This window comes from Agelaius tricolor, unplaced genomic scaffold, assembly GCF_023055355.1.
Source record: "Agelaius tricolor isolate 1412-34295 unplaced genomic scaffold, bAgeTri1.0.p SCAF_4, whole genome shotgun sequence".
NCBI classification, from domain to species: Eukaryota; Metazoa; Chordata; class Aves; order Passeriformes; family Icteridae; genus Agelaius; species Agelaius tricolor.
The window spans coordinates 19,344,616-19,482,808 of record NW_027269264.1 but is presented as its reverse complement, the minus strand read 5'-3'; the positions used below and the strand labels follow the sequence as shown (position 1 = coordinate 19,482,808).

At 37.9% G+C, this 138,193-nt stretch overlaps 1 protein-coding gene across 1 annotated transcript; it reads left to right on the top strand.

Moving 5' to 3' along the window:
• Positions 1 to 40,218: 40,218 nt before the first annotated feature.
• Positions 40,219 to 118,908, top strand: LRRC2 (leucine rich repeat containing 2). Its single transcript, XM_071425933.1, has 9 exons — positions 40,219 to 40,345; positions 52,227 to 52,372; positions 63,890 to 64,100; positions 76,715 to 76,871; positions 90,279 to 90,415; positions 111,614 to 111,759; positions 113,846 to 114,001; positions 115,816 to 115,952; positions 117,383 to 118,908. The coding sequence occupies exons 2-9, from the start codon at positions 52,248 to 52,250 to the stop codon at positions 117,430 to 117,432; spliced, it is 1,119 nt and encodes a 372-aa protein (XP_071282034.1). The 5' UTR covers positions 40,219 to 40,345; positions 52,227 to 52,247; the 3' UTR covers positions 117,433 to 118,908.
• Positions 118,909 to 138,193: the final 19,285 nt, after the last annotated feature.

Sequence of the window (138,193 nt, the reverse complement as noted above, 5' to 3'; positions counted from 1 at the left end):
GAGGAAGGTTAAAAAGCCTCAGCTCTACCTACATGCCTTGTCTCTGCCAGGGTTTTCCACCAGGGATCTGCTTTATAAGATTGTACTACTTTGCAGCAGAGATCCTTAAAACCTGCTTTTGAGATTTCTACTAATATACTAGAAAAAGCAGTATTAGGTCCTTGAGGGAGGATTATTGTCTCACCAGAGCTGTTAATAACCGTTTGAAACATTTTCTGAAAATTTTTACTGTTAGTAAAATCAGGCCCGTTAGTGGGTATTCCTACTCTGAGTTTATGCAGTAGCAGCAGATACCTAGATATAATTTACTGTGTGTACTGAAATGGGCTAGAACCACTCACATGGCTTTGCCATGGCTCAGTATAGTGAGCAAAATACCTGCAGCTGGGAGTGCTAAGAAAACAGCTCTGGGCAGGTTTTTCTCATCACATTTCCACATTTTGTACTACCAAGTGCACATGGCCTTTGCTTAAGTTGTGGCAGGAAACTGAAGCAATACAACTTGTTTTGTTTTGGAGGGGCATTAGAAGAGGGATGTTTTCACTGTGTCACTGCAAACCAAGGTAGTACAAGTTTCACCTTGGCTAGATCCAAGATCACATCAGAAGTATGGGTCAGACCTCACTGAAGAAATGGCTGCACTGACTAAAGACATCATCCCTTGTTTGCAAGTCCCTGTGGCTGTCACTTGTCAGATTTGCCCCATCTGAATGAATGGTTTGGAAGCTGTGATAACTTCTCATCCAATTTGGTACAAAGACTGGCTTAATTTACAAAGATAGCTGCCCTAATTAAAGTTAACCCTCTTGGCATTAAAGAGGCACTAAAGCAGATGGAGAGTGTTTTAAGACATGCTCTCTTACACAGCTGTACACTGCATGGGTAACAAGCAAGAGAAGTTGGAAACTATTGTGAAATTAGAAAACTGTGCTGTAATTGCTATCATGGAAACACTGGGGAAAGTAATACAACTGGAACACTGCAATCAAGAGCTACAAGCTATTCAGAAGCTCTTTATCTCCAAATTGGAGACGCCTGGATTTGATGGATGGACAGTTCGATGGATGAAGAGTTGGCTGGCTGGCTGGCTGTAGCCAGGAAGTTGTGGTCAGTGCCTCTGTGTTGAGGTGGAGGCTGGTGATGAGTGATGTCCTCAGGCTCTGTTTTGAGAACACTGCTCTGCAATGTTTTCCTCAATGACACAGACAGTGGGATCGAGTGCAATCTCAGCAAGTTTGCAAATGACACAAATCTGAGCAGTGCAGTTGACACAACAGAAGGGTGGGATGCCATCCAAAGGGACCTGGACAAGCTTGAGAGTTGGGCCCATGAAGTTCAACAAGTCCAACTGCAAGGTGCTGCACATGAGCTGGGGCAATCCCAGACCTGAGAACAAATGAGGAGAAGAACTTACTGAGAGCATACTTGTTGGATATTCTAGAAGATAAAAGCTGGATATGATCCAACATCAAGTGCTTGCATACCAGAAAGCCAAAAACGTCCTGGGCTGCATCAAATGTGTGTACTACAGGTTGAGGGAGGGGATTCTGCTCCTCTACTCTGCCCTGCTGAGACCCCACCTGGAACACTGCATCCAACTCTGGGGTCCCCAGCGCAGGAGGGATATGGACCTGTTAGAGTAGGTCCAGAGGAAGCCACGAGGTGTCCCAAAGGATTGAGCACCTCTCCTATGAAGAGAGGTGGAGAGATTTGGGGCAGTTCTGCCTGGAGAAGGCTCTGAAAAGCCCTCATTATGATCTTCCAGTACCTTAAGGGAACTTGAAAAAAGGAGAGTGAGGACCTTTTTATATGGTGAGATAGTGACAGGACAAAGGATAATGGTTTTAAACTCGAAAGGGGCAGGTTTAGATTAGCTATTAGGAATATATTCTTTACTGTGAAGGTGTGGAGGCCCTGGTGCAGATTGCCCAAAGAAGTTGTGGATTACCTATCCCTGGTGGTGCTCAAGGATAGGCTGGATGATGCCCTTAGCAAACTGGTCTAGTGGAGGGTATCCTTGACTATAACAGGGACTTTGGAACTTACTGATCTTTGGGGGTCCCTTCCAGCCCCAGCACATTCTATGATTCTATGATCACATGCTCTTTCCTGTCTCCTGGGGGTACGCTGGTCTTCAACAAGAGGACAGAAGAGCATTGCTGAAGACTTAAAATGGCTCTTTCCTCAGGGAATGCCTGCAGGGAGTGCTCTGCAGGGCTACACCTGTCTTAGGGGATAAGGCATTCCCTGTGCTGCTGCAATAATTGGCTCCAATTTTTCTAAGCTCAACCATTTTCTTGTAGATACAGGCTAACCCTTTGGCTTCATGGCATCTTGTTTCATGGTGTGCTTTATGTTACTAACTTAAACAGATTTAGATGAAGCTATATTCTTGTTCCAGACTTGTATCGAAGCACCATGCCTTTTAGAATTGAGAGTCTGTGATGTACATTTGTGTGCAATTCAGCTAAATCAGCATCAGAATGTTTTATCCAAACATTTGTGGGTAAGATGTTTCACAGAAAGCATGTTATGATAAAATCACAACATGTTAATTCAAGAAGGGATTTTTGTTTTCCTGTCTTAAATAGCAGCAGCTTTGAAGAGACAGATTACTCTCACCATTATGCTGCCTGCCCCTGCCTGCTGTGATTGACAAGAACTTCTAAACATGTAAAAGTTTAGATGCTTGCTTGAAACACATCATATTTTAAAGTACTGTCATAACAACAGATACTGTTCTGAATTAGGACTATAAAATGTTTCACACATATAAAAGAGATGTCATTTTTGCATGTATTCAGAAAACATGTATGTATTATCCGCACTTGAAAATGTTTACTTTTGGGAAATACAATTTGAACAACTCTTGTTTTCATTTGAGTTCTCTAACTGTATAAAGGGGCTAGTATTTTGACTTTAAAAAGAAGAGCTGTAGTTACGGTTATTCTAGGGTTTATTTGCTAGTGCATTAGGAAAAAAATATTATTTTCAGTTAGGGCTAACTGAGAGTATCACTTTAAGTTACAATATTCAGATACATAAATGCTGTCACTTACTATTTAAATTCTTGTTTCCCCATTCCACAGATGGAAGACAGAAGAAACATAAACAGAGATATGTAAATAGAGGAACATCACATAGTGGTTTTTTTCACTAAAATGCAGTGTCAATGTAGTTCTCTTTGAGAGATTTTTAGGTACCAAATTCCCAGCCCTATATTAGTGGTAACATTCAAAATGCAGCTGCCAGTGAAGAAATATTGATCAATTTTTCCACCCTGTGCTATTTGCTTAAGATCAGAAGCCATTCCTGTAACTGCAAGAGCCAACAACCTAGAACTGTAAAGCAGTCTAAACATTTCTTGCTTTTGATACCTTGTTTCTTCCTTCTCCCCACAGCCTCACCATCAAGGCAGGCAGAGGAATGGGGTCAGAGAAAACTGCTCAGATGCTGCTGTTGCCTGACTGCACCAGAGGTGAGAATGGTGTGACACTGCAGGAAAGTGCTGCTGTTTGTTGTTGACAGAATCTGCCAGAGAGCGATTGCTTCTGCCCAGGGATTTGTGAGGAGCGGCAGTAAGGATAGACGCACTCCTTTTATCAGCTTCAAGATAAGAGTGGAGCCAACCAAAGTGCTGCTGCTCCTGAGCATTTCAATCAAGCCCTGCATACACAGGAGATGGGTAACCATTAATTAGGGGTGTTCAGCACAGTTAGTTCTGACAACAGATCAGGTAGCCTCTGTGGCTAAGTGTGATAGGAAAATGTGGTGCTACTTTATTGATGCCCAAAATTCCTCTTGTACTCAAGCCAGGAACTGTAGGTCAGTGGCCTGCTTCTTCTGGCACTCTCCCAAAATGCGAGTGAACCACTACACAGAGAGCTGGAGTGTGGATAGTAAATGCTGGGTTTTGGTATTAGTGTTTCATTCTGACTGTATTGCTCTGTAGATATTCTGTATTTCTGTAAACTTCAGGATAAATAAATGACTAAAGACTGGAAGTAACATTGGAGCAGTCAGAAGCAAGAATGAAGAAAATGTGAATGTTCCTGGTAGTACTTTGAAAACCTGCTCAGAGTCTGCTCAGCTCTGGTCAGTGCAGCCAAAATATCTGCTGACTAGAAATCTTTGGATTCCAAAATTCCAGCTTTGGGTTAGCACTAGATCTCTAACCACACTGGGCCATGTTAAATCAGCTATGTGGAATATAATGGAAAATAACAAAAAAACACTGAGCCTCCGTGAACATTTATTCAAATATTGGAATTATAGACTTCTGTGAAGGAAAACTCTCAGTCAGGGTGACTTACATTTCTCTGAGGAAAGGGCAGACCGTGGGCAATCTAGATTGGGATGTCTCAGAGTGTGTTTAACTCATTATATTTTGATCAGAGTGGAGAGAAAGACCTAATACTAGCCAGCCTGAGAGTTGTTTCTTTTTTTTATGCTCTTTGGCTTGCTACTAAGGCTTTTGACATCTACCCAAGTGTTTTTTTCTTTCTAAAGGCTAGGTAAGACTTTGACACAGTTTAGCCGAATGATTTTTACAGTATCACAGAACTTTCTCAACAGAGGCTGGTCAGACTGGCTCTTATTACTGTCAGGAATTTCCTATAGGATCATGTAGATGTTACTGTTGTTGCCTCTGCATTTCTGTGTATGCATGCACCGTGTGAATGAGCAGTATAAATTACCCAAACAGAACGGCTGGCTTACATTGGCTTAGTTGGAATTGGCCACTAATTGACTTGAGAAAGTAATATGCAGGAAAGTTAGATAATCCATATTGTGACTGGCACCACTTAACTAGTGCTACAGGTCCATGATAAACTTAGGTAGGATAAATGGCTGCTGCTGCTAAAAGGGTGAGTCCCACTTTGTCTTACACCATGGGTTGTTTGTACTGCCTCCCTCCCTTATGCCAGCATTGCTGTTTGCTCAGCCATGAATGAGCTGAAGTAGAGAGTTTATCTGAATGAAAACTCAGCTTTGGGAAAAAAAAAAAAAACCAACCCACTGTTCTGCTGGATTTGTTCCCTGGTGTGATTTGCCAGAAGCAGAAGGCAGGGAGGCTGTGTGACAAGCAGCCCCTTTCTGTAGCCGAGCTGATTTATAACAGATTAAATTGACTATGGAATGTGTAAATAGATTTCAGTTCCTATATTTAAATTGTTCTTCCCTTCCCTTATGGAAATAAACCATAAGTAATGTAGCCACTGATATGATACTGCCTTCAGTGCTCTCACCCTATTACCATTTAGACAGAGAAGTAGAGCAATCATCCCACATCTCTCTGACAACATATGGATGAAGTTTACTACAAATGGGATGGGATCAATATTACCAATTGAAAGAAACATCTACAACTCTCGCTTGGAAAGGGAGCCTTATGCAGACGTCATACAAAGATGTAACTCACTGTCACAGACCAACACAAATTCATAGAATAAAACAAGTCTCAGAGCATTATGTAGCTTTTCCCTCCTTTGAGTCTAATGGTTAGTCATTGACAAGATACAATATGATTTTATGAAGATTTTGTAATGAAAATGAACGTGGTTCATGTCTTTTGTGTAGAGGAAAAAAAAATAAAAAAGAGAATTTGTCAGTACACATGGAAAGTGATTAAGAAGATCCCAGTCATCCTCCTCTGAGGGAAAGGTTCTTTGGCAAATAAATCAACACTAACACCAAGATACTGGAAGACTGAGACTTTTTTGCTTCTTCTTCTATTTCAAGTAAAAGATTTTAGTATTTTATTGAAGAAAAACTAAGTATTGAGGGAAAAGAAATTTTGCAGAATTATTTATTTTGAAATTTTATAAGATGATGCTTTTAAGCACCACAGGTCCTGCAGAGAGACAGAAAGTTTTTTTTGAAAAAAATTAATTTTTGAATTAGTAGAATTGTGCCCCAATTTCTGGCTGAGTACACTTCTCTTCCATATACTGTCTGGTATCTGTCTTGTCAACCATTCAGGAAGTTGTTTCAACATTTCAGTTTAAGAATGGTCTCTTTCTGTCTGCATAAAACTTACAAGTCTTGTGGTGTCTTTTTATGGGTCCATGTGGGGATACAATCTTAGTGCACTTAAGCTACATTTTGCTTGCAAAATTACTTGAAAAATCTGTCTTTACCATAGACAAAATACAATTGCTTGAGTTTAATGGCATATTTGACCTGGCTCTCCAGTCTTGTTTGGTGCTGTCAGGTGAAACTAGAGTGAAATTTTTGCCCAGTGAAGTGATTCATCCTAGCAGTAAAAACAGAAACAATTTGAAGGTTGAATATCTGACAGTTGTTTCCCCCACTGTTTTCATTTGTAAGTATTTTGATGTGGTTTAGCCTGCTGTTAACAGTCCTGCAGTAGGATATGCCACCAGAAAGCTTTCTGGTTTCATATAGCAAGATACAAACTATGAATTTCATAGCAGCCTTGAAAGAATCCCTGAGAAAGTGATGATCCCACAGCCTAATTCAAGGATGGAGATGCATATCCCAGGCAGCCATGAATGGAAATCCCTGCATAGATCTTGCATTTGATCTTTAAGCTAGCCAAATATGCTGGCATTTCTTTAAGATGAAACTACACATGAAAGCTGAAACAATGTTAGATAGCAAATTCCCAAGTCAAGCATACACAGAGATTTGCATTGGCAATAGTGGCATTTAACCTCTTATAGAGATGGATCAATTTGTTTACCTCAAATAAACCTATCTGTCTTCTTTATTTTTTTTTTTCTGGAGCTAGTTTTCTGGGTTATGAATTGAAGCATATAAACAAGAAGTCCTGTGGGAAAAGGGGGAGTGAGGGAATTTCTGTCTGAGAGATAGAAGGAGGTAGGCAGGACACCTTTTCAGGTGTTGTGAGCTATCAGATTATCCTCAAAATTCTTCAGTACCTTGCTTCATCCTTCTTGGACTTAGCCTTTTAGGCAGCAGGGCTAGCAGGCAAAAATGAGAGATTCAGCAGTTATTTTAATCAATGGTAATAACACCCAAATGTTAGTGTCAATTTCAATAGAAACAAACCACTATATCATAATCTGTAGTGCTGTCAGCAGGCCAGCCCTTCCTTTTGTCTCTGGACTATTGCTACACTTGAGGGATCCTGTCCTTTGTGCCAAGCTGGGGCTCCAGCTGGGCCTTGGCCCAACAATCTAAAATGTGCTCCATGTGACAGTGCAGATGGCTAGTGCTCAAAGTGAGAGGTGTGTGTGTGGAAGCCGAACTTCTGCCACTACAATGGCTTCATTTCTACTCCATACTAGCTGGGGAACTGCAGGAATTGAACTGGAACTCTGCGTGTCAACATCTCTAAAAACCATTTTTATGGAGCAGAGGCACTACAGATGTAATATGCTTGGGAAAAGCTGCAAAACTAAATTTTAATATCTTCATCCAGGCATTCAGAACAGGTCGCTGTCTCAAAGTGCAATTTTGAAAGTTTCTAGGCTCTGGGTGTTAGCCACAGCCTGTGAACTGCTTCTGAGAACAAAAAAATCCTATGATAAACAACAAGCTATATTTCACTCACCCCATGAGTGAAATCTGGAATACAAGGGTTATTTTAAGGAATTAGATTACACATGAAGCTCCAGAAGGAAACAAGCTCTCTCTCCTTCAGCAATGCTGGACTTCAGCACGCTGGAGCTCCAGCTCTATGTTGGCAGTGGGATCAATGTGGGAGAAAGCAAATGCAAAGGTGGGATCTGCTCAGATGGAGTCTGAGCACCATACTGTTGGCTTGAGGATTGGCCTTCTGCCATCACTTTTCCCTTTTGGTTTATGTACAGATTTAAAGAAAAGTGAATGTTGTAGTTCTATAATCTATTACTAAATGCAAATAGTAAATGTTACTCTTGTTCTTCAAGCTATATGGTGAGAGGAAACAGCTATGAGTAACATAATTAATTATGACGAACTCTGCCTGATGGCATTTGTTAGTTGAGAATGGATAGATGGATTGAGAAAACCCAATTTTCTAGGTATTCTTCAGGTTAGGAATGTAACATTGGTGTGGTAGGCAGTCACTCAACCACAGAAACCAGTGTTTTTGGCATGAACATTGTTAATATGAATTCATGAAGACTGTAGGGTAGAAAAAGTCTGTCACCTAACACTGGTATATTGTGAGCAGTTATGTTAATGATATGATTGCTATAACACTCTGAAGAGGTATTTCTTTAATCCAGGAATGGTAAATTAAAAGAAGGTTTTTTCTGGAACACGATTGCTCTTGATAATGAGGGCTATGAAGGGCACAAGACAGGATGCCAGCTTGTTTCACATTGCGATATACACATGTATAGTAGTGCAAAGTTTCTTCTGTCAGAAAAGCTGATTTTTATGAGCCCTCTGACTTACTTCTCCTCTCATAAGCCCTGTCTCCTGAGCTGTGCTGCCAGATCAATATGGTCATCCTTCACTGCAGAGTAAAGATTAAAGTTTCCAATAACTTAATTTAAATTTGGTCCTTTAACAGAACAAGCATAGAGGACAAAAAATTTGAATTGACATGACCATATTTGAAGAAAATCTTCATCCATGTGCTCAGCTTGTTTGAATATGAAAACCTGAATGACTGAAGAAGGAAACAGAACTATTGAAAATATGGTGATTTTTCAGTAGTGTTTTCCTTAACCACCTTGAGGGTTTAAAAAAAATATATATTGAGCAAGTTTAATAGATTACCACAGTGTTCTGAGTCTCCAAGAGACATAGAATCCTGAAATGAGAACTCAGTGTGTGTGCATTTTGATTATGTAGTTTTGTGTGCCTAAAAATGAAAAGTAATAGCTGGGGAATTCTAGTGAGCAATAAACTTTATCTCAGGCAATGGCAGCAAGAAAATATCTGCAAATTTGGGATGACTTTACAGTTTGAGTGTGTGTTTGACATTTATGGCGGAACTTGGCTTGGCTTAATTAATTTCCACTGGTGCACAATGGTTGCTCTGGGAACAGATATAAATTTCCTTTTTAAGTGAAAATCTACAGTTTTCTCTGTTAAATCTTCCTGTGTTTACAGGGACACAGGAAGATTTCCAGGGGGCTGTGGCAGTTCATCATTTAGAAAACTGCCCTTCATTTCTACACATAAAAATTGACAAGACAAAAATGCTTTCTTTTCTTAGTAAATTGTGCTGCTGTTTATCTAGTGATATAAAATCTCTTCCTTGGTCTTTTCTCTGTTTATGTGTATATTTGTAATAGATGAAATCTATTCAGTGGAACAGATTCTGCTCACAAGAATAAAGCCACAAACATTTGTGGGAGAGAAACACAATTCCTGATGTAGGTAAAGGAATCGCATCATCATGATACACCCTCTGATATATGGAAGTGTTGTATTAGCTGGAGCTAATCTCACTGAAGCACCCCTGCCCACCAACCCCACAGTGATAAATCTGTACTTGCATGCATTTGTCTTATGTGCTGTTGTCAAAATTATGGCTGCCTTCTATAAACTACTGCAAAACATCTGGCAAAAGAATTAGCAAGTTAGATGCAGAGCTACATTAGCGAATATTTAGTCTAGCACTCTTTTCTGGGTCATGTTAGCACCCACATAATGATCGGATCCAATGCCAATATGCATGTCTGACCTCAAGTGATTACATCATGATAATTTTTATGTGTCTTGTCTTTACTGTCATTTTATTCCAAGCGAGCTCTCTCCAGTTAAGCTCGTGTTTTCCCTAAAATTGCCACAGCTGAGTACATAGATGTCTTCTGAGAACACATTGCTATGTTAACTATTTAGGCTCTGGCTGGAGTTTTTCAGGGCTGTGTTGGGATTGGAGGCTAATGTGTGCCTTCCTGCACACAGTAAGGATCAAAGTCAGTGTTTTGGTTTTTTTAACCCCTTCCTACACTGACTGTGCTGGCAGGTTGGTCAGTATTTATCACAGTGGCTGAAGATTCACCAGGATGTCCCAAGGCCAACCTCTCACCAGGCAATATAGTTTGCATTTTATGTTTCTGCTGGGCATTACCGCTTCCCAGCTTGGCTGCTATCAGCCAGGGCCTTGTAATTATCTAGGACCCTGTTGAAATAGATGCAGCCAACAAGAGAAAAATCTCTGCTCTATAAAGCTTATAGATCACTAGGTTCCCAGACCAACACCTAGCATCATGGTTTTAAGTTAACAAGGGAGAATAGGGGAAATTAAAAGCTACTTTTCAAAACAATGATCTACCTGCTGATCCCACTTCTTGATGTTCAGTCTGGTTGTTTTTCTTTCTCTTGGACTGAATTCTCTCTATTCTCTCTCTCCCAGGCTTGCCCCAGTGTTAACATTTTAACACCCTCACAGGCTTGTGCACAGGAGTGCAGATGTTGCTGAGTGTCTGTGCTTGCTGTTGTTCAGACTGGGCAGAGCAGCACAGCCAAGCAGGGATCAGCAGAAGGTCTCAGAAGTGTACAGAGTTACTCTGTACAAAGTCAGCCCAGCTGTTCATTAGTGACTGGGACTTATGCAACATTAGGAGCTTTGGGGAAGCATCTATAACCTTCTGCAGATCAAAAGACCAGACAATTATCTCATTTTGTACGAAACAGCTCTTTCAATGAGCCATGCCACTTCTGTTCCCTTATGTCCACTTGGCCACATTCCTGATAGCAAGAGATTATTTATATATATTTATAAATATATATTTTCACCAACAAGACAGAATGCCAAGCATACTCAAAAAGTATTGAGAGAGTATTTGGGAGATTTGGTTTTATGGGGTTCCCCTTTACAGACTTTGAATATCTTGCTTCTCCTCCAGCTGTGAAAAGACTCCCTGTCCATAAATTGCCATCTCAGGAGGTCTCAATCTTGCAACTCCTAAACTGGGTAGCAATACTAGACAAAAAGTGTTGTCTAATGAAGAAATTGCACTTAAAAAGAAAAAAAAGACAAATCACAGGGACTACTGCTTAGAAAGAACAGGGCAAATAATACATATACAAGGTGACAAAACCTCTGGTCTGTAAACTATGCTACTACATATACTAGATATAGTTAATTTATCTGTTTTACGTGAGTGATGCTTGATGCTCACACCACACAAGGCAATGACAGTGGGTGTGGCATTAATGCTGTGGGCTTGCTTTTGCCACAGGATTCCAGCGTGCTTCAATGCATTTCTGAGAAGCTGGGTTTGCTGGTATGATGCTACCAAGGAACAGGAAGGACTGGATGTGAGTTTTAAGTTGCCTGTGTGTGATCGGCCTGAGCAAAAAAAAGGACTTCAGGCCAGAGATCAGTGAAACTGTGAACAAGAATTTCCTGGTTTCTACTCAACTTTACGTCTCTTAGATAGCAACTTGTCAGTGAATTTTTTAACCAAAAAGAGGGAGGTAGATTGACAAAAGATTTTGCCATAATTTATTTTCCAGTTTGATCATTTAGTCCCATCTGGTTTACAACACAGCTTGCCAAACACTTGAGTAGCCTGAGAGGAAGGTGAAGTAGAGGAAGTAGGAATATTGATAGTTTTTATTGCTCCAGAAAGGGCAAATGAATGTCTAGTAGGGAGTAAAAGACAGAAGAATCACAACTAAATGGAAAACAGCCCATTGCCAAAAATTCAAATAAAGGGTTTGTTTTGGTTTTTAAAAAACAGGGTCCTACCACCAATTTAGCTTATTCTGTGCAAAAATTTCATTCTGTCAGAAGTTATGTCCATTCCTAAGTGTCCATTTAGCAAAAAGAAGATTCATCTTTGGAGGGAAAGGTAAAAAATAAAATGCTCTATGTTTATGACAGAGAATTTCTGTGCTTGCATAGAGGTACCTTCAGGCAGCCATTCCACGAGTCTGACAATAAGCATGCAGTCTGTAACTATGGTTTTTTGGAAATGTGACAAATTGGAGAGGGCCTGTTTTCTAAATGACGTGCTGTGGTAATGTATTGTTTTGACAGAGTATTGTTCAGGAAGAAGGACTCACCTTCAAAAAAAGGAAAATAACTTGACAGTTGAAGCTCTCAGCTGGGATTTGTGAGACCTAGGTTTCAATTCCTACTTTTTCCGATTGAGCCTAAAGAATGAACTCAGATTTTTCTAAAATCTACTTTTAGTTACCTATCTAAAAAACTATCAGCTATTTCAAAACTTGTCTGTGCTCACCTGTTTCTGTCTTTCTCTTTTTGTTTTTTTCAGATTATTTTTTCAGTTTTTAAATAATAATAGTAAAAAAAAGAAAGTAAATCCTTGGCTTTGTCCTGATGCAAGACAGGAATACATTTTACATCTCCACATTTGCAGGACAGGGAATCAATTTTCTGCCCAGCTCTGTCTGGAATATAATTATGGTAATTTTAATATCCTCAGCTTTAATTCTTTTTATTGATCCTGTTATTGACCTGTGTCTTCTTGTTACTGTGTAAATACTGGCAAAGAAACAGGTAAAAAATAACAGTTACCAGGTGGCATCAATTAGTTTTTTAGAATTTTTTCTGAATGGGGAAGGAAAGAATGTTTTTTGAGTGAAAGTCCAAACCTTTCCCATTCTCTTCAGTGTAATCGTAAGTCCCCAGTGTAATCATACCCTTTCTTAATTGCAAGTATGTTCTAACTCTACTCTCAGATTCACACTGGTGCCTAAAAAAATCTGTCATGGCCTAAAGAATGCTAACTGGGGTCATCATAAAACAAAAATAAAAGTTCTATGTCCATTTTGAAGTCATAATATAGGAAAAAAAAAACAGTAAAGGACACTGCACTGACTGCAATGATTTCCATAGTGAGTTTGGGTTTGTTTTTCAAATATTACAACAGAATTAACTGTTTTGCTTAATGGTTGCAGAAATCAGGGATGGAAAGGAGATAGGATACCCTCACTCTGATTGTGAGTTTATGCATTCTTGGCTGGCTGCATCAGGGCCATTTCTGAGCTTTTTCATTTCAGATGTCAGAGCACGTCTGGCATCCAAGGCATAGACACCACAGTCCTTGGATCCTATCTGTTTAAGTATGTTTTGTGCATAATTAAATGGGTGAAGGGTAGCTTGCCTTTGTCAAGCAACTTGGCAGATTGCTTCTCCTGCATGGTCAACGTGAGAAAAAAATTTTGATACCCGTGTACGCAGTCAGACATTTGTTTGGCAGAAATGTACAGCTTTTTTTTTTTTTGAGGTAGTCAAAGCCGGCTCTTCCCACAAAAGCTAACTGCAACTAAACTGTTGGTTTTGAGCAGGATTATTTTCACTCATTTTATTCTAGTAGAATTACCTCATGCATGCAAAAGGAATTATCTCTTAACTAACAAGTCAACCTGCTTGTTTTCATGATGGGAGTGAATGGCTTTGATATAAGCAGTGTGTTGCAATTGCAAATGAATGAAACAAATCCAGGGACAATTCTTCAGAAGGGGTCTTTTTCTCTTGCTCTGAGCTTTTGTTGCTCCTGCTGGTACTTTCTTCTGATTCCCACGTGTAGATGTGGGAAGCTGGAGGGAGGCAAAACTGTAGTGTGACATGGCAGCTAAAGGATATGCAGCTCTATCATGTACTTGGTGTGCATGAGGATGGCCAGTACTGTGTCCTCTGCACCTGGCCTTGGAGTTGTCTTGGGTGGTGTTTTTGAGGAAAGCCAGGAATGATGCCTCAGCAGTGGGTGTTGGGACAGTCACAGGCCACGGCTCCAGTGGGGGTCTGTAGCCAGTTCAGGTCAGGTCTTTTACTCACTGTACCAGGCAGGACAGGACAGATTGTAAAAACCCAAAAAGGGCTCTGAACTTTTGTGGCTCAGAAATGTGTTTTTTCTGAGACCATGTGACAAAATAGAAGGTAAAATAATAATGAAAACCAGCTGAAGCCTTCAGAGGAAATAAGGGACTATTTTTGGTTGGAAGTTTAGGAATAAAAAAAAGGTTAAAACTAAAGCACACAGGCAATGAAATGAAACTTAATCTGTTTGCTTCTCTGCAGGACCTCTGGACTAGACTGTAATCTCTGTTAATGTCACATTACTTTCCAAGGATGGAATTTTAAAATTAACTCTTGTTAATTATTTTGTTTCTTTTGCAACCACCATTCTTCACTCCCATCATGAAAGATTTGTAAGTTGTACAGTTTGGTGTTCTTGCACATATATTGTCTTAGCTTTGTCATTATGGGCAGTAAAAAGAAAGCTTTGAAATCCAGATTCAGGTCACTTTTGCATTTAGATATTTGGAAAAGAGTAGGAGAACAAAAAGGGTTTTCTTGAGATTAGCGTTTTATAGTTTTTTTCCTTTTGAAATTGTTGTTTGGACAAACCAAAACATGACAAATATAATGAGGAGAGGGGTAAGTAGAAAATTTAAATATCTTAGAAATTTGAAAAGGTTAGGTTTGAGCACAGTCATGCAACTTTACTTTCACAGAATATAGATTACTTGGACGTGGCCAGGGATATTTTGAGCTTGGTCTGTCCTGCCAAACTTTGTCCATAGAACTTGTCTTTTTTAGTAATAATCTTCATACTCATGTTTAAAACCAGGTTGTCTGTCATGTTTAAAGGCAATTTGTCTGTTTTTCTACCCATGTAGCTCAATACAGACTATGACTTATAAAGCATTTTGCTCTAAAAAATAGTCTCCCTGAAAGTGGGAACACAAAAACTTCAGAGTTGATTAATAGTTTCTTCTTTCCCTAAATGAGTTCAAATTAAATAGATATAAAATGGACATTGTCTTGGATATCGTAGTATATTTTGTGGGCCACAGACTGGGTCACGTGAAAATATTAGCTTATGGCATTGAAAATGTCTCCTTTTTTTTCATCAGAGGGCAGTGGACTTCATATTCACTACATAATCAGAACAAGTATCTGTTCAATTGCTGTGAAAGTGCTACCATATGAATACTTATTTTGGCTTCCAGGACCCTGACATCTTGGTGTGGGAAATTACTGCCCAAAATGTAACCACAGTGAGCATAAAATTTGTGGGACATGCTGATCAATCTGTGTGAGGAGTGAAAAGTATAGGGAATAGAAATTCCCTATATCACACACAGATAAAAGAAAATGGTTATGAGGGTATGTATATCCAGGTTTCCATACCTCATCGAATCCTGTCAGTCCTGACTACTTCTCCAGCTGGGGCAATTAATAAGTACTCAACAAAAAGCACAATGACTGTGATATCAATTTATCCCTTCACAGGCAAAGGTTCTGCTTGAATGTCTCTGGTAGCCAATATCCCCTCAGCAGCTTACATGCTGGGGCTACCAAGGTAGCTCCTGCCAGAGCCCAGGCTGCTGCCCTGGCTAGTGGCATCTTTAGAAATTCCTTGGTGCATAGAAGACTTGAATGGATTTCTGTTAAGTGCTTATGTAAATAAAATTCTGAGCTAACAGCGAAAAAAAATCACTGGGTTTAAGATATGCCAGGGCTGGAAGAAGCAGCAGCTGTAGTTACACTATTTAAAGCCACAAAAAATATCAAAATGTCTGTTTTCAAATTTTCTTTCTGGCCTGTGTTAGGCCATGATTATGTTCTTTTTATTTCTATGGGAATAGGATGAGACATTGAACAATGGTGAGACCAAAGGGCAAATAACTGTCTGTTTTAAACAGTAGAGTGTGATGAGGGACTTCTCATACTCCTTACCTTAATTTGCTCTTTTAAGTGACACAGCTTGAGTGTTCAGAGTGCTTTCCTATCTTGACTCTGCTAGTGTCTCATGAGCTATTTGCTTCAACATATATAATCTGTGGGACTTTTATGCTCCACTTTCATGACATTTTATTGATAAGCGTTATACCAGAATTTTGGACAGTAGGTGGCTGGAAATATGTATTCCAGCCCAAGGCAATTTAAACTCATGTCCCCTAGATCAGGTAACGCCTAATTAGACTCATAGCAGAGTGGATTATCCTTCTAACCAACTCTTTGAAGCTATGTGTCCATATATCAAAAAGCCCTATGAGCTATACAGAACTAGGAAAGATTAGTCTGTAGTCCTTGTGTCCTTGTGTGCTGACAAATATATATATTTTTTAATCACAATTGTCTCTATGGAAATCATAAAGAAATCTGTAAATGGATGCAGGCAGCCCAGACCTCTGCTTTGAAAATGAGTGCACCAGAGTAAATCAAAAAGTATGACTGTAGTTTCTTGCTCCTCCAGTGAGCTTCTGTGCTGGCACAGCTTCAGCAGCTGCAGTAAAGGATGCCCCTACTGATAACCTCTAACATGGTGCTTACAGCCCTCAGCTTGTGAGTGAGAGAGATGAAAGTGAGTTGCTCTGCTAAGAAACAGATTTTCCATTTCTAAATGAGCAGTTGTTTATATAAAGATGGGTATCAGAATCATAAAATTATTTAAATGCACTCAGCTGAAGAGTGACTTGATTCCCTAAAGAATGTTGTGCATTTTGTTAGCTGTGCGCACCAATATATTAGAAGGAGGGGGACAACCCAATTTTGAAACTGATCCAGGCAATGTTTGCCCATGAATAATGACAAAGAAGTCAAGAACAGGTAGCCTACATTTTGAATTATAGCTCTTCTTTACACCTGTTCAATTTTTCACAATCCCTATCTAATACCCTGGATGGATTTATTGATAATTCCATTGTAGATAAATCTTTGCAGAGAGGAGACTGTCTTCAGCTGGAGAGGCTAGCACTTTTTAACTAAAGCCTCCCGTGGGTTCAGCTCACCTGACCAACTTTGAAGAAGTGACTTGGTTTCAAGCAGAGGGAAATATGTGGAATGACTGTTAGGTTACCCATGCACCTGATGAAACCTAGCTGGTACAAAAATATTTTGTTCTTAATGATCAAAATGGATGGAAATATAGAATGAATTATTTTTTTTGCTCCCTAAAGATACTGGCTGAGACATACTGACATAACAGTACCAGTAGAAGCAAGTATTTAAGAGTGGATTTTTCATTTTTTAAAGAGGAGACTTTGGACTTCAATCTGTTCCTATTCAAACTTTTAAACTTCATTAGTGGCCAAATGAAATAAAATTCTGCAATAAGACTTTAATTTGGCCTTACACAACATTTTTAGAAAGTCTAAGAACAGATCAAGTATTATCGTAAATCTGTAATATTCTCTCTGAATTGAATTGTGACATGCGCTCTGGGCCTAGTAAAACAACATAAAATGTATTGCACTTTAATTCCGTACAAGTTTTGCTGTTGAGGCAGACAATAGGTGCATCCACCTTACCCTTCCCCCAGGCCTAAGCTGTGTGAATGACCTTAGGGAAAAAACAATGCAGCTTGTACCAGGCTCAATGAGAGGGGTGTAGCATCTTCACACTGGGGTTTCCACTGCACGGGATAATACCTGGTGAATCCAAATTCCTTTATATAGATAACTACCCAGTAGAGGGCTGCAGTCCTTGAGAAAACCTTGCTACAGAAAAGAAAGGTATGAGATATCTCAGCGAGACAATCTAACTGACCAAAACTTTACAGTATTTTCTTGTTGCAATAATTTCAGTGAAGAGTGTGATCACTTTATATTAACCCTTATGTGCTCTTGCACTTATAATGCAGTTAAGATATTCAAACTATGGAACTGTTCAGGAATAATTATAAACACTTTTTTTACTGCAGAAACTTAATCGACTTTAAGTTATTGGTACAGATTTAGTCTACCCGATTAGGTAACACATCAATTTTAACTATGTAGGTAATATGGCTCCTCTCTCAAAACAGGAGAATAAATTCTAATGACTTTCATAAGAAGGATTCCTGTTTTAAAAAGCCTGAACCAATCCATAAAGAGATATTAAGAGTAATATAACTTGCAAAATCTCAGCATATAAAATTTTTTCTCATTCTGAAGCAAAGGGTGAATGGGAGGGAAAGCTTTCTCTCCACTTACAAAATAAATACATTGCTATGAGCTAAAAAGAAAAAAAACTGATTTTCAATTCTAAAAAGGTCAAGCAAACAATTTATGTTAAGTCTTTACACCAGTATCAGCAGCTCAAGATGATCACTCAGTCTTCTCGAAGACAATCAACTCATGAGATGGATGTATTATCTGTAGGTTGATTTTGGGAAAAGTGACACTTATCAACAAAATCCTCAAGACCCAAAAAAAAAAAAAAAAACAAAAAAACAAACCCAAAAAAAACCTAACAAAATAAAAGAACAAACAAAACCCCCCAACGAAATAAAAAGTAACTGCCCAGTGGAAAGAAAGATAACATATTATTACCTCAGCATATTATTCAGTTACAATGAAAAACTCAAAATTATGAAGCCAGTTGCCAAGATTTTGCAGAGAATGGGTTAATTTTAAACATATGGGAAAAAACCCCCAGACTTTGTCACGAAATATCCTGTGAGATTGCAGGCTGGCACCAGCTCCTGCTGTGCACAGCAGGAATTTCCCCTGCAAACTAGAGCATATACTTACAAGACACTAAAGAGGATCAGAATTTCTCCTGATCCTCCTTGAGGAATACATATTACCTCTGGCTTTGTCAAGAGGATATAGATCCATCCTGAATTGGGGTTGAAAAAAGTATTTATACGCAACAAGATAGACATAGATTCAGTATTAAAGATGCTGAGTTTTGCTAGCAAAAAAATTCACCCAAGTAATTTAAGTGAGGACATTCAAAATCCTTCCTTCCTTCCTTCCTTCCTTCCTTCCTTCCTTCCTTCCTTCCTTCCTTCCTTCCTTCCTTCCTTCCTTCCTTCCTTCCTTCCTTCCTTCCTTCCTTCCTTCCTTCCTTGTTGTACTGATACAGACATTTTCTGTAGAAATTATGAAAAATCTACCATAAGTGTAATTACACCAGGAACATACTTTTTCCCCCTGAGAATCAGCAGAATCCATACTTGTATTTTCAGCTACCTCAGAGGAAGATAAAGCAATAGAGAATCCAAATCATGGCTAGAGTTGCAGTGAAAAAGTTGATAGATACTGCTGAAGGTAATTTTGTCAGGCAGCAGAACTCATAGGTCAGAATGAGAAATGTATGAAAGAGTTTCTTCAGTGAGACCTGTGCTACCAAAACCCCTCTAAAACCAGTTTTGTATTATTATTGAGGGTCTTTGAAGTCAGATATTCATTCCTTACTAGTATTACTGTATTTCTTGCTAGTTCTAGGTGTTTGCTTATATTATATATCTCTGTGATACTTTTTGAAGAAGCACAAACAGAATTGTTCAGGTTTGGCCAGAACTTTGGCTTTAAAACTCTTTTGTACTGTTTTGTTTGTACCCTCACAAAGAGGTAGATTTGGTGTGAAGTGTTTGTGCTCCTCGAGGTTTTCCTCCAGTTGATCACAGTGCAATGAAGACACTTCTGAAGTATGTTATAGTCAGAATCTCCTGCTAAAGCTACGTGTCCTGGAGGAAATCTCCAAAGGAAGGCTTACCTTGTCAGAGGAAGCTTCTTTGCTTTGGTTTATACCACGGGTGCTGTTAATTATCGGGTCATTTAAGACAAGTCTCTCACATACCTCGATATTCAGCAGTGTAAGCTGTTTAGATAACAGCGTTGCTGTTTTCCTCTTCTGTCTGCTACTATTGGACATCTAGAAGCCAAATCTAAACCTACAGTAATAACTAAATGCCTTGGTGTCAGTCTGTCCGCTCCTTTTTCAGGGGTTCCACCACAAAAAAAAAAGTCTAATTTGGAACAACAGTAGTAACAAAGCCCTTCTTGTTTTCAGATTTTTGGCCTGCTGCATCCTTTAACATAATTGTGGGATCACCCAAAGGCATGAACTTGGTTTGCTTTTTCTCCTGAACTGAAAGGAGACCAAGGAGAATCGAGACCTAGTTATTGATGTGATGCATAGATCGTTGGACCTTTCAGCTCACCTACTGAAAAGATTAGGTCAGACATTATTTAACCAGCAGTGATTATTTCTGTTTAATATACCTCTATTTGAATATTTGGATTTTTTTCTGTTCAAAACACTTAAAAAGAAAAATAGAAATTCCCATTGGCGGTGGCATGTGAGGCAAGATAATTGAACAGCTCAGCAAAAAGTCACAAACCATGACCCTATATTCAGTTTGTCCCAGTGGGTAAAGGTGCTTAGACCTAACATTTTGATTCAGGCCTCATCTTTACTTTAAAGCTTCACTTGACTGCTTTAAACAGACCACTGATTGCTTAGATGGATTTTTAGTGCTCCACAGCAGCAGTCTATTAACCTATTTAGATGGTATCTAAGGTAGTAATGAGATTAGTAACGAGAAAGGAAACCAGGAGAGAGGGAAGTCGAGAAACTCAAAAGCAGGTTAAAATTTTGGTAGTTTTTATGAAAGTACCAGAAATGAGGGTAAAATTGTCCTGCAAGTGCGTGTATCTAGTTGATATGAGGTAATCGTTTAAAGACAGTCATGTACTAGCTATAATTCTGAAACAGGTTAATGCCAGATAACACATAATTGTTAGATGTTATGCATTTCTCCCCGGTGGCATCTCCTCACAGACTAACTGCAGCTCTTGGGAGCACTCTGTTTGCAATAAAACTAGTTTTTCTGGATTACAAATCTGTACTTTCCAAACTTGCACTAAGGACATTAAATGCAAACTTGCTTCAGCAATTAAATTTTCATCTAACTCCCAATTTGATGGCCATGGCCCTAGAGCAGAGCAACTATTCCGGACTTCAGACAATCAAGTGCTACTTTCTCCAAGAGGAGGTTTTGTCTCAGAGTTATGCTCTCCTTGGATCCAGGTTTTACACATTTAAAACAGTAGTGAATTTTAATTAATTCCTAATTTATCTGTATTGCCCAATAAAAGTTGCCATCTTCACAACAGTAGGATCTGTTTCTCCTGCTCTTTGTATTGGGCCCATCTTTGTGAGATCTTGATGTTGTTTGTTAGCAAATGAGATGTTATTGTAAATCAGGTTTGCAACACTTGTAGTTGCTAATTTTCAGGGAATCCCTTCAGGCCAGCAGTTTGGGACCGTACTGGAAGCTGGGGATCAGAGGCTTTCCACAATAGGTTGTAGCTATATTTTGCCACTGCTTTGGTTAAAACAAAGGCTGAGCATTCTACAGCCCTGCAGCAGGAGGCAATTTGTTTTTCATGGAAAACTTCAGCCTATTAGCAGTTGTGAGCACAAGCTATTGCCCATTATAGCCACTCTTAGAGAAGATTGCATGTGTACACACATGGAAAATTCTTCTGATTCACTTGGGCTTTACGAATCAGGGAATGGCTATACTGAGATCGAAATCAACCTTATTTAAAAATCTGCCACTCAGCAAAAAGTCCAGTAAGTGTTATGCTGTAAAAATACTTTTACAGAGAAGATGCTCTTAAAGCACAAAGTTATCCTAAAACCACAAAGTAGGTATCAACCGTGGACAAATGTGAGATCTGAAAACTGGAAAAAAATTCAAGGAGTAACAGGGGAAACATAACACTCCTAAAAGCTTTTTTTTTTTTTTTTTTTTTTGTTTTTTCTTCTTCTAATAAGAGGTAAATGATTTAAGGGAGACTCTGGAACAGTATTATGAGCTTTGTTTGTTTATTTTGCCATGATTGAAGTACATACAGGCTTTGAGATAGCTAAAAGAGCTGGCTACACAATTAGATTTGTAAATCTTCACCGAACTGGCACATGCATGGCAGGAACTATTTCTGACCATAGAAGGAGATATGTATACATGTAAATGCCTAAAGCATGACATTCAAATTAAATTTCTTGATGAGGAAGAAGAAACAAAATTTTCAAGGTGTTATCTGATGAAGAGTCCTAAGAAAAGTAATGTAGTTGCCTAGGAAAAGAAAGGTTTAAAAAGTAGTTGTTTGAACTATGTAAATGGATACAGCCATTTAATTTGCCATTTTAGCTTTTGTATCAGTCATTGAAACAAATACATTATAAACCTAGATTCTTTCCTAAAGAAAATATGTTTCAGTTCTTGTGAGGGAAAAAGGCGGCTTAGGAAATTCCATTCCTTTCAAGGAAGTCAATTTTGGAGAATTTGAGAGATACTAACAGGCTTGTCAGATATCCATGAAAAAAATAGAGATATTTAAGGGAACAACTATGTTCTCTACACACTGTAGAAAATTACATCCTGTGTAGAAATCTCTATTTGTCAATCTCCCCACCCCCTACCCGTTTTTTCCCCTTCACAAAAGAGTGTGAAGATCCCCGATAGTGAGTTGAGGTATACTGACAATCAGCTTGATTTTTCTGTTACACCTTCCACGGTAGTAAAGGTAGATCCCTGCAGGTACAGGAAAACATGGCTTTAGAAGAAATTTCTCATTTAATTTCTGAGGACTGTTAAAACGTACCGAAGAAGCCAATATTTCTAGTTAGGTACTACTAAAATTTTCTATTAAATGAAGAAAAAACAACTCTGAAATCATGCTTTCAAGTCCAAAGAAAAGTGGAAACTTTCTGTTCTGATTCCATTCTGGAAAGCAGAGTACAAGTAGTGTGAAAATAACTACAGATGTTTTCTGTTGGTAAGACACTGGGAAAGTATTTTGAGAATCTCCTCTTCATCCTTACTTTACTTGAGAAGCTGAAATCAAAAGGAGGAATTCTTTCTGCAGTGAACATGCACATTTTCCCCTTCTATTCAAAAACCTTTTTGAGCCATTGGAATGCATTTCTGGCGGGCACTCAGGAGCACAGGAAATTTCAAAGGAGCTGTGAATAGCTGTTAACAGTTACATTCAGAAGAGAGAAGGTAGAGGAAGCTAGAAAAGCTAGAGCAGGAGTTTGTTCCTTACCTAGTAGGAAAAAGTCATGTTTTTGGGTTTCTACGTAGCTTTCTAAAATAATCTTTTTAAGACCTAGATTTCCCCTGTTTTATGGTTTAAGCAACACAGATCTTCGACTTAGCGTTTCCCCCCGTCAATAAATTAGACAGTTGTCCTGTAGTGTGAAGTTTCTCCAAGATTCTTTTTTGGCATGTTTGATGTCCTAGTTGTAATATTGATGTCAGCAGCCTTCTGCAACCTAGCAGCTTAGGATCCTGCTTAGTGAGAAAATGCACACTATATGTCTGCTGTCTCAGCCCCTAAAGCTAATTTACTTACCACAGTCATCTTGAAGTACGTGCTATGTTATGCAGAGTCCTACAAACACACTTGTATGGGAAGGAACCAATTCCTTTTTACCATGGATAACAGCATCACAGTCTTTGCTAAGCACAGAGAAAACAAAGTGTTTATTTCAAAACGAGCCTCTAGGTAAACAGGTAGAATAAAACCTTATTTGGAAAATTTCCATTATGTTTTTCATAATGTTTATATGTTTTCATTGTGGCTATGTCCATCAGCCACAGTACCAGCCACAAAAATGTTAAGACCTTAACCCCTGCAAAACGCAAACCAAATGAACTCCCCAACGTACAAGTTCTTCATTTTTGCAGCAGAGTTTAACAACTTTACCACTTGCTTGTAAAGTTCTGTTAAAAACAGTGCTTTTCTCCTAAATCCTGCCTTCACACATGTATATGTTTTTGTGTTTGATCACCTGAAAGTTATAAATAGTGAATTTCTTTCAACTGTATTGAAAAAAAATAAAGGAAAAATATTTTAAAAAAGGGAAATATTGGAAAGCTCTGTTGTACAAGGATTAGATTTCTTTTGGATATTTTTTATCCTGTCCTGGACCACAGGGCAGAACGGTAAGATGACCTCTTGACGCCTTGCCTTCCCCTTTTTGTAGCTCTGTAATTGCTTGATATTCTTTCAGCAGAAACGGAGAAAAAAGGGTTGTCCTTCAGTATCGTAGTTTCCTCATGTTATTACTTAACAGAGACTGAAGTCAGGGTGACAGGAGGAAATGATTCTGTAACACCATGTTTAGTAAAAATTCACCTCTATTCTGTGGTCAGGGAGCTGAATTAATGTATTGCCAGCAACACTCTGGAAAGGACACAGAGAAAACTTGAGAGTCTTTTTCAAGTAACTTTGCAACTTAAAAAAACGATTTTAAGTGAAGAAATTTTGGGTATCACCAAAGTTTGAAAATATGATCATAACAGGCTGTTTCCCTCACCTGTTAGTGGCTTTTTCCTATCAAGACCAAGTATCTTCTAGTATAAAAATTATCTTTTTCAGGCACAGCATGTATATTTCATTTCCCAAATGACTTTTCTGGTTTAAAAAATATTTTCTTCAAGTGGTTGGAAAATAGAGTCTTTGAAAACAGCAAGCTTTAGCTGGCTTCCTGCATGCAAAAGTTTTAATAGCTTGAAGCAGAGGTTGGTGGATACACAGCATTACACATTTATCATAACTAGTTCTTATTTGTTTTAAGTTTTCCAAAGGGAGAAAGCTTACTATCTGCAAAAATACTTTCCTACAAGAATGATCCCAGCTGAGATATTTTGTTGTAATTATCTTAAAATAAGACAAATAATCTAAATTAAGGGCTAGAAACATGCAGAGTATTATGGAGGTCAAATAAAAGTTTAGAAATTAGATAGAGATGGAGAGCTCAGTTTTTTAATAACTAGTTGAAGAGTGAAGTAATCTGTTCACAGTTAGCAAAAGACAAAGGAGAGGCAAAAGTCACTAAGGCAATTAGTGTGTATTATTCAGCCAAGTTGCCACCATTTCTATGGCAGAAAGTTGCTGCAGTGCATAATCTTTAATTATAGGGTGGTGCAGGAATTGACTGTCTGCGAGGCCAAGGAGAAGTAGCTAGGTTATACATCTGAAAATATATTTTTCCCATTAATACTCTAGGGAGAATCCAAAATTTGTGTCCTGGTCCGTTTCTGTGGATGCCTTCTGCTGTGCCTGTAATTTTAAAAACTGAAAAATATACTACCAAAAAAAAAAAAAAAAAAAAAAAACACCCAAACAAAAAAAAAACCGTAGCACACTGAGTGAAAAAGCCCTTATCAAACGCCAGTCTCACCAGTCTTAGCTTCATTGTGTCAGAGAACAGAAGTAGAACACAAATGAATCCATGACACAAAAAGGGGTTCAGCAGAGGCAAGAAGGACAAGTCTAAGTTGCAGCGTAAGTGAGAAAGGTGGAGGAATTCCTTGAAAGTTGTCTATATGATAAAAAATTTAACAAAAGTTCATGAAAACAAAATTCTAATCCACTAGAAAAGCAGAGAAATCTTTCCCCTTCAGTTGCTAAAAAAATAAGTCAAGAGCTCTAAAAGAGCTGTAAAGAGGATCTTGACCTTTCTAGCCTAGTAGGGAGGCTCTTTACTCATCATCCTTCTGTATATTTTCAAAAGCAAGGAAGGAATAACAGCGCATTCTGTTGTCGAGTCTCTCTAGCCGTTGCTTACCAACGTCTGTTTTCAAGAACAGCTCGCTGTGAGAACTTGAAGCAGCTTTCCAAGTTGTGTCCTGTAAGGTTTAAATGCTGCTACCTCTGCTTTCCTGACTAGCAAGCTAGTCAATAAGCAATTGAAAGGCAATTATCACCTGTCTACCTCCCACTCCCAGTATGGATATTTCCACCACAGCTCACCCGAGTGAACATATGTCACAGCAGATAGAGGCTGCCAGTGTTTCTGGCACACACTGCCCCAGTACTGCACACATTTTGCAGCAGATGTCAGAGGCAGATGCATTTTCACTGATATTCCTAGGATGAAGATTTATTTATAACTATACAGACATAATTGCCCCAGGAACATTTTGGAAAGCCAGCAGGTAGTGCAGAAAGATTTTTGTGAATGAAAAAACCTATATCTGTAGCACATTCAAAGAAATACCTAATTAAAAACTGGAAACTGCAGCAATGAGTTGAATGCTTTCTCATATTCGAAAGAATCCTAATTATATTAAGTCTAGGATGTCTAATAGTGTTGAGTCATGCAGTAGCAGACAACTTTAATCCATTTCCTTCTTTTCCAAACTGGAGCCATGGCCATTACTTGGGCACAGAACAGAAAGCTGTAAGGAATGAAGCCTTTAGAACTGTCAAAGCTTCTTGAAATCACAGGATCTCTAGGCAGGCTTAAGGATCTGCCAAGACAATACAAAACAGAATGCCTTGTATGCTAACCTTGCCTTGTATGCAGATGGTGCCTGCCTCAAGGAAATTTGCACCTGTAAAGTTTAAATTTGAACAAATCATCAGGTGAATGTCAGGCAGCTGGCCAAGGCTCTTTAAGCCTAACACAAGTAATCGAAGCTTTGTGGCATTGTAAATTACACATAAATTGCCATGTCAAAGGGCCCAGCCCTTTGAGAGAAATAGTTTGACAATATGGATTTATGCACTCATTTTGCAATACAAGGTCAAAACACAAGGTCAAGGCAATAGAGAATAAAGGGCTAGAAGCCATATCTCCATTACATTAAAGAAAATTTGAAATGGGGCCTAATAAGCAGTCAATTCCACTACTGTTGAAATTAGTGGTGGCCCCTTGGGTAACCACTGCTTGTGCTTTGAGTACACCATCATCTGCAGCTGCTTGGGATGGATCTCACAGGACTTGTGCAGTTTACTGAGTGCACAGCAGAATGGCTATACTGCAGTCCTTGGAACAAAAGCATCTTCTTTTTGTCATGTGCAAAGCTGTGAGAAAAATGTGTAATGATTTGCTAGGCAACTTGGGGAAATGGAACTTTAAAGGCCACATATACATAGGTGATAACTAAAATTTAACTCTGAGATACCAGCATTCCTTACACTTACACATATAAGCACACACACACATATACACACACAGAAATATGTATATAAAAATACATATATGCATATAAAACAAAAAGAGAAATCTGCTGAAATGGAGGAGCAACATGTGTTCCAAGTTGTACTACCTTAAACTCATGGACTCCCTTGCAACACTTGCATAGTTTTTTCAATACTTTCTTTTTTACTAGCTTCAGCTTCTTGGCGTTAAATTGAGCTGGCGCTGTTGCAGGCCATTTTAAATTGATACTTGCAGAACAGCAAGAAGTGTGAAGCTGCCAATGAAGAGTCAATGAGGAGCCAGTGATAGCTGTTATCAGCTTCTCCACACAAATGTCCTGAGTTTTCCAGCTGTGCGAGCCTTTCCAAGTTTGATTAAAACGGGATTAATTTTCTTTTATGCACATACACACACACACACACACACACACACACACACACACACACACACAATAAATATGTGAACCGTTTTATGTGGGGTTATAAGTTATAACCCTTCAGACAGATTAACATGCGAATGCACTCCTTTTCCCAGGGTGAGCTGTGACTTCAAGCAGCAGTGAAAATTTTGATCAGACATGCTCATACAATTTTACAAGCAGTTTGCATCATTTCACTGTTGAGCCAGAGCTGGGAGAGGCTATGCTTCAACAGTGAAGCCAGTGAGTTGGTTATGACATTATTCATGTCATGCTGAAAATACAGAAGGTTCCTGGTGTCTGAGTGAGGCAGAGTTTTTTTAATTCTGATGGTATTCATCAATATTGATGTGATGCAGGGCTTTCTGGATTAGGGAGTGGAGGTCATGCAATTTAATACAGAATATATGAGCTGCTCCTGTCCAGTGAGCTGTTCCTTGCCATTGGCTGATCACCTTCTCATTCCTTCAGAGAGAAAACATATTGAATAACAAAACAAAGTGGTTGTTTTATCTTTGGTCTGTGACTTGAATTGGCTCACTTGATATCAGATTGGGTGTTTGTCAAAAGTAGGAGAAGTGGAAAAGGAATTTAGAAAAGAAGGAGTGGGAGCCATGACTTCTGTTGCTGTCAGTTTACCCTGTTCACCAATCCCACTGAAATCAACCTTGGGAACAGAATTAACAAGATAGACAAGACAAAATGTGTTGAATCAAAAAAACTGGGTCAGAAACACCACAACTTCTCTCATCTGCAATGTGATGAGAGTACACAGTTTTTAAGACCTCCATGGGAATGTGAATATGCTGGTACAAGGATGTTTGTAGGCCAGCAGGCCAAAGCATGTTTTTATTATGGACTGTATCTGTCGAGATGTATTCCCATTTTGCATCAAAGTGGTTAGACAACATAGGAGAGATATGTGCTGTGGTTGCTTCAACTGCATTATGTTAAGTTCCCAGCTGTGTAAACTGGAATTTATTAAACTATGTTTTTCTCTGCATGTTTTCAGGAAGAAGGCTGCCGTGAATGTATCAAACATGAGCAGCAACTTACAGATCCTGCAAATCTATTTCTTCTGTTACCCACGTTTGTATTTCTAGTTGCTAAGGTATAAATCAAAGCAAAAAAAAGCCTGTGTCAGTAAATGTACTGTGAGTTTTCCCCTTGTGAACCTGTAAATCCTAGGGGATGATGTGGACATGGAGTGTTAAATGATCCCGAGTTAGATACTGAAACAACATGACTCCAGAGGAGAAACTGAATGTCCTATCTTCCAAGAATGTCTCAAGCATTTATGACTTAAATACTATATGACATTCCTTCCCAATTCCCACCCCTGAGGGCCCACCCCCCTCTCTCATTCTCCCCCACCCCCCCCCGTTTCCCTCCCCCCCAGTTATTTTAAAATGGTTTCATATCCTGGTGAACAGAACATAAAAAATTTTCCTCACTGATGGGGTAAATCACATGCTGTGATTCTTGGGGTTGTCCTCTACAGGGCCAGGAGATCAACTTTGATAACCCTTGTGGGTTCCTTCCAACTTAGGATAGCCTGTGAGTCTACCCTATGCTATGAAATCTCCCTCTGCCTCTCTGCTTTATTTCTCTTTCTACTCTCATCTGAGCAGCCCACTTGTGCTGGTATGTGTTAGATTCAGAAATCCTGTTACAAACTAATTGTGTTCTCAGAAAGCTGCTAATATATTTGGCTGGAACTCTTTCTTCTGAGTTAATTATAAGCCACAAAGAAGAACTGTTTACTGGCAGAGTTGGTACAAGGTAAAGGATGGAAGTATTTACCCAGAAGCAGAGAAGGAACTAGGGCTTTCAAGGAATTTTCATACACCCAGGTGTGCTTTCCTGCCAAGGAATCCCCAGGCTGAGGTTTGCCTCTCCTCATCCCTTGCTTTTGACCTGAACACGTAAGGCAAGAAGGAACAAAAAACCTTTTGATGAAATTGAGCTCAGTTCACTCTGTCTCATGGAATCATGCCTCAAACACTGCACTCAGTCTTGGACTACACACCATCATAGAGAACCAAGGCCTGTATACACCTATATATGTTATTCAGAGGTTTGTCTGAAGGCAGAAACTGCTATTGTTCACTTCCAGAACAGGTTATTGAAGACATTGGGAAATTTTGGATTTGACTCCCAAAATCTTACACCAGCAGACTGCTATCAGTATGGACCAGACACAAACAGGGAAATAGTAGTTTCTAAGAGATGCCTTGCTTACACTGGTGAGAAATCATTTAGAACAATGCAAAAGTCTGATGTGTTCATTGACTTTTAGCTGATGATCATGGGAGAGGACAAGCACAGCACAGTAGGTGCTTTTTACTCTACTGGAGCTTTTTCAAGATACTGTCATCCACACTTTAGTGAACCCTATCAATAGTTATAGTCAACATTCACTATTAAAAATTTAGGATTTTAAATACCTATGTACAATCCTTTCATAGAAGACAGAAAGACCTTTGAGGTCCCTGGTGCTTTTCTGAAGACCCTTAAGTCTCCTAGAGTCTGCTCAGTAGCAGTACAGTCATTAGCTCTCTGGTCACCAGTCCAAAAATGTTGTGCTTGGTTGTCTGAGGGTGAGACTTCAGTTTCCCAAGTGCTGGGCTAATTTGACTTTGCCACGGTCCTGCTTACCTAGGGGTGTGGAAGTGTGGGACTCCTCCCTGCTGCTGCCGGTCTCCCCACCTGCTGAGGTCTGCCAGGCATGGATTTCAGCTGGCAGAAATTAGCGCTGCTAAAAGAGATGGGATGTTTTTCCTCTTATGCTTTAGCTCCCGAAACCTGCTGTGTCTGGAAGAATGCAGGTACCAGTGTTAAAAGAGAGAAGGGCAAAAGGATATGTCCAGGGCAGAGAGAAAGTTAAAATAACTGCAGGAGGTCTAGTAGCTTTTTTTTTTTCTGGCAGATTTTATCCCAGCTTCTTCTGCCTCCTACCGGAGGCCTCATGTAGTTCTCCAAGAGATAAAAAATAGACTTTAATCAGTCACAAAGTGTCTTTTCATCTTAAAAAAAAAATCTAATTTTGGTGCTCCTCCCTTACTTGCTTATTATATAGATCTCAAATCTCTGAAATACAGTCTTCCACTTAGCCTTATTAGATTGAAGGAAAACCTTTTAAGGCACAAACTATCTGGGAATCAATGACAGTCAGAAAACATTTTTTTTTGGCACCTATTGTTTGTGGATACTCAAAGTGCTGATTAAATACTTTTTTTTCTTCTGAGAAACACAGGTTTTAATTGTTCTGCTTTTCACAGTGTGTGTTTTAATTAGTTCTTTTGGTCCTGGCATCCTGCATGTTTTGTAAATATTGCAGAGGCAAGAAATTGGACTGAGGTATCCTTTATTTAGATCCTGTGCTTTTGCAGGTCAAGGCTGTACTAGCCTTTGCACAACAGCACAAACTGGCTGTGAGTAATTATATCTCCTTGTGTTCTACCCTATATATTCAGGGTAGAGCACAAAGAGAGGGCTACACATCTCCAAACAAATGGGATGCAGGAGCCTCTTTTCCAGTAGCACTGGAGGAGTTTGATCTGCTGGTGAAAAACTCTGTCTGACTGGTGCCTGCAGTAGCAGGAAACAGTTCCTGAAGATCCTGAAGTTGAAAGGGCCTTCCTAGAAGATATTTTCACCACAGTGACTGTCTAGAAAATGCTGTTTCAGTAACACCTCTTCTTTTTAGGATATTTTGTTATATCCATTGTTGTACCTAGGCACTTCATATGACTTTTTGAATCTGTGTTAGAAACCTGTGTCCTAGTATAAATGTACATTTATCTGTTTTTGGAAATAGTTGAAAACATAACCAAATATTTTCATTAAAATTATTCTCTGTGTCTCTGATTCTAAGCATTCTGAGAAATCATTATCAGTGATTTGAACTACTGATGAGTTCACTCTACTAAGATCTGCTCCACCTCAGACATTAATCTATAAACCTGTAATACAATTATTAAAGCTCTGCTAAAGGTTGGGTTTATTAAAACTTCCCTTCCAAATCAAAATGATGAATTTGGGTCTTAATGGGATAGTTCATTTAAACAAATTAAGCACCATTTAAACTGATTTAAAAAATCATTACATTCTACTAGATTAATTACTTTAAAGCTATTGTTTAATCTGTATGAATTGCCCAGAGAGAACAAGGGTCCTTCATCCTTTCTTAGAATTCATCTTCTGCTGTGATAAACTGCTTTGTCTCCACTTGTAATTACCTTCTGTAATTGCCACTGCCCCCTCTTGTAATATTTACTTGACAGACTGAAAGTTAATATATATTTAATGATTGTAGCACCTTTAATATTTGCTGTTGTCAACAATACAAAGCTCAACTGTGTAAGGCTATACTGGTAATGAATAATGCTCTTGTTATTGTGCTGCTACTAGTGAATTGGTGCAATGCCTTTCATCTGCAAAGGCTGGCAAGGTCTTTGAGTGTGTCTTCCACTTGAAGACTGTTGCACACAAGACCTGATGGTGGGTTAGTGTGATCACAGGAATGATTAACAAATGTGTCTGGGCTGGTAAAATCAGTGTCAGAAATCATCCCTGAGCCAAAGAACCTGCCAAACCCAGGTTCTTCTGTAGGTGATGGGTTGGACTTCTGGAACAGGGTGCCACATCCACCCTATGCACTATTCACAGACCTTCCCAGACCCTCAGGCTCTCCATGGCATGAGTGTATATGTCTTGTGGCTTTTGGCTATGTGGAGTTTTAGAAGTTGTGGGGTCAGCAAACTTGATGTCTTGTCCCTGCAGCATAGAGGTTCTTTTGCAAAGAGCCTGTACTCTGTTGCAGCTAAATATTTGATTCTGATAACTAGCCCCATGAGCCATGTGTAGAGGAGATGTCTGACTGTTACTAGGTGAATTACCTTATCAATATTAATGTGTGCTAAGAATGCTCATAAAATTAAAACTTCTCCATATCCACCTTCAATACTCCATTCTTAGTCTTATTCTTTGTATTTCTCTTCTATTAAGTAAAAAAACTTGTATTCTATATAAAAGAAAACCATTAACAACCCATCAAACTGGCACAATTAAGTTATTTCTCTTCCTTTCAGGGTTCTTCCCACAGTCTTTACAACTGAAATATTATAATGGTGTGTTTTGAGGGTGAACTTTCATTCAGTGTAATTTCTCTCAGCTCTTTTCATAATATAGAGAATGAAATAAATTACAGAGAGAAGCACTACAAAATTAGCTTAACTCTGATGGCACAAGGTCTGCAGTGAACAGAAACTTTTTGTTACTGCCCTAGATTGAGCTTTATTGCTCTAGTTTGAACTAGCTTCTTATGTGTCACTTTGAAACTGGAAATTATTTTACTCATATAGGCTCCAAGCGTAAGAAATTCACTTGAACTCTTTTAATACTTATTAGGTCATTCCAGTGCAATCTAAATTTAGCTGATAATCACTAGCATGGCACTGAGTTGAGAACTCACTTAGTGACTTTTTTTGCTGTGTTTTTCTGAAAGTTGCTTCTCTTGAAGGAGATCATGTTCATATTTATACTTTCTCTGCTTGAAGTAGGTGTAGGTATGGACCAAAACTCCTTTGCCTCATGGCTCTGTCTTCCATTGCAAAGTTATGATAAGAATTTTGAAAAAGCTCAAAAATATTGTGGAGAAAGGGGCAGAAAAATGTCTGGCAGCACATGAGTGAGAAACAAGTTTTAAAACCTCTCAAGGCAAATTTTTTCTTTGAGTCACCTGGGTTGCACCTTTATTGTAGTCAACTCTTTCTTCTGGCTCATGTGCCCTCCAAGAAGTGTCTCTGAGTCAGCAAAACATTAAAACTACCTGGCATTTCTGCTGCCAGCCCAAAATACTGTTGGCAAACATGCCTTTACAGTCTGCTTCTACCTCAACGCAGCTGGTAGGGAGCAGGCAGTGGGCAATGTAAGGGCATTTAATTCTCATGGCCAGCAATCCTCGGTCATGAGTCAGAATCCCAAAGTCTCTCTGAGCCTTTATCCCAGTGTCGTCTGATGTGTCAGAATGGTGATATGAGGTCAGATTACACCTTCTTCGCTGTAAAGACAGGAGTAGGCACCTGGCACTGCAGGCCAAATTTGTCGTCTGATGTCACAGTTTTTCCTCACTCACTGGTCTGATTCATGGCACCTTCATGAGTTCTCACTGATCGTTTGTTTCTTGCTTTTTTTATTTAATTCTTTGGTGCTTATTTTCCTACATTTAATCCAATTTAACCTCATTCCCTTTGTATCAGGGGCTCTGAAAAGGTCAGTCCTATTTAATTTATTTATTATATTCTTTTTGTGTTGGCTTGTGACAATTATTTCCAAGCATGAGATGGTTAAGGAATACCTACAAGGCATGTGGGCTGCAAAGAATATAAAAAAAAGGAGAAAAAGGAAAAAAGAGAAAAAAAGAAGTAAATATAGTATTGCTTATTGGTGAACCATTTAGTTTATTAGCAGTAGGTCATGAATTAAAAACAAAAACAACTGGATTAGTAGACAGAGACAGCTTCTCCTCTCTGTCTTTTCTATCTGTGGCTAGTATGGCTACATCCAGGAAAATTTCTTTCTGTAGCCGAGTAATAGACATGGGGAGCCCTTTGAACTGCATATTGTATATGAATGGCTCTACAGTGGGACTGCTGGGATGAAGCAGTCATGCTAGAGGGTTACTCTGTGTTCCAGTAACATATTCTTGCACATACCTCCACTCCGTAAAATAGACTTCCATCTATCTCTGAGGCTCCATGTGGGATGCAGGAATAAAGAAAAAAGCAGGTATATATGTTCATCTCTCCATAGTAGCAGTGTAGTTGAAGGCAGGAGAACCTCAGGGTTCAGTGCTGTAAGTGCAAGGAAGTGGATGTCCCTTTAATTTGGACAATAGATGGCACCCTTTGTTTCTTCTTAAAAACACCACCTTCTGCAGTGGTTTTGTAAAGCAGCAAGTCTGCAGTAGGAGTGTGACAACAGTGTGTGCACTGCTTCCTAGCCAGCTCAGAATAGGAACCTTTCTTTGTTTTCTTTATTGTACCACAGAGGAAAGCAAGGGGGCAAGAGCCATAAATCTGTGTTGATCCACAGTGTGCTGTGGCTCTCACAAGGTGGAGAGTTGCTTCATCCTCTCAGACACAAATAGGCTGCTGTATTGAGTTTGTGTGGCCAGGTTTTGGTAGTACGGGGTGTTACAAGGGTGGCTTCTGTGACAAGCTGCTAAAAGCTTCCTCTGTGTCTGGCAGAGCTAATCCCTGGCAGCTCCAAAGATAGATGTGCCATTGGCCAAGGCTGGGCCAATGAGAAATGGTGGTAACACCTCTGGGATAACAGATTATGAGAAAAAAGGTTATTGCACTGGTGTAATTGTAGCCAGAGAAGAGCAGAGTGAGAACATGTGAGAGGAACAACTCTGCAGATATCCAAGGTCACTGGAGAAAGAGGGGAAGGAGGTGCTGCAAGCACTGGAGCCGAGGTTCCCCTGCGGCTCATGGTGTAAGCTACAGCAAGGCTGCTGTGCCCCTGCAGCCCACGGAGATCCACAGGGATTCAGAGATCCACCTGTAGCTGGTGGAGGAGCCCCATGCTCTAGCAGGTGGGTGCTTGAGAGGAGGCTGTGAAGCCATGGGGAGCCTGTGCTGGAGCAGGCTCCTGGCAGGGACCTGCAGACTTATCGAAAGAGCAGCCCAGACTGGAGCAGGTTTCCTGGTAGGGCTTGTAAATCCATGGGAAACACACACAAGAAAACCCTCTCCTTGAAGGGAGAGGGACCCATGATGGAGCAGTTTGTGGAGGACTGTTGCCCATGGGATGGACTCAAATTGGAAAAGTTTGTCGAGAACTCCTGTGGTAGGGTCCCCACACCGGAAAAGGGGAAGGACCCCTCTCCCTGAGCAGTGGGAGAAACAACTGTGATGAACTGGCTGTAATCCCTGTTTCCCCTTTCCTTGTGCTGCCAGGGTGGAGGAGGTAGAGCTGGCAAGGAGGAGGGGTAGGAGAAAGGTGTTTTTAAGATTTATTTTACTTCTCATTATTCTGCTCTGAATTTGTTACTAATAAATTCAGTTAATATCCCCAGTTAATGCCTGTTTTGCCCATGATGGTGTTTGTGAGTGGTCTCTCCCTGTCCTTATCTCAACTCAGGAACCTTTATTTTATTTTCTCTCCCCTGTCCATTTGCAAAGGGAAATGATAGAGAAGATTTGGTGTGTGCCTGGAATCCAGACAGGATTAACCCACTAGAGTTGCCAAGGCAGGGTGCTTCATTTGGTAGCCCAGTGGTCTGTTTCCTCCTGACCTCATGGCCAGAAAAGGTCAAACTGAATTTTCCTATATTTCCCCTCATTCTTCCAGGTTTAATTGTCCCTAGAAAACTAGGAGTCTTGTCCCTTGATAGTACCCTGTTGCACCTTGATGAAGATATGCACACCCAAAAAGAGCTTGTGCTATTTCACTGACTCGGCCAGGGTGGAGGGATAGCTGTGGTTGGCTCCCTTTAATGACACATCTAATGAGGCTGTCTCTTAAGCTTGGCTCCTACCAAAAAACCTCCTGCTCTCAACAATTACTGGTCAATCAAACGTAACACACATCTAATTTCTGTTCATTCACACCATTCAGTGGGCTCTTGGTGGGCTCTTGTATCTTTAATTTGTTGCACAATTAAACGTAATGAGAGAGATCAATAGATGACATGCCCATTATTTAGTTCAGAAAATGTTTCTTAAATGAGGTGATTCAGTTCAAATCAGGTACAATTGTAAGTAGCTCTAAAAGGAATCTGTGCTTGAGTAAACTCTGCTTCCACTTACAAATGTGTACATCACTCACACAGAGGGCTGATCTTATGTTAATTTTAATGTAAGTTCTTATATGTTTTTATCTTGGGAATTTTTATAACCTTGTTAACAACCTCCTGGGAGGATCTCAATCAGTCACAGCCTTGTTGTCTACTCAAAGTCTGTAGTGTCTTGTACAACTCTCTATTTTAAGAGCTACATTTCTTCCTCACAGTGCCTGCGCAATCCTTCATGAATTCTTAGACATGCTTCCTGTAATGATTTGAATGTCCTTGCACATTTACTGGAGGTTGACTTACCTCTGGACAAACAGTCTTAATGAGTTGAAATTATGTTTAAGGCATTTATGAAATTCTGGGGACAGATGTACAGATGTCTTGTTGTTCTTTGAGATTTGCTGATTCCCAGATCGCTTGGGAGCTGCAATTTTGAGGACTTCTGTATTAAGTCAACAGAATCTCCAATGAAGTCTCTAAAGAGCAGCAGAGGAAGGGTTTGTTTTCAGAAGAGCTGTACAATTTCAACAAAAAAATACAACATGAACCACAAGCCAAGCCTGCTGAAGCATCTGTGTGACAACAGAGTTAAATTGGCACGAAAGGTCTCACATAACAGGTAGGACAGCAAAATAGAGAAAAAAACTCAGAGCCCAGAATTATGAACATTGCCTGAGTCTCAACTCGTCATACAAATGCTCCAGGCACATTTCAGAACAGTCATCTCTAGGCTGTAGCTTTGTCAGGAGCTATAAATTGGGTCTTTCTTTGGTCCATACTGAGATTGCATCTGAAAGGACTGACCCCTTAATACTGAAAGGTTACAGATATAAGAATCTGACCTGCTCCAGTGATTTCTAAATGTGACTTACAGATTCTGCAGTATTATTACATTTACTCAGCAGCTCTGACAGCTCAAGACTGAAAGCCATATGGATAATATGAAAACAAAGCAACAGGCAAAATGTTTTAGTTTTGCTGAACAGTTTTGCTCAGTACATGATAAATTACTGTAGCAAGTTCTATTCTTTATTCAGCCTGACTTTGTCTAAGTCTTTGCACGGATTTTACTTTGTTGTATATTTATGGGAAGTATGTCCCTAAAAAGCTGTTACTTGTCAAGTGTTTCCTTCTAGTAGATATTTTGATTACAGCTATGCTAGAACCACTCTGTTGTCAGTCTTTTAGGTATGAAGTGCTGGTATGAAGGTGCCTTGTCTACATGAGATGCTAAGTCTTGGCTGCAGCCTGCGTTACCCAGACACTGACCTTAACGTTTAGAGTTTTTTACTGACCTTAATTTGATTGCCTTAATTTGATTTGATTTGATATTGTTATCCTTAGAATGAACAGGGAAGACAGACCAGAAAAATGAGTGTAGATATGCTTATGCAGCAATTATTTATACAGCAGATTATGTTGCTAGTATCTTTGTTGCCTTTACATTGTGGGTTTTCTATAAAGAAGAGATTGAGTAAGTAGGGAAGTTTTGCTACAGCTAATGCACAAGTGGAAAAAGAGAATATCTCTTGGTGTGTTTGTTTATAGTCAATTCTCATTTACATCAGTTGGATTATCTGAGTGTTGGATTTGTCAGTTTCATGGATAGAAGATCTGCTATCCTAGGATAGTACACTGATTTATAAGCAGGGCTGTTTTGATTTCAGAGTGAATTTATCACTGGAAGCAATACAGCTGCTCTTCTGGAGCAGCTGGCTTCAAACTACCATAGCTTGGGCAGATTTGCAAGCTGTTTCCAAGACTTGGTTGTCAGGGAGTCCAGTGCTGGCTACTTCTGTATTTCACAATAGCTCCAGTTTATGAAACTGATGAACTCCAGCAGCCAAAATGGACCAGGCCCCTTTATGAAATGACTGTTTTTGTACCACTTCCCAGGCAATGGTCCTCGTCCAGGAGGATGATTCATTAGACTGCAGTGTCATATGAGTACATAGATGCTGGTCAGTCTACTGGATCACCTAGATGAGGAGCAATTCCTGTGGGAACACTGTGGCAGGCATGCAAGGCTGTGTTTGAGCCAAGGTCAGTTTGCCTCTGACAGATGAATACTGCTGATGATGAAGCGGGAGGCAGGATGCAGTAGGCAAACACCTTTGAACAAACTAGCTTCGGTCACTCTAGCATGCCTTAAAATAGATTCAAGCCTGCCAATGGTTTCTGTTGTTAGCAAGCAAGCCTTCTGTCTGTTCACTGGCTGAGCAGTGGGATGTCTCTACTACTCCCTTGCTTGTGCTATTTTCATATTATGCCAGCGTTTATGTACTAACATACAGTTTTCCTTTTCCTTCATATTTTTTGTCAAGTACACTGAGATCCACAACTAAACAGTATTATAGTTTCTATCCCTCTCCCACCCCCCCTCTCTCTTCCCAGTCAGTCACTTTTCAATACTCCTCTAAATCTTTTATACCATTCCTCAGTTGTTTTTCCATCCTTAGTGCATTTTCTTTAATAGGATAGCCTCTTTTTAATTTTTTTATTTTTTTAATGTAGGTGATGACTACTTCATGAGCTGATCTCTTTTCTCATTCTCTTTCCAGCAAATATCTCAAGGCTCTCCCTGTCATGGGTAAGCTATGATTGTAGTTGGAAGGTTAGCTGATCTATGAATCCTTGGCTAAGGCCAGAGAATTAACTGCAAGCTCAGCTTTCTGTTACTGAAACACATTTCAGTATTTAAACACTTAAAGAACATTCTTACCTTCTTTTGCCAAAATCAACACCTGCACAGCAAGGGATGGATCCTGAAAAAGTGAGATGGAGGTCAGTATTTTCTTAATATAATTGCTAATTAATTATTATTTAATGTTGTCACATTCTAAACAAAATATAGCACCATGTTTTCTGAGACAGTGTGCACAAAAGGAGAATTACACACCATGCTACTGAATATAGAAGGGATGCACTTTTCCTGCTCCAAAGTATTGTCTCATTGTCTCCCTCACCGATTTCTTCATCACCTCTTGTAGCTGAAGTCTGATAACGCTCACTACTGCAGGAAATCCATACAGACATATGGCAAAAACCATGCAAATTTGTGGGTAGTTTTATCAGAAAATGTATTAGAAAAATTGGATGTGGTGATCACACTATTTATTACTGATATTTGTGAAGACTAAGATGACTGAAGAGTGAGGATATGTGATGCAGGATCCTTCAGGCATGTCACCATACCTTGAAACACACTGCATTGAAAAAGATCAAAGCGATTCCTGATACTATCTCCTTCAGACTTGAAGACAAAATTGAACATTTAAACTCACAGATCATGACTTTCCCATCCCAACAGATGTGATTTCAGCAAGGTCACTGAAAGCACATCAATGTAAAACTAGTGTCTGAAGCTTAAGCCAAACCCAGATGCAGTAATTAATGGCTATTGTTACTGGCAGGGATGAAAAATAAGCAGAAATTGTTGAAAAAAGCTTGTTTTTTTTGAAAAAACCCTTTAAAATATGAAACTATTTAAATTGAAAAGCTGAATTAAAAAAAAAAATTAATGCAGTTTTGAAAATATTTCTGATGAAAACCTTTATTTTTTTAAATAGTCTTCCTTCCTTCCTTCCTTCCTTCCTTCCTTCCTTCCTTCCTTCCTTCCTTCCTTCCTTCCTTCCTTCCTTCCTTCCTTCCTTCCTTCCTTCCTTCCTCCCTCCCTCCCTCCCTCCCTCCCTCCCATCATTTTCTAATTAGAAATGAATGTACTTATTTCATTAAAGGTACAATCAGAAAATGTCTAACATTCATGCTGAAATGCCATGAAGGTCCTGATGGGCTTCTGTGTCCATGTCCATCTTCTCTCTTGCATCCCCAGGACCTATTCCTTTTGCCCATAGCTCATATCACCTCCTTGAGCTTATCAGCCCCTGCCCTGGCAATGCTGATCCTGCAGCAAGATGATCTCCGGCTGCCCACAGCCCTGCCCTTCTGATCCACTAACAATAAGCAGGAATACAAGTGACAAGCGTTGTCCTAAAAAAGGTGAGCCACCATCAGCAAGAAAAAGCAGAATTTGCCGTAAATCAATCAGTCATGCAAACTGCATGGTAATAGTCTGTGTACCCATGTGTATATTTATTTGAGAATTGAATGGACACAGAAAGGAAAAGGTAGCTAGAGGAATAAGAAAAAGGTTAGAGGAATTAATTACTAGAGGAATTCAGACTGTATATGCATTTTTCTTCTATTCTCCTTGCCCTTTTCCGACAAATATACATGAGCATGGGTAATATTAGCTCTGTCATACTTCCCTTGAAGCAAATGAGATGCTGTCCTAGCACTGTTGTTTCCATCCTGTGTTGACTCATGCAGTGCAGACACTTTATCCTGCCCGTGTCTCTGCTGTAAGACCACAGATCATGTTATCACTTTACAAATATAGCATATTAGTATATCTGGAAGGCTAGTCACGCTGCAGGGTTCAGACAGATCTGGCTGGCCATGAGCTGTGCTATGCTATAAACAACCTCAGTGTCCCACATTGAATAACTGCAGAGCACACTCAGGAGCTCTGGACACTTGTGTTCTTTAGTAGTAGGTAAGTGACAGTTTTGCTGATTATTGTGTTTCTTCAGATGTGTGGGGTCAAGGTGGAAAATGGCAGGAAAAGTGAGAAGTAGCTATCAGGTAGCTCTGGTTTTGCTGCGGATCTTTAAAAACTAATGCATATGGGAAAAGCAGTTGAAACAGAGAGCATTTAGTTCAAGGCAGTATGTTTGGTGGGTATCTTTAAAGAGAATGAGATTCACCCTCTGCATTGTTCCTGTAAATAGATTTACACTTGTGACAAATCCAAAGTTTATAATTTAGGAAACCTTTCAAGTTCTACTCTGTGACTCAGTTATAATAAACCATTGCTATTTCATCTCAAGGACATATGCTGGTGTGGGAATGATTTTCAAGAAAAAAAATGGTTTGAGAGGTCAGTCATTTATCTTTGCTGTCTGTCAGAATTTACAGTGGAATTTAAAAAGAGTTATAGAACTTCAGTTTCTGAAGGCTATTTACAGTTAATCTAACTGGCATAGGAAATACAGTCCGCTACATCTTTTGAGAACGCAGCCTATCATTTAAAGTCAAATATTGTCATTATTGCTTTTGTTGCTACCACAAGCATTTATGTGCTATCATTGACATATTACTTTTATAGGTTAAGAGGTGCTGACCAGCTCTCTTCCTCTGAACAGCAGTTAATTGAGCACAGTTTCAAGGATCATGGGTGGATGATAACGCTCATTAAGCAAAGAGGTAGATCATACCAAAGAGTTTCACTCACTTTGCTCTCCTCAAACAGGAAGTAAAAGTGGAGAATTATTCCAAAGGTGTCCAGCTGTCAATATCACCTGTGTCTCCTCTCCACAGATGCGGGAAAGTTTTGTGGGAAAGACTAAAGACACAGCTGGGGTGAGGGAACTGATAAAATACAGATGCCACCTCATGACTGAATGGTGGGGTTTGGGCCATTAGAGATAAAATAAGTTGACTGCTGGAATAGTTGAAAGCAGTATCATCTTTAGCTTATCTATATTATCTACCATCTTAAAACACAAAATTTAACATCTTTGCAATTGGTTATGACCATTTTACTCATTATACAGGTAATGATCTTGTCTCTAACACTGGAAATAGGACTGCTGTAGGTCAGACATAGGTTTTTGTTCTCCTTCTGCAGTAGAGGCAGGTGACAGGACTGAGTTCTTAGATCAATACATTCAAAATGCCCCCCCCCAGGGAGAAAAAGAAAATGATACATTTTGAGGGTTTTTAATTAGTGCCAGTTAGGACAGAGAGTCTAAAATAACATTTATGATGTTGTCATTCACAGAGATAGTATCTGAGGCTGTACCCTATAAGGGCACATGAAAGGTAAGTAAGAGTTGCCTCAATTCTTGGGAATTGTTCAGGAACCTTAAGACAAATAAGAGGTCAATGAAACATTGTGTTAAAAACCGCAATGGACGTGAAACAAGTTTTAGAAACCTGAGAGTGTAATGTTATGTTTAAATTAAGATAATCTAATCGTATATGAAAGCCTCAGTGTTTTGCTCAGTGACAAAGAATGCAAATTTATTAGCCATGGGTCTATGTATGAGAAGTTAAGGGGGATCTCTCTAATCAGTTCTTAAAACATGTTTTTAGTTTCCCAGGACTCTGTTGTATACAGCCCAAGACAATTGTTTACACCTGCTGACTACAGCTACATGCATAGATTCAACACCTTCACCAATATGTAATACACTTTTGAGCTGTTCTTCCTTTGGTAAGAAACAACCTCAAAATACATGCCCATTTCAAATACATCATCCCTCTCGCAGTCTTAAGAGAATTAGACCTCTCCTCAGCAATATCCAGGGAAAAAAAAAAAGAAAAAGAATGGATTTTTGTCAGAGACATCAGTCCAGTGTTTCATTAGCTTCATTGTCAATGGAAGAATAATTAGTCAGCTCACTGAAGTGCTAGGGGAATACATCTGTAATAAATCCCCTTGCATATGTAACATCTATCATGCTTGATGGGAAACATATTAGTGTTACAAGAGTTGAGAAAGTATAAGGAATATTGTAATTCAGCTGCTAATTAATCCATAATTAAAGACCTAATTAATGAATAACCCTGTGAAAAATTGTCTAAAAATCAAGATGTGAAGACTGCAGTGATAAAGAGGACTCTTGTTTGTGAGACTTTAATTTACATCTAGAATAGGAACTGATTAATGAAAACTGTCAGTAAAGCATTGTGCTGCAGCACGGGACAAAGAAAAATATGCACATAAAAATGTGTGGAAACCAAGTTCAGCTCTTGCATATCTGTTTTTAATTTTATAGTGTTCATAGCTATTTTTACCTGAGTTATAATGAGTAGGTTAATAAAAAGATATGTTTTCTCTTAGCTGGGGAATGTAAACAATGCAAACGTTATTTATTTGTGTATGAAAGAGGCTAATGTCAGATTCTATTCATAAATGTCTCTTCCACAAAGTAGCTAAAGAAGAAAACTAAAAAAAGACCTTAATTCATCAAAGCATTCATGATTAAGCTCCATGATACAGAAAGACACTAATTTCTGAAATTAACTACACTGAAAGTTGGACTAATTAATAGCTTGAAAGTGTCACTGTCTCTGTTTGTTTATGTAGGAGCCAGCTGGCTGAGACTGTACTCTTGAGAGAGCAGGAAGGAACATTTCAAACTCCCAAAACATCTGGGCTCATGTCCAGGTGTCAGGACTGCCTTCTCCAGCCTTGGAGCAGATTGTCCCTTTCCTCTTGCATTTATTCTGTGCTGTAGCTGCATTTATTGGATCTCTGGGGACCCAGGCCTTCAGGGGGACACCCACTGTGATCCATCACATTGCCCTGCCCACATATTCCCCAGGACCCAGCAATCACATGGATGCATGCATATGTGCTCTGAAACACAATCTATCTTGGATCCCAGACCTCAAATTCTCACTGTCAAATCTGCACTTTCGGCAAGACTAGTGACAGCTAAACCAACCAAATTAGCAGGAAGGATAATTCCCTGCTGGTGTAGAACAATAAGAGATTTTTACTAGAAGCAAAACAAGGTAGGGAAGAGCAAATTCCCACTTTGCAGTCCTCTCCCACTCCTCAAGCATCACAGAGAGGCACTACCCCACTTACAAGCTGTGCTCAGTTAGCAAAATATAGTTGTATAGGGTGAACATTGCCACAATGTCTGTTGCTCTTTCAATCACAGCATGTTTCTCTAATTTAATCTTTTCCTGATAACATAAAAAATGTGTTCAGTTGCTATCCAAATGTCAGGTTTCCTCTGAATTATTAAAAAACTTGAGAGATAAATGACTTGATGATTCCAAAGCACAGTGTGAGTGAGCTTATTTCCTAAGAAATTATTTGCAGCATTGGTAGGAAATATTTCACTCATATAATCCTGCCAGTAATACTCATTAGAGTGCAGCAGATCTCCCACAGTGATTATCAGAAAGAAAAAGGGCCCAAGTGAGCCAGGTTGTTAAGCAAATTGAAGGAACCAAAACATTAATAATTTAATAACTCACATAAAACAGCAGAGGAAAGTATACACAGTGCTGTGCTTTAGGACAGCGAGGTGCCATGTGAAATCAGGAGAGCTGTTAACAGAGACTAATACTGGCTGTACCTGTAGTCTCAAAACTATGTTGGACTCTTTCAGACTCAAGACTCAGGTCTTGTTCTACAGAATACTGTGCACACACAAGTTGGCCAGCATGAACACTAATCCCAGCTAAAGTTCAGAGAACTTTAAACTCTACTATAATGAAGCCAGTGCAATTTTGACTTATCACTGGCGGTATTCTACCCACTGCAGAGAGGACAGATAATACTGGTAAACAGGGAGGAGCTGTAGAAGAGTTTGGTACATGTTTGTAGAAGAGTTAATCTTGGCAGACCACAGAGTCATCATATCTAAGAATACTTCTCTTGTGCTCTTGTGCTCCACTACTTTTCTTTTTAAAGAAGACCTTGCCTTGTCTTTATGTTTTGTTGTTTTTTTTTTTTTTTTTTAGTTTTTTTTGTTTTGTTTTTGTTTTTGTTTTTAGTATGCTTCTCAAGGTATTTATGAATTGATTGATCTATCTCAGATGCTGAGATAAGTGCAAAAAGGCTGAAAACTGTTCTTTCAATGAAGTTGCTGATTTGAAAAGCACTTTTTATCTGTGGAAGGCCTTCCATCCAGAATTCAGTGTTGATTTTAGCTCATATATCCTTAAACACTTTTTTGAAGATTGGGTAGTCCGTGGCACCTTGTGGTGCAAGTGCAGGTGATGGAGATGAAACTCCTTCAGCATTAAACACCAGGAGCTCCCAAAAGGCATCCTAATTTTGAAACTTACTTGCCTTCAGTGGTCCTCCATACTCAGGATGGTGACACTTTTAGAGGTATTGAAAATCATAAATTTCCACCTTTATTTTCCCCTTAAGCCAAGGGGAAAAAAAAAAGAAAAGGAAAAAAAAAGAAAAAAGGAAAAAACCCAGTCGTCAAATGCCTTCTCAGGGTTCAGAGGTCAAGTGGAAACAAACACAAGTGGTCATGAGATCACTGCTGCTATCAAAGATGGCTGTGGTAGCATCTGTGGCAGACCTGTAAACAAGAGTTGGAGATATCAATAGCTGAAGGGAGCAACGGCATTTAAGGCACAGCACTAAACCTCTCCAGTTTTACTGAAGAGTTGACATATGAAGTATGTGTATATTTGTAACAACAACATGAATAACAATAAATAAAAAATAATAAAGACTATGGACATTACAAGGTAGTTATCTTCTTTTCCATCTTATATATTTTCAACACCTTGCTGAAGAGAGTCTGTTTCATGGCTTCTGAGTACTCCTATTATTTAAAAAAGAATCTCGGAAATAGATGCTAGAGACCTGTCTGCCTACTTTTAGGTGAATTTATACAATAAAATAAATTAAATGATAATATAAATGATAAAAAAAAAAATTAGATAATATAAATGATAAAATAAAAAAAATGCAGATACTTAGGCAGATGCTTTTACTAGCAATAATATTTGGCACTAATATTATATCATTTAAATAAAAACATATGATGAGTATCATCCCTAATATTGTGGTGTTTTGCCAGTTAATCCTCCAAATGCTTAAGAGCATCCAAATGCTCCAAATGCTCAATATCATTATACACATGAGGACTGTGTTTGATTTTAATAGCCCTATTTATAAATACATTTAAATGAATAAAGTTTCTGCAAGATTAAGGAAAGGTGTTTTCTTTTTTCTAAGAACAGAAATTGCACGCAAGTGTCTGGAAAGGCAGTTTTTCTGCTCTATGTGTGTAGGGATAGCTCACGGCAATAGGGCACTCAAACCCAAATGCTGGCAGCAAAAGAATGCTCTTACAGACAAGCGCTCCTTCTCACCTCAGCTGGCCCGGAGAAGGGGCAGATTATTAAATTAACTTGATAAGAAGATGGGTCTTGGTGTTGAGATGGGGCCTGCAGTAGGAAGAGTCAGAGAGAATTCCTTTGTAGGGGAGGCGCTTGGTAATGTGTTCTAGAGAAGGCACAGAACCCTGGAATGATGACATTCAGAATATTTTGCAGGCTATTGTATCTTGAACTGATAGTACATCCCTGACGAGAGAAAGAATTGTGGTTTATAATGTAGAAGGAAAATTCTAGTTACAGAGATTCCTGTGATTTCCTTATTGATAAAAACAGGGACAAGGTTGATAGAACCTGCTGGTTGAGGAACAGATGCAAAGGCCATGGTGTTCAAAGGGACATTTTTATTCCCCCTCCTCCTAAAAAAAGCCTAAAGAGCAGGAAGGAGTGAAGCCAAAAAAAAAATTTCTTTCCTCTGCCACTAATATGAGTATCTCTGGTTACAAACTCTCATATCACCTTGCCAAGTACTGCAATGCTTATTAGAAAAAAAAGCGCTATTTTTAAAATTTTGAGATGATTTTATTTATTTATTTATTATATTACCTAAAAGTATTTCCTTAAATTAACGTGTAGCTGCTTCTGAAGGGAAAATCTTAGAGTAGCTAAAAAAAAAAAAAAAAAAAAAAAAATCCTGAATGGCCAGCTCTGTTTCTGAGCTAATCATTACAAAGAAGGCAAGATCAGTTTGACTTCCTGGTATGTTGCCTTTTAAGGGAATTGATTAAGGTCTTGCAGATAACTTCTTGGGAGGTGTAAATGGCTAGGGATAAGATTATTTGCTTCCATAGATACGCACAGAGAACTAGTTTCTCCATATATAATTCTCTTGTAAATGACATTGCCTTCTTTTTGTGTTCCTGAATCCCTTTTCCCCTGGAAAGTGCTGTAGGTTAATTATCATATGTTACTGAATAGCCTTGTTTTGTGGCCTATCTCACTAATAACTCAAAAGACTGATAAATATTATAACCATGCATCATCTAAGAAAGGTGTGCTGATGATCTGCAGCATAATTTAGACGTAGATGTTACTTAAGTCAAGATGACTTTAAGTGGCAAACTCAGTGTAGTTATGAAGTAAGATCTTGTGAATGCAGGTCATGACTGCTGTTGTGGACAGGACTTGTCCTTAATGAAAGCAAGGGTGCCTGTTTCTTGGGTAAGAAATAGTTTTTTGCTTTTCACTTACTGCCATATGAGTGGGTGAGGTAATCCTCACAAGTATGACAAAAGCCTGTCCTTAATGATCATGTGTAAGTATGGGATGAGAAAGAAGCAATGCTGAATTACAAAATAATGGGTAAATTGGAAGAGAAGGGGTGCTGCTGATGTACAGAACCATATGACTGCTTTGAGCAGAGCAGTCCGACGAGGTGACCTCTAGAAGTCCTGCCTAACTTCGCCGTGGTTTCTGACAATGAACAAAATGATAACAGTGATTCCCTGTGAATAGCCTAAGTATGGGAGGAAAAATAGCTGTGTTCCTAGTTGAAGCTAAGAAGTTAGAAAGAAGGGTATGATTGAGATTTTTCTCTATCCAAATGTAGTTTACCACCTGTGAATAATAGATGATAGTTTTAAATTTTCCTCTACAGGCCTAATATGATGTTTGGAAGAAAGAAACTACTGTGTATGAATTTGAATATGTATTTCTAGAAATCAAAATCATTATTAGTAGTTGCTTCTTCTGTGATAAATTCTTGCCATGCATGAGTAGGTAGCCTGAAGAACCTATAGTTAGTATCAGTTAAGCATAGCTTTTGCCAGTTTTCCTTCCTGGGCAATATCTCATCATTAGGAAAATGACGGTGTCTGAATTTTGGCAAATACATATTCTGCTGTCATGCTTGATACTTTATGCCCATTTTTTAGACAAGGATATAGGATAAAGCAACAGACCTGTGAAGATTGCTAGGTGACCTTTTCAGAGCTGCAGATGTCAAAAAGCATTTCACATTTGTCCTGATGCATATTTCTAAAGCCTTAGTCACCCTGTAATCTGATCAGGATTTGTGGCTTTGCTCCTTCTGAAGAGATTAATTCTGAGGTATTATGATGGACAGCTCTCATCTGCCACCCAAGTTTGTCCTCTGCTTGGTTTTACCACAGAAGAAAACCCCACAATGCCTTGCCGCTTAGTGCAACATGAGGGTAAAAGCTGTATGTGGATAAAAGCAATATGTGGATAAAATGAACTTTTCCAACCTAGTGTTTAATAAATCAGTGTCTCAATAAAGAACGGATGACTTAAGCTGTGAGACAGGAAGGTGAGAAATGAGTCAAGGAAAAGGAGTGCTTTCACAGTCTATTCAGACTCTCTGTTGATTAAGGCCATCTAGTTCCAACAGAGGTCAAGTGTCCAGCTGCAACTTCACTGTCTCACAACAATTCAGCTTCTGCAACAGCCTTTCTACCAAAACACACTTCTATGAATTGGTCTATTAAAATGAATTAGACCCTGCAGAGTGACTGCTGGTCTGCAGTTACTGTGAGGGGTGAAGTCCTTGTCACTGGGTTTCTTTCTCCTGTAAGCAGAGGTGAACTTTTTATTTTATGAGGTAAACAGTTCCGGTAAATTAGTAGTGAATATGTTTTAGAAGGACAAACCTTTCCACAGAGGATAAGGTCGCTGTTTTAATTACACTGTTTTAATGGGGTTTTGACTCAGCTGCTATCAGCTGTTAGTTTCAGATAGGTTAGGAACTATTTTTGCCTCATTTTAAGTGCTAGCAAAGATAAACAAGCAATAGGTGCAGCTTTATGAACAACAAAGATAACATTTTATATAAACATCCTAACATATAGAAGACTATGTAAATAGAATGATACTGGTCTCTGACCAGTTTTGAGCCAATACTTGTTGGTATTTGAGAGGGCCTTTCTTACTGAGATGACTAATAAGGTGAGAAGGTAGGTATCTTTGCTCTGAATGTACCTATGCATAATTCTTTTTAGTCCATGCTGTGCATTTTCCAGAGGACATGAGGGTGTTTTCCTGGCTCAGAATAAATTATTCCTTTGTATGCTATGTACTACAGAGGGATGCATGGGTGAAAGGGGGTGAAAAAGAAAAGGGACAGTTGCAAAGTTACAAGGGAAAAAATACAAAGGGGAGAATAATTTCCCCTTTGTCCTCAATATTATAACAGAAGGACAGATAATAAATAGCTCCAGCTGAAGGACACAATGCTTGGAAAAAATGATCACAGTAGCATCTGAGGAAAAATTATAGACATGAGCTTGAAAACGCACAGGAAAGGGGAGGATTGCTCTTTAACTGATAAGTAGATGGTCAAGAAGGGTTTTCTTCTACTGTTTATTTTTTTCCCCCTAAGCTTATAAACAGTATAATAAATGTGTTCTCTAATAAAACCTCACACAAAGTTTAAATAACTGACTTTCCTCTGTTGGTAATCTAGCTACAGTTTATGAGAGCCAGTATATTGTGATGATTGTATCCCCACTAGTGACTCTCAGCAAGGAAGTATAGTTCCACCTCTTTTATCAAGATTTGTTTGTGGTTTGTGTACTTGCATTAGAGATTTAGTGGGTGATTAGTTTCCTATGCTAGTACTGAACCACTGTGAGGAACACCATCTTGTAAGTCATGCTGTGTTTCACACAGAGAATGAATAGGTTGGACAGGACCTTAAAAATCATCCAGTTCCAGGACAGGGATGCCTTTCACTGGGCTGGGTTCTCAGACCCCCATCCAGCCTGCTCTTGAGTAGGGATAGGAAATCCACAGCTTCTCTGGGCAACATGTTCCAGTGACTCATCGCACTCACAGTAAAGAGTATCTTTAGAACATCTAATCTAAACCATCTCTTTCAGTTTGAATCCATTCCCCCTTGTCTTATCATTATATGCTGTCTCCATCTTTCTTACAGGCTTCCTTCAGGTACTGGACAGTTACAATTACTCCAAAGCCATCCCTCCTCCAGGCTGAATAATTCAAATTCTCCCAGTCTTTTCTCAAAAGAGAGGTTTTCCATCCCTTTAATCTTCCTGATGGTCCTTCTCTGGACTAGCTCCAACTAGGTCCATGTCTTTCCTGTGCTGAGGAACATAGAGGAAGATGCAGCACTCCAGGCTGGCTCCTCATGAGAGTGGAATAGAAGGGAAGAATCCTTTCCCTTAACTGCTGACCATTCCTTTTGATGCACTCCAGGACACGTTTGGCTCTCTGGGCTGGGAGTGCCCATGGCTGGGTCATGTCCAGCCTCTCACCCACCAGCACCCCCAAGTCCTTCTCCCCAGGGCTGCTCTGTATCTGTTCATCCCCCAGCCCGTGTTTTAAGGGGTTGTCCTGACCCAGGTACAGCACCTTGCCCTTGGTCTCCTTGCACTTGCACTTAGTGCAGCAAGTTGCACTTGTGCCAAGTGGGAAAGTGGAAAAATAAGTGGGATATTCCCATAGGCCCATTTCTCAAGCTTGTCCAGGTCCCTCTGGATGACATCCCATCTTTCAGGTGTAATAACAACACTCAGCTTGGTGTCCTCTACAAATATGCTGAGAGTGCGCTTAATCCTTTTGTGTATGTCATAAAGGAAGATATTGACTAGTACTAGTGCCAATACAGACTCCTGTGGGACACCACTTGTCACTGATGTCCATCAGGACTCTAAGCTATTGACCACTACCCTCTAGATGTGACTGTCAGGCCAATTCCTTATCCATCCAACAGTCCACCTGCTAAATCCATGTCAAATTAGAGAGAAAGACATTGTGGGGGACTGTGTCAGAGGCTTTACAGAAGTCCAGATAAATGATATCTGTAGCCTTTCCCTTGTCCACTGCTGTAATCCCTCCATCATAGAAGGCCACTGGGTTGGTCAGGCAAGATTTGCCCTTAGTGAAACCCTGCTGGCTATCCCAAATCATCTTCCTTGTCTCTCTGTGCCTTAGCATAACTACTAGGATGATCTGTCCCAGGACCTTTCCAGGCACAGAGGTGAAGCTGACAGTTTGGTAATGGCCAAGGTCCTCCTTTCTAACTTTTTAAAAGACAGATGCAGTGTTTCCCTTTTCCGCTCACCAGGGACTTCCTTTGACTTCCATGACTCTCTGGATATCAGGGAGATTGGCTTGTCAACTACATCAGCCAATTCCCTCAGAACTCTGATATGTATTCATCAGGCCCCAAAGACTTATGCATATTCAGGTTCCTCAGATGATCATGAAACTGATCTTGTGGGAGGGAGTTTTCTCTTCCAGTCCACATCCTGCAGTCCACCCAGTCAAGAAGGGTTGGAAAAGAGGTTACCATTAAAGAATGAGTAACTAAGCTTTCTCTTTGTCCATTGTTACCAGTTTTACAGCATTTTATATCAGAAGAGGTATAATTCTTCTTCCCTTTCTGGCTGACATCAGTTCCTAACTGCGTGGAACCTGATACACTGATACCAAGCCTCTGACTATTGGAATGTGTTTCCATATGTGTTGTGGTTTAGGAATTCCTAATTCCCCAATTTAGTGTTCCTACTCAAAACACACCAGACAATGTGCTGCTCTCTCACTGTGCCTGCCTTCCCCTGTAGCAGGATCAAGAGAAGAATGGAGGCACAAAAAAGTAAAGATCATAGGTTGAGATAAGAATGATTTAGTGGAAAAAGCAATGAAATAAATAAAAAAAAAAAAAAAACCAGTAACAACAATACTAATAACAGTGTACAGGACAGGTGAATGATTCACATGTGATTGCTCATTATGACCTGGGGTTATCTGACTGTGCACTCCAGTAAAGTGAAAAAGGCAGGTGTGACTAGCTTACCATGTGCTGAGGTGAAGAACCTCAGGGTCCTGGCCACGACTCTCCTGGCTGCTGCAAAGTCAACCCTGTTGACTGGCCAGAATAAGGACATGTTAGTAAGTGGGGACCATGACGTGTTCACCAAACCTTCCCCGTGTCTCCTGCCTTAGGTGAATTTTTTTGTGTGTTGTGGGGCTGGTCTTTTGATGCCTTTCACAGATAAGCAGATACTTATGGGAAAGCAGGAATTTCACAAATTCCATTGAAACAGGATAGCTTGAGGTCATAAAGATCAATACACAACAACTCCAGATGAAGTGCTTTTGCATGATTTAAAATGAATAAATTCTTTATGAGCATTCATTTTAATATTAGTCACAGAAATTATTAAAAATGCAAAGCCTTTAAAGCTATTTTCATCAATGTTACTTAATCAAACCAGTATTTTTTTTGCAACTCTGTCTTTATCTTGAAAAGGAAAAAATGCAAGGAAAATTCAATGTGTAGCTGTTGCCATGGATTTTATGTAGAAATGAATTGTACGCTACATTGTATGCTACATTGATGTATGCTACATTGATTACTGCCGGTACAAAACCCTTGATAATTTGGACATGTTAACATTTCTTATGACTTCAGTTCTTTTCCTCAGACAATTTTAATGAAACCTGATAGTTTGGAGCTTTATCTTTCTCATTATTCCTTTTTCTGAAGAATTGGTTTGTTTTTGCAGGAGAAGCTTAATGTCAACAATATGGGGCATCAGGTGATAATATTTGACTTTTCTGTCATAAGAGGACTGTGGGAAACTCGAGTTAAGAAGAACAAAGAACGTCAGAGGAAGGAGAAAGAAAGATTAGAACAAAGTGCATTGGAGAAGTAAGACAACTTTTGTGTTATTAATTTTAACCAAATCTGTTCTTATTATCCACTAACATTGCCATATACTAAATATAATAAATAGAAAGATATGTAACAAATATGATAAATATACTAAAAAATAATTGTTGATTATTAAAATTTAAGGGTTTGGGTTTGATTTCAATGACATCTTACTTCCTTTCCTCACATGATAGTTAGAGAAATGCAGCACAAACAATACTTATGTTTCATTAGTTTCTGCTCTTTCCTATGCAGATCATGATATATTAATGATATATTTTATTGTTTACCATAGACATATATTGAAGAGAAAAATAACATATATTTTTGTACCTTTCTCTTCTAATATACTGCATAAAAGTAGGGATTATAGAATTAGTGAACATATGCTCACAGGTTTCAGTACTAAGAAATACTTTAAGTATTTTATTGTGTTGAGAGAAGAAAGAAAAGGAGTTAAAGAAGTGGACATAATCAATTGCTTCTGAATAGGTAATATCAAAGAGAATAAGAATTATTAAGTTATTTTTTCTTGGGGTATTAAAGAAGGCTTTGATTATAATGCTTACACCCAATGATAATTTTATTGCTTTTATTATACTGAATTTATATTTTCTTTAAACAATGTTTTGTTTCCCATAAGACACAGTTAAATATTAAACTGCATTGGAAAGTTTGAAAACATAGGATTTATCAATTTCCTCCCTCTGAGAAGAGAAAAAAATAGAAATCACATTCTGTTTTAAAAATAAAACGCACAGGGTAAGACAGTGCCCTTGTTTAAGAACACAATAGCATTCAACCTTTGCATGGTGTTTCAGCACTCTCAGGGCACCCTCACTAGTAGATTCTCACTGCCAGGGCAGCTGCACTGGCAACAGAGCTGCTGGTCTAGGAGGAGACCAGGATAACACAGTCTGACCATCCTTTCTCTGGGACCTTTCACTTCAACACAGCCACCTCTACCAAAGCTTACAATAAAAACTGTAATCCTAACAAAAACAGAAGAAAAAAAAAAGAAAAAAAGAAGTTCATCCGTCAGATTGAATTCTCTAGCAAGGATAAGCATTCATTTTGGTGTGAGCTGTGTCCTGGTTTCAAGTAGGATAGTTTGTTTTCTTCTTAGTAACTGCTACAGTGCTGTGTTTTGGATTTAGTATGAGAATAATTTTGATAACACACTGCTGTTTGGATTGTTGCTAAGTAGTGCTTATGCTAAGCCAAGGACTTTCCAGTGTTTCATTCTCTGCTAGTGAGGGGCTGAACAAAGAGCTGGCAGGGAGCACAGCCAGGACAGCTGACCTGAATGTGATATTCCATACCATAGAACTTTATTCTTACTATGTAAATTGGTGGAATTGGCCAGAAGTGAGTGATTTTGTTTCTCAGAAATCAACTAGGAGTGTGTCAGCAGGTCGTGAGCAGTTGTATTTGGCATAATTTATTTATCTTGGGTTTTCCTTTTCTCTTTTCATTATTATTATTGAGATGAATATTAATATTATTATCATATTTTACTTTGTTTCTATTATTAAACTATTCTTAACTCAATGCTGAAGTGTTACTTTTTTATCCTGATTCTTCTATCCATGCAGATGCTGGGGGGCTGGGGAGTAAATCTGTGTGGTACTTGTTACCATTTGGGGTTAAACCATGACAGCTGAGAGATGGATGTTTGCTGTTTCCCTTACAGTAGAAAGCACAAGTGAAAGGACTTGGGATTCAACTTGATCAAACCTTATGTCTGTCCTAATGTGGACAACATGTCAACGTTCCCCTGCCACTTTCTTTTTTTGGTTTTGGTTTTCTGTGGTGCAGAAGATAACTTTTGAGTTCACTAGTGCAAAAGCAAATGATGCATGGTAAATTTTCTCTGTAAGAGGGAATAAGGGCAGCCTTATGTCCTCTGAGGCAGCTAATTTGAGCTAATCCCATGGCTTTTGTCAGTTAAGAATATGTTAAGAATAAGTTCTTACAGTGACTTGTCTTTTCCATGAAACCAATGCATTCTCCCTGTTTTTTTCTGCCTGTGGTTAATTATTTTAGACACACTTCTATCTGAAAGAGTGGGGCTTCACCGCCTTTTCTGCATTTTTTCCATGAATGAAGTCCAAATTAATTCTCTTATCTTCCCATACCACTCAAAGATAGGAAATTGGAGATATAATGCACAGAAATATGAGTTCCCAGGTGCACTTGCTGCATGTACAAAGGATCTTTTTCTTCCTTTAAATAATTGCAATTTGTGTATTGTACTTTGTTTAGTTGTGTGTCTTCGTGTACTCAGATTGCTTTCCAGTTAGTTCTACTTGTAGAGCTCCTGGAAAAAAAAGGAGGAAATACATTAGACTTTGTCTCCTGAGTATGAATGATCAGTATTTCATCCACTGAAGCAAATGGCAGAGTTCATGTTCATTCTCATGGTGCAGGCCTTATAGAATGGTCAAAGCCGATAGGATAATGGTCAAAGTAATAAGAATATTAGTAATAATATGCCAAATTCAGTTAAAAGAAAATCCTCTTTGTTTTATGATGTGTGCAGTGACCACTGGCATTTAGGTCCTAAATGTCAGCTCACAAGTTATTTCTTTCGTGCTTTTCAGTGCTCTCAAATGTTGGACCAAAAATATGAGAACACTTTGCTGATTTTTAGCTTGAAAGTATAGATAAAATTGTATTTCTAATTAAATAATAGAAATAATGTGTCCATGTATAAATATATTTCATTATTGTATGGAGTTCTACATTGATTAAATTCAGGTATCATACCCAGGGATTAAAATTTTACTGTTGTCAGGTAGGTCCACTGAAATCAATGCAAGTTTATACTGTGCCACAGTTTTTGATCCAAAATGATTATTCCCAAAAGCTATTTAGAGAGGGAACTTTCCTGAAATGAAGACTACATTCTAGCATTTAAGGCTCTAGATATTCACTTTTGTCAGAAGTCAGAGTGAATTCTTAAGTAGTGTTGAAATTAATAGAGTTTCTCTGCAAATACACTAATGCAACAGTTTGGAATCTGGCCTTTGGGGCTGGTGTGGTTTTTTTTGTGGTTTGCTTTTTAAACATTTTTCCTCAAAGAGATTATAATTTGCTAATGCCTTTGAGATTGTGCAGTTCCTTTATATGCTGTGTTACTATGTAAAATGACCTGATAATATGCAATGAAATGTAATATGTATTATTCGAGGACAAACTCCCAGTCAGCCTCTAGGGAGTTCTGTTTGCCTTGGGGCAAGGTAATTTAGTTCATGTAGCCTCATTAAACTGTAACTTGTAAGATAATTTCTGACTGAAGATTTTCTTCAGAGGAAAATCCCACAAATGAATGAAAAGCTTCAGCTGAGCATTAATGGTGAGGTCTTGTAAAGATTTGTTTACAAGGTAGATGTTAAGCAACTGGCCAGTGAAAGCCAATTCTGGACAACCAACTACTGAGAATACTGGCCTTCTGAGGTACTGGGATCAGGTAAATTTTCTTTATGGATTTAATTCAGTCCTCTGTTTCCTCTTTGTTTTTGTGGGACTGTGAAAGTGTGGCAGTTTAAAGAACACACATAAACCAACAACTGAATATAAAAGAAAAAGAAACGGAACAGTTTTGAGTGGGCTTATTTTCATTTTATTTCATCTTCTTGATCCTGTCAGACAAGTCCAATTGAAATCTCCCATAGGATATGAACCAGAAACTGATAAAAAAGTGTGCACTGTCCTGAGATTTCCTATATGTTTATGAAAGTGCATATTATAGAAAGAAGCATGTATTTATAGCACTGCTTTATATTTAATCTTCTAGATTTTTGTAGTGGTGATCTTTTGTTAAAGCCATCTTTTATTGCTCCCCAAAATCCTGAATGCTGTCAGATGACCTTGATGTGGTATGATTTTCCTCATTGAGATTTCTTTTTTACTTGTTTTCTTTTTTCTTTTTTATTTTTTCTTTTTTTAGGGAAAAAGAATGAATGTTTACAGTTAGGGTTTTTTTTTTTTTTTTTTGAGGGATGGCAACATGTTTGTCATTTGGTGAGAAGTAGGTAAGATAAATCTGAACGCTAACAAATTAAACATCTCTGTGAGGAAATGCCAGAGCTGTTTGCCCAGATTAGCTATCTAAATCTTTGCTGTGAAATGGCACAGCCTTCTCTGTCCACCAACAAACATGCAGCAAAAATAAAAGCTTGTTCAGCTACCTCTTCCGCTGTCTCTTCTTCAAAAATTTCTTCTCAAAGTCTGGCTATGTGCATATAAGTCAATGTGCATGTATTATTTTTTGAGTTATATACTTCTTGAATATTAAAAATAAAAAGCAACAAGAAAACTACATTTTGCTGGCAGACTGACTTTTTTTCCCCCTGAGAGTTTACAAGTTTAATTAAAAATATTTGTCTCTATCACTCTGCCAAACTTCAGTGTTATAACTCTATTTGCACCTTAACTAAGATTTCATTTGTTATGTTTATCTTTATTCTCTTACTCAATACCCAATGCAGAACTTTTTCCAAGCTAGACTAAAACTGGAGCTGGCAGTCTCTTGGCCACAAACACAAATTACAGTTAACAGTTTTGGTTTCGATTTTCAGCACTAATAAAAATACTGTGTTATTTGCCTTTGTTTGTAGGCACTTGTGCATACAGACCATGTGTCTAAAGTAATGCACAGCAATGCATTGTAAGACAAAAGCTGATGTTCAGCCACAATCCTTTAAATTGCATGGAAGAGCCTGGCAGTGATACTGAAATTGAATCAATCCAATTGAATTTGAAGCAAATGTTTCTCATCCATCAGGAATATTATTCTGGGCTGAGCTCCAGTTCTACTGCGATGGTCTTCTAAAAATTCCATAGGATTATTTAATGATCCAGTGCAGCTAGTGACTCTGATTTAAACATTGCTCAGGAGTTCTAAACTGGTGTCACCATGTAGTGTCCCAGTCAATTCTTGTGCCCTGGCTTAGAGGAAAGAGTGCCATCTAACGAAAATTCCTTTCCTTACCTAGGGATCACAGCTTTCCTCCAAGGGCTTCTAATCAGACATTGAGCAGAGTATACCTGCTGAAGGAAGAGCAATTGAAAGAAACCCAGTTGCTCCTCATTTGCTTTGATGGCTCTGAAATCCCTACCCATGAACACTTCTTTTCCAAACTGGTTGCTCCTTTGAAGGGTCCAATCACTGGATTTATTGTAGAGTAATTCCTTGCATCAGGTTGATTAGATTCATTATGTTGCTGGAGAAAATAAAATTTCAAGAAGGGAACTACCATGTCCTTGAAAAGAAATATGTATAATAATAAGGAAAAATATATGCCATGAATCTTTCTTCTGAAGGTACACTCCAATAGTGAAGTAGCATTTGGGAAATGATTACCTGAAGAGGAACACAGCACTAACCAAAATGAAAATACTTGAATCTTCTATTTCCCTGTTGATCTTGTTTCATAACTGTAACGTATTGTCCTGAAAGCTTACTGTAAAAAGGCAATATATTGGAAAATAACTTGCCAGAGTAAAATTTCTCTATACCACATACATATGCCTTAGTGACAGGTGTGCTTTTGTGTTACAGATATATAGGTATGAAACTTAATATTCCTTTTCTTTTTTTTTTGACAAACATAAGCAGCATGCAACCAGCCTTTTCTAAAATTAGGGGAACTAATTGTATGATTGAAGAGGAAATACTATAATGGTTAGCTGAGTTGGAACCTTACATCTCATCTGGGCCCTTTGTCCAAGAAAAATATTTCTCATGTTCATAATCCCACCTAAATTAGGCTTGACTTTACTGCCTTTATTTTTCTTACTATTGAAAATAATTGTGGTTTTTTTTTTAATCTGACTTTAACTGTTTGATCAAGGCCTAGAGGAAGATGAAAATATTTTATTGTTAAATAGTATTAAAAGGACATAAACTTCAGGAGAGCTGAGGTTTTTAAACTTATTTGTCATATGTGGAAATGTGTTTCTGGAATATTAGGAGTCTTTAAAGTGCAAAGACCAAATATTACTTCATAAATGTATATTAGTAATTGAAAGATTATTTTATTTATGTGAATATCTCTTTTCTTTTTGCCTCAATGGTTTAGATACCTTTTCTTTTAGATATCTTTCCTAAAGATTCATGTAATAGCCTCCTGATATGACAAAAATGGTGAAAATTCTGTATAATTTGAGGATTGTCACCAAATGAAGATTTTAAAAGGTCTTTATTTTCATAATGATCCCTTAAAAAGCACCATCATCTCAATTTTTTGACAATGACAGAGCAGAATGACAGCCATGTAGCCAAATAGATCCCTTTGGTTTGGTCTCAACTGAACTTGCAAATTTACAGCTTTGTCATCTTTTCTTCATGATACACACTGGCTTGATATAATTTGCAACTCCAGGCCAGTAAGGCTCATAGTGATTAATTTGGGTAGTATGTAACTTGAGGGTAAAGCCAGGTGTTGTAAATTATTAGACTCTTTGCCCATGGGAAATATAATGTTTTCATTCTGAGATGTACTGTACAAAATTATGCACTTTTGTTGCTCCATTATTAATTCACCTTCCATCTGTTCTAAATGTGCTTGTATATGATACCTGCATTCTTTAAAAGCCTAACAGAGCATGTTACCATAACTTAATGTATGAGTAAAGAGAAAATTTGACATAGGATTTCCATATCAGTGTGCAATATACATGTGAGTTCCCTAGTAGATTTAATTTTTAACCTCTGTCTTTCTTCTGAGGTAAATCACTGACTGATTTGCTTAACAACCATTTTTGTTGTATGTATTTTTACTAGCAATGACCTCCTGACTTTGTGTTTTATACAGGTTATCAGCAGACAGTCAGAGGGCAGTTTGTTTTTTCTGCTTTAATGTAACTCCCTTCTTACCATTTTGTAAATTCCTTGTTTTGAGAGAGTAAAATTTTAGACCTGAGCCCTCTATTCTGGTGTTCCTGGGGTCTACCTGACAGAGCCAGTGCTTATGTGTAGTGATGCAGCTTACTTTTTATTGGGTTAGACTTTTTGACCTCTTATTTCTGTTGTTTAGGTTTCTAACATTCTCAGAATTTATACTGTCAGGAATGAGTCAGTCATTTTTTGGGTTTGAAAGAAGAGCAATGAACACAAACTCCCCCATTTTGTATTGCACTTTGTGCAATTTTTTTCAGTGCACTAAAGTATGCACTGAGTGAAATATTTATTGCTTTGATAGAAAATGAAGGAATTCCATGGAAATTAGAGGGTAGTAATGCAGAATTAAGCTTCAGAGAAGGACAGAAAAAACTGTCTGGAGGACTGGAGAATGTCAGAAAGAACAGAACAGCAGTGGTAAGTAAAATATGGAATATTTTAGAAAAAAAGAATTCTACTTGTTTGATCCTATGATCCTTATGGCTCCTGTCTCTTATTTGTTCAGATAATTTTTCTTTCTTTCTTGAAATTCAGTTAACACCTTCCCCATACCACTTCACTTCCTAGCCGTACAGAGCTTTTATATCTATATAGCTATACTCACTGGTACACAAGTTTTGGAACAAAATATGAGTAGGTGTTTTGGGATTGTTTATTTTTCCGTATAGTATATGGAACTATTGTTTGGTAGCTTTTCCTAGCACCCTCTTGCAATTACAATATCCACACTCAGTTGTGTTGATAGTTTCTGCAGTACAAATGACAGATTGTTAAAATCAACACTAAAAATTGAATTTGCTCATGTGTCAAAGCGTCTGAAAGGTTTTTGAACTATCATGTCTGCTGGTATGGAAAACTCTATCATCTCAGCACTTGCAGACTGCAGCTGGTGGGGATACCCTTAGCAGGGCTGCTTAGTGATACCAGATATTTGGATCTTTCTCCCTCAGAAAATTTAGAAATATTAGCCACAATTTGGTGACATATCACAGTGTGGGCTGAGGAGCTGTATCTGCTTTAACCTATTTTCTTGCTTTTGTTGTATTAAGTAAACTCAGACAATATTTGTTGAGATATTGTGAATAGTTGGTGAACTGTGCTAACACCTTGACTGTGCTAACATCTTGACTGTGCTAACACCTTTAGTTCACTCTAGGGACTCCCTGGGCTGAATGTTCTTCTGTCTGTCCAGTATATTTTTTCTTAACTCACTTATATATCACAGCTTGCTGTGGTATGAAACATTCCCCAATGCAGTAGACACTCAGAGAAACTAGGAGATTTATTTCAAATATATTTTAGTATTCTCACACCTCCCCTACTGATACTTTTTAGCACCAGGAATTCTTCCAGATGTTGACTTGTGAAGTACATCTTGATCTCTCTAATGAAAACTGAAGCCAAGAATGAATAACATTTCTGCAGCTTTCTATAACTATTCCTTTATTGCTCCTTTCATATTTTGAGAAGTTATTCCCATTGTCTTTGTGGAGCTTCCTTCATCTGATATGCTACAAATCGTTTTCCTACTCATTTGTATACCTGTAGTAACTTCATTTGCTTTTTTGGTGTTTATCAGAACTCATGTTTCTTTCTAATTTTTTTCATTTGAAGGTAAATACAATTTTATCTTTTAAAAAATATTTCTGTAATTTTTGAAATAAAGGACAAAGAGAGCCTTACTGTCTTTTCATTAGAATGCGCTTAGTCCGAGTTTGTCCTGTCTTCCTATAGTCCGTCAACACTTTATCCAGTGAGCTACCTTTTAACCAACCTCACTGTTAATTCACCTCCTGAAATATTTGTAGAAGGTGCTTTTCTGTGCTTTCCCTTTATAAAGATGTCACAGTGCATTGCAGTCATTGTTATAGAAGGGGCTTTCTGCAGTTCTCTTATGTTCCATGTGTAGAGTGCTGCTCCTTGAAACTCTCCTCTGGTGGTCCCTCAGGCTTGCTTCTCTGAAAAATGGTTATATGTATTTTCCAAAAGTGTAGAAAGTGCCTGCAGTGTGTCCCTGTGCTCTGTGTCTTTGCCATTGCTGTGCTGTCTGCTTCCAAGTCTCTCTAAAATCCCCTGAGATTTCTGTAAGTGCCACAATGTATACAACTGTCTCAATGCCTTTCTATCTAGGCATGCAGTTTTGCTCTCTAAAGACTTTTTTGGAAAGCATTAAGTCATCTATGACTTTTAATCTGTGCTACTATATTTCCATAAGAGTGCTCTACATTGTGGCTTCATATCTTGTTATGGGTGTCCAAAAATAATTTATTTCAACAAGATTTTGGGACAAGCTTCTTTCACCTAAGTTTGCAATGGGTTTCTTGCATGTGACTTAAAACCAAACATTCTGGTTTTAATCCTGACAAATCTGGCAGTCTTTTATGATGGAACCATGGCATTGGTGGATAGGGGCAAAGAAATTGACATCATCTACCTGGACTTATGCAAAATGTTCAATGCTGTCTCGCATGCCATGTTTGACTCCAAATAGGGGGTCATGGATCTGAGGGATGGACCCTCTGGTGGATAAAGTCCTGGCTGGATGGCTGCATGCAAAGTGTTGTGGCCAGTGGATCAATGACCAAGTGGAGACCAGTAATGAGTGGTGTCCCTTAGGAGTCAGTGCTGGCGCCAAGGCTGCTCAGTATCTCTGCTTTGGCAACATGGACAGTGGGATTGAGGGCACCCTGAGCAAATTCACTGACAACACCAAGCTGTGTGCTGCAGTCATGCTGGAGGGAAGGGATGCCACCCAGAGGGACCTTGACAGGCTTGAAAGGTGGATTTGTGCAAAACTCATGAATTTCAAGAAAGTGAAATGCAAGGTGCTACACCTGGGTTGAGGTGATCCCAGACATATTACAGGCTGAGCATGGAATTGATTGAGAGCAGTCCTGAGAAGACTTGCAGGTGATATTTGAGAAAAAACTAAACATGAGCCAGCAATGTGTGTTTACAGTCCAGAAAGCAACTGCCTCCTGAGCATCAAAAGCAGGTCAAGGGAGGTGATTCCATTCCTCTGCTCTGCTCTTGTGAGACTCCACATCCAGCTCTGGAGCCCCCAAAATAAAGACAATATGGACTTGTTTGAGAAAGTCCAGAGGAGGTCGTGAAATTGATAAGAGGACTGGAGCACCTCCCTTGTGAAGACAGGCTGAGAAAGTTTGGGTGGTTCAGCCTGGAGAAGAGAAAGTTACTTGGAGGTCTCATAGCAACCTTTTATTATCTGAAGAGTGGCTACAAGGAAGCCAGAGAGTCTCTCTGTCAGGGACTGTAGTGACAAGACAAGGGAGAATGCCTTCAAACTGAAAGAGAGTAGGTTTAGACTAGATATTAGGAAGAAATTCTTATACTGAGAGGGTGATGAGGCACTGAAACAAGTTGCTCAGAGAAGCTATGGATGCCCCATCCCTGGAAGTGTTAAAGGTTCGTTTGGGGCTGAGGGGAGAACTTGAGCAACCTGGTCTAGTGGAAGGTGTCCCTGCCCATGGAAGTGGGGTTGGAACTAGATGATCTTCAGCATCCCTTCCAACCCAAATAATTCTATTATTTCACGATTCTGTTTCATGTGACTTTTTTTTTTTTTTTTTTTTTTTTTTTACATCCTAGCATTGTAGAGAAGAACCCCATGATTAAGTGGTAATATGTGTAAAGATTTTGTTACTTCCTATTTGAACTTTATAAATTTGCACGTGTTTCTCTTTCTGGGACATAATGCATTTACTTTCTCTAGGGCTACTTTATCCTGAACTTTGTGTCCTCCTAAAGCACTCAGTTTTCTTCAGTCCTTTAGATTAAAGTTTCTGTCAGAGGATGGAGATGGCATAAATGAGTCTTACGTACCACAGGATATAGAATTCAAAATGTGAGATTTATGATACAAGGGACCCTGCAGAGTCTTGTTTTGGTGTAAGAAAGGCTTGTTTTTGTTAATCAACCAGTTCTTTAATTGACTAAACTGAAATAAATCTCTCCTAACTAAAAGCACGAACTCTTGACAATGCTTAATTGTACCAAATTGAATTTGCACCTGAAGTTATGAGGAAAAGCTTGCTGTGGAGGTGATGTAGCAGCTACACTGAAACTGAATCTGGAATCAGTTGGCATGTGATAACTTTGACCTTTACCTTCTAAGAAGATATTGGTGTAAAAATTAAAATATATCATTTTACTTGATCCAGAAAGGGCAGGGAAAAAAGGCACTTCATATCTTTTTACCCCAAAGAAAATGTTTTCCTATATCACCAGGAACTTGATTTTGTTTATGCATGTAATTTGTTCTGTGAGAATATATTTCCTATCCTATCAAAATAAAGGGTATAATTTTTGCTCTTTTCTGTAAGAGTTTGCTCAGTCTCCACTTTTCTGTTATTCTCTGGGTCTCACTGTTTTATAGTCAGTGAATGAAATCCTAATCACTTGAAATCTATACATAAGTCTAGCGTAACTCCAGTAAATGCATATTTTCTTAGTATACATATATAAAAAATAGCCAATACATTAGATGAATAATTATATTTAATTAAGTACTTCTGCAAACACAGATTAAGCTTTAGAACTTACTTGCCATATTTTTTTTACATGAGCATTTTTTGGCACTATTTCAGGATAAAACAGGAATGGAATTTTATACTAGAGTGCCGTAAGAAAGGTATTCCTCAATCAAAATACCTCAAGAATGGCTTTGTAGACATCAATGAGAAGAACCTGGACACCCATGGAAAGAATCCTCAGCTCAAGAAGAGCCATGCCTTGTCAGATGGAGTAAATAAAGAACGAAACAAGTTTATTTTTCAGCTTTCTGGAGAGCAGTGGACGGTAAATCTAATGGAAAATATGTTTCTGTTGCTGAAGAGTTTGGGTTTCTTAGACTTATCTTTTAATCTCCCCCTTTTTATGGCAAATATGAAATTGATGCTTTTACACAGTGTTAGAAGTGACCAAAAGTATTTTCTACCTCAGCCTGAACTAGTGGTTTAGTTTTCAGGTATGAGTATTTTAAATTCTCTGCTGATACATGTAATTCATCCCCCTCAAAAATTTTGGTATGGGTAATAATATTGCAATAAGTTCTCTTTCTCTAAAATTCCCCAGTGCACGAAGAGACATGAAAATAATATTTGTTGGCTTATTGCCGTCTTCTACTAATCAGAGATCTGTGTTATTGCTCTAATGGTGTGATAACACTTTCTCAAGCTCTGCTCAGTTTAAAACTAATATTAGCATCAATCCACAAGGGTCCTACTGAAAAAATGCCACATTTGAATTGCAGATATGCTTGATGTGAAATAGCAGCTTGCAGGTAAGATATGAATTAGTGCTGGTTTGAAATTGAGCAAGTGATGGGTTACAGCTAGTCTCAAGATTTCTGGAGTTGTAAAAGCTTTGATTGAACTGTATTTGGAGAAATGTTATTAATGATAAAGTGAAATTAAAATTTTGATTTTTTCATGTGGTATTATCATTCCAAAAAATAGAAGTCAAAACATTGATAAAGAAGCTAGAATTATTTTTTGATTGACCTGAAGTGTAACTTTATCCTAGATTTGATCTTGAATCTCATGGTGGTTTCTTTTTCAGCTTTCATTTTTCTTTCTTGGTTTAATTTCCTTCTAAATAAACATACAATATTTGAAATTTCTGGGCTGTAGAGAACCCTGATTCCCATTCAGCTCTACTACAGAGACTCTTTCCTCAACTGATACCAATCACTGACCTGGTAGGACTGGTTGTTGGGGAGCTACCACACCTCTTCATTCAAGAACTTGGGATTTTGAATGTGATGTTTAAGATGTGTAGTTAAATGCTGCATTCTTTTGGGTATTGTAAACCTTAGTTTACAGGTACTTTAGTTTAGAGGTACTTAAAGGAAAAAAAAAAAAAAAAGAAAGAGATTACAGCTACTTAGACACTGATATAGTAGAACCTGCAAATATCCTTAATGTATCAGGGTATAGAGAGTTGCATAATTAGACTTCTCTGTTGTTTATTCCCTTTTGTCAAACCATTAAAATTTTGCTTTGGCATCATAAACTAGGCTTTACATTAGGAGGCAAAATCAAACATGCATGTGTTGTTTTGTTTTCCAGAATATTTAATTTTAATTTGATGTTCTGAAAAACTCCATTTAAGAGAAATTGATGTACTGTTATGTATATTATGCCACCTTGAGCAGTACATTCCTAAACACCATGGGTTTTGATATCTTCTTATCACATGCTCAGTGTGTCCATATAAAACAGCCCTCAAGTCTCATTGTCCAGCTCTAGCCTAGCTAAAGTGGGTTTCCTGTTTCAACAACAAACTTACATAGTTTAGATGTCTCCAGACAAAAATGCAGTAACAGCTGATTTATTTAGATCAGTGCTCCTTTAAAGTTGAAATGTCACTTTCTAACAGATGACAATTATTTTAAAATTGTGAAAACTCACTTGACAAAGTTCTGAAAGAAGTGTATATCCACTTAATGCAGAAACTTTTGTCTCTTATACAAGTCATACCACTAATTTTGCTTTTTAAAATCTGAACTGTTGTTTCTGAACCAAAGACAGAATCAGATACTATTGTCTTTTCTCCTATTACTTTCTCACAAAAAGAAAATATTCACATTTAAGCAAAATGAATTTTCAGACTATGAAACCAATGCTGCACAGTCTGGCAATCTGCACATGAATAAAATATGTGGACATATGACAGTTTTCTCAGAGAAGTCTGTATGTTATGTAGCTGGGAGCTGTGGTGTCAATTGTGGTTTAGGTTTTTTTAATTTGTTTTGCGCACAAATGCATCTATGAGTTCAAAGTTTCGGTGATTAAGCACTCAGGGAATTGGAGAAGTCAGAGTTGGGATTACCTGTGCAGATTTATGGGCACATAACAAGCTGGATTTGCTGTTGACTGGCCACTTACCATTGGCAGCAGCAAACAGCACAGTCCTGTAAAGTATCCATTTGGGGACCAGCTGCTAAATCTTCTATCTTCCTTTTACCTGATAAGTATTTCTATTATGTTTCCCCTTTTCTCCCATCAATGAAGCAGTAATATATCCTCTGGACAGTTGATAGCTAAATCTGAGTAGGTTGTTGGTGTGACTTAGAGGTTTAATTTTGAGAACAAGGCTTGCTTTTGAGCTATACCATTTCTTTTTATGGATGCTGGGAAGCTAAGTCACACAGAGGAGTAATCCCCAGCAGAGGGATGTGGCTTTAACACATGCTTTCCATAGGTCTCTGTGTCAGAGTACCCAGGCTGTCTAGATGGTAAAAATGCAGCCTGGTTGGAAAGAAGCTGCTGCTTTGTGCTCCATATTCATGTAGCATCTGGCTTACTGATACTGCATTGTTGAGTAGGAGGCTAAAAAGGGAATTTGTAAAACATTCTATGATGGAATCATAAAATTGTTTAGGCTGGAGAAGACCCTTAAGTTCATTTAGAAAAACTATTAGCCTAGCAGTTGAGAGATGTAGTCATTGGCTTTGGTTATGCTGCAGCAAAAGCCCCATGAGGCTATGTGGCACCTGGAGAACATGGTCTCCCCTTATCTCTGAGGATACCCTGCACAGCAGAGTACTTGTGGATACATAACTATATTCACCCAGTCACAAGAGTTTGGGATAGCCTGGGTAAATATTTTGAAAATAATCTGGGTCATGCCTTTTTGAAAATAATGTCAGACCCTCTTCTGAGAACCTTAGTAAAGGTGAAAATCAGAGCAGATCACATCTTTTGAATTCCTAATAGGAATTCCTTCCTTTGAGACTTTGTGCCACTTTTTTCCCCACTTCTCAAATATTGTTTGTATGATAATGTATTTTCATTAGGTGGAGACCCACTGTTCCTTGTAAAGTAATTATTTTAACACATCTGAGAAAAGATAAAGCTCTTTGACATCAACACAATAGTAAAGGACAAAAGGGTAATAATTTTGTAATAATTAGCCTTTAACACTTTCTGGTATATTTTACTTTTAGTGCTCACGACTATGAGCCTCCTTAAAAGCATGTATTTCTGTGAAGAAGATGAATAGAGTGAGTGATTTATGGATTTTAAGCCAAAGTGTGGCTTTAAATTATGACACAGTGTTAAAGTAGACAGGGGAGCATTGCAGTTTGTGCTTTTAACAAAGGTAGAGTGACAGTGAGATCAGCAAAAAGAGACCGGAAATAAGAGGAATCAAGTACAAATCAGGTTTCCTTAAAAGCAAGAATAACAGTCTTAAACATGATACAGTTAGCACTGGTCATGCCTTTAAAGGGATAACTATAGAAATGAAAACGACCTTGATTCCAGGAAAACAAAAGGAGAAAATGTTAGATTGCAAGAGCGAATGACACACTACAGTGTTCTGTGTAGCTCACATGAAAGTAAAAAGCTCACACGAAAAATTACTAGGTTAGACAAGCAGGTACAAAGTAGTAGCTAAAGAGCCTTGAACTTAATTTTACAGTATATGAATTCTGAAAAATATGTTTTCTCTTTATGCAGATCCTTATTCAAGTCCCTCTGAATCTAAAAGACATTTTGTAACTTGGGTTGTGGTTTAACCATGCCTGTCCATGTAGTTAGCTTCAGCCTATGGGCAGTGGTTGATGTCTATGTTTATGACATAATCTTACCTGTCAAAGCTCCATCTGGCTGGGGCTGTTTGACAACAACCTTAAGGTTCAGGGATCCTTGTCTCCCTTTTACATATTGGACAAATATTTTAGGCTGGACACTAGGGAAAAGTTCTTCACAGAAGGAATGATTGGGCATTGGAATGGGTTGCCCAGAGAGTTTGTAGAATCACTGTCCCTGAAGGTGTTTAAGAAAAGAGTGGATGCGGCACTTGGTGCCACGTTTTGACAAGGTGGCGTTGGGTCATGGGCTGGACTCAATGATCTCAAAGGTCAGTCGAGTTTCAGCTAGTTAATTCTGTGATTCTGTGGTTCTGTGACTCAAGTGTCTACCTCCCATGGGTGTGCATTTCTGCCAGCTGGGAACAGTAACGAATCAGTATTTGCAGTTAGGTAAGAAAAAAGCCTACCATAAAAAATTGTCTGGTCTCATAATCACAGAATCACAACCTGATATTGTGAATGAAATCGGACGGGTTTTCTCTTCTTTTTCTCTTTTAATAAAAAAGGGGCAGAATCCAGTTGTATTGCCCCAGCAGTGAGTCTGCCAATTCTTCTTCTGTTTGCAAAACATTTGGGACTTTGAAAGCATGACAGTGATATGTTGTGCCACAAGTAATTTCAGGTTTCCAAGGTATGTTCCAGAAAAATAAAATTACTTATTTGGGAGCTTTACAGGGAAACACACTGTGAAATATATATATATATATATATATATATATATATATATATATATATATATATGTATAGATGATGGACCTTTGAATTTTGTGTTTGAATTGGATGCCTAGGAAAAAAAAGCACAATTGATGCAACACTTGAGAACCTCTGTACACATAAACATGTATCAACTCAACTAAATGAGTTCTTCAGAGAAACAGCAGCATTAGAACTAGAAACTGAGGCAAAATAATGACATGAATATTCATATGAATTTTTAAACTAAATCACTTTAACTCTGGTTTTCCCCTCTGAGTGTTTGCTTTCTGCTATTAATTAATGAATGTTTATTCTCTAGCGAATCAGTGAATTTTAAATATTTTTCACAAAACATTCAGCATAAGCAAATTTTTAAATGCTGTGATATCAATATTGGCAGAAGAAAACTGGTGATGCTCCTTAAATATAGAGTAGGATTGCTCTCAGCTATGCTACTTTGCCTGAGTAGAAGATTTGGATGCCTACTTACTTTAAAAAACTTTAATGTCAGATGTGCAAGTAAGTGAGTGGTGGTAAAATTCTTTACTCATCAATCATGATTTTCTTGCTTTAATTTCCTCACAAAACAAGGCAGCAAATGACTATATTTGTAGTTATTCTCACAGTTTTATTGTCTAACATAATATGTATTTTCACAGAAAACAGACAATTTCCATTTGTTATTTCCAACTGTTACTCACACTGATGTATTTATTTCCTCCAAAGGGTCAAAAAGCATTGCCTCTTTGCTGCTGGGCTCCAGCCAGTCAGGAGCTGGAGTGCAAGAGGCATGGGAGAGGCTAAGGGCAGGGTCTCTGCTTGGCCCATAGAAGAGGAGGAGGAGGGTTCTCCTGCTCTGCCTGCCAGTGTGGGCTTTGCCTGCTCTCCTCTTTCTCTCAAGAAGCAATAGGCACAAATGAGGAGGGTTGGCAAATCATCATGTTTGATTGACATGGCCACAAAAAGCCCCCCACATTGGTCCCTTGGGACTGTGATGTCCCACCACAGACTTGTAAATGCTCATGGTTGAAAGGAATGACAAAAGCCAGAGGGTCCAAAAAAGCTCACAGAGTTTTATCAGTAAATTACTGTTACAATTTGATATTAAATTGCTCTGCCCAAATGAAGGTGCAAATGAGACCAAATACTGGTTCATTAACACCAATTTTACTTTGTGTACCAGGCTTATTAAGAGAATGGGCAAAAAAGACTGAGGTGGGGACGAGGCAGAGAGAGATAAAGTCATAGAGGAGATAGTACAAGCAGAAGATAGCCACCAGTAAGTGCTTGTTTAAAGTATATGCTGCAAATGTTATTAAGCCTTTCCTTACACCAACTTGCTACTTAAATTTTGATCGTGGTCATAGTCTTTGATCACACTCTTCATCCATGGTGGTAAAGTGAACATACCATACAGAGGGAGAAAATAAGAATGAAGCAGAAGAGACAACTCAATAAATCATGTATGAAACAATTACCATTCCAATAATTTAGAAAATAAATCCCCATGCAGTAATCATGAGCCTCACCCTAAGGAGTTCTAATGATCAGAATGTAGACATCAACCAGGATGTCTACATGGGGCTCCAGCCATTAAACCAGTCATTCAGCTTCATAGGTTGAAACAATTCTGCAATTTAGCCAGTTATCTCTTTCATCTTAGCTCATGTTTCCTTGATGGAAGTAGAGGCATAATGAATGGTTATATAACATTCTGTGTTGGCTAAATTTAGAATTCCATATACATCTTGTTCTTTAAGAAATTGATCTTGTAAAGCCTTTTTTGATACTTGTTGGACTTGCAATTTTAGTTCTCCAGAGGCATACTTTGTCCAATTGCTTGATGTATGCATTTGCCATGTTATGTTTTCTATCGCCCTTTGATGTGGTCTGATAACTATATAAGGTGTATCTTAAATCTCAGAGCTAATCCAAATGGTACAAGACAGTTCCTCATATTGCAAATCCAGGTGTCATTATAGTCCATAAGTTATATTTAGGGACACTATGGGAGCAAAATAATCTTTAACAGGCAGTGGGTATGAGGAATTGGGCAAATACTGCCTGTTGGACATGGGTCCAGTGCATCTTGATTTCCAGGAACTGGGTCCAAAGTCAAGCCACAGGGTGAAAAAGTCCCAAATTAGGCCTGTGGGGTATGTGCTTGGGAGTGGTAACATCCGTCAGTGCTTTGTCAAGGGGTACCATATTGGGATAGAAGTGCAGAGATGACAGGCTGTGGGCAGAGCTTCTTAGGTGGCCTTCCTCCTTTTTTATTTGTGGCACAGTTGCATGCTACACTGAGGTTAATGTCTCAGCAGGGACACAAACAGCACCTCCCTTCCCAAGATTTTTTCTCTGAAACAGGGCACTGAATTTTATCCTCTGGGATCTTTTAACACTACATCTTCAAGGTGCTCAATAATATAGTTTTGAATATTTCCCACTTTATGTGTCTGGACCCTTAATCAATACATCATCAATATATTATTATCCCCTCATCTACTGGAATTGTAGATCTTTTTTGGGCTAGGGTAAAATGTGCTAGCATGGAGGAGTCCTAGTCTCCCTGTGGTATTTGCTGCTGTTAAAGATGCAATATTAGCATTTAATTTTCAATAATTAATGGTCAATCCCTATTTTCTGTTTGGCTTTTTTACTGGCCAGACAGAACAGTTACAAGGAGAGTGAGTGGAAACAATTATCTCCTTTATCCCCAAGTCTAATATCACATGAGAAATTCCCCCTGGACTTGACTGCAGGTACTTTTTATAAAGAGTTTTTCCTGCCCTAAAGGCAGGTATCTCACTTGCTGTGCAAATTTGTCATCATGAACAGTCCATTCTTTCAGATGTTTCTGGAAATGCATTTCTTGGAAGTTTGGGGGGTTTTGGGTGGCCTTAATATCCCCCTACAGTCAAATGCTGCATCTTGGCCTTGTTCACGTGCTTAGGTACAACAAGCAGGTTTGTCCTGGAAAAGTGCTGCTCTACCTGGGCCAGCACAGCCTACTGTGTGGCTGTCTTCTCAAGAAGAACATCCTGTTCTTTACCATGACATGTTATTACAAAAAATCCTTGGTTATTATCAACAATTCTTGTCTTTTATTACCAAAATACTTGGCTGGACCCACAGCTATCCATCTGTATATTGTTGTTTGAGACATACACATTAGCCCCTTATCATCTGGGATTTTACAGGGATTCTGCACAGGCTTAGGACCAGCTGCCATCTCCAGAGGTCCACCTGATGCTGGCAGGGGGATGCTATAACTCTGGCTGTCTCGTGATGCAAGGGCACTGGAACAACTTGCACAGAGCACCGAGTGCCCTCCTGAAGAGGGAGGCCTGTTGCATGGGGACAGCTGTTGGTGCAGACGTGCGTGGGATATACTCAAATGACTTCCTATTGCATGCCAACAACTCTTCCTGCCAGAAAGTGGTTTTTTTGGAAGGGATTCTTTCCCTCATATCCCACATGTCATCGCCTTCAAAGTTGAAAAAACATTCTTCCTCCCAATCCATGTCTTCGTCCAAGCCAGAGAGAAGATCCAGGTCATAAGAAGGCCTATAATGGACCCACCTTGGCACATCCAATTTGGTGCTTGTGGGTGTGTGCAGTTAACTGTCCCAGTGCTCTTCCTTTGCCTCATGTGGAAGGGGCATGGAAAAACTCTCTTCCTTAGTACTCCAATTTTTGTCTGTCCTGTCCTTTTCTTGGGACAGCTCGTGGCCTCTGCTATCTTCCCAGTATTTCTCCCTCTTAGCCAAGGCCTTGGTTGCTGCTGCTGACAGGAGTGCCCCTGCTGCCAGTCCTCCTTGCTGCCTGCTGAGGACATGGGCTTCCATCAGGCTTGATGTGGAGGAGCTGGGACGTGACCAGTTGGGCCTGTGAATTGCAGATTCCTGTCTCTCTCTGTCTGCTGCGCTGGATGGTGCTGTCATCCTCATACCCCTCATTTCAGCCTTCTAGGGGGGCTCATAAAACAGGGTCCAAATTGGGCCCATTTCTCTATTTCTTTCAGGTGGGCTGCTGAGGTAGGATGCTCCATTGTTAAAACCCCAGTACTCTGACCATGCCTGATGTGTGAGGGGCAGGGGAGGCTTCTCCTTTTCTAGCACTCCAACTTTGGTTTTCATTGTGTTCCACTTGAAACAGGTGTTGGAGGTTGTAGAGTTTCAAGCATTCCCTCTTCTCTACCAAGATCTTCTTGGTCTCTGGTACTTCCAGGACTGCCCCTGCTGCTGCCCCTGCCCATCGCCTGCTGAGGATGTGGGCTTCCAGAGGGCTTGGCGAGGAGCTGGGGGGTGGGCTGCAGGGGCTGTGTGCAGCAGTTCCCTGGCTCTCTGCCTCTGCTGCTGTCACCTGCTTGATGAAATCAGAAGCTGCTGCCTTGGATCTCTCTTGAGCTTCAGTGGCGAGAGGCACACAGTGGTTGTCTGCCTGCAGTGCTGCCTATGGTTGCACGGGGCTCACCTGTGGGCAGGAGGAGAAAGATGAAGAGGAGGAAGAGGAAGAGGAGGAGGAGGAGTAGGAAGAGGAGTTGGTCGTCCCATCCCCCGAGCCGTTCGCCCTGCACCTCTTTGGCAATCTCTGCCACTGAGGCGTCCAGGGGAGGTGCTACCTTCTGAAGGAAGTGTTCTCCTGGGATTGGACACTCCAGGTCTTAGTGCTCTTTAAGTAATCTCAGGGTCAGGGCGTGGCCCTGTGTAACAGTGGTCTCTAGGCACCATGAGACCCCTGAATCACAAAGGGCCCTGGAATGTGCTGTTGTGGCAATGGACCACACACCCCAGCACCCTTAAGACAGCTCAGAGCTGTCTGGGACTGAGGGAAGCCAGCTGGAGGCAGAAATGCCTGGCAGACCGTGCTTTCTCCACACAGAGGCTCCAGCTGACCTAAACCACCCCCTCCCACACAGCCCCAGTGCTTGTGGCCCTGCTGAGCTCAGCCCTGTCTGCCTTCAGCCGCTTGGGGTGCCACCACCCTGGGCAGCCAGTGACTGAGGAGTGATGTCCAGATGTCAGAAGGATAAACTAGTTGTTGATAGAATTGCCCGGTTAAGGTTTATGGCTTACCACCCAGCAATCCTTTCTATGCAAAACTGTAAATTAATCAAAGAATGCTTGTGTGCATTGGCCTTTCACACACTGGGTGAAAGAGAACACACAGTTGTTTTGGGACAACAGGGGGGACATGGGGACAGTGCCAGTGTTGTGCTGGGGACCTGCAGCAGAGAGTGCCTGGAATTAGCTTCACATTTTTTTAGAAGAGTGGGAGATTTGGATCCAAAATTTTATTTTGGCCCATTACAGATAAAAGTATAGACCTGGAAAAGAAATCAAATTTAAACTTAGAGCTTTGATCACAGTTTTAGTTCAGGCTCAGGTCTAGCAGGTGAATTATCTTCTAATTAGAGATATTATAATCAGCAATGGTTGTATGTTTGTTATTTATTTCCTTTTAAAACTTTTTTTCTCCTCCAAAAATCAAACAAGTTTGAGGTATTGTTTTGCTGTTAAAGGCAAAAGACTGGCTATCCTCCAAGTGTCAGTCTTCACGCAGCAATTTATCAGCAGGCTGCCAGCTTTAGCATGGCAGCAGAAGATTACAAAAGAACACAAGAGAATCAGAGAGTAAAACAAACATAAAGCTTGTGGAAGTTTCAGTTCCCATGCCTATCTAGTTTGTAATGAAGCAAAATATCACATCAATTTATGTTTCAGCAACACAAACATAAATACATTTTAAAATGGAAAATATTGAAAAAGTACACAGTAGCAAAGTATTTGCATTCTTGCATTTGCAAATTGTAAATATGATCACATGATATAAAGAAATATTCGCAAAAAAGGAAAGTAAGTTGGCAGTTGGTAGAAGAATGGAATCTACTTCCATTCTTTTGAAGTAGTGTTTAAATGCATTTCTGTTGCTGCACAGGAATATCTTGGTGCTCTAAACAAGTTTTAACGCAGACATGAAGAGTTAAAAAAAGTGATGCATTAGTAATAAATATTTTTCATATTTTGGCTTAATTTTTCTAAAATGGTGAATGAGTTTGATCTTGCTCTGGTAGATACCCTTGTATGCTGCACTGTTTTCAATGTATCAAGGAGAATTTATTTCTTCTCCCTTCAATGTGGGAGAAGAGTGTGGCTGTTGGCTTCAGAGGACAAAGGGCTGTATTTGCCACCAAAGAGCTGGAGATGGTGTGTTGTGACAATAAAGTGAAAAAACCTTTTAGGTTGATAGAAAAGCAGAGACTGACCTGCAGTGTGGAGAAATAGAGTGGAAAATAGTGTCTGTTAATACAGACATCTTTTCCTCTCCAATATGTTTATGAATCTCTCTCTCTGAATCATGGTTTTTCCCTACAGAGATATCTATAACACTCCAGCTAAATACTATCTCCTCTGTGCTGAATTTTCCATTCTTTAAAGATAGGAAAGAGAATACTAATTGCATTTGCTGTGGTCCTCTGTTATTTTATTTTGCTGCAGAAAAATGTGCAGCACTGAAGATGAGAAATAGTAACTAATTCTACAAAGGAGGAGAGGTTTCTCACTACCAGCCCTGAGGCATTTGAGGCATTTTATTTTTTAATTGTCATAAACTGACAAATACAGAAGATGGATCACAATGCAATACACACATACACCTCATCGGAAAGTGAAGTAAGAAATGAAATTGTCTTATCAAGTATGGAAGGGAAGGTAGCAAGCCAGAACAACAAAACATAGGCTTTATGTCTGCATGCATAAATTTGAAAATAACTGAAATGAGAGGCAATAACAACCAAAAAATGGCTTCTGATCAACAGTCCAGAATATCTATAATTACAGTTAGATGTTTTAATTTAACTAAGAGTTAAGTAGCACTATTGCTAATACAGAAGTTCAGCACTATTAAATATTTCAAATGCATCATTCTTACAAACGTCTTGGGAAAACTATGAAATCTAGAGAAAAAAAAAAGAAGAGGGCAATATCATTTTTATAAAAACCAGTAATTCCTACTGTGCCATATTCTTCATGCACAGGAAACAAATCTGAAATTTATAAAAGAATCAAAGGCCGAAACACTCACATCTCTTCATACAGAGCAAAGTTAGTGGCAGAACCTCTTCCAGATTATTTATTCCACATGTTACTTGTGCACAGTGTTATAAAAGCTAGGACAGACTGGTAAATTATGCAATGCTTTAGAAAGTGAGGGTTAAATGATCTGATCTTCAACTTTTGGAATTGATTTTTGTCTGTTTCAAGCTCAAATAATTTGGTGACAATTCAAACAAAGACATGTATATCTGAAGTGACTACCAATTAATTAAAGCAATTTTGTAAGAATGTAAAGCTTTATAAATTTAGGTTTCATTCATGTATTGAAGACTTTTGTTAAATAGAATAATCTGAAAATAACTCAGAAATTACAGGAAATTTCAAAATTATTTTGTATTTTGAAAGCAAAGGATTTTGCATGATTAAATAAAAATTACTTGCAAATGTGGACTGATTTAAAATTCAATTTTGTTTTTAAATTTTAAAATCAATTTCATTGTTTCTAAGGAAATCCTCTAAATTTTTTTAAACATTGCTACAGCATCTTAGCAAGTTAAGCCAGGTGATATTTGTGTATAGTATCTGAAATGGTTTCTGTTCCCTCTTGGAAAACAAATTTTGAAGCATTGGCAGGCTTTCAGAACAAAATCGCACTTCTTTTTTTTTTTTTTTTAGCCAACCCTATTTAGATATTCTCTATGCACTCTTCTGTTCTGTGCTGCATTTTACTACATCTTGATGTGTGAATTAAAGCACTGAAATGTGTTTTAAAGAAATCCTCCATCTGGAAAAAGGAAATAATGTGTGAGACACCAAACAGATTGAGTTCTTCAGATAGGTTTCTGTTTTAGAGCAAATAATTGCATTAGGAGTTAAAAAAATGAATATGTGAAGACAGCTGCAGTGCTCCTTAATAGCAGACATCTTCTGTAAGGCTTTGGCAAACTACTATTCTACATCAAGATAATTGAGGCAAAGTGCATTTTTCTCCTTGTTTGGAAACAGAGTAACAAAATTCTAAGTTCATGCTTTCTGTTTACCAGTTCTTATTTCATTTACAGGAACTCCCAGATTCTCTGAAAGAACAGATCTATCTGAAAGAATGGCATGTGTACAATACATTGATACAGACCATTCCAACCTACCTTGCACTATTTCAAGATCTGAGAGTACTGGAATTGTCAAAAAATCAAATCAACCATCTTCCAGCAGAAATTGGTGAGTTGGTCCAAGATATTCAGGTATTTTATATTCATACCATTTAACTATATTGCAGGGAAATGAGCATCCATGGATATTCTTGTTAATTTACTGATAATTGTCTTCCTCATTTACACTGAACAGTTCCCACTACATTTTTATATCTCTCTGGCTTTAATTATACTTGTAAAATTGCACTGAAAGCTATGATTATGGTACGGGAAAAAGTTAGGACATTTTTGTTATCTAAGGCAGTTATTGCTTGTATTCAATAGATGGAGAGTTGTTTCTGGGAACAGGTGGTGTCTTATATTTCTTACAGATTAAGAAAAATAGAAATATTACAGAATTTTGAGCCTCAAGATGAATTGAAACATAAGATTGCGGGAAAAAGGAATAAAAAATTAGAATCCTGCAAAAAATATACATTTTAATTTTTTTTGAGAGTTCAATAATGATCTTAATTTATTAAAGACATATAGAGTAATTGATTCATAGAAAATTTTGAATTGGAAGGGACCTTAAAGGTCTTCTAGTTCCAACCCCATTGCTGTGGGCAGGGATACCTTTCATTAGACCAGGTTGGTCAGAGCCCCTTCCAACCCGGCCTTGAATGTTTCCAGGGATGTTGCTTCCACCACTTTTCTAGGCAACCTGTGCCAGTGCCTCAACACCCTTACAGTGAAAAATTTCTTTGTGATATCTAAACTAAATCTACTCAACCTGGTGTTATAAGTTTTAGAGAAACAAATTCTCAATGCTTAAATACTTTGGCCCTTGCCATTTTAAGCTACGTAACAATAATTTTAATGCTTGCCTTGCCTATGTTTTTAGGTCTTACAATAGAAAAGCTTGTTTGACAGATTGTATTGGTATTGAGAGGGATTTACTATTCTTACAATGAAAAAATATAGCTGTAACAGGTGGCATATTTGAGAGCTGAAGAAACTGGGCCCATTTTGGGCTCACCACTATCAAGCTCATGCACCCAGGTGTACTGATACCTCAGCCTTTAATTTGAAATACATCAGTCCTAAGCTTTTCCCATGAGTGCCACTCCTTACGTACATTAAGAGAGAACAGTTTAATGACTAAAAACCTCATGTCTCTTGATATCAAAAGTTTAACTAAGAAAAAACAGGAAGAGGAGGAGCATCCTGAAACACAGAAATCTGAGCTAGAACTTTCTACTCTTTTAGTATTCTATCAGTCAAGTAACACTCATGCTTTTGATTTATTTACTAGGACTATATTTTAGAAAGAAAATTTTACATAGACATCGAGTTCTATTTTATAGCTTCAGCCTGGCATCTAAACACACTAACAGATAGTAAACAAGACACAAGCAGGACATAAGGGACATAAGATGAACACTAGCTGTTTTATCTGCACTTCAACTGCAGAACTTATACAGGTCAGTGAGTTTAATGGACAAACGCCTCATAAGACATAGTTTGGAAGAAAGTGGAAATAGCATGGAAGAAAGGGGAAAGGCTGCTAGTTTCCTGCCAGATGCTACCCTAAATCATTAAACAGAGTGTTTTAAGGGGTTGTTGCTTAACCATCGAGGCAGGTAGAAGCAGGAAAATTTTTCTTTTTTTCTTATAATGTTATGCACTGTTAATGAAAATGATTCCTAAAAAAACCAAACCACTAATGCTATTAAAATCTCTTTCTACAATAAAGGCATGAACACAGATCTCAGAATCACAGAATTGTTAAGATTGGAAATGACCTCTAAGATCATTGTGGCCAACCATAAACCTATCCCCACTCTGTTCATCTCTAAACTGTGTACCTAAGTGACACATGCACACTTTTTTTTTTAGCATTTTCAAGGATGGTAATTTTACCTGTTATTTGGGTGGCCTGTTCCAATGCCTGGCCAACTTTTCAGTGAAGAATTTTTCATCTAATATCCAATCTAGACATCCCCTTGAGCAACTTGAGGTAATTGCCTCTCATCCTTTCACTTCTCCCATGAGGGAGAATAGACTGACCCTCACTTTGCTACACCCTACTTTTCAGGCAGTTGTAGAGAGTGATAAGGTCATCTTGCTTTTCTCCAGGATCAACAATACCAGCTCCCTCAGCTGCTCCTCATAAAATTTGTGCTCCCCAGCTCTGTTGCCCTTCTCTGGACACTGCATCACCTCAGTGTCTGGGGTTTGTGGATTAGAAATGGTATTCCCTAATTTAATGTTCCCACAGAAGCACTCCAAACCATGTGTCACTCACTCATTCCTGTCTCCCTCTCCCCTCCCCTTTCAGCCATGCGGAGAGGAAAATTTGAGGTACAAAATGTAAAGATCATGAGTTGAGATATGAACAATTTACTAGAAGCAGCTGGAATATCAGTTACAGGGCAAAGCAGTGATACCCAACTGCACTTACTTGACCAGAAGAGACCCCTTCTCCTACCCCTGAAAAACTCTGTGAGTCTGTGAGGTGGTATAGAATAACCTCTGAGTATTAGGAATGCCCCCTCCCGGCAGCTGCAAAATTTAACCCTCTCCTGGTCAAAACCAGGACAGGAGCCCAGAACTGAACACAGGATGAGGTGTGGTCTCACCAATGTTGAGTACAATAGGACAAAAATTTGCTTGGTCCTGCTGGCCACACTATTTTTGATACAGGCCAGGATGTCTTTGGCCTTCTTGGCCACCTGGGCACACTGCTGGACCATGTTTGACTGGCTTTCAACCAGCATCCCCAGGTCCTTTTCTGCCAGGCAGCTTTCCTGCTCCTGTTCCCCAAGTCTGTAGTGCTGTCTGGGGGTATTGTGACCCAAGAACAGAACATGGCTCATGTAATTGCTCTTGGTCCATTGTCCAGCTGGTCCAGATGACTCTGAATATCTTTCCTACCCTCTAGTAGATCAATTTTCCCATCCAATTTAGTGTTGTTTGCAAAGTGGCTTAGGGGACACTTGATCTCCACATCCAGATCAACAATAGTGACTTTGAGTTGGACTCAATGATCTTTGGGTTGGACTTGATGATCTGGGTTGGACTTAATGATCTTGAAGGTCTCTTCCAGCTCAGTGATTCTGTGATTCTGTAATAAAGACTCTAAAGAGGGCTGGCCCCAACACTGAGTCCTGGGGAACACCATTGATGACCAGGGGACAAGTAGGTTGTTTTAGTAGAAGGTAATGTAGAGCCTTTATCAGACTTTTTTTGGGAAACAAGGAAAAAAGTCTCATTGTTTCTAGTAGGAATCACTGCTCTTTCAGCTGCATTAAAATGATGGGATTTCTGCTCATCAGTATCTTTTATGTAATTCCTATTTATTCACTTTCCCTCCAATATGTTTATCTCCCTACTTTATACCCATGATTTATTTCTTTCAATGTTTTTGTTGCTGGTTTTTTATGCAAATATTTGCCTGGAAGGGCCAGAGAATGTTAGAAAATGCTTTGATGCTTTGTTGTAGGGCTTCCCTCAGACATGGTGTTAAAGCACTCACCATCCTCCTCTCACCTGGGAACTTTTGTTCAGAAATTTTATTTTTCAAAATTCATTAAATCTAATAACTCCTCAGTGGAAACACAGATTTGAACATTAGATGCCGCATAACTAAATTAGGAGGTTTGCTAAGCTATAGATATTACTTATACATACATATATATTATATATCTAATCTATATCTATATCTATATCTATGTTTATGTCTATGTCTAATATATATGTATCTATATATCTATAGATATACATATGTAACTTATATATAATTCTACATTGCAGTACTAATTCTAGCCTATCCAGAAAATAAGGCATAATCACTCATGTAGTCTAAAATTAAACAATACAAAAATCCACTCCAAGACTGTTCAGCATTTTTTTGCCAAAGCTTCCTGATGTTTTTCAGTCTTACTGAATGTTGTGTGTTGATAGGCCACATTTTAGTAAGGCACTGGAACTGCTCTTTTTGTTATGGCATAAATTACAGAGGAGCTTCGTCTTAATTTTGTAATGCTCTTTTTGTTTATGTGTAAGGGGATATGCTTGCAAATTGCAAATAGCTGTGCTTTTATTTCATGTACTATATGTACATACAGAGACAAATATTAATGTGTATTGGAACTGTTAATTATTTTCATAATGCAATATTATGGAAGGTCTTGGATGATTTGAAGTTGTTGAATACTGCTTCTAAGTTAAATCTTTAATATTTTAAGTATACTTATATATAAGTCAACTTATCTACTACATTTTCACAAGGAAAATTATTGATGTGGGTATCATTTGGGAGCTCTAAGCAAAGAGTGAGGACAGTGTTAAATCAGAAGGTAAGGTGTCTGGAAAGGTTAAGTGCTAAGCTATTCATCATTTTGTCTTCTGCTTACAAAATAGCAATAACTAGTTAAATATCACAGCTCAAATGTACTTGAGAGCAATGACAGATAGTTGATGTTGGCAGTGACATACATCTTGTTGAGTCTTTAATCTTCAGACAGAATTGAAGTCAACTTTAGATCAACAAATCATCCAGCAGAGGATAACCTGGTGAGGCACATTATGACAACTTTTGATTCTCACTAGAGGTAAAGGTATAAGAGAACATCAGGTGATAAGAATATTTTCAATGAAAAGAATCATTGCTGCAGTAGAAGTTTCTGGACTTCTGGAATATTGATGTTCATATTCCTGTTTTACTAGATTTAGAAGATAATGCTACACTCTGAATCCTAGAGAAAAAAGAGTTGAATCCATTATCAGATATTTCCTATCACATTTTTATAGTCACATATTTACATGAACAAGAACATATTTGTAACAGAAGACAGCTGAGAATACTTTTGATTTGATAGTTTTTGTGTAATAGTAAATATTTTAATCAGAATAACAAAAAAGAAAGGAAAAGAAAAAAAAAGAAAAGAAAAAAGAAAAGAAAAGAAAAGAAAAGAAAAGAAAAGAAAAGAAAAGAAAAGAAAAGAAAAGAAAAGTGCAGATGGAGTTGTCTATCTTAAAATGGTTTGCCTAGGAATAACAGAAAAAAAATCATGAATGAGGTGTAGCCAGGGGATTTTCTTTGTCTTCTGAGTGAAATTATGGCTTTGGCTTTGGCTTTGTGGCTGCAGTGCAATTCCTGCATGTAAAGAGTGATAGTACATTAGTAATTGCTATAACTGAAACTATCCAACAATATATTCTCATGTTCGCATAGGAAGTAGTGAACTGAAGTTTCATATATTGCCAAAGCCTTTATGCTGGCATGGAACTATAAGGTTATACTGGGATTTTTTTGTCCCACAAATTATACTTCTCAAAGAGCTGTTAATAAAATATTTGTACTGTGTCCTCTCCCATTTTTGATTTTCCAAATCTTTAGGATTAAAAATAACTGCTTTTGAGGCATACTTTATTAAGAAATCACAGCAAATTTTTGTCTCTTTTCTAGGCACAGTATTAAATTTCCTTTGTTCATAGGAAAGGAAAATTTCCTTTGTTCATTAATTCAATTTTCTAGAACTCAGAAGGGAAAACTATTAGTAATAGAATTTTAAGTGATTTCTTGATACCTAAAATAGCTTTTTCTATTAATAAGACTCCCAATGTATTTTGTGATTTTCCAAGAAGAAAATAGATATTCTCATCTTAAATGCCTATTCTGAGGAACTGCAAACTCATCTATTATGTTTGTCATTTATTAAGGATTCAGTGTGATTTTTCCAACAGCTCAGTCTTGTATGAAACGGAGGAAAATTTTGTTTATATCCTCCCTTTGGAGAGGCAGTATTAAACACTGGTGTCGCAAGTTGACTGTTTTTATGAGGACATTTTGGACTCAGTTTTCAATGGCAGTCTCTCTTCTCACACTTCCTGAGTGGATGGCACTGAGGGCAGGAGCTGGGGGAGTTAAGTCACTTGCACTGTAAGCGAAGATCTGGTTCATGACCATCTGAGGAGCCTGAATGTCAATGAAAACTGATGAGATGCATCCCAGAAGCTTGAGGGAACTGCCTGACGTAGCCACTAAGCCACTCTCTGAAAGTCATGGCAGTCAGGTAAAGTCCCAGGTGACTGAAAGATGGAAAACGTTGTGCCCATTTTAGAAAGGATGAAAGGGACCGTGTGATTCTCATGAGGTTTAACAACACCAAGAATCAGGTGCTGTGCTTGGGTTGAGGCATACTCTGCTATCAGCACTGGCTGGGAATGAACAGATGGAGAGCAGCCCTGTGAGAAGGACTTGGGGGTGCTGGTGGGTGAGAGGCTGCACATGACCCAGCCATGGGCACTCCCAGCCCAGAGAGCCAAACGTGTCCTGGGCTGAATCCAAAGCAGCGTGGGCAGCAGGGGAGGGAGGGGATTCTGCCCCTCTGCTCTGCTCTGGTGAGAGCCCACCTGGAACCCTGCATCCAGCTCTGGGGTCCCAGCACAGGGAGGACATGGAACTGCTGGAGTGATATCAGAGGAGAGACACAAAGGTGATTAGAGGGATCGAGGTCCTCTCCTAAGATGACAGGCTGAGAGAAATAAGCTTGTCCAGCCTGTAGGAAAGAAGGCTCTGGGGTGACCTTTCTGTGGCTTTTCAGTACCTGAAGGAGGTCTATAAAAATAGCTGGATAACTGTTTACAAGCGCATGTAGTAACAGGACAAAGGGCAATGGCCATAAACTTAAAGAGAGTAGGTTTAGTTTAGATATTAGATATTCTTTCCTCTGATGGTGATCAGGCAATTAAACAGGTTGCCCAGATAAGCTGTGTATGTTCCATCCCTGGAAGTGTTCAAGACTGGATGGGGCTTTGAGAACTGTGGTCTAGTGAAAGGTGGCCTTGCCCATGGCAGAGGGGCTGAAACTAGATGATCTATAAGGTCCCTTCCAAGCCAAGACATTCCACATTTCAATTATTCTATGCTTGCAGATTAATGTAAAAAGTTTTCAAGCATTTTCCAAGTGGATCTACATTTGCATTTAATAGGATCCTTAGACAATAAAGGCATTCTGTAACCTCATCTGTATTTTGTCTCTGACACCTTGTTAGAACCACTTATGTAGGCTTGTGTAAAAGTGAATTTGTACTAGCATTATTAGAATGCTGCTTTTCTCATAAGAAATTACAGAATTTAATTACCAATTCAGGTTTTAAAAAATGAATTAAAAATTTAAGCTGTGAATATATGCAACAACTATGACACCGGCTCTCCCATCTAAAAAAGAAATATTAATTGGGAAACTTTTAGGGCAGCCATGGATTTAATTTTGGACTTTACTGCCTCTCCATGGAAAACACAGAAATGTTATCTGTTTAATTCCAGAATTTACATATTTTTTAGAATGAAAATTCAGCAACATGAAGCATAGTTAAAAGGAGTATTGTACAGCAATGATTTTACTATTATTACTTTTAATTCAGAAGTTGTGCTTGAATATTATATGAATGTATGAGTAACATATGTGGGAGTCAAATCCTGTTTTGCATTTGTGCAGTCATGGAAGGGATGTCACCTCCTCCCTCCCTTCCTAAAGGGCTGTATTACATGCTCATTAAGCCTGATTTTACTGGGCACCCTACCAAAGATGGTGGATAACTTCTGCATTAAGAAGACATAAATAAGCCCCTAGATGCAGGTTTCAGGGTTGTGAAAGTTCATACTGCCTTATCACCCTTCTTTTTCCCCCTCTTCCAAATGGCAATGTCTGTGGTATTTGAAGAATATTTTGGAATTCATCCCTCCACAATTTTGTGTACTTTAAGTCAAGACACAGGATTTGAGAATCTTTAGTTTTCATACATGTTTTTTATAGACACACATTTGTGCTCTCTCTCTCAAAAAGTTTGCCTAGCAGGTTTCATTCTGTAATCTGGATTACCTTTCTGACAGCTCATATAGCCTAACTCTATCCTTATCTACGTTGTTTGTTACAAAAATTTTAAACAGTTATTTACAGGAAGGAATCAGAGATGTGGTGCTGAATGGAAACCAGGTTGAAATAAAAATTTTATAAAGAAGAAGCAAGTTGTTCCCCACTCATTTGGTTTCTATCTTTCGAAAATATGATTAAGCTTCAAGCAGTAGATCTTGTCTACCTGGTATTCCATGACCAGTTTGATACAGAGAACTATGGAAAATGAATGTTTGACTCTAACAGAATGCACTTTGATGCCACAATTGTAAAATGAGCAAAAGACTTCTTAAACCAGAGGCAAAAATGTGTTTACTTGGAAAGAGAAGGTGTTGGTCATGAAGGAGGTAATTTGTGGATTTTCTCAAGGATCAGTCTTGACATTTAGCAATTTTCAGGAATAGGGTTACTGAAATTTTCTGACACAGTGTGTCTGTGTGTTGTCACTGCAAAACAGGTGGAAATATGGTAAGGCTGATGAGCAGATAGGCTTCTAAAAAATACAGAGATTAAATTCACAGTTGCAGAGCTCAAGATCTTGTATTCAGTTTTCATGCAGCATGTCAGAGATCATTAAATGCAAAAAATGAAATAAATGAAATTCCGAATGTAACAGTCACAGGAGGACTATCCAGTAATTTTAGATGAGAACAGATGCAAAATAAGTCTATTAGGACCATTTAAGGAGGGGAATTTTTATTTTGTCAGCAGAGACTAGAAAAAATGGCTTATTCAGACTAGTAAAATTAATTCTGAGGTGTCTGTTAACTATGAAAACATCAGAAGTAAACATCAGGTAAGGAAAAAAAACTGATTGAAAGATGAACTAGACAAAAGAATGGATGTCTATAGAACTTCTACAAATAAATTTAGGCTAACAATCTAAGATTATTCCAAATAAAGAAAATTAAGAAACTCAGTAACTTCTAATAATACCATAACAACAGCAGATGTAAAAAATAAACTACTTTTCAAATGAAATGTGAGAAATGAAAAAAATGTGATTATGTGAAGTGGTCATGCAAGGATTTTATCCAGGATATCCTGGTTAGTCTTATAAATTTCTTATTGCCCTAGAGGACATGTTATTGTTTGACTACTGCTCGCTTGTCAGGTGGCATAACTTAATCAACTGATGAGCCCAGAGGTGAAAAATAGCCCCTATAGAATTCCAAGAGATTGCTCCCTGCAGGCAGATCTTGGCAGGCTTCATCCCATTCATCTATTTGTTATGGAAATAAAATTCAATTGCATGACTCATGCCTTTTCCCAGTAATTTTCATAATCTTAGTCACAGCAATTATTGTAAATTGACTGTAGAATCTGTAGTGTCCTTCTGTCATATTAGAGAGAGACTATATAGAGAGAGACAAGAAAAAATGTGATGCATTTTTTACTTATCTTTTTTCTCATACCTGCAAACCATACTGGGAACATTGACATACATGTTAGGTGCTGTGAAAACCAGGCAGAGAAGCTGTGCTTGAGTCCATCCCGCTACCCAAAAAGGCTGCTATATTTTTTGTGATTTCTTTCTCATAAATGGTTCTGCTCCATGTCTCTAATACATCAGAGATGACCACCTGAGCCGAGTTAGATGAGACAGTGACTATCATGTTGGTAACACCAGATGCCTTGCCTAGTAGTCCATTAGTATTTAGTTCTTCAATTACTAATGGAACAGAGAGGTAGAACTTTCAGTGACTGAAAAATTAGCAACATCTGTTGTGGTTTAGCACTTGTAGGCAGCTAAGCCTCATACAGCTTGCTTAGTCCCCTGAAGTCCTGTCTCCCACAGGAGGAGGGGGAGAGAAAGGGGAGGGCAGAAGTGACAAAACTCACGCAATCAGGACAAAGAGAGCTTAAAAAGAAGTAAACAAATCAGTGATGCAAAAGCACTCATCACAAATTGATCCACATTCAGTCTCTAAGCAAAAGAGACCTTAAAACTCACTCCCATTCCACCTCTGTCTCCAGCTTTTACTGCTGAATGTGACTATAGCATATTCCTTTGGTCAGTTTGGATCCAATGTGTCAGCCTTGTCACCTCTCAGCCTCTCGCCCACTCCTAGCTGACTCACTGGGGCACCACAGTGAGAAAAAAATTTTTTTGCAGTATTAGCACTGTTCAGTTATTAGCATTGTTTGGTTATAAATCCAAAGTATAACACTATATGAGTTGCTAAGAGAAGCACTAACTCCATTCTAGATAGAACCAGTACAATATTCCAGTGCTGAAAGAAAAAGCAAAGCATTCCAGGGCTATTGAATAAATGGTTCTTTTTTCATTCCAATGGGATTTGCTCTCCTTTAACAAGGGATTAGTTGGTTGAAGAAGTCAATTGTGATTTTCTGATTCTCTAGTTTTAAGTCATTTCTGTCTCAGTCATAATTTTGTTGCAATGAAGTGGTAAATTCATGATTATGACACTTAGCATGTGATAAGATATCTTCATCTACATTATGATACCAAACCTGGTGAGGTTTCCTGATCAGTAGACTAAACTTCTATTATTTTTAGGTGCTTAAAATGTAGTTCACATGTTGACACAATTAAATTTGTTTTATTACCCCAATGACCCTTGTCAGATAATAGTGTACTGGCAAAACTATGCCTGTTGTAGTCTTACAGAAATCTTTTCTTCTATTTTAACTAAACCAGCAGCTTACAGTAAAGGAAAACAAGGTCACTTATCCTAAAAGGAAAACTGGATTTTGAAATACACCTCAGTTTCTGGCAGAGCTAGAACTGGAAGGAAGCTGGGTGGAAGACCCTGTGTTTTTCTTTGTTGTAACTTGTTGAGATTGATGTAACATAGTTATCACAACATATGCCTTGTCTGCCACATGTGAGATGATTTGGGTGGTCCAGTCATCATTTAAAGACAATATTGTGTCCAAGGGAAACTGTGGGGTTTATGTAAAATGCTGTGTGATCTGGCAACTGCTAGTGTTGGTCATCAAACTGCGTGTCTCTGGCTCTGGCAACAGCAACTTCTCAGGGAAAAAAATGTAGGACTTTCTACTCCCTATGTCTCTTCTCTGTCCTTTTCTGTGGAAGCACTAAATACCCTCAGGTGAGGATTTCCATAGGTTGCAAAAGGTGAACAACTCTAAGCCAACATTTGCTTTGGAAGAAGTTTAACTAAATGTTAATGTCTTAAGGATAAGAACACTACTATGACACTGACTTGAGGACGCTTTATACTCTGCAGTGTCAACCAAACCTAATGAAACACCAGATTCTTAAAAAAAATTGGTTATAAATAGAAGACTGATTGTTATGATTTAGGTGGTACCCCCAATTCAGTGGCCCCCCAAGACTCTTCAAACCATGCACCACTCCATCTTGCTCCCTGGCTTTCCCCTTCTCCTCTTTCTGTAGCAGTCTGGAGAGGAGAATGGGAGGAACAAAAAGTAAAGATTGCACACTGACAGAAGAAAAAATTTACCAGAAACAGCAATAAGTTAATGAAATGTACAGTAAAAACCACAATACTAATGACAGAAGTTACAAGAAAAGTCGCCATTCACACAGAAAAAAACCCTGACAATAGAAAATTAATAAATCAGGCTGCTCCCTTCGCCATGGTTACTTGCCCAAACCAGAACCCCTTCTTGCTGGAAGAAAGTCTCTTTCTCCCACTCCTGACAATGATGTGAGGTGGTATAGAATAATGTCTGGGTCCTGGCCCTGCCTTTTATCAGCTACTGGAAAAATTAGTCCTGTCCTGGCCAGACTTGGAACTCTGATTTATATAAGTTTTTGGTTGCTGTGTGTCTCCTCTTGCATTAAAAATATCTAGTCTGCTTTGAGAACTTGTTGACAATGATACTGTTCTCTCCCAGTTTCCAACTGCTGAATTGCATTTGTGTTTCTTACTTCTGCATTTCCTTCTAAATGCTGTATTCTGTCGCTGGGTAGAAGAGAATACTACAGAAAAATAAATTAATAGAGGGAAATCTTGTAGATGTTAACAAGCTGAGTATATACAGTTAATATCCTTACAGGAAGGGATGCCATCCAGGACCACCTTGACAAACTTGAGAGGTGGGTTCATGTGAACTTCATTGAAGTCAACAGGGGAAAGTACAAGATCCTGCCCATGTGCTGGGACAATTTCTAATATTGGTGCATACTGGGGGTGAATGGATTGAGAGCAGCTCCACAGAGAAGGACTTGAGAATACTGGTGAATGAGAATTGGATGTGAGCTGGCAATGTGCATTTGCAGCCCAGAAAGCCAACAGTATCTTGAGCAAAAAGGGTGTGACCAGTATGTTGAAGGGAGACTCCACCTGGTAAACTTAATCCAGTCCTGGGGCTTCCAGTACAAGAAAGGCATGAGCCTGCTGGAATGGCTTCAGTGAAGGGCTGTGAAGATTGCCAGAGGTCTAGAACACTTCTATGAAGGAAAGCTGAGACAGTTGGGAGGGTTTAGACTGAAGGAGAAAAGGTTCTGTTGTCACCTTATTGCCACCTTTCAACATTTAAAGTGCACTTATGAGCAAGGTAGGAGGAGACTTCTCATCAGTGCCTGTACTGACAGGACAAGGGACAATGGTTTCAAATGGAAAGAGAGTAGGTGTAGATCGGACCTAAGAGATTATTTATGGTGAAGGTGATGTGACATTGGAACAGTATGCCTGGAGAAATTGTGCATGACTCATCATGGGAAGTATTCAGACAGATTGGACAAGGCCTTGTACTAGATGATTTTTGAAAGTTGTTTCCAAATGAAACCATTTGCGATTCTGCAATTCCGTGATCATTCATGTAATACAAAAACAAGGCTTTCCATAAAATGTTCTCATTTTGTTGTGTATTTAATGATTCCTTTGCTACCACATTAGCTGTTTGATACTTTCAAATTTCTTCCAGTTTGATTTTATCACAGAATAACTTGCATTTTTTTCAGGATATTGAATTTTAATTATGTTTCTAACCTCCTCTTTTTGTTCACAATTATGTAATGTTATAATTTGAAGAAACAAAAAACTTTGTTACTAAATGTAGCATAGAATATTATAATGGTCTTTAAATTAAGCCAGTAGATATGATATATCACAAAAAAGAAAATATTGAAACACATGCACAGATCCATTATATAATCAAAAGTGTGCTATGCAGGATACTAAAGACAGAATTCTTGATGTGAGTTTGGTAGGAGTGATTGTTCTCAACAAGGAGGTTGTATAAAAGTTGCAAAGATGTGTAGGTAAATAGGCAGGTAAATAAATTTTCTACAGCCAAGAAAGAACTTTTGGTCAAGCCAAAAACCAACTTCTCTAGTTTCAAATGCAGTCAAGAGGCATCTCATTGTTAGAAGAAACAAGATCTTTGAATGTCTTTGCTGTGTCCTTTCAAACTCTCTCCAGAAACATTGCTGATTAAGGGCACTATTGCCCCTCAAAATGTTAGTGATCACTGCAGAAAGTATTTATTAATCTTATTCATCATCACAGTAAGGAGCTTTTTCTTTGCTTAACTGAGTATACCTTTTATTTTTGCTTTCTCTCTCTTTCTTTTATTTTTTAAGTACACTGATTTGAATTATCTTACCCTCACAGGCTGCTTAAAAAACCTCAAAGTGCTCAATGTGAGTTTCAATAATTTGAAGTCAGTTCCTCCAGAACTGGGTGATTGTGAGAATCTAGAAAAACTGGATTTGTCTGGAAATATGGAAATAACAGAGCTCCCATTTGAAGTAAGATAACAATCTATGTTCGTTTCCATCTTTCTTATTTGGCATAAAAGGTATTTTATTACAGTGTTCAAATCTTTCCTTAACAGATTAAATCATACTCCTTCAAGTTTTTAACAATAATGTTTTACTAGTAATATCATTGAAAATGCCTTAAAAGCACTTAAATACGGCCAAGGTACTTTGTTTTCGTTTTCCAGTAACTAAATTTTACTTGTATATATTCTGATATATTAAGGAGGACAGGATCCTAAAGGGGATTTGGCTGTGGTAATAAGCAGAAGGCTGCAAATAGCTGTTTTCTGTAAAAATAAAATACATCTTCATAGTCAAATTCACATACACACTTTGTTCCCAGTGTCTGTTTTAGTTTAAAAACTGTATGGAAAGTTCTATAAACAGCACTGCATTTTGCTATGAGCACAAATATCTCTCTGAAAAGGATATTACATGTGAGGAATGGCATGAATGTATAATAGACTGAGAAAAGAACTCCCAGGCATGCACCAGCATTATTTTCTTTCTGTTGGCTGCATAACTGCTCTCTGCCACAGCTGCTCTGAGACTTATTGTCAGGGGGAAATAAAATCATTGGCTGGTACCTAACCACAATTTTTGCTGTCATCTGTATTTCTCAGGTTCTTAATATCCTGATTTCTGGGGGGTGAGTAGAGGAACCTTCAGGGAAAAGTGTCAGCCTCTTCTTTACTGATTCCTACTTTTTCCCTAAACATCTGTTACTGGTAATTCACTGGCAATGTTGGAGTGGATTAAATTTATGTGAGATCTGATTTAGCCCTGCTTATGTTCTCTTCTGAGGAAAGTAATAGTAATTAATTTTCTCCACTGACTTTTCATAGTAAAGAAGTTTATTTTAAAAAATTGCTAAAAAAATTGAGTGAACAAAATGGAAACAAAGAGTCAACCTTCCCACAATAAATGGACATGAAAAAGAAATGCTAGCAACAGAATAACCAGTGCAGGTGTCCTTTCTCCTGCCTCTTCTCCTTTGGATAGCAAAGTCAGTGACTGAAACAGATAGAATTTAACTAGTAAAAAGGAATCATAATGGAATCAGGAAATCATATGTCCTGAATAGGCAAATGAATTAAAGAAAATTATCTTAGAATATAAGATATTGTGAGAATATGTGAGTATATTCAAACCTGTGGATGGAAATTTACTCCCAGTCACTGCTGTTTTAAAACCACTGAGTATTTTCCCAGCTGCTTACATAGGTCTTGTAGTGGAAGGATTTACCCATGTTTATGCATTATGGGTAGCCTTTGCATGGAAACCTACCTGTGCATGTAAGTTTTTTCAGGGCTGAGTCTGAGAGACTGATGTTTCTTTTGGAGAGCTCTAAAATATTGTTTCCTTCCTAAAGTCTCCTATTCAATGAAATTGAAAGCCACAAAAGTGAGTGTAGGTTATGGCCTAATCGTTCACTTAAAACTTAGGGAAAAAAAGTTGGAGTTGTGCAAATAACCGTATATAATAGTAAAAACTGCAAGCAACATCATGTTAGTATGGTACAAAAGGTCAAGAAGAAAAATATTGGCATTATTTATTGTGTTTCTCTGGAGGCTGAAACTCAATTTATATTTGTAGTGATCTGGGAGGTAGGCTACACTAGCTCTTCTGATTTAGATTATAAACTCAGTTTCTCAGAATCAAAATTTCAAGGGCAGCTTTGGAAGGTGAACATACAATTAAAGGAACACTTTTGTTGAATGATGTGAAATGCTGCTAAGTGTTTGGCCTTTAGCATACTCACTATGGCTCATATTATGCAGAACAAATGCATCAGAATCCTTGTTGACATAATAGGTGTCTAATAGGTGTCTCAGACAAACAGTGATTAGCAGGTAACTGTTTAATAAATTAAAATATTGAATTAGTCTTAACAGTCTAAAAAGGGAAAACAGAAAAATAGTGCTGGGCTAGCTTTGAATAGCCAAATGCCTACCTGTCTGATCACTTCATCCCCCTCTTCAGCATGACATTGGGAGGAAATATTTTGAGAAAACTCATGGTTCAAGATATAAGACAGGGAGATTGTTTCTCATTTACTTTTGTAGGCAAAACAGACTGTGCTTTGGGAGGATTAATTTAATATTTGTCAACATATATTTCAGTAGTAAGAAACAAAGACAATAAAAAAAAATCTTCCCCTCTCCCAAGGTCAACTTAATTTCAGTTTCCTATTCCGTCCCTGAGTAGTGCGGGGTGGCAAGGAAAGTTACAGCCAGAACACAGTGGTTTATAGCTGCTTCTCCTTCATCCTCACACTTTTGTTCTCCCCTTGTCATGGGGGTCCCCATGTCATGGGAGTCCCCACGGGCTGAGCTTTTTTCAGGAATATCCATCTGCAGCAGGATGAGTCTTCCATGAGCTGTAGTGTGGGGATCTACTCCACCATGCAGCACCTCCGCTTCCTCCTTCTTTGACTTGGTATTTCCTCTGTTCTTTCTTACTCTTTTTATTTTGTCCCTTTCTCTGGTGGATCTTTCCCTCTTTCTTAAATCAGTTTTTAGAGTGGCACCACACACTTTGCTGAGGAGCTTTTCTGTGTCTTGTGCTTGGTCCATTGGAGCCATCTGGAACTGTTGGTATCCATTTAGGGCAGCCTCTGGTGTCTTTCTGCAGAGCATCTTCCCCTGAACTCCCCACACTGCCAGCACATTGCCATGGACAAGCAATACAAGTATTAATGACCACAAGTTAGATTATATAATTTATTGTCCAATAGAATTGTTGCTAACATCCATTAATCCAGTGAAATGCTCATAAGGGTTGGCTGTGTTTCTCATGTGGAGTCAGTACTAGGAATTGGAGATTATAATAAAGCAAATATGTGCAAGCTCTGTTTTAGGAGGAGAATGGCTTCTCTTTACAAACTAGGAAGAAAGAGAAAACTTGGCAACCAATAGAAAAAATAACATAGAAGGTTGATAAATATGTTTCCTGTTTATCCTCTCTTAGGAAGTTAAATTTTTATTTGACTTTCAAGTGCTTAAAAGTTTCTTCTGGGAAGATTAAAGGAGTGTGTGCGAATGGCATCAGTATTCTTCAGTGTAAAACTTAGTGAGAAGTAATAAAGGCCAACTGCAGCCCAGTAGAAATTATTTAAGGTTATTTTTTTTTTTTTTACATAGAGTAATGGCCAGAGAGACATCCCATCCAAAACCATGACATTATTCTTGTCCTAATGCACCTCATGAAGTGGCTGTATCAGCCTATAAGAAACACGCATGTCCAAGTGCCTGGACTATTTCTATTTGGAACTGTGCTTTGGAGCTGCTCCTTGAGCGACATTCCTTGTGCAACAGCATCAGGAGGAAAGCAGATTGCTCATTTGTCTGTTCATTTCTAGCAAAAAGCTCTTTCTCTGCTTGTAAAGGCCACTTTCAACACTCTGTAAGTCATCTCACTAAATCTTAAAATGAGGTAATCTGATGCTACATGAAAAAAATTGGGGATGTGTGCTCTCATCTTTTACTTTCTCAAGGATTAGGACTTCATACCATTCCATATTATGTCCAAGGAACAGCAATCTGTTTCAATGTCTAGCTTTCAATTTTTTAAAATTTGTTCTGTTGTTGGATGTCTAACATTTTTAGATTTAGATATTTATTAGGTATTATCTAATTAAATATTTAGATATTATGTCTAACATTTTAGATATTTGTTAAAAATCAATATTTGATTAGTATCACAAGAAGTAAAACTTGGCAGAGAAAGCTTAGGGATCTGCAGTGGAGTTCAAGTCTATATTAGCTGCACTTGTAAATAAGCAATGTCTTCCTCCGGACATGAGTGAAAATATAAATTGAAATAAAGTATAAGTGTACATAAGAAAGGTCAACCTACATGACATTATGTTTATGTAGTCAGCTTGAAACAGACCTCAGTAGCCAAGTTTAGCAGAGGAAGGTACACTATGAGGCCTAGGGCATAATCCTCCCTGACATGACACATACCTTATAAGATTCTTAGGTGGAGAGGACTTTGCTCTTCTAGCTAAGATGCTCAGGAGAGGCATGCCCGGTACCTTATCCAATCCCTCTCTCACCACAGTGTCATTATACTATAAACTATGTATTAGTAGTTACAGGGAGAAGGAGATGGATAGATTTATTTCCAAATTTCTTGTCTATTTTGCATGTGAATTTAATCATTAGTATGATGATAGTATTTGTATTTTAACTATTGGATAGTGTTCCTCACACTATTATCATCATACAGGTTATGCAATAAAAATTATTCTTCAGGAAAAAGCCCAGTATTATAAATAATATATTTTATTATTAAAGTTTGTAGAAAAACTGCTCTGACCTTATTTTCAGGTGTGCTTTCTTCAGAAAGTATTGCTTTCTACAATTATTTACTGAACCACACAATTAGAGTTTCCTGTGCAGGATATTTCAAAAAGACAGCTCTGTTGTGGATTCCTTTTTTCCTGCCAATAGTGTTGCTGCAGCCAACAGCAACTATGTGACCCAAAGGAACTTCAATGAGAAGAGAGGGAATATTAAGAAGTTCTAATTTCCTCCATCCGTACCATCTGGTACAGCACATACTGTCAGTCACAGGACAGGCAAGCCATTCCACAGTACCAGGAGCAAGACAGAAATGCTTGTGCTGATGTTCTGATACAGAAAACAAACTTAATTTTTTTTTCAACATCATTGTGCCTTGAGCAGTGTTCAATACGACATCTGAGGAGTCCCAGTAAGAGACCAGAGTTTTTTCTGTATCATCTGAGTAGCACATAATGAAGAAATTAGAGACTGTTAAAGCATATGAATAATTTGTCAAGCAGAGTGAGTACCTATGAATACCTACATCTTCATGTCAACCTGTATATACTGATCTTTGAAATTCTGAGAAATTAAAATGTTATGCTTCATGGTTGCTTTAACACACTGTGTTTTCAAAATATCAAATTAAATCTTATTTTGTATTTCTGATGCACAGTTTCAGTTCAGTCCTAATATAAGCAAGCACAGACATGAAGACCTTTCAAATCATAGAACATAGACATGTAGAATAGTTTGGGTTTGAAAGGATCTGTAAAGATCATCTGGTGCAACTGCCTGCCAAGGTCAGGAACATCTTTAACTAGAACATGTTTCTAGGGCCCCATCCAATCTGGGGCCCTAGAATGTTTCCAGGAATAGGATACCTAACACCTCTCTGGGGTGCTCTACCAGTGTTTCACCACTCTCATTGTTAAAAATGCCTTCTTTATATCGTCTATTTGTAGACTCTTTTAGTTTAAAATCATTACTCCTTGTCCTATCACAATAGTTCCTACTAAAAACTGTCTCAATGAGATCTCCCCTGAAACCTTCTCTTTTCCAGGTTAAACAATGCCAGCTGTCTCAGCCTGTCCTCACAGAGAAGGTTTTCCATTACTCTGATAATTTCTCTTGTTTTCTTCTGGATCTACACCAACGGTTCCATGTCCTCCCTGTGCTGGGACCCCAGAGCTGGATGCAGGGTTCCAGGTGGGCTCTCAGCAGAGCAGAGCAGAGGGGCAGAATCCCCTCCTTCCCCTGCTGCCCACGCTGCTCTGGATGCAGCCCAGGACACGTTTGGCTCTCTGGGCTGGGAGTGCCCATGGCTGGGTCATGTCCAACCTCTCAGCCACCAGCAGCCCCAAGTCCTTCTGGGCTGGGCTGCTCTGCATCTGTTCATCCCCAGCCTGTGCTGGTGCTGGGATTGTCCTAACCCAGGTGCAGCACCTTGTACTAGATCTTATTAAATCTCAAGCTGCTCATGTGGACCTGGTTCCTGAGCTAGTCCAGGTCCCTCTGGATGACATTTCTGGATGACATCACATCACATCACATCACATCACATCACATCACATCACATCACATCAATCATCCAAACAGGTCAACTGCACCACTCAGCTGGGTGTCATCTGCAAATTTGTTGAGGGTCCATTTGATCCCACGGCTTATATCATTGAGGAAGATACTTAATAGCACTGTTCCAATACAGACCCCTGAGGCACACCACTTCTCACCAACTCCCATCCAGATATTGAGACATTGACAAGTATTCTGGGGATGACACCACCCAGCCAGTTCCTTATTCACTGACCTCTCCAGCCATCAAATCACACTTTCTCCATCTCAGGAAGAAGTATGTTGTGGGGAACCATGTCAAAAGCTTTACAGAAATCCATACGGATGACCCTTTCCTTACCTGCTAATGGAGTCATTCCACTGTAGAAGACCACTAGGCTGAGCAGGCAGAACATTTCCCTGGTGAAGATCTGCTGGCTGTCCTGAATCATCTCCCTGTCTTCTGCGTGCTTTAGCATAGTGTATTGGGTTTGCATGGTCAGGTTTTGGTAGTGTGGTGCTACAGGGGTGGCTTCTATCAGGAGCTGCTAGAAGCTTTCTCCAAGTCTGGGAGAGCCAGTGCCAAGGCTAGGTCAGTCAGAAATGGTGACAATGCTTCTGTTATATTTAATAATGAAATAAAAGTTATTGTGCAGCTGTAGTTGTAACCAGAGAAGAGTGGGGTAAGGACATGCAAGAGGAAAACTCTGCAGACACCAAGATCAGTGCAGAAGAAAGGGGAGGAGGTGCTCCAGGTGCCAGAACTGAGGTTTTGCTGTGGCCCATGGTGCACCCATGGGGGGGGAGCTGTGCCTTTGCAACCCATGGAGCTCCACATCCAAGTGGATGCAGAGATCCACTTATAGCTTCACCTTGGCCTTCCTCACCCCATCCCTGTACAAATGGACTATATTCCTATTGTCTTCTCAGGCTACCTTCCCTGCTTCTGCTATGTATTTGCTTCTTTCCCTTAGTTTTACCAGCAGTTCCCTGATTAGCCATTCTAGACCCTTGTCATCCTTGTCTGATCATTTACGCCTGGGCATAGAAAGATCTTGTGCACTCTGGAAGGCATCCTTAAATATCTACCAGCTCTGTTTTTCACCCTTGTCCCTGACATAAGTTTTCCAAGGGATTGCGATTGATTAAGCCCTTGAAGAGCTGGAAATTTGCTTTCCTAAAGCTCAGGGTCCTGACTTTGCTCTTCAATTGACTCATATCCCTCAGGACTGTGAATTCCCTTAGTGTATGATAACTGCAGCCCAGGTTACTTCTTATCTTTAGGTCACCAATTAGTTTACTTGCATTGATGACCAGGAATACATTCCCTCTGGAAAGGCTTTCTATGGTCACAGGAGTTATAACTGGTGCTATTTCTCTTTGTTGCTTACCTGAAAAATATAATTATAAATAGTTGTCTCTTAAATAGTTTAATAATGCTAACAGGTGTGACCCTAAAAAACCCCTTGACATGATCAAGGGTTTATTAGGCTCTAACATTAGTCACCTATGATTTTCAAATGCAACGGTATCCAGAACAGATATAAATAACTTTTTACACATTAATAAAATTCCAATTGATATTTTAAAACTGTGGTTCAATAACTGGAAAATTTTCAGTCTCTTTTGTCCTCTTTTTGTTGTCTGTCCAGTCCTCTTCATCAAAGCCATACATTTAGCAGGAAAAACAGAGGCACAAGCTCTATGCATGTGTGGACACTTCAAAATAAGTCCCCACTGGGCATTTCCATATTACCTGTTTTTGTGATCAGTGACTGACATATCTCAAAGTCATTACCTGGTAGGTGGGAGACCAGCCATCTAGATAGAAATGTAAAATGTTAGGTTGCTTTACCAGTACATTATTCTTCAAATCCATATGCTTCCAAACCTGTCTTTTTTCATTGCTATTTTTTTTTTTTAACGCGTGTGACAATTATAAATAAAAAATGTAATCAAATGTACGGGACATTAGCTTCCCAGTGGTTTCAGCATCCAGTAAGGCACTGGAAGACTTCACCCACAGGTCCTTCCTGTCTTATTAAATGGGACTATAAAGAATTTGTTGAATCTTTATGTCTGTAAGATTTTTTTTATAGGTTGCAAAGGAGCCCCATATCATATTTGTTAAAAATGGTTGTAAGTTTTGCTAAAAATGAAATTTTATTTGTGAAGGTTTTTCAGGACCACAAAACAGAGAGAAGTACTGTAATTATGGGATTAACTTGGACCTGGAAAGCCAGCTTCTGGTAAATTTTTCATTTTAAATCACTAGGAAGAGTCCAATTGACTGTAATTGGGCCATCATTTCTGTACATACACTTTTCAGTATCAGAAGGCATTTTCCAATTGCTTGGCTTAGTTGCATCTCCATTAGACAGAATTTAATCTTGTCCTTCTTTGCTCAGGGTTTATATTCTCTTTGAATTTGCTTAAAGCTCATGATGAGTTGTTTTCCAATGCAGGTGTTCAAAGTGTCAATCCATGCAAAACAACAGCTGTGTTATGGAACTGGTATAAGATGCAATATCAAACATTAACAGGAGGGGTGTGAAACCCAAAAAAAGCAGGTGCAAAGGTGTTAGGTGTCAGAAGAGATTCTCAGAGGCCTTACTGCTGCAGGAGTTCTCATAGATGTTTTAATAGTTGAGGGGCTAAAGAAGGACACAGATCTATGTTAGGAAATAGGATTATGAAGTTAAGCATGGGAAAATGTGCCAGTTGATCCCCCTCTTGACACTGTGCTTCCAAAGCCTTCTAATTTATATGGCATCATTTTAAAACCACTTCACTATCAGAATAAGTCAGCAGCTAATAATAACAGTCCACTTCACTGGAGAGCTGACCCGTGCTTACCTCGATGCTGTGGTGCCAGTGACCTTTCCTTTACCTTTCACATTAGTTCAGTAAAAGTAGTATCACCTTTCACAGTCTAAAACGTTTTTTTAATAGGGAATGACAGACAAGTAGTTTTACAGCATAAGGGAAGACTTAACAATGACCAAAGGGGCATAATGTGAGCATTAAAACATGGCTGTATTATTACAAAAAGCATGAATATAACTGTAAAAGAATTCAGTGGTAGGAAAGAGTATTTGGTACTGTTCCAGCCCTGCTTTCTCTCAAAACAGCTCCAAATCTCTTTGAAAGCAAAATAGGCTTTCAAAATTCTAATAATATATCCTCCATTCGTCTGTGAGATAATCTGAGGCAGATTTTATACAGCTGCTGAATAGAAGCAGAGAGCAGAACAAATACATAGCACTACCGGACTTGCATGTTTTGTCTTGCAGAAAAAAGTTTCTGGTGCCAACATACCTGGATTGATGGGAATCAAAACAGAGTTATAGTTGGAGGGAGAGAAAAGCATGCTTTTTCCATAAAGTACAGATGATGAGTGGTATTATTTATTCCTTAAGAAGAATAAAGTTGGAGAGTATAATTGAAATTAATGTATTTAATTTATTACTGAAGATATTTCTATCAGTTATGAACTAATTACAGGTAGTTATATGATTGATCAACTCTTCACAGCTGTAAAAAGCACCTGGTAAGGCTGACTGTCATTTTTATTCATCATCATTGATCAATGTGAAAGATATGAAGACAGAGATAGCCTGATCACTTGAAAATAGACATCATCCCACAATTTTTTTATCTCATATAAAACTTGGGTAAGATCTCTGCCTTTCTAGTCCTGCATAAAAGAGCATAGAATTATACTCAATATAAAGTGGAAGAGATGTTGAATTTGTGAGCGAATTCAAAGAAGGATATGTCCCAGTGATTCCTGCTTTTGGCATCCTGAGATGTCAACTCACAGGCCTGGACTTCTGTCATTCTTAACTGTATTACAAAGCAGGATGAACTCAGGTTAAGAAATGAAAGACTGGAAAGCTTGTAACAAATACAAAAAATGGAGACATTTCTTCACTAGCTGTTTAGACTATCCATCTAATTAATTATTTTTACTTGTCATAGAGCCATTTACTACTGATGGAGTTTAGAAGAAGATGTGTAATTTTATGAATAATAAAATCAAATGTTATAGAGGTCATGGAAAGGTTAAAATACAGCTTTGTAAGAATAAAATTTCCAGACTTCTCTTATCTTTTACTTTGCAAAATCAACCTATGTTTTTCCTATCCATTTTAATTGATATGTGTTCTACTGGATTCCCCATCACCTGTTATTGCTGTAGCCACATCGAAGTGTTTCTTTCTGGATTAATCCAAGGCGATACTGATAGTCTTGATTTGCCAAATTCTGTGACTCAAAATTTGATTCCAAGTGCCGGTTTACTTGCGCAGTGTGGATGTGGGGTAAAAGTAACCAGTGCCTGCCTGTGTGTAGAGTTTGTATGAAGAGTGTGTATGACTATGTGACAGGACTTCCCTTGACTGTGTCTGGTTACACAATGCCCGATTATATGGCTACATCACTGGGTCTCTATGCACCACGGATTCCTGCTGAGGGCTAGCTGCTGCTGACTCCTAGCTTCAGCTATGTCATATGCTGGCTGTCCTGTAGTCTTGAGGCTATTATTTCATTTCATCTTGAAATACAGACTTGGTCAGTTGAAAATTATGTCTGAAGGGTGTGACAGTGGTAGCAGAGGGGCTACAAGTCTCTGGATCACATGTAGGCATCACCATTTAATGACTTGCTGTTCTTTTCTGCCCTTATGGTTTCTCTTTGAATAGACTCCTTTCATTGAAGAGAGTTGGTTTAAGGAGAGGCCAGGCTACTTCAAACTGTCTTTAATATAGCTGAAATATTTTTTATTCTTAGATATAAAATGCTCTTTGAGATAGTGGTTAGAGGCAACAAAAAAAATATTGAGATTAGAGGACCTAATCTGCTGCTTCAGAACTGTAGAATGTTAAACTACATTTTTCAAAAAAAGGGAAGAAATGAGAAGGTTCTAAAATTATAGGTAATCTTAAATCTCAAATAATTTCATTGCCATAATTAAAGTCTTGATATACTTGTTATATTACATACCTGGAGTGGTCCTCAGCATCTCAAGACTAGAAATCAGGAAACCTGTGTCATACTTTCTGCAATGTACTTTTTCACCTTGGTAAGTGACTTCCTGCCACTGTGTTTGTGTTCCATTATTTCCATTTGCTTGTAGTGACTATTAATTGTATCAAATCAGCACAACAGAGAACTCTTACTGTGTGTTTTTTAGAGCTTTGCATCACAGAGATTTATTTCCAGTTTTTTGTGCTCCGGTAATAATGATATTAGTAGAGTAATAAACCCTAAATTGCAGATCTGCTTTACAAAAAATTAAACTCTTAGATGTTATGACATTTGAAATCTCAATAAGCAGTATTATTTTACAAGAATACTGGTGAGGTGTTCATGCTATATTCTGAGGTTGAAACAATTTGAACTGTGTTTCTTTGAACTGTGACATAGAAATAGAGATTTTCATTATTTGTGTAAATGTCATTTTCCTCAGAATTCTGCAAAGTAATTTAAAAACATGTTGTTGCAAATTCTAGAATCTAATTGTGTGTCTTGGTTTGGAAAGACAGGAGTCTGCTAAGGAAGGCAGGAGCCTCCCCTGCAATGGAGAATGTAAACCCTCCCCACCCCTCTGAATTGCTATAAATTTTAAATAAAGGGGCTCTCAGGCAAAAATATGGGAGCAGGAAATAACAGTTCTTTAATAGGAAAAAGAAAAAAAGATAAAATAAACAATGCAGTACACTAGAACAACACTGACAGAGTCAGAACCCAACCTGACACCCTGTGGGGTGTTGGTAGCAGTCCAATTGGAAATGTGGCTGCAGTCCTCCTGAAGTATCAGGTGTGGTTCTGTTGGAGCGAGGGGGATCTGTAGAGAAGGATGTATTCTTCCTCTGAAGATCCAATGGAAGAGACAGCTGCTGTTCCTCTGGGGAATCCCATGGAGAAAGCCATGCCAGTGTCTCAAAATCTTCTGGATTATATCTGGGCAGCAATGCTTGGCTCCTCCCTCTGGGCAGAGCATCTCACAATGGGATGTTATAGTTCTTATCAGTCATGCAGTGACATTCAATAGTCTGTTATCAGCAATGTCCCCTCCCCAGGGAGGTGTGAATGCGGTCACTCAGAGAGAGAGATAAAGCAAACTGCCCACTTGACAAAGGTAATCTGCCATACAGATGGTGATGGAAAACAGCTTGCATTGCAATCTTCAACGTTGTGTAAAGGTTTCATTTTATTGAGAGGTGCAATGATTTTTGGTTATGTTGCTCTTGTGAGGAACATTGTCAAAGAAAAATACATCATGAATCACCAATTTCTCACTCAATTGTTCTAACTTTTATGGCTTTTCCTAATCTTGATTTAGGTCTTTCAGAACTACTGCAAACGAAAAAATTAAAGAAAATAACAAATATTTTTATTCTGTTATTATCTATTGTTCATCTCAAAATCCCATAATTTACCTAGAGGAAAAATTAGGAATTATGGTGGTTTTTGTGTAGTATTGTTTTAATCAGTGGGAAGTAATTTGGGATTAATTATTGTATATCACATTACATATATATCCAATGATTTATTTGCTCTTTTCACCACTAATGCATAGTGAGTGCAAGAGTTTCATAGAGTTACTTTTTTCATTTTTCCACCTTTTCCCAGGTTTCAGTCAGTTTAAGAAATGTTCTTGCATTAGCTTGAACTCAGTATTAGGTTTTATTTGCAGTTGTGAAAATCTTGACAGCTTCAGATGCCTGCTGTTAATAATAAATGTTACTCCCATGTATTTGCTCAGCAGTCATACCTTTTTTTTGTTATATTCATGTTTTTATATGCTCAAAGCATTATATAGGTATTTGTAAAATGTCATGGTCACAGAAAATATTATCTGATATTGCACATGATATATACAAATATGTCAAAGTTTTTTGTTTTATTATTAAAAAATTACTGGGGCTGTATATGCCTCTAGCAGCAATATGTAGCTAAACAAAGATAAGTAGCTTGGATGCAATCTAGAGGGAATTGAGTAGTAAAACATCTGTTTGTAAGCTGCTTACATTGATATAGGGCATAGAAATAAAAGTATAAAATGTATCTGAGCTTATACTGTTTCAGTACCATGAAACCGGATTCTACACAATTTGTCTTCTGAACAGCTATGCTGGGACAGGCCAGATGACTGATTTTGTTAGCCATTTATTTCTTGTTTTTTAAGAGACACAGGACAATATTTAGCAATCCAAGGGGCTTATGGAACAAGCCTTCAGCTGCATTCATGCCTACCTGAGGTACTCTGAGCCAGTGGGAGAGGTCTTGATATAATTCAGACTTAGCAGCTTCCAGAAATACAAGAGCATCTTGGCTACACTGAAGACCTGGCCAGATATATTCTATGCAGGCAGGTGCAATTTTTTCTTATACACCATTTCAGCAAATGCTTCATTAGTGTATAATAGAAAAAAACCCAATCAACCAATCAAACAACCAACCAAAAATCCCAAGAAAGAGATAAGTTCCAGACTTTCCAGTGAAAAGCAGCTGATGTTTGTAGGCTTGCTATGTAACCATCCTTACCAAAGATTACATGGCTGAGTAGTATTGCTAGAGTACTGCTCTCCAGAACCTGTGTCACATCTCTGTAAATTTCACATTAGGGGAATTCTACCTCTAAAATGCATCTTGAAAGTCCAGCTTCATTTCAAGCTTTCTAAGGTATGTATATGAATAAGTATTCATTTTTATATTTATCAGACACCTAATAAGAACAACATAATTCAATGGATGCCCTAAGGCTACTCAGTCACAGACTGGATGGAGTAGTGCAAAATAGCAATGAAGTACCAAGAACTGTAAGAATTCAAAGCTTCATGCTCTTAATTGCACCAACAAGTTCTTAGAAAGTAGCCAGATATCTATTTGTACAAAATCTTGCTCACTGTACACACAACATATGTGCCATTCCTTAGCTTTCTTATCCAAGTCAGGAAAAGACCTCTTGCATATCTGATTATTTTACTAATATTAGCTTTATTTTCAATTTGGTTTTGCATGTTTATGTCAAAGCACAACATAAAACTTCCTAGAAATACTGTTCTAAAACAGGGAGAATAGAATCCTTTGGGAAGAGATATAGTTAAAATTTTTCCTGTTAGCTTTGTCACTACCTGAAGGAAAGTAAATAAAAAACCCATATGTGTCTAGTAGTGCTATAAGAAAGGAAGGAAGAAGAGGAAGAGAAAATTTGCTGTAATCCTGTCAAGCCACAAAGCAGTGGCCTGTTTTGTTGAATTGTTGACAGTGTCCTCAGTTGTAGGTTTGTATACTATCAGTAGTCTGTGAAGTTACAAGAAAAATAACTTTTATAGTGGATATTTTGCAACAATATGCTGCACTAGACATGGTCTAATTCCAGACGGGATATGTCACAGTGTGCAAAGTAGTCTTATCTCCATTGTGAATTTCACAAATATGGGGATATTCTTTATGAAACTCCTGCTTCAAGAAGACAAATCCAGATCCAAGTTGCAGGGTTCTCCTGCTGGTAGGCAATTGTTCACAACTGCTGTAGTTCTCGGTGCCAAAAATGGCAAGAATCTTGTGCATTTTGGTGAAGTTACTCTGTGCCATGACAAAAAAGAATTTCCACCATTTCTGTTTGCAAGGCAAAAAAACCACAGAGATGCTTATTCTTGGTATCATAAAGGTGGCTCACAAATTGCAAATCTTCTGACCTCTGTTGCTGAGGTAGAAGTATCTTCTTGGCCATAACATTATGTCTTCCACTCAATTTACTAAGCTGATTTCTGCCTGACATTTCATGAAAGTTTTTTTTCCAAGCTTACCGGGCTATCTCTCCTTGATCTGGTGTAGAACACAGATTGTTGTCGTTGCCCAGCCCCAGTATATATATGATGAAATAATTTCATTATCAATCATCTAAATGGGGTGATTGTAACAAATTAGAACTACAGAACCACATCCTTTTATTTCTATTATTTTCTCCCCCAGTTTGCCTAATTATTTATTTTGCATCTGTCAGTATTACATCATTACTTGGTTCTCTTGTGCTGATGTTACCTCTTCAAATATCCTTGAGAATCTTTTCTTTTGAAGTGAATGGTTACTATTTTACCAATGTAAAATGAAATAGCCGATGTATTATAATTCCTTGTTCGAGCTGTTATCTTTGTTTATAATATATTAAGTTGCTACAGAATAAAATTTCCACATCTTGGATGTTTTTCCTACATCCCATTTTGGAAAATAGTGATTTATTTTGGGTTTTAGAATGAGTTTGAATGAGCTCAAATGGGCATACTCAGTTTTTTGAAAGAGAAGGGTAACTTCACAAGATGCATTGTGTTGTCATGGCAAACCAGAATCGTTGTGCATGCTTTAATCATAAATAAGATGGTTCTGTCTGAATAGTATTTCTTTTGAATACCATTGCTATGCACCTTGAAGCAGAAATGAAAAAATGTTTTTGGCTTTGTCTCTATTCTGTTGTAAGAGTAAACAATATTGATAATTTCTTGGTGAAGGAACAGAATATATCTTTAAAGAGTCTTTTGATAGGTTCAAAGGCACTTTGTCTCCAAACATGCTGGATAGGTTACTTAATGTCTATATGCTACTGACATTGCTGTTCTTCCTCTTTTAATGGTTTTTAATTGAAACATGTGAAGAGTACACTCCCAAAGCGAGTGACTGGACCTATTTAAGTAAATGAAAAATCTTTAATTGACCTTTGGTAGAGCCTAGTTTTCCCTTATAAAGCGTGTCCTTAATTTACAAGTTTTGGAAATTTGAATATGACATGACTTCATGATGGCAAAGCTTATCATAGCAAATAATATATGCAGAGTGTGTAGCTGCAGCATCAAAGCTATGAAAATTTAACATAAGCAATCAATGTAATTTTATTTTTTGGGACAAAAGACATATTTTGGCTTTAGCCCAGGAAATCCTTAATTGGGTACTTAATTTCATACATGTGACTCTTCTGTTGGCTTAGAACAACTCCTATATTTAGACTTAAATACATAATCCACATTCTTAAGGATTTTAATTGTATGATGATATTCCTGTCCTTATTAGTATGTAATTCTTCAATCACCTGTGAATGATCGATACCTGATACTTTTGTGAACATTTTATGTGTTGCATGTATTGCATGTATTTTGTAAATATTGAATAAAACTGATTTCCTCATTTTTTTGTAGAGTAGTGAAAGATTTGTACATACAAAAAACCTGCTTTAATAACAAGCAAAGTCCCTTTCTATGAACTTCTAATACTGAGATTATCGTAGCTATATAAAATATTATATTATATATTTACGTTATTAGACACTAAACTTTAGCTGTTTGGATGACAAATGATGAACAATGAAAGGGGACAATGTTAAGCTTCCAAGTAAATAGTTTGGTATAAGGATAACAGTGTCTGTTGGTGGATTAACTCTACAAAATGTTTAGGATTTTAGCGCTGCAAAATCAGAACGATGCCATCACAGTGAAGGTTGTCTTTCACTTACATTTCTTGGGTATAGCTTACCAAGATTCAATCAGTGAGAAATGCCTCTGCTCTAATTAAAGTGCAAACAACACCATATGCTGAAGTTAACAGCACAGATTTTATTTAACAATCAGCGTGAGGTAGAAAGAAAAAAGTAGAAAAGGCAGAGGGGAGAGATATAAAATAGAAGATATTTTCCACCCATGAATCCAGCAGCATCCCACTGGTCCTTAACCACCCTGGGATTCTTGGTAGTGTGGTTCTTGATGTCTTTCAAAACTCTTATACACTATTTATACAATTTAGCAAACAAAGGAATTAATGCTTATTGGCTACACTGTTATCTTATTCTATTGGTCATGTGATTACCTCACTTGCAATGATAGTAAAGTCCATGTCCTTAGTTTTTCTCTTCTTTTGAGTTGGGTTTCTTGGGTTGGTGGGCTGTGAGTTGGTGCTCATGATCTTCCCCTGCAGGAATTACCTTTTATCTAGATGGACATAATTTCAGCACAGTTGCTGGGTTGGCTTTCCTTGAGCCCATAAATTCTGCATTCTTTTTTGTCATTATCAGTGATAGATTCTTCACCCCAAGTTTTGTTAACCTACCCCATGAGATAACACTAAGACAATAGCACCACCTTAATCTTATCTCAAGCTCCTGAAATGGTGGCTTAATTTACTGTCCAAATTCCAGGTATCCACAGAAGACTTTTCAGAGGGGCTTCGGTGATTATGGATGCTATCCATACCATAGCTTGGGGTGAGCTTTGTCTGACTGGTGATAAGCATATGAGCAGTTGCTTCTTTGCAGAGTTTACTGCAGTGTGAATTTTTTCTGGATGCATTGTCCAGGATGTAGTACCCTAATCTCACCTCCACCAGGCCTAGAGTCAGCGCCATGCTGTCACTGTTCTCACCTCCACCAGGCCTGGAGTTAGTGCCATCCTGTCACTCTGTTCTGTGCTTATCTCATCTCCTGGCAAAGTCCTTCTCCTTAACAGTGGCCTTAACAGTGTTCGAGACAGACAACTGTGATCTTTAAGGCATTGCACAAGATACAACCAAATGAAGTGCTGTTTGATTTCATGTATTTTTGGGCTTCAGAGGGTTTTGTCACAAGACACATGACATTAGTACTCTGTTTCTAAGCCATTGGATTGACTGTTGAATGCCTTTGCCTTATCAAGTTTAAGAGTCCAGTTTAGCAGTCTGATGGTGAACTGGTCTATAAATACACAACTATATCTTCTTGAAAGATATATTCTACCTCTAAAGATTCTTGTACTAAGTTTCTGTAATTGCTGCTTTTATCCATGAATGCCAGTGAGATTAGAGAAGAGTTTACACTTACAGGTCAATGAAGGAAAAAATAGGCACTTGGTTTGAAGTCACCATATCTAAGTGGATGACTCTGCAGTTTGCTCGTAGGGTGTTTCTTTTTCATATATATCCTACTGTGTTCAGCAGGTTAATAATGAGTGTCAATCTATGGGAAACAATATATGTGATAGCCTACACTACTGAAGTGGTACAAATTTTATCTGATGTCTCTTCTGAAATTTCTGGGCAAAAGCACATTTGTAATGCATGGATAGACATTCCTTTGCATATCTTATCATGTATTGACTTTGATGGGTTGCAGTTTCTGTTATTTACATGTCACTGGAAATTATGGTATTTTAACAAAATGTTGCGCCTTTTAATGTGTTAATGCTAAGTAGTAGGCAATTCATGGTAAATAAGCATGCAACCTTATTTGCAAATCCCTTTCACAGCAAAAAAGCAGAAGAAAAATAAAAGCACACCCATTAATCAAATAATAGTTCAGTTCAGGACATGTCCTCTTCTTTCAACTGGAGGTTTAACTGCCAGAGAGAAAAAGAAGCGGTGGACCTCTACAATGTTATCTGGAATAATTCTATGAGCAAAATTATGAAGGTAAATGCTGCAGTTTGTCAAAGAAAAGTAACAGGAATGATTAAACATAAGTACCACAATAAGTCTGTCCAGGTAGCTAGACTATTAAATATGGCTATTTTTAAAAAATTGAACTTGCATAAAGTCTAGATAGTGATTGATTCAAAGTTGCATCATAAAGGAAAATAGTAAAAATCAATGTCAAACAGGAATGAATGATAACTTAAAAATTATATAGGACCCATGCTTGTTTGAAAACGAAATGTTGCAAAAGGTGCAAAAATCCATCACTCCTTTAAGAAGAAATAAAATACAGAGTGTTTTCTTCAGAAAATATAATACACAGCTACCATAATTTCCAATGCATCATCTATCAAATACATTTGTTGGTAACATATCATGAAGATATTAAATTAAAAACTCCATTACGTTTCAACATACTCTAGAAAATGGACAGCTTTGTTAAATATTACCCTAAAAGTACAAGTACTGAGGGCTTGCAGCATACACAATATAACTTGGCTCCAAGTGTTCTGCGGCATGCTGAACTAAAATTTGTATTGATTGAGTAGACAGCCTTGTGTTTTGTTTGTACATTTTTATGCGAATACAAACCACTGAAAATGTATATTTTAATCTAAGAAAGTATTAAAGTATTAAACCAATCTATATACCATATTATTTGAAAAATGAAAGAAACAACTATATTTCTTAAAAAAGTAATACTGCTATATTAAGATAGCTTGTAATATTTAATTCAATAAAGAAATTTCAGGGAAGACTAGTTGAAGAAATATAAATTTACCATCTAATCTTAATGTTACCAAGTTGTTTCAGTGTGATGGGTGACTGCATGTAAAAGTAAAGTGTTTAGGAACTTGAGTGAACAGTAAAGAAAGTGTATTTTAACATGGATCTGCTACTCTGTATTTAGCGGTTGTGGCTTTTCTTCTTTGGGGGTGGTTTGAGAATATTTTGGGTGGTATTTAAGCTTGTGGGATATTATTTTAGTTCTGTACTTGCAAAATTTTTGGGAGGAGAGTTTGTTGAAATACATGTATCAGGAGTTTTAGTAAGTTATTTTGAGTTTAGAAAAACTTTAAATATTTGCTTGGGATTTGCAATTGTGGGAATAATTTAAAATCACAAAGTTATTTCAGTATAAAGATGGTGCCAGTTGTTTTCCATACTGTCCTGTTGCTACATTCGAGAAGAGTTGCTGTGCTTTCTGTTTTTCTGGAAAATAGATTCAGTATCTGGAAAATTTATAGGATATGATGGAATGTTCATTGCTCTTAGTCAGTCCCCAAAATGACAAAATGGTTGGAAAGTAAAAAGTGTCACAATAAAATGTGTTTGCCTGCTCTGAATCTGTGGTGAGACATATCCATGGTAATGACTCACCAGGACTGTTTTAAGACAGTGAGGGGGGGAGATTTTGAAATTATGCCTTTTACTTCAGGAACTCTGAACCTCTATTATGTTTTTGAAAGATCAACTTCATTGTGTAGTCCTGTGTAATAGAATAGCTTCAGTAAACCTTCCTGAAAATATTTCTCAAGATGATAAGATTCAGCGCTTATGAGGCTGTAACTAGAAAAAAAGAAACAGCAAGCAAATAACACCCAAAAAATCCCAAACCAAACAAGAAACCTACATCCCACAAAAAAACCCCAACAACAACAAAAAACCCCAACCCTACAAAAGAAAAAAACAAAATGCAAAAAGCCTCCATCAAAAAGTCCCTAAAGAAACTAGCTATGTCAGAACACTATGTTGTGAATATGAAGATTTTAAATAGCAAGGGTTAAATTAAGATAAAAGTCTAGCAGTATTGCAATAACAAGGAGCTGGGATAGATAATATAAAAAAACCTCCAGGTCTTAATTCTTAATAATTAAAAAATAATTGTCAAGGATTCATAATGTACTTTATTACTTTATCATTTGTTCATATTTTATCTTTTGCATGTGTTCTGCTTGCCTTGGAAGTGATAAATGTGTTTGGTTAGAGGGTTTTTTCTGTATTCTAAGGTACCATCAGGTAAAGGCCAAGGGCATTTTTTTGCTACTTTTTTTCTGTATCATGATCTGTAGAGTTTGATTGTGATGGTGACTGATGATTAGAACTTCAGAAATACAATTTCTATTCTATAACACTTTTTTTGTTAACTTTTATACTCCTTTGACATTCACTTTAGCTAGCTGCATGGTTTTATGAACATTGGTAGAGTGCATGATTGATTCACTACACATAGAACTCAATTCAACATATTAATTTCTTTAACAGGTATATTTTACATTTGTACTTAATCTTCATTGCATTTAGTGTTTACTACATAAAAATAGAATTATTTTGAAAATTATTTCAAAAAATTATCTATTGTAATTTATTATATATTTAGTTTGCAGTATGGAAGATGTGTTTTTACAGATCTTTGAAAAATATTGGACCTAATTATCTGTTGGCTTAAATTGATAGTTTAATTTTCTAATCATGTGCTAGTAATACACAGTGCACAGTAGAGTTATAGTGAAGGCAATCTTTGTCATTTTGATAGGGGTTATCACATCTTTGATTTTGAGAATGGTAACCTATTAGTTATAAAAATTGTCTTTTATTACCTCAGAACCAACTAATTTTCTGGTTCCAGACCTGTCATCTAAACCTGTAGGATTTTAAAGAATAAAAATTTCATCCAGTCCTCTGATGCTGTGGGAAAGTTGATGAACAATTTGGGAGGGTAGGGATTTCTGAATTACTTTTTTTATAAAATGATGACTAGGAGACAAGGCTGGAAAATGGCTGAGTAAAAAAAAAAGAATTCTTATCTTTCTAAGTGCTTTTAGAGGAATAAAAATGGTTGATGAATGAAATGTCTTCTTGTATTTGCAAAAAGTAACTAAAATAAAGCACCACTTCTTTCTAGCTAAGTAACCTGAAACAGCTCACATATGTGGATGTGTCGGCAAACAAGTTCCATTCTATTCCAATTTGTGTACTCCGGATGTCTAATTTGCAGTGGTTGGATATTAGCAGCAACAGCCTGAAAGATCTCCCGGAAGACATAGACAGGTAGTTTATGTTTTAATTCAATGACAGGTATAGGAACTCTTAAGTGAATTTAGAAAGTAAAAAGCTTCCAAGGGACACTGTTGATAGAAAGTCACATTTGGAATACACATCAAGTATTTTTGCATACAAATATTTCTGTTATTGATGGACTGGGTCTGAGAACAAAAGCTAATTTTACTACCTCGTTGATGACAGTCAGTTGACAAAACATATTTTTTGCTGCTTTCATAATAATTTGTCATTTTGTCTAGACATTGGTTTTTTCGGAAGTTCACCACATACTCAGCACAGGGAATTCACCATATGGAATTGGCAGCAGTAACTCTCAGGAGGGTAGATGGGGAGGAGAAGGTGAACTAAAGTATTTAAGTTACTCAAAGAGCCTGATAAACTCTGTTAGTAAAGAAGAAAAATATTGGTAAAATTCAAAAACCATATTGATAATCCTCCCCTTCTACTCTGAAGGAAATACAAATGTATGCACATAAACTCATTCTCCCAGTTTAGATAACCACTTTGAACTAGTTTTTAAAAAATCCTTCTGATCCCTTTAATGGGACTTGCTAGCTGAGAAACCACTTTTCTTATCCCTGAGCTTAACTACTCACTCTAGAATGCTGCAGCAACTTGGTTTATGAAACTTTACCTAGCCTTAAGTGAAAAAACCCAGGCATATTACCTAAAGTTTATTAAAAAAATATTCAAGATTATTTATTTATCTGGGAGAAGAAATTCCTAAGGCGGAATAAACTTCACAGAAAACTCATTCACTCCTAACTTTCACAAGGTCTTTTTTGCTGGGCAAAAAGACTTTTCTGGGACATGGTGTAATCACAGATTATTCTGACAGCAGCACTGGTCTTAACTTGTATTAGTAATTCTCAACAAACAACATAAGCTTGCTGTTTTCTCCCAAGGGATCTGAGCAGAGATTTAACTAACTTCAAAGAGTTCCTAAGAGGATATTTTTCTTTTAAGGAAGGATACCCTCTCAACTTATAGACCTTTTTTTCCCCTGTAACCTATATTCCCGTAGCTTCAAATTATTCCCTTTCTACATTTTTCCTTCTCCATTTTGTACTGAGTTGTCAGATTTGATGCTAGAATATCATAATCAGACAATAAAAAATGAGATCTTCTTTGCTTGACTTTGGGCTCATGTGCATTCAGAAGACTAAAAAATGTCAGGACAAACCCTGCATCAGTAAACTAATACTCTCATGATTTCAATGCCTGTGGTGTCAAAGAACCTCTGTGAATTATCATTGTCTGCAATACCATTACAACAATCTATGATTAATAAAGATGAGTTGACAGTAAACTGAAGCCTTACTTAATATTTTTACCTGAATTCAAACAAACCGCATGGGCCTGATAAGCATAGCCTGCCAACAGTGTTTTAAGAATGGACCCTTCCAGTCAAATAAGACAAATTTGTTTCATCAATTTGCTATGCTCTTTGTCTTCTCCCTAATATAAAGAATAAAGGCACAGACACAAAATTTCTATTGCACTAGGAAAAGCCAGGGGAAATAAAACAAAAGTTCCTCCACAAAACACTGTCATTAAATTGATTTCATTGGGACAACTTGCAAGAGTCTTTTGACGAGGAGCTGGTCTTTCTCCTGCTCCCCACAGTATTAATTACTGCTGAAAAACAATACATGGAGATGTACTGCCTACCACAGACATACCTAATTCATAGAAACCAGCATATGGGCAAAAGTGTGACCTGCTGGCCTGTATTTTTCATTAGTTGCAGGATGAACATGGTGAGGCTTTATATCATGTTCTGTCCACATTTTCTGTATGAAAACACAGTAAATTTTGTAACCTTTTATCCTAAGCATGCTTCTGATTACTTGTCAGAGGTATGCTATTAACGCTATAGTGCTGACCCAATACTGGAGATTTCCATGAAAGTTGATGAAATTTGAAAGTAGTGTCTGAGTGACTTTTTAAGACAAAGATGTTGCATGCAATTGCTCCTATTATACACAAGATCAAGTGAGTATTACTATCTTGGCTGGATGTTCCTGTTTGAAATAAATATTTTACATCATCTCTGTCTTTGTCATCTTTACAGGTTAGATGAATTGCAGACACTTCTCCTACAGAAAAACAAGTTGACTTATCTTCCACGAGCTCTTGTCAATATGCCAAAACTCAGTTTGCTAGTTGTCAGTGGGGATGACCTGGTTGAGATACCCACAGCCATCTGTGAGTCAACCAGAGGTTTAAAGTAAGTAAAAGTGAGAAACAAAAGGAAATATCCTTAAGACGATAAGGTAAGATACACCCAGAAGAAATGCTTTCAGCAGCATGTTTCTACAAATTCTGACCCAATTTATATCAGAGTGGTAAAGGAGGCACTAAAAAGATTGAAAATTACAGAGGACCTGCAGTTTCATGACTTTCATCTACCAGTTACCCACATTGTGCATCTCTGTGTCTAAAGAGCTATTCCTGGGTACACTGGGTCCTAGTAGCTCTAACTCTGGAGCTGCAAAACCGTGCATCAGAGTGGGACTAGTAGCCTGGAATCTAGCTGCTGATAAGTGGCATCTTGCTGGGAGAGGGAGATATGGCTAGGAAAATGTTAGATAAGGTCACATGGGTTTAGTAGTTCCTTGCTGTAAAATACCATCTTATTGGTGCATGCAGGATAGGACTAAAAGACCTAAATTGTAGTCTGCAGTTGCATTTCTGCAGGAAATGTTTATGTTTTTGATTATGGAACCGTTGCTGACTGTATACTGGATCTGGCTCAGAGTGGAGTGAGCTGTGGGTGGAATTACCTTTCCTCTCTTAGAGCTATTCCCTGCACTGGTAGCTAGAAAGGTGCTGATAACAAACACATCAGTGTTTTTAGCAGTTGCTGAGCAGTGGTGTCACATCACAAGGCTGTCTCTCCAACTGTCCCCTAAGGAAGCACTGTAGGCTGAAGGTGAGCTGGAGGCTGGGAGGGGACACAGCCAGGACAGCTGGGGACGCAAGCCAGAACAGTTGACTCCACTTGGCCAATGGGATGTTTCATACCACATGGTGTCATGCTCAGCATATAAAGCTGAAAGAAAGGAGAGGGGTAGTGGATCATGTGTTATTGAAGTTTTTGTCTTCCAGAGAAACCAGCTAGATATACTGAGTCTCTGCTTCCCAGGAAGTGGCTAGACATTACCTATTGAAAAGCAGAGAGTTATTTTTTTTGCTTTGCTTTCCTTTTCTTCTATGCATTGGTTTTATTTTTCTCATTAAGCTTATCTACAATTTTTTTATTTGCTATTCTCCCTTTATTTGCTATTCTGCCTAGTTGAAGAGGGGGGCAGAGAGAGGTGTTTGGTGAGTACCTGGGCCAAACTAGTCAGCTGATCACAAATTTACAGCAATTCATTAGAATTTTAGAAAGCCATACAATTTGTTGGAACATGTGTTCTTCTGAAAGCAATAACTTTGAATTTTTTTTTCCTTCTTGGAGTAAAAATCAGAGATTTTCAGAATGATATGCACTTATTTGCACATGATATAAGTTGTTTATGTAACCACTTAGTTTTTCACATGCAAACTGTACCTTTACAATATTTTCAATTACAAAGTAATGCATGTCCTGTCATGTATTGTAAAAGACGAGGAATGCAATAACCAAAAAATGGAGCCACATATTGCAGCTAAAAGATTCTGGCAAATTCCAGATTGCTAGGCAATATTGTTAGGATTAAATTCATATTGTTCATTAACAGATGGGGAAACTACAGTGTAGTCAGTCAGAACCTCCGTAATAAAGAACGAAACCTGTTATTACAAAAAATGATTTATGTAGATAGATGGAAAAAAGATAAACCTGATTGTTTTTATACGGAAAGTGGATTGTAGAGAAAGTTCCATTTTAAATCTGTATTTCTATAGTAGATGTATCCTAACTATGCCATAGTGGAAAATTGAGGTAATGTTTTTTACATTTCTGCTTCTGGCTCTGGTAGCAATTTCTAAACTGTCATTCATGATGGCCAGTGATGTTCAGCTGCCTGTACATACATTTGTGTGTTAATCTCTGTCTAGATTTGTAAGTCTCAAGGACAGTCCGGTTGAAACGATTGTATGTGAAGACACTGAAGAAATTATAGAAAATGAACGTGAACGTGAGCAAGTTGAGAAAGAGTTTATGAAGGCATACATTGAAGACCTAAGGGAAAGGGGTATGTGTAAATATGCAGTAAGCTTTCTGCAAATGCAGACATATATTGTGACCGTTCATTTTTAAGAGGACAAGCAATGCACTCTTAAACTCCAGTTGTCTTTTATGGTATTAAATGAGACTAATAGTGAAATGCCAAATCTGCTTTGCTAAAAGTTTGGACCCTAATTAACACCCTTGATATTGAACAAATGTATACAAAATTAATTGCATCCGTATATGCTTTAACCTCAACTGATTGATGGTGTACACAAAGAATATTCTCATTCACTAGATTTACTTACTTCTCTTGGGATTAATATTAGTGATTTTGAATTCCTTAAGAAGTGCTTCTTCTCCTCAAAAAGGATAGTATATATATGAAAGCCTCATTGTATTGGTAGAATATTATTTGACAATATTACCTACTTCAAGATAATATCTATTGAATCACTGTACAATTATAGTAAAATACCTGCTTTTATCTTTATTACATCTGATATGTAAAGTTGCATCTGCAATTGTACATATTTCTTCATGTTGCTGTTCTGTTTTATATTTACCATCATTGAGAAATCCTTGTTCTCTTGAGCATTCTTTAAGAAGATTTGTTGGGGAAAAAGGGGAAAGTTTCCTGTGATACAGACTACCCCATAGGCTCATTTTAATTCCATTAATAGTTTGTGTGTAGAAAGGACTTTTTGTGGAATGAATCTTACAGTAGATTTTCATTCCTTGCATTTAATTTAAGTGGTCTATATAGTGGTCCTACAAAACCTGTTAAAAGAGAAATATAAAGAAAGGGTGTGACTTCATAATACTTTTCATATTCTCATTCCAGACTTCTGTTCCTTAACATCTAGAAGTTATGCATATGAATATTAATTCTGTCTATTTCTAAATTGAAGCCTGCTATAAAAGTGCTGGATTCTGATAACAGTAACAGCATGGTTAAAATGGAGAGAAGAAAAAAATGGAGGAAAAAACTTTGGTCATAATTTGGCTTTAGAGGCAGCCATAAAATATGTAGTGATGGAGTTGTATCTACAGTCTTAGGAAACGTGGAGATATGACAGGCTGCCTGAAACCTGCCTTGACCCTATTGAGCACAGGCCAGGTTTATGTTCTTCTGGGGCAAAGCAGCTCAGGGATACCGTTTTCTTCCTTCCTAGACAGAACTTACTTCCCTGCTTTTTTGAAGAGTTTGGATCATTAATAACTTTTGTATTTCCTGCTTCAGAACTTTTGTGCTATAGATAATGCCAACAGCTCTTTTGAAAAACAGACTGTAGAAGGAATATCTTCCATAAAATATGAACCAGCACAGAGATAATTTGTAGAGTACCTCTGAAACAAGACCAAACCCAGCTGTTTCTAGCTAAGGACTTCATTTATTTGTGCTGGATTACATAGCTGAAGTCTGATATTTATTTCTTTTTTCTCTTTTTGCAGAGTCTACTCCTTCCTACACTACAAAAGTAATGCTCAGCCTCCAGCTCTGAAGATTAAAAATCCCTAGATCTCTACTGAATATCTGAATAACTCTTTTTATCCACCTGAACAGTAAACACATGAAAATATAGATGGCCAGAATGACATCAAAATCATATTGAATTATTTACTTGTTTCTGTAGTCTTTTCAAGTAACTACAGATAAAACAAGGAGCAGTAGAACCTTCATAAGATGCTGTTTCACATTTTAAGTCAACATGTTTGTTTTCAACTTTCCCACAACAGCCACTAATTTGCATGTAGACCTGCTGAAAGTAAATATTCACTATAATTAAGTATACACAGGCATAGCTGAAGAGTGAAGACATTGTATCTTGTAGCTGAAACAGTGAAACACAAAATGTGATCTTAGGAAGAGATTTGTTTTTATAAAAGGGGATAGACTGATTTAGAAAATGAATGTAATCTATTGTTTTCTTAAGACCAAATACACATTTAAGTATTTAAATATTCAAATGAGAACACACCCTTGGTTTGCATTTATATTCTGTTCTGCAAGAAAATTGTTCTTGGAATTTTCAGTTTAGATAAGTTTCAACAACTTTACATACAGAAACTGTAGCACTTCTCTTTTTATTCAAGCATGTTAAGCTCTAACCTGTTTGCAAATTCAAGTACCAATGTGATTGAAATTTCTGTGGTAAGCAGTCTTATAGTATAGTAGTGTACTAAGTAAGATTTTAAGGCACTAAGCAGTGTAAGCTAATACTATCAGCAAAATGATGATACAGGTCTTGTATTAATGGTTTCAGATCACAGGATTTTGTGGACATTTGTTGGAATTTTCCAAGTAGTGTAAGAATGAGTTTGCTGGAAAAACATTATTTTGCTTGCTATTTAATTATCTGTTTATATACAATTATTTAAGTGTATATAGAGTAGAGTTTCAGAAACCTAGTTTTACATGTATTTTGTTTAATAAAGCAAACTTTTTAATCTAAAGGTTGTGACTTTGAGAATGGAGACTCAAATTAGACTCAAATTATAGATTTTAAATGGTCCTAAATTTATGAGTGCAGTTAGGTGAGACAATATTTACATCTTTGTTTTTTGTTCTGGGTGATCTATTTTCAGTTTTGTGCAGTAGAATGTCACTTAAGTAGCTATATTTAAAACACAAAGCAATGAAGGATATGCTCCTCAGGCTTCCATTTAGAAAAAGAACTTCAGATGTTTTCTTTTCAACATTCTAGCATTCAATCTTTTAAAAGAAAAAAAATTTAAATAGTGGGTGTGTTATTTCCACTTACAGTCTTCTGCAGTTATATTACTATCAAAATGTAACCCACTCAAAATGGTCTCTAGGTGTTAATGCAGATTTTAAGCAAGTTCTGATCCAGGGGTAAGTTTAAAAAAAGTTAGAAAAATTGGCATTGATCTGAAGCAGAATAATAGAACACATTTTTTTTTTATTATTATTAAGAAATTGAAATAGGAAAAAATAGTGCCAAAATGGTCTCAGAGAAATTAGGCTATGTGAAAATATCTTACCAAACTTTCTTTTATTGAAATTATAAAATTACTTCATTAAGTATTGATATTGATGTAATAAACTTCTGTAAGACATCTGTTCTGATATTGGTTGAAATTCTATTTCTAGAATTCTCTTATAGTCTAATATGATCCACTGAAAATTATAGGAAAGCAAATCACAAAGGCTGTGTTTATAGAATGGAGATGCAACTACAAAACACTAGGGATGCAAACACAGTTAACAAAACAAAAGTGGCAGTGCAAATTCTACCATCAGCAGGATTGGATAAATAACAGAAACTACATGAATAGAGAAGTCATGTTAGTCCTTAGCATTGCTGCTAATCGTATTCAAAAATTTTTTGCTGTTCACAGATAAGAGTGCTAAAAATAATTTGGAGGCAGAGACAAAAAATTAGCATTAATAAAATCCACGCATTTTTAAGTTCATTGAATAGCATTGTTCACAAGTCCATTTGCTTGTCAATATTTACAAATGCAAGATCACTGTCTAGAAGCAGGGTTTTTTAATGAAGAAGGCAAACATAAGGCAGAAGACTAAAACTTGAATTCACATATCTGAGTTAGAAACAAAAGGTCTGTTTTTCCATAAAAGTAACCATGGGATTACTTAAAAACCACAAATTCTCAATCACCAGCAATCTTTAAGTTCAGGTTAACACGTTCCTAAAAATAAAAAACTGTAACAATTAAGTCATGGAAAATGCAAACACAGGGGTTCCAAATAGTATTCTCCAACTTGACTTCAGACACCTTTCAATCCAATTATGATGGAATCACATATTGATTTCAACTGGAAGGGACATTCCAATTGACATGGTAGGCTCTAGGTCCTGTTTTGTGGAAGATTTAATAGAATCGTAGATGGCTTGGAAAAGACCTTGTAGGTCACCGAGTTTCACTTCTCCCTGCCATGGGTAGGGACAATTTCCACTTGACCTGGTTACTTAAAGCTCTACCCAACCTGGCACTGAACACTTTCATGGATGGGCATCCACAATTTCTCTGTTCCAGTGACTGATCAAATTCTGAGTAAAGAATTTCTTCTAATGTTTAATTTAATTCTAATATAAATTTTAAAATGGATCCCCATTTGACCTAAAACCATCAGATTGCATAAAAAATAGCTTTCCCTCTTTTTTTAAGTCCTGTTAAGGTAGTGTAAATTTGCTATAAGATCTCAACAAAGTCTTCTGTTCTCCAGGCTGCACAAACCCAGCTGTCTCAGCCTGTCGTCATAGAAGATGACCCTTTGCTTGTGTTTATGGCTCTCCCAACAGGTCCACATCTTTGTTGTGCTGAAAATCCCAGAGCTGGATGCAGCACTCTATGTAGGGTCTCACAAGGACAGGGCAGAGGGGGAAAATCACCTCCTCCAACTTGTTGGACATTATGGTTTTGATGCAGCTCAAGACACAGATGTTTTTTCTAGGCTGAGTTCACACTATTTACTCATGTCCAGCATTTCATTCACAACAACTCCCAAGTCCTCATCAGGATTGCTCTCAACAACTTCTCCTTCTGTGCTCACATCTGGGATTACCCTGACCCAGGTGTGCAGCATTCAAATTCTCTGAAAAAATTCCTCTTCCCAGGATTTTTCTCCTGGGAAGCTCAGAGGCCTCAGAGAAAAAGGAAAACAATTCTTATCTCATTTGCTTCTCCTGTGTGGAACGTGTTTGGAGACTGTTTACCCAAAGGTGATTGCCTCATTGGACTCTGGTGTGAGTTGTTTTGGCTCATTGGCCAATTATGTCCAAGCTGTGTTGAGACTCTGGAAAGAGTCACAAGTTTTCATTATTATCTTTTTAGCATTCAGTAAGTATCTTTTCTGCATTCTTTAGTATAGTATAATATAGTATTTTTCAGTATAATATGGTATTATAAAGTAACAAATTAGCCTTCTAGAAGAGAACATGGAGTCAGATGCATCATTCCTGCCTTCATCAGCGATCCCTGCAAATACAATACAGGTGCCTCACCTTGCACTTGGCCCTGTTGAATCTCATGAGGTTCTCATCGGCACACTTCTCAGGATTGTCCTGGTCCTTCTGGATGGTGTCTCATTCTTCAGGTGTGTCAACAATTCCACTCAGCTTTGTTTCATCTGCATCCCCCACTTGCTGAGGGAGAACTTGACCTCGCTGTTTGTGTAATTGAGACAGATATTGAAGAGCACAGAGCCTAGAGGAACATTGCTAGTCATCAGTTCCACCCAGACACTGACTTCAACTCCCTGGATGTGGCTGTCCAGCAAATTCTTACCTACCAAGCAGTCCACCCTTCAAATCCATGCCCAATTCGAAGACAATTGGTCTTCATTTTGGAGTTAAGGATGTTGTGTGGAACAGTGTCAGAGGTCATACAGAAGTCTAGATAGGTGACATTGATCAGTCTTTGCCTGTCAACCATTGCAGTTGCTCATCACAAAAGGCCACCTATTTGGTCAGGCCAAATTTGCCTTTAGTGTTGGGGTTATACAAAAAAAGGGATGTAGTTTCTGGGACTGTTTAATTCCATATCTCCCACATTACTGTGGGGCCTTGGTTCATATGGGGCCAGAAGCAGAAGTGTTATCATCTTTAGCTTCAGGGAGCAGGTGTGGAGGGTCAGCCCAGCTCATCCAACCCCTCTCTGCTACCTGCAGTCCCTGTGCTGGCTGCCTCAGATCACTTCCTTGTCTTTTATGTGCCTTAAAATATTTTCTTGGATGATTTGCCTCACGATCTTCCCAGTCACAGAAGTGAGACTACCCAGTCATAGAAGTATGACTCCCTAGTCTGCAGTTCTCTGTGTCTTCTTTTCTCCCCTTTTTAAAAATAGGAGTGATTTTTCCTTTTTTCCAAGTATTGGAGATTTCACCTGGTCACTATGACTCTTCAAATAGGATGGAGAAGCGCTTGGCAACAGCATCACCACTCAGGACCCCAGATGCATGTCATCAGGTCCTGTAAACTTGTGATTATTCAGCTTCAAGTGATCTCAAGCCTGCTTTTCATTGACACTGGGAGAGAACTCACTCCCCCATCCCACCTAGATGGGGAATCTGGGGACTTAAGAGACATAGGATGTCTGGTGGTGGGAGAAGTTTGAAGCAAAGAGCTTTTTGAGTATTACATCCTTCTCCAGATTTCCCTTCTCATCTACCAGAGACGGGAGTACACTCTCCTTGGAATTTATTTTCTGACCTACATCCATATAGCCCTTTCTGAGCTGGAGATCTCTTCACTTTTTGGGAGAATCCTTCCCTAATTACTTGCTGATGATTTATGTGTATTTCCTTGCTGTTTCCTGGAAGTGCTGTTGTTTCCTTGTTCTTCTTTGACACTTGGAAATATCACACTTTGCTGAGCACGGTTTAAAGCTCTGCCAAGAAGTCCAGCCAGTTTCCTTCCTAGAACATGCTCATCTCAGGCAGTCAGGTGAGCCGCATTGACTGTCAGCTGTTTCTCAAGGGTGCATCCCAGATCATAGAAGCCAAAACCCTAAGCATGGCACCAGCCATGCAGTCAACCATTCTCTTGACCCATTCATCTTTCCAGGTCCCCAGTCTCCAGCTAGGGGTATAGAGGAGAACACTAACCATGATTCTGATCCCTTCAACATCTTTCTGAAGGGTGTGAAGCCCTTTTCATACTTTGCGAACTCCTTGCTGCAACCTAATTTGGCCTGTGTGGAAAAGTAGGAGTGCATGGTAGTCCTCTGGTTTTACCAGGTGTGGCAGCCTCTTTGTGACCTTGGGAATGGGAGCCCCCAGTAGACAGCAAGTAGACAGCAGATGGCAAATGGGTACTTCAGCAACTCTCAGTGAGAAGTCAGCAATTACTAACAGTGTTCATGCTTTTTTGGTGTCACTTTCTGCACAGATTAGCACCTGCTTCATAATGGATGGGAGGAGGTTGGACATAAGGGTTTTCTCCTGATTTTGAGACCTCAATTGAACTGGTCCTCATAAATAGAACTGTAACTCAGCATAACTCTAGTTCTGTACTTCTAGAGTAACTATTATACACTGAGCAATTCAGGAAGAGTCTCCTCTCTTTTCAATAGCTGAATCTGCTACTTGGGCTGATTCCAGCTGTGACTACATTCTCTACTGCAGCTTGCTCTCTTCTTCACTTCACTGGTCCATTAACAGCTCTGGTATTGCTCAGTGTAAATAGGCCATTTGCATGGTGTTTTCATTATCTGCTGGCTGTCATTAATATGAAAGGATCATTACTGTCTCTTGCTACTCCCTGGAACTTTCTGTTTTCTGGCAGCTGCAACATAACTACTCAAGGTTCAGCAAAATCTTAGTAAAGATGCTTTTTGTATCTAAAATGCAATTGTGTCTTAAACATATTGCCTTGGCTATGTTCAGAGTTTCTATTTTTCATTAATACTTCTAATCTTTTCCTAAAATCAACAGTGACATTTATAAAATAATTAAATTAGCTGTCAAATCCTGGTGAATAGATCTATAAAGAAGAATATAATCTTAGAGAACTGAAAATGAGTTTTAGTCTTTACAAGAACAATATTTGAGTTCAAATTTACATATACAACATTGCATTTTTTTTTTCATTTGTTACATAGGTTCAGACAATTTGTAGCACAGTCACCCTTTGAGCCTGTGTATTAGGTAATGACATAAAATAATTCATTTGCAAAAACCAATTTGTTATACTGTAGGGCTCTAAATTAATAAAATATTATTCAGTGTTTCATTCTTATTCAATGTTTGTTGATTTCAAAACTGTAATAATATTTCACCTGTGGAATCTATACAACTTTTTGTCAAGATAAATATTTGCAAATAAGTTGATCCCAGGTCAGTGGTGCTGCCCTGGCCCCAGAGAAGTATGCCAGGTCATCTGTTTGCTCTGAGGGCATTCAGAGAAGGTGAGTTCAGTGGTCACATTATGGCCACTTCAGGAACTACTACTGGCAACACTTGATAAAAACAGGCAACTCAAGGAGATTAAGCTGTTATTTAAAAAAAGAAAAGAAAAAAAAGTAAGTATGGTTTTGTTTTTACATTTTAAAGAGGTCTGTATTGCCAGCTTTACTTTGTCTATAGCTAAGGAAGCTGTCTATTAAAGAACACGTTGGCATATCATGGTACCTCATGATTCAGGAATGAAAGTATAAAGAAAGCAATAGTATTTTAATTGCATTAAAGTGATCTTTGATGACACCTTGATATGGATAAAAAATATATATCTGCTTTTATGCTATAAGTACACTTTGTATATGTTAGATAGTCTTCCTATAGAAAAGTTTCTGCTCAGAAGACGTCCCATGGTTCCTTTCCCCCTTTGGACTAGCTGAAGAATATATTTTATTAAGCCAAAATACTTAGCACTTTCAGTTTCAGAATAATTGAGAAAAGACTTCAGGATTCTGTTCCAGATTTCTGTTTCCCCTCCCCTCCCCTCAGAAACTATGCTTAAAATCAAATCAGAAATAAGAGTAGCTCTGAGAAGCTCAGGTTAATAAGTAAAATAGTTTTAAATATAGAATGGCAAGTTAAGGTAGGAAAAGTTTCAGATGAAATCTCTGAAGTCACCAGTAAGGTATCTTCATCAGAGTTTGACAGTAGTTTCTTTTTCTAGTGTTGTGTTAGCATAATTTATTCTTCATATTGCTTTCGGTTCCCTCAGGGAATTCATGTGGATTAAATTTTTTTTGGGTGTTTTAATTCTGGTAAATTCTCTGTTTGATTGTTTCTACTATCACAAAGGGGTTTAGTAAAGCATTTCCTCCAAAATAAGTGTTCACTAAACTACAGCCTTGCCTCATTAGCAACCAGCTTGTGGAGAAGTTGCAGGTTATCCATTGTAGATTACAGTTGTTGGCTCCTGACATTTTCTGATCCATTTAAAATCAATGTAGCAGATACACATGGGAAGTGCTGCTGTGAACTATCAGAGTAACAGTTGTAAGTGGCACCTCTGTAATATTGGAATAGGAATGAACTCTGGAAAAAAACCTGTCAGCCATGTTTGTAATACTTAAGTATTGCATTTTACATGCAATCTTCTGGGAATTGCAGTCCATTCCTTGTGCTCTGTGCAATTACTAATTTCAACAGCTTTCATATCTGGCTTCCTCAAAAGCTCCCAGTGAATTCTTTATAATATATTTCTATATTTTATTTGAAAACCATATAGACACAAATATCAGAAACAAAGAAAACCCAAGACATAAACACTGACTGAGAATTCATTGATCATTCCGTTACTTATTTTGGAGAGAGATAAACATTTCTGGACAAGTTTTCCATTAGGATTCTTAATTTAATCAAAACATATAGATTATTTAAAGGGACAGTGGTGATTATTATTGTATTTTCAACATTAAAAAAATAAATTTAAGTATTTAATTATTTGTACAGTATCAAGGGTCAACTGATTGGAAGGAAACACTGATGTAAATGCACTTTGAAATATGGTTCAGTGTCTTACTGCAATCTAAAATGCAAGGCCCAGGTTTTCTTAAGGCCTTCCAGTTTCATGGCATTTTTCTTCTATTTAATTTTCTAAATTTCTAGGAGGCAATATAAGGTATTTTCAGGATAAATGGTGTGAATGGAGAAAAAGGCTTGAGGCTTTAGGAAAGACAAAGTCCAAAATGTTACAAAACAGTTTTCTCTAGGTGTTTCTAAATTAAATGAGTAGTCTTCTATTGTCTGAGAGGCATGATTGTAGACTTGAGAATTTTGGAAAGGTTTTAATTTATATTGCTGCATGGATCTTAAGCTTCAAAGTTTTCACTTCTTTTTTGGTCAGTTGTTGTTGTATGTGACTGTAAATTTAGAGAGAGAATAGTTGCATGCTACATGAGAGAGGAGTTCTGAAAAGTATCAGAAATGTACATCTTCAGCCAGGAATACCTTTTAATTTCAAAAAGTATTGTGACTTCTCTTCCCTCTCTGTTAATGTTACAGTATATGAACAGGTCTATTCTTCCACGTCTGAAGGGTTTTCAGATGCTATCAGAATACCTCAAGAAGCTTTTTATTTCAAAGGTACTGGAATTTTTGTGTGGGTTATGCACTTCTTCCTCCCTAATGGAAACTAAACCAAACAATAATAGAACAAAATCAACAGATTAAGGAAGACTAGGTTAGTACTGTATAATTTGAAATTGTGTTCACTATTGCAGTCAAGGTTACTTCTTATAAAACATCTTTATCAAGTATGATTTTTCCTTGTTTTAGCTTTTCATCATGTCTCATTCTACATTTCACCCTTAATATTTTATTATTTATGTATTATGCAGCTTTAAAATACATTTGTATGTAAGAACCTACTTTTTGTCTTCATTCTGACCAAAAGGAGCATTCTGGAAGCCTACATCCAGATACAGAAACTGTGGCAAAAAGCAATGTACAGGCAATGAATTAGAATTTAGCTTTATCTGTAGGTAAAGTTTCAGCATCTGTTGGCAAAAAGCAAGGACTGACTGGCTTGCAGAAATTCTGTAATGCAGGGACAATAGAGATTGTAGGACTTTTTTGGTTTGAGAGGGATGGTAAACTAAGTACAGCATTTCATAGTCAATAGAGATTGTCTTTTTAATGTAAAAAAGACCATATGTTGTCTGCTCTAGTCCATGTAGCTCTAAGTTCAGCACGAAAGACTTTTATTAATTTATCACTTACCAGTGGTCTATAAAAAAAGTATGCTTCCAAACTTGTATGAGCTTGGCTTTCTGAAGTTTTAGAAAGATTTCTAGCCCAGAAGATTTAGCTGCTCCTCATTTGTGTCACTTCAAGACACAAAAAATCAATATATAAAGAAGTACTACACCGTGGGAAGCAGGAAGGTAATTTTTTCTGAATTTCTGTGGTCCTCTGTTTGTGGGAAAGAAATTTTCATTTTCATTTTAGAGAGGCTGAACTTGTACACAGAAAGCACAGCAATTACACCTGTTGGTAGAAACTGCCATGGCTTAGTATTGTTCTTCTGTCTTTTGTAATGTGAGTAGGAAATTACCTATTGTAGCCATGTCACACATATAGACATGGAGTGAGGAGTCTGAAGGTGAGTGCAAGGCCATTTCCAACTCAGCCAGATGCAAACTGCTCCTAGTTTGTAGGGTGCATGGGGGACCATAGAGGCTGTCTGTAAGGGCAGATAGTCAGACAAGTGGTGTATCTGGAAGGTTTTTGTGGTGACAAGCAAGCTACCTACTCATATGTCTTCTGTCTGACAGCAGGGTGCTGAAGAAATGGCAGCTAAGTGCAAGGGAGGCTTGCTTTCTGGTCTGGTTGAGATTCTTAATGTGACATATTTTTGGCACAAGTTGTATGAACAAAGAGGAGGCTCGAGGAGCTGGAGCTGACAGGTGCTGTCAAATGTGGGAGACAGGTAGCAGCCTCCAGGCCCTTCTCCCTACTCTTACTGTATACCTTGATCTTATTCTAAACCCTGGGAGAATCTGTCTAGCTGTTCCCACACAAATTCCCACATTCACAAAGCACAGCTCTCACCCATCCAGCAATCTTAAATTCTCTTATTTAGCCCTGCTTGTTGTGGTTCTGCAAACTGCACCGTTAGTAGGGCAAGCTGTGGAGAGCACCTTGGTTCACTGACATTTCATATCCTTTCCTTGCCTGGCTGGAGAAAAGGTGCACACCCAGGATTGGCATGCAGCTGCTGAAAGCGGTTTGTCCAGCACAAATGCTACATGTATCACTCTTTGCCTTATTCTGGGGAGTGGTGTTATGGCCTAGAGGCCAACAAAAATATGTGTTATACCTTTCTATTAGTCCCATTTCACAACCACTTTAGAGAGATTTTGATCAAATTATTAGGAATTGTGTTTCATAAGTATACTTTAGAATACAAAGATTTTGCTCCCAAGTTGTAGTCCTTCTGAAGATTACTGTAATATCTAGCATTTTAATATAAAACCTTGCCATGCATTAGAGGTAGAAAGGTTTATTAGAAGGGAAGCTATGCAGCATTGGAGTGATTGATTCCATATAAGTCTTGCCTTAGAAATCAGTGGCATTTTGTCAAGTGAAAAGTGTTCCCATTATCTGCTTTGACTTTTGATGTCATGCTAGAAATTTTCAGGAAATTACATACACTCATATACATTAATTTCTTTTGCAGTACCAAGCCTTAGGGTAGAAAGTTGCCAGCATTTTAGTGTCTGTCCAGATCAGTTTGGTTAAAGAAAATAGCATGAATTTTATGTTCACATTATTCTTCTTTTTAATCAGGTGTTTGAGTAGAATTGAAGGGAGGAGACTACAGCAGTGAGTGCACTGTAGCAATGAAATTGATTGAAAGGGATTATTTGGCATAATAAATAAGTTTAAGGTATCTAGATGAAGCTTCCAGCACTGTGGAAAAGACTGTCAAGTGCACTGTAGGTCTTTCCTCTACTTCCAGAATCCTTATATAAAATGACAAAAATATGAAGTAAATGTGAATTTACAATATCGTAATCATTATACTGCATGCAGCTTTTTGAATAGTTCCACACTGTTCAAAAAGCTGCTCACTTTGTAGTGAGTAGTTTCACTTTGCCTCCAGCTTGCACATCTCCTATGACTGTCTCCTCCATTCCTATGGGGCAATGTCTTCAGATTCATAAACTGTAAATATCCTGTGAATTACGTGTACTACTTGGGCTGGTAGTGACTGTAACTCATAGTGTAAGTACTCTGTGACTGATTTCTGGCCAAATTATCTCACAGACCTCGCTGTCCCACAAATGGGTGTCCTCTGTGTTTTCTCACTCCTGTAGTGTCTCAGTCTCAATGAAGACAACTTTCATTAGAATGCTTGAAACACCATTCTTAGTAACTTTTCTTCTGTGAGGTTTCTGAAACTTGTTGATTCAGCCTGAGACGTGAGATTTGTTTTCAGGAATGTGAGCTATCCCCTACTCTTTCTCCCTGCCACACCAATTACATGGAGAGATCTGCAGAAATTATCATGTGATGGGAAAAAGACAGAGGAGTACCACGAGATTATTACCACAGCTTTAATGTCATATAGGAAGTAGCCTGACTTATGTAATAGATGCATAAATTTCACAAGGTTACTTTATTGTTTTTCTTGACAATTAAAAAATTACATTAATATTTTCCTTGTTTCAACCATGCTCTTTAGACCATATCTATTTTCTTTCTTTTTTTTCCCCTAAGTTTACAGATATCTTCAGTGCATTTTTAGCTGTTTTAGAAATTTTTTTTTATATTGGAAATTTAGTTCTTTCTCATAAAAGAAGTTATAATTTGATATTACTAATATATCTGGTGAAAAATTCAGAAGATATCAAAAGAAAGGAGCCATAGAATTTAGATTGCTGTAGCTGGGTAAACAGTAGCAGAGCAAGTGCTCTGTTTATCTGAAGTCAGCAGATGCTGTTTTCTTCTTTAACTGGCTATTAGAAGTATTTAAATTTTCATTATTTTTGTAAACCAGCATTGGTGTTAATGCCACATGCCAAGTGACTTTTTATGCTTAAAAAAAAGATGTCATATCAAACTTACAAGATTGGTAATTAAGAGAATGTGCCAATGAAGTTTGTAATTGATTCACCACATTCTTCACTGTATTTCTTGACTTGACTGCCTGGTCTTAACTGAATGTTGAATAAATTGGCTATTCATAATTATTTTAAAATTGTCCAGCCTTATAGTGTTATATTACAAAATAATTTTATACTAACCTCTAAGAATAATTTTTTAAATTACATTTGTTGTTCTTGTGGGAAGACTCATATATCTTATTGCAAAAATTGCTCCATCAACCTGCCTTCTGATATTACTTTTTTGCAAAATCTATTAATGCATGTTTTCCTTGCCAAGCAAAAAGGGAAATGTCATGACATCCTTTCCCTTTTCCCAAGTTCACGTTATTAATGCTTTCAAATGTTGTTGTCAAGCCTCATTTTCTGACAATTAGGAACTTCCTTCTCCCTTTTTATTTTTGTGTAGTGAATGGATAGTATGAAAAATCATGTAAAATGATAGAATGAGTGTAATGGATTGCCCCAGCAAACATTTATATTTGTTTAGTTCTGTACCAAGGTTGCCCTTAAATAGATTTTTTCCCTGTCCTTATACATCATTCTCTTATGCATACTATCAGCAAAATTTTTCATTCTTAATTAATTCTCATTTACTCTGTAAATCTGCAGTTCTCTCTCAATGGTATTTGCATTGATTCTAGGATGTCTACTCTGTCTTATTGCTTTGAGTAACACCCACCACCCCCTTTAAAAAAATTTATTTTGTTCTTTCTTTCTTTTTTTATTTTATATATTGGTGAATAAAGGGGCATGCATCATGCTGTGTGTGCTTCAGCACTGCTGTGTGGAGCAATATTAGGGTTTTGTCACATACTCAAGCATGTACAGAATATGTGCTGGTTTTCTATGGATGCCCACACTGGTGATTTTTCATCATGTTGCTTACTGAAAAATCTTGATTCTTCTCATTATAATTGAAATGCTCAAGGGGAAGTCACATGGTTTAAATTTTAATCATTTTCTTAGTCCATAGAACTTTTAGGGGTCTCTGTATTATGATTTCAGTTTTCCACAAGTATTTCATTCATTTATTTTCAATGAAACAAAATGAATGTGCTTCATTTTCAAGAAATTCTTTTTGCAACAGGAAAATTTTTGTGTAAAAGCCTGTGGGATACTTCTGCAATGTCTCTTAAAATATTCTTCATTTTTATTATGTTGCTGTCATGAAATAATCCGCCTTAAAATCAGCTGATATTTTTGGAAATTTTGAATTAGGTTCAAAGGTAAGTCCTTGTGCTTTTTTATAGGATTGTGAAGGGATATCCATATGGATATTCTTAAATATTTCTCAGACCTTAAACATATGCCTTCTCCCACCCTCAGAATACTCATCGGGGCAGGACTCAAGGAAGGTGCCTGAAACTGAGTCAGTGGAAGTTTAGGTGGGACATCAGGAGCTGGTTTGTCACCTAGAAGGTGTTTGTGCACTGGGACAAGCTCCCCAGGGATGTGGTCACAGCACCAAGCCTGACAGGGTTCAAGGAGCATTTGGACAATGCTCTCAGTCACATGGTGTGACTTTTGTGGGGTCCTGTGCAGGGCCAGGATTTGTACTCCATGATTCTGATGGGTCTTGCAACTCAGCACATTCTATAGTTCTATGAAAATGAAACATCTTATAATTCTGTTTAAGAATCTTAATTTTGTGTGTCATCAGAGACACGCATAGTTGTTTCATTTGTCTCATTGAATTATCCTTGTATTCTTAAAATGATCAAACACATTTTTCTACAGGGAAATATAAAGGGGAAGGGCAAAAGAAGGCAAAAAAGCAAAGATTTTCCAGTGAATACATTAATCAGAGAAGGTAAGCAGTAGAGAGGAAATATTAAAGTGAATGGATAGTGCAAAAATCATGTAAAATCATAGAGAGAGTTTAGTGGGTTGTCCCAGCAAACAACCTCCTAGCTCTTCACTCACATTTGCAGAATCTGGAAAAAAAAGAAAGAAGGTGAGAAGACTCATAGGTAGAGGCAACAACATTTTAGCAAGAAAAGTAAAAGCTTCATGGAAAGGAAAATGAGAAGTGTCTGCCACTCCCCAGAAGATGTTGCTCCCAGAGAAACAGGGCAAAAGCATACTGTTTTTTTGGGAAGACAAATACCAGAACCACAAAGATCCCACCTTCCTCGTCTCCCTGAACTTTCGTTGCTGAGCAAGATGTGAAATGTTAGGAGATAATGCATTAGCCAGATCTGGTCAGCTGTTTTGGCTATGTACCCTCCACACTCAGGCTGCTCACAGGGGAGAAGGGAGAGGAGAGAAAGCCTTCCTACTGCACAAGCATGTTCAGCAATAAACAAAACACAGGTGTGCTACCAACAGTGTTCTAGCCATGAACCCAGAGCATAGCACCCAAAAGGCCTCTGTGTAGAAATTAAATTTCATCCTGGACAAATCCAGTACAATGATAAATACAAATATCATTAGAAACATTAATTTTATGAACTCTTTACATTTCAGAGTGAATTTGATTAGTCATGTGAATATTAGATTTTTTTTTCCCCTTTTATACTTAAAAATAAAAAGCACATACAGTGAAGCTTTCACTTCTCAGAAATTTATCAGTTTGTTACAGAAATGCATTTTGGAGCAAGAGAATCAAGTGTTTTATTAAGATCAGCATCAATATTTTGCTGGGAGTTGTGACCAAAAAGGAAAAATGAAAATTTGTTGCTAAACTGTGGGTTCCTAATTCACCTTATAACACCACCTGTTTGAATAATGTAAGCTTGTTTAAGCACAGTAAACCTCAGCCACACATCTAGCCTGTCTTTTAAAATTTATCCAGGAGGAGTCACCAGGAAGTAAAAAACTAGCTTGCTCTTTCAACTAAAAAACTTTCAAGGTGAAATTTAAAATCACCATTTAGTGTTTATTCACAGTACTTTTACAGTCTTTGCCATATGTTACTGTCAAGGTCTTGATTTTGGAGCTGTGGAGGCTCTACTAATTTTGGAGCTGTGGAGGTTTTCTCTTTCCTTTTATCCAGCAGCCTGGTACTGCTGCTGATGCCATGTACTTATTAAGAAGGTGTGCAAAATCTACAGCAATTAGAAAAGCAAGATAAGAAAAACATTTACAGCTTTTAATTAGCATAGAAGCTGAGTTGTGTTTTTTATGTTGCCATTGTTAATGTGAATATCAGGAATAGTGTGTAGTGTGACTAGGAAGGGATCCTTTCCCTGTACTTGGCGGTGGTGTATCTTGAATTCTGTATTCAGTTTTTGACCCCTCACTACAAGAAAGATTTTAAGGTGCTGGAGCAAATTTGAAGAAGGTCATCAAATCTGGGAAAGGATAGGGAGCACAAGTTCTATGAGTGTTGCCAAAAACCAGCAAAAAAGCAAACTCCCTAAGATTATAATTTTTGTATTTTGGAGCAGGGCATTCTTCATTGTGACATCAGATATACAGGGGATAGCTCCATCTGTTTTACATGCTGAGTATGGAAAAAGCTCCTGTTTGCATACTATATTTCACATACATATTCATAGGTTTTCCCAGAAGAAACATATATGAGATGATAATTTCCCCAAAGTCATTAACATATATTCCGTTCCATCAGCACATAGCTTCCTCTGTCTTGAAGGTGTTGTTGGTGATCTCTGGTGGTCATAAACTGGTGTTATTTGTCCAAACACATGGGGAACTGATGTTATTTTTCCAAATTAGGAGAGAAGTTAACATATCTGGTCTAGTCCATCATACTGTGAGTCCTTAGAGCAATGAAGTGTAATTTCTTATTTCTCTCCATGGTTAATGTTTATTGTAACTTTTGATTGTGGAATTCCATGGCCTTATGATTTTGCAAAATTATCATTGTGTTAGCCCAATAGAGGCAAGCAATTCTTCACCTGGCAACATGAGGAGCAGTTGAAGGACCTGGGATTGTTGAGCCTGGAGAAAAGAAGGGACAAGGAGGACCTTACCACTTTCCACAGCTACCTGAAAGGAGGTTGTAGCCAGATGGGGATCCACTTCTTCTCCCAAGTGATGGAGTGACACAATGAGAAGAAGTAGCTTCAAATTCCACCAGAGGAAGTTTAGGTTTGATATTAGGAAAAATTTCTTCACTGAAATCGTGTTCCAACTTTGGAACAGAGTGTCCAGGGTACTGGTGGAATCACTATCCCTGGAAGTGTTCAAAAGACGTGTGGTTCTGGTAGTTGGGGACACAGTTTAGTGATGACCACAAAGGCATTAGTTAAACAGTTGAAATTAATGACCTTAGAGATCTTTTCCAACTTTAACCTTAACAATTCTGTGATTTTATGAGTATATGAAGTGCAGGTTTCCAGGGTCACTGCATGTAAATTGTGCAGCTAAGGAGAAGAGGGATTTTTTGGACTCAGTTCTGGATTATATTTTGTTTTCAAACCATCTTGAATGAAAGGAAAACAAGTTCCCACATTTTATATGATCTTTCAGATAAGACTGGAAGTAGATTTAATTTATAGCTTCTGCTAAAATAAATAACACCTTTTGCTAAATTTACAGCAGAAACATTCAACTTAGTAAGATTAAGTAGGATACACATGAGGCAGAAAACACTAGTATAAGGCCAGTGGGAAGTCACTGAATATCACAGGTATAAAAATATCTTTCTTGTATTTAAATTCTTCTGTTTATTTAAAAAACCTGTTACAACTTAAAAAGAGAAAATACATTCCTTTCAAAATCAGTGCTGATATAAAGCCTAATTAATATGTTGTATGGTACACATTCTCTGTTTTAACATGGCACTTTGAGTCATTATTTTGTTTTATATTCGTTATATTTTTTGAGTCTGCCTTATAGAAATATTTTGATATAGCAGATTTTTATTATAACCAGTAGTTTATAATTATGAAGTATATGTTTCATATTGACAAATGAGAACACAGATTCTGGTTGAATTTTTTAAAGAAGTGTAGTTTCTGTGATGCTTTTGCGTTGTGTTTTTCTAACTGCTTGTGAAATAACAGTTCAAAGTGAAAGTGGACAGTGGAAAACAAAGATTTTCAAGAAAATTTCTTGTAACCAACAGGTAGGAAACAGACTACACACAGCAAAAAACTCAATATGTGCATTCGTTATTGATGTGATAGTATTATTTCAGTTGCCTTTAAATATTCGCGTTGATTTGGTCTTTTGCAAAACAAAAAAACAATCAAGCAAACAGATGAATTAAAGGACAGACCCCTTTTGGCAAAATATATGGAAGAAATTTCAACAGAAAAGTAACAAATCCTAAAGGTAAAGACAAAGATACAAAGATATTTTTCTCAAATTGGGAATTTCTACATCTTCTGTAAAATAACGTATGAGGTGCCACCAAAGGTTAATAGTCATCTTTCCCTGCTCTTCCAGCTCCCTATCCCAGCAAATTAATACAGACTATATGTGTGGTTTTATAATCTGGTTTCTCGAGTCTAGCAGGCTTTTCTTTCTTTTTGCTACATGGTTTAAGAAATGTCCGTAACATGGGACAAGACTTTCATTAATGACTTCATTAATTCCCTTCTCTTGACTGACACTCAAGGGATTGATGGCATTGGTTGCAGCAGGAGCAAAAAAAAAAGAGAGGTGGAAACAATGTTTGGCAAGAAACTAAATAATTTACAAAGTAGGATAATTGAGCTGAAAAACCGTAGTGAAGTTCTTGTTTGAAGAAAAGACGAATCTGAAAATCCCAAACAGGAATAGAGGTCCAAAGTTCCAGGGTCTGAAGAGATACATAGAAAATTATATAATCTTTTAGTAGTTAGCTGAAAATTAGCTCATAGTCTGTTGTGAGGCCTCTAACAAAATCTTTAGTCTTTTTAATAATGCTGGGAAAAGTGTGACAGGTTTATTTTTCCTATTACAGGCATTTTTTCTCCTACTTCTTCTTAAATTTAAAAAAAGGTAAAAATACTATTTTAGTAACTTCCAAACATTCTTTTCATGCATTTGTGAAATTTAAAATGAAACGAAAGAGGCCAGGCAGTTAACTCTTGTTAACTGCGGAAGATTACACCAGAAAAAAACATTTAATCCCATCTTTGGGCAAAAAAGGTTTTTGCCCAAGCATCTGCCACTAAGTCTGTGAGTCCTGGTGTGTAGCATAAGCAGTGACCTTTTGAGACTGCTGCTCCACTCACACCTTCAGTACCGGTAAAGAATTCATCAGGTCTTCATAATGTTAGGGATAATCCTGGTTCAAAACAATATTCATTCTGCTGAGGAAATGGGGGTGGAGGGGAGGTGAGGGTGGGAAAGGCTGTAATTCTCTAAGAACATTTATCTTGGTTCCATGTCTTAATCTTGATTGCATAGCACACTGAGTTATCCAACAGTGCTCTGTTTCTAGCTATTGAAATTGATGTAGCTCCATTTCAATCAGTGAAGCTGTTTAGGCTTTTAGCAGCTGAGGATTTGTACTTTATTCTGGTGCACAGAATGAGATTTTTCATAGGTTTCATATTTCTGTAGATTCAGGCTTAATATGCTACATCTTTTGCCCTTCCATAACTCCATGTTTTTGGTTTAAATACAGTGATATTGAGATATTTCCTCTCAAGTACCTTGATGCTGTGCCATCATTGACCCATAATTGTATGTTTATTTCTCAATTATGTAAATCCCTGCACTCTGATTGAGAAAGGTTTGATTTGCATAATTATTAGATTGCTATTTCTGAATAACCATGAAGTGTCTACCAGATATTTTCATGTTATCTTGCTGTAGAGATTGGACTGTCATTCCCCTAAAGGACATAACTTTTGGTTTCCATGTCTACTACGTCTTTCTTTGCCTCAGAAAATTAAATGCAACTTATCTTCAAGAATAAATCACTATTTTGGAAGAGGTAGAAGAAGTGAAGTCTTCACAGTAAGCTAATCAATGAAGACTGACTGAATGATGAATTAGTGTGTCCTTCTCTATAAGCCCTTCCTTTCTTTTCTCTCTCATTCCGCCCTCTGATCTTAGGGGATCATGTTATGCATTTGGAGAACACAGCTGGTTTGTATATCAAAAGCCTCAAACAAAAAATCTCAAACCAAACAAAAAAAAAAAAAAAAAAAAAAAAAAGAGAAGTCATTAGAATAAAAGGAAATTGGTTTCAAGTAATGTTTAGGGCAACGGATTGTTATATATGGAATTAGAATTAAATTATCAATAAGAAAATGAATTCTGTGAAACAAAGAAACTGCAGGTGGGCTGCTAACTATCTGAATTGTAAGAAAATCTTTTTATGGAAGCTGAAATCTTCAGTTTTGATAGGATTAGAAACGTATTTCACATTGTGAAAACTACTGAAAAAATCTGATTTAAAAAGGCCATGTGAATGGTTTATGCTTTTCCCTAATCCATCAAAGTATGGTAAAACTGATAGTTTTTTTGTTGCCCATCTAACAATGATTAAAATGATTTAAAAAAATTTATGATATATTTTATAATTTTTCTTTTAGATAAGACAGTGTCTTTTTTTTCTATTAAAAATGCAATTGGGTAGGTTTTAGATCAGCAAAAACCTTGTTTAAAAGATAATATTTATCTGCTCTTTCTAGAACCTGTATTATGTACAGCTTAAAGAAATTAATGAGAATGGACATCAAGAAAGAAAATATTGTAATGCTCAGGCCTAATGACACATGAGACAGTAGTCAGCTAACCGTACTGAGGAATAAGATGTCTGTGGATGATGATCATAAATTTTGTAGTGTCATTTCATAGCGTTCTAATTGACAAGGAACTGAGGAATTTTGGTGAGAAGTGGACTGCCTATGTATGCAAAATAGATTGAAAATTTTGGTACTGGTACCCATGTTCCAAATAATCAAAAATATTGTATTAATCTGTGACAGAATTACAGAATTTTTGCTAGCCAGTCAGCAACAGTAAAAAAAGTTTGGTGTCAGAGTCTCACTAACGGCCCTTTTGAATTAACTGTCTTTTAATCATAGAGATCACAACATTCAATTTAATCTTATGTGACTCAAAATTTGTAGTTCTTTTCTACTCTGTTGGGATCTTGAGTTTTTGAAGCTTAAAAATACAGCGTTGCTGCAATCGCATCTTGCACCCCCTCTGTTGGGAGATGTTACTGCATGCACCCAGAAACAGGTCTATGCAATGAATGTCACCCTTTGCTAAACCTTTGGCCATCTTACAGTCATAAACATTTTCCTGAGGTCCTGTCAGATACTTGTTTTTTCATTCTGTAAGGATTTTTAAGGAACCATATTTTTGCCATTTATTTAATTAATTTTTTAAAATTTGGTGTCATTATATACAAGTAACAGCAGGAGAAAATTTCCATTGCAGTGAATTGAACAGGATGTTACTGCTGTTGTCATGCACGCCATATGTACAATTATTCCACTTAGTTTAAATTTTAATTGAGCAGAGAGAGAGACTTGTTTGCAATTAGTAAGATTTTTTTCTCCCTACTTCTTCCACTTTCAAAAGGCTAACCAAAGGCATGTGAGAGAACAGTTTACATTTGTTCTGAAGCTGACACAAAAGAAATGTTTCCTGCTTTAATTATCCCTTTTCCAGTGGAATTCATCCATAATATGAATTAGTTACTCCATAGGTGGCCCTCTTTTTAGAAAAGATTTCCATATTTTTAAATTAGTAAAAAAGAAATTGAAGAAGGAAATGTATGTTTTTGAGCATTAAATATAATCACAAGTTAAGCTAGATTGTTTTGTTTTGGTTTTGGTTGGTGTTTTGTTTGTTTGCTTG

What these genes read in the sequence shown, in the direction of transcription:
- LRRC2 (XM_071425933.1), top strand. Translation starts at nt 52,248, where the DNA reads ATGGGGCATCAGGTGATAATATTTGACTTTTCTGTCATAAGAGGACTG. An exon ending in TTTCTGGAGAGCAGTGGACG is followed by an intron (nt 64,101 to 76,714) that starts GTAAATCTAATG and finishes TTTCATTTACAG; the next exon opens with GAACTCCCAGATTCTCTGAA. An exon ending in TGAAGACCTAAGGGAAAGGG is followed by an intron (nt 115,953 to 117,382) that starts GTATGTGTAAAT and finishes CTCTTTTTGCAG; the next exon opens with AGTCTACTCCTTCCTACACT.